Source organism: Sciurus carolinensis, chromosome 10 (genome assembly GCF_902686445.1).
Source record: "Sciurus carolinensis chromosome 10, mSciCar1.2, whole genome shotgun sequence".
Classification (NCBI taxonomy): Eukaryota; Metazoa; Chordata; class Mammalia; order Rodentia; family Sciuridae; genus Sciurus; species Sciurus carolinensis.
The window spans coordinates 15608675-15752853 of NC_062222.1; the positions used below are offsets into that span (position 1 = coordinate 15608675).

Below are 144179 nucleotides of genomic sequence, written 5' to 3' on the forward strand. Positions count from 1 at the left end.
TTTCTCCTCTGAAAGGTAAGATAAATAAAACTCACCTGCCCATCTGCCTCATTTTTATAATTCCATATAAAATAAAAGATGAGAAAGCTTGGCTTTCAAAATATCTTTTATATTTACAGAGCTGGAAGAGTATTCAAAATGCAGAGTGCTCATATTCATTAAGGATGTCGCTCTCCAAGGCTACAGGAATGCATCAAGAAAATAAACCACAAATATGACCCAAAGGCTCTCCCAAGACCCTCCTTGAGTACTGCACTTCTAAAATATATAGTATTTTTCACTCACATAAAATGAAAGTTTAGAATTTTAAGCTGAATAACAGCAAAATCATTGTAAAGGGCATGAATATCTGTCCTAATGTTTCCTTTCTTTCTATAACGTTCACATTCTTAGTGAGTGATGAGACACATACACACTTGTATATATACACAAAGACGTATATATTTGGTTTTTTATTTATACATTTTTATTTCTAATTAGATACCAAAAATTAATATTTCAATTAAATAGAAGCATTGAAAGACTCGTGCGCAATGTGACGTCTGACAAACACAAGGTCTATCTTTTTTAGCATAGAGGACTCTCTATGCAGCTTTTTACAAACTGGTGATTTAAGCGTGTAGAAGTGAGCAAATGTTACTGCTGACTCAGAAGAAGGCTCTTGCTGTGTGGGCAGAGTACATCGAAGCTATTTGTGCAGGGAAGAGTATGTCACCTAAATTAATGTGGGAGACTCGCCTCGTAAGTCACCCTCACCATGCTGCTCCACCACCTTGTGGGACAGTGTAGGGGTCAATATTCCACTCATTTAGAACACACAGGGCCTATTCATCTACCATGGGGCTGGTCTCCCTTCATGTGGCCAGGATACAATATGACTCAGCATAAAAACTTACTTAAGAAATCAGTATTCAAGACAACCATTAAACATGAACACATATTTCAAAATCCTGCCTATCAGCCTCTGCTGTTGAATGCGATGAACTAACCTAGTATGCAGACCAGGGAGTCAACTACAGACTCAGACTTGAGCACTGTTAAACAGTTCTCTTGTCCCAAAGCAATCAATTTGTTTCCTTCTTTAAGTGTGCGTTGAAGTTCTGATTTTTCCCCCCAAAAGCGTTCCAAAAGATGACACTTCTCTGCTCAATTAGATTTAAGAAGAAAGTGAGGGCAGCCAGAGAATATCAGAGAGATAAGGAGATAGTGAACATGTCAAAAACAAACAGCAAGTGGTCAACATTTCATTTCTTGTTCTCTTTGTGTGAAGGTAATAACACTACATGTACCTAGAGTAAGGAGTAAAGAACTATTTCAGAATATTTTCATTGGTAACTATAATTTATAGGAATTATTATAAAAAGAAAATGAACAAATGAACTTTTCCCATCCCTGTGGGTTAATTTCCAACTGTAAAAGAAGCATCTTCCCGGTCATTCTTTGTTCCCATAGTTGCACAGTGTTGTACTTCAGTTTTCTTGCCCAGGAAATCAGCTCAGTCAGTTGTTCCATCTGGCACCCCGGATTCTACTGAAAAGCCAATGAACCATGTGAGTGAGTAACAGTGGACCACTCTGATATCTTCATTTTCTTTTTCACTATTTGGGGTTTAAAATTTTTGACTTGAGCTCATTTTGATCTTGCTACATATTAAATTTAAATATTAACTAAATCGTCAGGTACGGCATAACGACATTTAAGTCAGGTCTGGACTGCATATACAACAGTGGACACATAAGATTATAGTGGAACTGAAAAATTAGCATTACCTAGTGACTTATTTATCATTATGTTGAAACCCATTATTCAAGTGTTTGTGGAGATACTGGCCTAAAAACTCAGAGTGCTGTCAGTCACAAAACGACAGCATACACAATTAGGTATGGTACATTAATACTTGATATTGGTTCACATGTTTATACTATATTATTTATTGTTACTTTAGAGCAAATTCCTGCTTAGTTAAAAAAGAAAAAGATAATTATGAAATGGTGACAGACCAATTCTTCAGGAGGGATTCAGAAAGAGGTGGTAGCCTCATGCACATTACTGCCTGAAGACCTTCCAGCAGGCAAGGCATGCATGGAAATGGAAGAGGATGATATTGAGGATCCCGACCAGGTATAGGTATAGGCTAGTGTGTGTATTTGTCTTAGTTTTTAACAACAACAACAACAAAAAAAAGGTATAAAAAGTAGGAAAATTTCAAAAATTAAAAATTCACCAAATAGAAAAATTAAAGAATAAAAGATATAAAGAAAAAAATTTTTGTATAGCTGTACAATGTGTTTGTGTTTTAAGCTAAATGTTGTAAGTCAGAAAGTTAAAAAGAAAGTCTAAAAATTTATAAACTAAAAAAGTTACCACCAGAGTCTAAGGTTAATTTATCATTGAAGAAAAAAATGACTTTTGGTCAATTTAATGTAGCCTAAGTGTTTATGTTTTTATAAGGCCTACAGTAGTGTACAGTCATGTTGGCCTTCTCATTCACATAACACTCACTCAACTTCCAATCTTGCAAACTCCATTCATGGTAAGTACCCTAAACAAGTGAATCGTCTTTTACCTTTTATGTAGTACTTTTGCTGTGCCTCTTCTATGTTTAGATATGTTAAGATGCGCGGATTCTAAGCACTGTGTTACCATTGCTTACATTATTCAGTAAGGTAACCTTCTGTATAGGTTTGCAGCTTAGAAGCAATGGGCGTACTATATAGATGAGGTGTGGAGGAAGCTGTAACATCTAGCTTGGGATAAGCACACTCTATGATGTTCGCACAGTCACAAACTCACCTTATGACACTACATGGAACATATCTCCATCCTTAAGCAACATACGACTGTATCTCTTGCTGGTTAAAATTGTTGAGAATTATAAAAGCTGGGAAGGTGGCAGAAAAACACAAGAAGCTGGAGAAATTTTCCTAATTGGTGTGATGAGATTACACACCGGGTTGACCACTTCCTCATGCTTCACAGAGATCCATGCACGTTCAACCTCTTCTGCTAATAACTACTATAATAACCTTCTTTCAGTTTATTTTTTTAAATATTCATTGAAGACCCATTATGCATGAAGCACTGTGATAGATTTTTTTTTACAAAATTATTAAAAGAACCTGATTCATGTTTTTAAGGAAGTTAGATCTGCTATGAAATTAACTCACCATGAAATCCATACACTTGATTGAAAACTGCTATAACTGGTAGCAGATTGTAAGTGTCCAAAAAGGTGTGGGATGGAAGGGTTAAGTAGCAGGAGAAAGAGGTAAGTTCTCATGGAAAAGGTGGCACTGGAAAGAAATCTTGAAAATTATGATTTCACCCACTTCTGGGTATATATCTAAAGGAGCTGAAATGGATATGTCAAAGCGTTATCTGTATCCCTGTGTTTATTATTCACAACAGGCAAGATATGTAAGCAACTTAAGTTTCCCTCAACAGATGGATGGAAAAGAAAATGTGGCATAAATACTCAGTGGAATAATACTCAGTCTTATGACTCAATTGTCAATAGGAGATTCAGTCACTTGCAATAATAAAGATGGACCTGGAGAACACTATGCAACATGAAAGAAGACAGGTGCAAAAAGACAAACATTTGGCGGGGGATATAGCTCATTTGGTAGAGTGCTTGCCTCGCAAACACAAGGCCCTGGGTTCAATCCCCAGCACCACAAAAAAAAAAAAAAAAAAGACATGTCACATGATCTCATTTACATTTGGTATCTAAAAATGTCATTCTTGTAGAAACAGAGAGTAGAAAGGTAGCTACCAGAGACTTGGGTCTGGAGAACAATGGAAAAGGAGAGTTTTGACCAAGTTAGACTGATGGGATATGTTTTAGTGATCTCTTGAACTGCATGTTGACCAGTTAATGATGTGTAGTATATTTTGAAACTGCCAAAAAAATAGACTTTTCATGTTCTCACTATAGAAAGTAAATGAGAGTTTGGTGAGATGATGGGTATGGTATTTGATCTTTATGTTTTTTAATCTTTCCACAGTCTATACATAGATCAAAACTTCATGTTGTACTCCATAAATATACATAATAAATCTTTATCAATTTAAAAATAAACAGAATTTTTAAAATTGTGATTGTAAAATATAATGTGAATTTGGCTTATAAGATCAATGAATCACTGCCTTTGTCTCACTAACTAAGGGGACAGTGATAAAATTGGGGGTTCGTATTTCCATCCATGCTCTTTTAGCTGATTTGTATTTTCATCCCATGCACTGTGAGCTGGTTGGCTAGAATCTCTGTCACCAGGCATTCATCATCCCTGCTCTTCTTTCATTTCTTTATGACAAATGACTCAATTTCTGTGAACATATTTTCTCACAGACTTATATTCCCCATCATTTTATCACCTTTTAGTTTCTTCCATGACCATTACTAAGTTCTCTAAGTTCAGTGAAATGGGTGCTCAGACCTGGGGGAAATCAGAGTTGGATTCCCTTCTCCTCTATGACATCTAGCTGAAATGAATATTAAGAAAATTTATGAGACAAATAAGCAGAGTGAACCCCATAAGGCCATTTGAAAAGACCAAGAGTAACCCTGTTTCTTCAGCTCATTGAGAAAATGATGCCTTTGATGAAAGAGTGGGGACTCTGGCCACAGAGTGTCTCTTCCACATTCCATCCCTTGTTCTTAAACAAATGATCCCATATCCTCCAGAAATTCCAAGAGTGTATTATATGCCATATGTGAAATTAAACAATTTAAAGAAGGGCAGTCACCTGGATTCAAGTTGTATCTATGACTTGTCAATCTTCTCCCTTCAGACCAAACAGAGACTGGGGTAATTGCCAAGTGGAAACAAGGATGTGTAGAAGTGGAGGTACACAGTAGACTAAAGAGCAGGGGTGCGTGGAGATTTTCAGCGACAGGAAATAGAAGAAATCAAGCAGAGCACAAATTTGGCCATCTGCAGCAGAGATGGCTTTGGGTGTTCAGCATAAACTCATCACCTCTCCCTCTCCGCTCACTCATTCTTCAATAATCACTCTCCAGGAATTGATGTGGTTTCACTTCCTCCCAGTCTATTTACATTTACCCAGATACACTTTTGCTCTCACCCTTGCTTGGCCTAAAAAACAAGATGGTAGAATGGCTACTACCCTCCTGGAGAGTGGACTCCACCTTCAGTAGCTCATCAAAAGACTGACAGCAAGTCATTCCCACCAACCTCTTCCAGAAAGTCAGGGAAGGCACAACAGCCCACCTTTCAGGAGAAAGAAAGGTAATTTTCCTGTAATTTCTAGAGTATGAAAAGAAAACTCCTTACTGCTGCACTTGGAGTAAACTGTACAAATAATAAGTTGTTCTGAAGATTGATTACACTCCCAAGTGTTGTGACCATTAGTCAATGACATCAGCAACTTAATACCTTACATTCCATAAAAAAAGTAGTAGGGAGAAATCAGCCAGATTAATCAACTGACTAAATTCCGTTGTAACGTGTTCAGGTGATCTTAGAAGGTCCATGAACATGGAAGGCAAAGTACGTATTGGATGGTATAGAAATCTAGGCTTTCTGGTTTTTATTATGCTACACCAGCAGAGTTTGATTTTAAATTGTAAAATTTTACAATAGACTTTGGTTTGTAATGTGTTCCAGTTTTAAAAAACTTAAGTTTTGTTATATGAAATTTAGCCTGCAATTGCTATAAATTTTTCCCTATCTGTATGTATTTTTGAGAAAAAACAATTTTTATTCCATCCCTTTCACACTCTTTATTTTTCTGCCTACTGGAATAAATTTGAGCTGAATGTTTAATCTATCCTTTAGTAAGCATTTTCAATCACTACAAAGCTGATATGAAGATAGTTGAATGTGACATGAGAAAACAGAACAGATTAGTAAAATTACCTAAATTTTTTTTAATTCCAACACAGAGAGGTCATTTCTGTTCCTTTGTGCCCTTCTTCATAGTGCCTAATTTCATGTATGGAATATAATACATTTCTGGGATTTCTGTGGAAAATTGGGTAGACTTGAATGGTCTTAAATTGTAAGCATGTAGTAAATCATATTTTGTCACCTTTCTCTTACAGCATAGTCTCTAGGGCAGTGAGAAGCCATCTGGCCTCTTAGGACCAAGCCTTGGAAAGTCAATAAGGCCAGTTGCAGGATCAAAGCATTTTCAAGTGAAACTCATGCAGCGGTCTAAGTCAAAGTGTTTCTTCAAGGAGGAATAGAGAAGAGCAGAAAAACACTGGGAGAGAGAATCATGGAATGTTCTTCTGTCACATTGTGTCACATAATTGTGTCTACACTGGATGAAGCTTGCAAACTTACTTGGTCTCAATTCACTCATCTATTAAATGAAATGGGTCAAACCCAAAAATTCAGCCTGATTTTTATTGACAAGTCCATTGCCTTTCATCTAGTAAACCAATAAACAGGAGAAACATAGTGATTATTTTTTAAAGATTGTCTATACATTTATTAATTAACTAAACAGAAATATCCAATATGTAAGGAAACGATTGTAAGGAGCACCACCAAGATAAGTGAAATTGACATCTCATTCATTGGTAGGCTAGATTGGTATGAATATAAAAATAAGTAGTTTGAGATATAATATCAACAAATAAAAAAGATAAAATTCACATATACACTTAAAAATTGGAAAGCCTATAAGAAATGGATGAAGTCCTGGACACATGTAAGTTATCCGGTTATCAACTTATTTAACAAATAATCTGTTTTACAATGTGCACTTGTATAAAAAGTGGGGCATATACTAAGAGATTAAAAAAAAAAAGAATGTTTTCTCTGATATGCAGATGCTAATTCACAGCAGGGGGATAGGGAAGAATAGAGTTACCCTATATTAGGTAGAGGGAAGGGGCGTGGGGGCAAGAAGGATAATAGAGTGAAACAGACACCACCACCCCATGCACATACATGACCGCACAATGGATGTGATGCCACAATATGCACAATCAGAAAAACGAGAAACTACACTCCATTTATGTATGAGCTATCAAAATGCATAAATGCATTCTACTGTCATGTACAACAAATGAGAACAATTGTCTTTTTTATTTTATTACAGACTGCATTTTGATTCATTGTACACAAATGGGGTACATCACTTAGTTTCTATGGGTGTGCACAATGCAGACTCACACTATTCGTGCAATCACACGTGCACATAGGGCAACAATGTCTGTCTCACCCACCACCCTTCACAGCCCCTCTCACTTCCTTCCCACAATCCAAAGTTCCTCCATTCCTCTGTGAGAAGCCTTTAGAATCAACCTTTAATAATATTTTAATGATAATAATTGAAATAAAATTGCAGTGAACATGGTGCATCTTATTTGACTCCTGGAGCAGGGCCTCACCATCATACGTTCCCTGTGCTTCTTTTGTACTGTTGGAACACATGTGCAACTATGCACACATGTGTGTGAGTATATGCCCCCGCTTCAGCTGCCAGGCATCTTGCCAAGGTACTTATAGAGACTCTGTTCTCCTAACTGGACACTGTGGGATACATGGCATTAGGAAACATGTTGACCATCAAGTACAGTCTCTAACTTTTCTGCACTATGCAGTCTCTACCTCCAATCTCTTTGTCCTCCCTTCAATTGACCCTCCCTGATAAATGCAGAATAAATAAATGCAGAATTACTGCAGACTAACATATCTATTCTTTACCAGGCAGAACTTCGGCTTTTGATTACTGCTTCCTGCTAAAAAAGAGTTCTTTGATGGAATTAAGGAAAAAGGAGAAACACTTCTGGGCAGTTCTCACTCTAACATCACTTCTGGAACTGCCCAAGGAAAGGAAGGAGGCAGAAAAAAATGATTATCAGTTGGAACTCCAGGAATTGTCTTTGAGATCTCTATACATTTTAAAATCTATTTTTTTCTCTTCTAGGAAAAATTAGCATGAAATGCAGAAAATAATAGAAAACTGAAAAAATAGATATGAAGGAAGTACTTTGCTAATGAAAATCAGTGTAAGAATACAAGCAACCTGCTTAAAAATAAAACTAAAGCTATATTTTGATTGTCAAATAGGTTTCAAATCATCACATAACACAAGCACATGAATAGTGGTAGAAATGAGGGAAGAGGTGACCATTAACTACTTCGAAAGGCTCTCTGTGACCCTGGTCCTATTTTTCTCCAGTCCATTTTGAAATGGTAATGTCTTATCAAAGACTCAGATTCAAACACTTGAGTTCAAATAATTGTCAGCACTCATCTGGATTCGTTTTCATTCCCTCTTACATTTTTAAATCACACTTATTTCATAATGTTAAACTCAAGCCCGATGAAATCCCTTGACAAAAGAATCGAACAAGTTCAAATTGATCTCTTAAGTGGATCAATAGAAACTTAACTGAAATGGATTGGGGATTTTATCAAACTTGATGTAGTAGAACACTAATAAGATCACTTCCAATTCACACATATAGAACTAAATTTTCGGCACAAATTGATCTGATTACTAAGGATGAATGGTCACCTTTAATAATGGATTAAGGCAGTAAAGAATTCTTTTTCTGTACATAAATGCTTTTCTAAAAAACCTCTTGAAGGTTGCTTTCACTTTTCTTGTTATACAAAATTTTATTTGCTTTTTACATGTTCAGGTTTGACTTTAGAATTATTTTAATTCATATAATTTGACCTCACTTCTATTTTTTAAATCAGAACACCTTCTGAAAGGTTTTTTAAAAGGAATTTTTGACAGGGAACCCATGATAATACAAAAATATCACTCCAATAAACAATAGTATCTTTAAAAGCCATTTGTAAAATAATACAAATAATAATAAGGCTGTTGATATGAAAAAGCATTGCTTGTTTGAAGTGTTGGTCCATTTTATAAATATTGATGTAATAATTCATATACATGTTTCTTACAAATTCTGTTTGATATTAGAATTTAATATTACTTATAATATTTATGGATGAAAATTTGCTGATAAATATGACACTGGTTTGGGGTAAAGACTTAACACAATAATGGCAAAACATCAAGGATTGTATCTCCTCAAGAAGCACAATGCCTAATTTGCTTCCCATCCATTTGAAAGATTGCTCAACGCTCATTCATGCCAACGTTTATCTCTTCATTTTAACATGGCATGACTAGCCTTAGCGATTGAATCAAGTGTTGGCTACAGAGTGCTCTGAACAAGTCTCACCTATCCAATGAGGAGAAAGAGGGTTAGAATGAGATGCTAAGTTTCTGGGTTATATGATCTACCTTTCGCTAGTGAATACATGAAAGTGCATAACTATTCCAGACCTTTCCTTCCTAAGATCATGTTCTCTCTCTCTCTCTCTCTCTCTCTTCTCTCTCTCTCTCTCTCTCTCTCTCTCTCTCTCTCTCTCTCTCTCTCTCTCCCCGATTCTGACTCTACTGACTCTATCATCTTATTTCTGTTACATAAATAAGCCCCAAAGCAGAAAGCTCTGTGTCTAAGAGAATACACAAAACAAACAACCAAGGCTTGGAGCAAGTGTGTCTGCTTCCTGTACTCTCTTCTGCTTATTGATGAGTGTGCTCTGAATTAGTAATCTTTCCTATTTGTGTTTCAGTAAGGAAATAATAAGATAGGACATGCCGACACCTTTGCTTCTGATTTCTTAGATATACTCAGTCCAGAAATATACATTCTGGCTAAGATGTTCTTCATCCTATTAGCTCAGGTAACTCACAGGCGTTCTAAATGGAGCATGGGTCCAAGGTCCTAGAAACTTCTGCAGTGTCTTTTCCCTTGTATTACCTTCTCTGTTCATCTTTGCCCAGATCTGCAGAAAGTGTGATTTTTCTAGCACAGATTTTGGAAATTTGTGGATCACTGGAACTAACGCCATCAGAAAGTCACATTGACATCCTTCGACCTGAGAGTTAGGACAAGTAGAAATGTGGACAAGTCACAGATCTCCAGTGCCTTGGAGTCGTGCCTGACTTTCCTGAAGCCAGTCTCCCCAGTCAGGCTCCTTGTGCTCTATGTTTTCTTATGTTGGTTTTTGAAAATATTTTTTATGACGGCAGAAGTAATAACACTCTCAGTGTGAAGTGAGTATTTAGGAAATCTGGGAAACCACAGAAATCAAAGAAATGAAAACTCACATACGAGGGTGCAAACCCACACAAACCACCATTTGTGATTTAGAAAGGAACTACTTATGTTTAAGGTTGGAAGTTCGGGAACTGAAGGGTTCAAGAGAAAATCTTTTTTAACTTGTAGCTCAAAGCCCAAATAATGGTCAAATGTTTGTCCTATTCAATTCCAGGAAAGCCATTGCAGAAAAAAGCAGAAGGGGGACTATTTCGGAGATTCAAAGAATGGTTACTTCAATTTTTATTAAGAGATAACTGGTCCTATTCTCACTCCTTTCACCCATCTGACCTGGCTTTGTGGGAAAGAATCCAAAAGGGAGAGAGAATGTAAATACATATGGTGTGGCCTTGTACCTAGGAGAAGGAGAATGCTCAGGCCACCAAAGGTACCAGACGCTCTAACTCAGACACAGCCAGTCAATTACCAGTGGGTGATAATACATCTCTGACATCAAGCGACACTTGTCTTGGAGTCTCATTCAAGTAAAATACTTCTGAGATAGAAGAAATTTTAAAAGAGGTAGAAAGGAGACAAAAGGAAGGACAAGTAAACTGTAACTTCAATCTGAGGAACTTGCACCAAAGATTCACACACTTGTCCTTCCCAAGCCACTTCTCTCTCTCAGGCCTGTCACTACCCAATTAATTCTTTTCCCAGGTCTATCACTCCCAAATTTCTGGAACATCTGTAAATTTCAGTTACCATGTTCTTACTCACCTTAAAAAATTACCTTGTCTACTATTAGCCTACATAATACATAAAGTGGAGAGAGAGAAGATTTTTAAGAAATCTATCATCTAGGGTTCTTTCCAACTTTACCTACTAATTATCTAATGGAGATCACATTGGCCTAGACCACCATAAAACACTACAAACCACCTTATGATCACCAGACTGATGTCATCCCCACACACCTTCCCATACCCACCCTACACCAAGTTTCCTTTAAAAGAAGAGCCTGAGAACCCCCAAAGATTCTCTCTCACTTTCAAGATGATCCGCATTCTCTCTTGAATGTGTAGTTCTTGCTGTCCTAAATAAATATGCCTCTGACATATCCATTTCTGTGACATTTGTCAAGAACTCCACTTGTCCTGAGTTGAGGACCCCTCTCCAGGAGTTTCTCTCTTCAAGAAGTTAAAATAATAGTACAGGATGTGACATGGATATGGATGGGTATGGATGGTTAAAGTGGAACAGTAGCAGAAAATGTGAGACAGTGGATGAATTAAGAGATGAGGATGGTGGGTTAGTGTAAAATCAAATATTACTATTTTCCTTTCTACAGTGTCCCACTTAGAAGGATGTCTCCACATGTCTGTTCAGAGTTGATATGTGACTTGCTTTGGCCAATGAAATGTGCATGGAATGATGTGAACTGACGAATGGCGGAAGCTTTCAGAATCTCTGTGCGGTCCATGTTTCTTTTCTCCCTGCAGTGACAAAGTCCCAAAGACAGATGTCTCCATCACCCTGAGCACTACAGGAAATACAACAGTAGAGTCAGAGCTAACAACTGGGGACATTAGCATGAGGAAGAGATGCACATTTATCATTATAAGTCAATAAGATGTTTGAGTCATTCATTACTGCTGTGTGGCATAGCCTGTTCTAACAGATAGAAGCCAGGTACCAAAGCTTTCAAAAACTGATGGAAGATGTAGTAGATGACACCAATATGGAGCATTAGGACCTAACAGTTGTGAGACCTGAGCTGCAAGAGATTTGTTTTTTTACATAAGGTTGGAAGATAAATATCTGGAAGCTGCATAGACTTAATTTTTTCCACCATGTATATGATGATGACTTGTACATTATTTAATTTTATTCAACAAAATGCTATGAACACATTCATAATTTAAATATTTTGGAAAGTATTTTATTGGCTATATTCTGTCCCATTTATATTTACTTATAGTTCCATTGTCATTTAGTTTGTGTCCTATTAACTTAGCATTGTCAATGAAACTGTAGAGGTTACTTCATCCTGATATTCAAAGTTTGAGTACATCTTACAAGATTAGATTTTTAAAAATTGTACTTTTTATAAATATCTTTTGTTTGTCTCTGGCATTGACTTGTAGCTTCATATTATATGTGCATGTTTATTATTTTCTTGTAAGAGCCTTTGATATTTATTCTAGTAAATTACACAGAGTTAATACATGGTGATTATAACTTGCCACCTAACCAAAGTGTGTTACAGACATACTTTTCTCTGACCCTTACAGAGAGAGCTGACAGGATGGTGGAGTGATTTCTGAACAGCTGTACTACAGGTGACCTAATTGCATAAACATTTACATTGTGTTTATGGGAAGGTTTATTCTAGCACCTAAACTGAGTTTTATCCTACATTTTTTAAAAATTACCAGGCTTTTATCAGAGTTCTGTAGAAGACAATTTAAAGAAAATGGCAAGAGCTGATTTTAATATATCCAAATCTCTCTTTTCTTTCATGTTGAAGAACTCAAAACTATGGAACACAACAAAATTTTAGCAAGTCAAGTTCATGAGTGACCCAAATGTGAAACACAAAAATACTGGGAATGAAAGAAAAACTAAAGCATATATAATCAATCATCTGTGTATAATGCACATTCACTCAATATAGGTAATTTCATAAGGTGAAGGGAGAGAGCTTAACTTCCCTCAAATTATCTTATATGCTATACAATTAGATTCTAAAGTCACCAAATGTAATGTTTGCATGAGACAATGTGGGGAGCTGTTTAAAAACAATATCCAAATTTCTGACTCAACAGCCAAATAATGTGAATGCAGTTTTCTAAGAAAGAGAAACCACACAGGGACTGAATAGAAGAAGAGGGAGAATCTCCTATAGATGTGGACATGTGAAAAAAAGTCAAGTCAGAGTATCTGAGATATATTTATATATATTTCCATTTGTTTAGTGTAATTTCCTACACCTATCAACCTGGTTGTTGCAGTATCTAATCTTGTTATTAGCTAGTTACAGCCTGTGATTTAAACCTACAAGAGAGCAGGAAGGCAGTGGAGAAATGGGAAAATGTTTTACCAAGGCAGTAAAGCAGTGAAAATAAATGCTTACACAATAATATACTTTAACTCATTTAGAGTAAGTGCTGGCCATTAAATATAGTCAAAACAGATACCATGCTGTGAATTACAGGGTCTTAAACATCCCTTTAACTGATATTTGACTTGTTAGAGTGTAATAGTGGGTGGAGAGAAGAATATCACAATAAATAATAGAAGACAAATTCTAGGCCTGTCAGCCATGATTTCTTACGTGTTATTTTCGCTTAAACGTTGAAAGAAATGACAAAGGTATAAATAGAATGAAAGCCAACTTAATGAAGTCTCTTTTTATACAGTTCAGCCACACGGAATCTAAACCAGTTCCTAGATGAGATGATTTGGCACTTAAGTCAGACCTCAGGACTGGTTTTCTGGAATCAAAACTGTGACATACTTCTAGAATTATCTTTGTTAGGCAAGTAAAAGGGTCAGTGTCTTCATGCCATCTACTTTTTGCATTTTCTTTTCAGTTTAATCGTATCTGCAAAATCCTTTTGAAATTTTAAGGTTTATTCTATAGTTGAAGAAGATATGCTATAGACTTATGCCTTCTTAGCCATTTCGGAGTTTAGAATGTAGCAATAAATCTAAAGAAATACTATGAATTTCTGAAGGTTAAAAGACATTCATACAAGCTAATCTACCTTTTTGCTCCATAGGGTACCTGTATCTGGACTGTGATTGACCTAACTTTACATTGTCGTTGCAAAATCAAACGAGTCAAAGATTGTGTTACATTAAGCTTCTACATGTGAAGGATTGTCTATAAACAAAAATTGCTTCAAAAAAGAGTCAATGTGTGTGGGATTAATTCATTCATTTGACCATTTTATTGAGCATCTACTTTATGTCAGACACTATGTCATATATTAATATAATCAAAATGCCAAATGCATTTTCCCTCTCTTTCTTAAGGACCTACCTGAATGACTTAAGTCACAAATTCTAAAGTTATTAGAAAAGCCAAAACCATTCCCACATGTGCTGTGATTCCAGAACCACACTTTATCTTAGTGCCATCTATTTCCAGAGCCGTTTGTAAAGGAAACTTACCTCCTTTAATAGTAGATACATATGAATACACACACAGTTGCACATTCTCAAGTTCACTTAAAATGTAGTGGTCAAAAGTATGTAGTTATACTGCAGAAGGTACAACCTTCCATTCCTCTATTTCCCTGCATGTCTCTCCATTAAACCTGTCTTCATTTTTCCACTCTCCCTCATCTCTCAAGACCAGAACAAATTGTTTTCTACTTTCATACCTGACATCTTTGCTATATTTCATTGAAATGTTTTAACTGAAAATGAAGTCCTCTTTCTAGTTCATGACACGCAATAATATTTCCGTTCTCTACCAAAGTGTTGTGCCAGAGAACTTTCTGTAATAATGGAAATGTTCATACTTATCTTACTCAAGGTATACCTATTAACTACATGTGATTCTGAAACCTTTGAAAGGTGGGCCAGTACAACTGAGGAATTGCATTTTTAACTTTAAAAAATTTTAAGCAACCTAAATAACTGCATGTGGTGGCTAGTGGCCACCACAATAGTGACAGCACTACTGTCAATGAAGTAATCTTATTGGGCACCAAGTACTTGTTTAATAGCCGTGGCTTATTTCAAGCAAGTAACCAAGACTATCTCATAGACTTCATTTTCTTCATACTAAATATTCCAATCTCTTAATGAAAAAAAACAATGAATTATTAAACCAAACTCACATGAATCAGAGATTTTATCCCATTTCAAGCCTTACTGATAATCCATGGCACAGGCAAAGCAAGATGCCCAGGACCCCTAGAGTAGCTCTCCTGGATTCTTGTTGCCACATCACATCCCTCCTGGCCCAGTTAATTAAAGGACATCTGATTACATAAGCAGCAAAGTTAGTTACATGGGGAGATCTCTTCATCATGAAATTTCCCCCATTTATGCCAAGATGGCTTTCGTAAATCCACAAATTCCATTTTCAACAATCAATATTTTGCTCTAAGTAATCATGGACCCACTGGGTACATCTGTTTCAAGTATTCCATGGATTAAAAACTCTCCCACTTCTAAACACTATTACTGTTTCTCAGCAGGTCTGTAATTTGAATGTTTGTATAAGAAGTCTCGACTGGGTCACCCTTACCTTCTTCTTGGGGCATTTTCTAAGCAAAAGGAGTGAATAGATTGAAAACCTGACGTCTAACTCTTTTCATTCTATCCCTTTCTTTGTTTCTGTGTATGTGTGTACACCCGCGTGCGCGTTGTGGAGGATCCACTCCAGGGCTTCGTGCACACTAGACACCGAGTTCCATCCTCAGCTCATGACTAATTTCTTCCTACTTAAGAAACTGCCTTCACTGACGCTAAGTTGATGTATCCAGAAGTCGCTATGGTAAAAACACGTTACTGGGCTAGTGTCATTCAAGATGAAGCTTCCTATTTGATCCTAGTTTATGAATCCCAGAGAAACACTTCAAAATGAAATCTTAATATTGAACACAAGTTTCCTATACTATGAAGATCTAAATGTTTGATGTTGTAGGACAGGTCCCTAAATGGCCTTTGGCAAACTCAGTTTATCCTTGTCCCCTTTCTTGCTTGCAGTTCTCAGAAGAACATTGGAATGTGCTGGGAATATAATATCAGAGATAAGGAAGAACTGATTGAAACAGCCCAGTTCTGCTCCAACCCCCCTAGAATATGCAAGACTTTTGTTCACTGATTTTAGTAAATCCCAGGTATAAAATCCAGAAGTGACTTTCAGCATCCCTCAGCTGTGGAGTGACATGCAGTACACGCACATGGGATTCCATCCACCCTGGGCACTTTCCCGAGCCTTGGAAGACTGGTGGCCATGATTCCTAGGCTTTTAATGTCCCTTGCTACCTATCTGTGAGTGATACAGTTGCTTTGCTTAACTGGTTGTGTCAGTGTGCTGTCTCACTGGACTCCTGAAGACAGATTGATACCAGTGCATGTCTTGGCTAGGTGTTGAACAGATCAATACCAGTTTGGAGTGAACCTGCCTAACAGATGTTCAATATGGTAGCCATTTGCCACCTGTGGCTATTAAACATTTGAAATGCAACTGGTTCAAATTGAGATGTGCTGCAAGTATAAAATGCACACCAGAGTCTGAGAACTTAATACCAAAAAAGAAAGAATGCAAAACATTTCATTAGCAATTTCTGAATTATGTACTAAAATAATAATATTTGGATATGTGATCTTAAATTTAAAAGGGTTATTAAAATAAATTTCACCTATTTGCTTTTACTTTTGTAACATGACTACTAAGAACATTGAAAATTACATATGTGTTTGGTGGGTCACATTAAATTTTTACAGGGCAGCCCTGGTCTAGAATGTCCTATTTGAAATATTTTTTGTCGAGGAGAGTTGGAAGTCTCTTGTGAGCTCTTCAGATTCCCAGATATTACATTTTCATGGCACTTTCTTCAAATAGCTGCTCTGTAAACACTCTCTCTGTTTTGTTTAGTTCAACTTAAAATGTAGAGTTTCTTTCACTTATTACTTCAAAGGAAAGAATTTGTGTGTGTGTGGAAACATTAGCGGAAATCCATGGGTTATGGAAACACATGGTGAGCCCTACCTTCTCTTTGGCCACCCCCTTCCACCCTTGACTCTTTGTTCTTTCTTCCTTCTCCTCTCCTTTCTCCTCAGGAACACAACAGTTTACCCCTTCTCCTTCTGCGTGACAGTTTCGTGAGCATCTTCCTTTACTTGGCCTGCTGTTGAGGTCTGTCTTTCTCTTTTGAAGACACGCCATTTTCTCCTTAAGAGGAAGCTCAGCAAATAAAAATTCCCTCCTCTTTTTACTGTAGCAAAACAATAATGAAAGTCACTGGAGAGGCTTTTTGTGTGTTCCCTGTCTACAGGGGGATACAGAAAAGCTAAAACAAAAAGGAAAATGGAGTCTTGAGCCGCACCCCCACAGAGCAATGCGGAGATGGGGATGGAGACTGGAGCGGCAGTGCTCACCACTGAGTGCGGGAGTTGATTGGCACCATCAGCAGCTGCGTCCCTGGGCCCCAGCCATGTAAACAGGGATCTTGGGCATTCACTCCACATGGAATGCTCTACCCAAGAGGTTTTCAAAGTTTAAATATAATTTTTTACCACAAGCCCTGTATCTAAATAACATCCTACAAAATATAAACTAAGAACTCAAATAAGGACTGCTCTTCCATATCTGTTGTAAGTCCAAGGCCCACAAATGACAGAGGCAGGAGACAGGAAGCAAAGCTCAAATCCACAAGCTCTCCTTTATTCTACAGCAAAATCAATCGATCAGTCCCATTTTCTGGGTCTGGAGGTGGTCCCCAGGGTTTCAGAAGGAGTCTGGGTTTTACAGTTTCATTGGGGACTGAGGACATACAGTTTGAACAGTCAGGGGCTAGTAGTACAAGTTAACACCTTAACTTGGGAATGTAGTTGTAAAAGGTTGAAACCCATTGTTATCTGGGGAGATAGGAGTTCAGATCCCAAGGGATGAGTACTCAAATCTTGTCCATTGCTTTTCCTTCTCTGGGATTCATGGTTTCCCAGAGTTTCCATGTTAGCTGTGCCTCCATTTAGGACTAATTTGCAATGGAGAAAGGTCCACCAGAGCCCAGCATTCAGTATCCGCCCCTTTCCTTCAGGGTCCATTGTTCTTAGGAAAGGATTTACTGAGAGGTTAATGCTTATCTAGTTTCCCCTTCCTCCTCCCAGGTCACACTGTCCCCCCATTTTTCTTGGGGAGCTGTCTTGCAGGAATATTATTTTCCCTAGCCCTTCATTCGTGAGAGATGTACTGTCAAGTCATGTCTTCTCACTCCTCTCTGCTGCTACAAAACATAGCAACTCCTGTAAAAATCGCTGTTCTGTTCCCTTAGCTCCCAGGACGCTCTTCTCTCCTAGTTTTCTATTTCTGACCAGTCTGCCTCCATCAATTTTTAAGGCTTCTCACCTTCCAAACCCCTAAATGCTGACTTCCTGTTGCTGTTCTCACTTTCAGTCTTCTCTGTGTGATTTCACCTTAAGTGGTTTAAAACTCTGGTCCAAATTCAAACTTCCAACAACATTCTCATGCAGACTTCAGGTTCAGATATACTAAAATCTGTTGACTTGAGTTTCCATGGGTACCTCAATATCTTCATGGCACAACATGACAATCCTCACCCCTGAATGATTCTTGGTCCAGTATTCATTTTAGTTAATGATCTCTGTATTCTTAAAATAAACTAAATTAAACACCTGGGAGATTTTACTTTTAACTTTCTCTCACATACTACTCTCATAAATTACCAAATCCTCCCAAGTACTTTTTCAATTTATCTTCTGTAGTAGAAATAATAATGCCCCCCAAAGATGTCCACATCTTGATCTCCCAAACCAGTGACTATGTCAACTTATGCAACAAAAAGGACTCTGTAGATGTGATAAAGTTAAAATTCTCAAGATTAGGAGATTAACCTAGATCACCTGAGTAAGATAACCCAATGTAATCACAAGGGTCTTTGTGAGAGGGAGGCAAAAGAGTCACAGTCAGAGAAGGAGATGTGACAATGGAAACAGAGGCCATAAGCCAAGGAACAGGAGAGCTGGAGACCAGGAAACATTCTCCTGAGTCACCAAAAAGAAACATAGTCTGCTGACACCTAGATCTTTACCCCACAGACCCATTTCAGACTTCTGAACTCTAGAACTGCCAGATAATGAGCTAAAGTTGTCTTTAAGCCATTAAATGTGTGATAATTCATTGTAGTAGCATCAGGAAACAAATAGATCCCCTAATCTCAGTCTCTATACCCACAGCCCTGCGTGGGTTCTTATCACGTCTTGCCTAGAACAACCGCTTCAATCTCTTTATTGCAACCCTTACTTGTTGATTCTCTGTAACCTGCTCTCTGCTTCATACAGGATTTTCTGACTGCTTGCCCTGCTTACCACCCAAAGCAACCACCTAGAGACTCCTTGCCCAGGCCTATATGGTCCCTTATGATCTGGCCTATGCCTACTTCAGCAACTTAACGTTTTTCTTTCCTACCTCAGACACTGTGGAACTTCTTTGACTTTAGATACATGATATCCTCTGGCTAGAATGCTTTTTGCAGTCCCAACCCATCCCTATCCCTTGCAGATAAATCTTTAATGCCTTGTTGTTTTGTTTGTTTGTTTGTTTTGTTTTGTTTTGTGGTGCCGGGCATTGAATCCAGGGTCTTGTGCTTGTGAGGCAAGCACTCTACCAACTGAGCTATATTCCCAGCCCCTTAATGCCTTGTTGATAAATTGTCCCTCCCCTCATCTCTGTGTTCCTTAGATGAGATGAGATGGTACTATCAAATGTTTCCGTAATGCCCCACTCAAGGGCTCTTCTATCTGGGTGTCTCATTTTCATCAGACTGTTAATTACTCAAGAAAAACTTATCTTTGAATGCACAACACTCAACTTGGCACCTAGTAGTTTGTTGAATGCAATAAGTTGTTGAATTAAACTATGTAATATTGTACATCTATGAAAATATGAAGTTTCTAGCAAAGGGAAGGAAATTAGTTAACATTAAAATAAAATAATATTGATAAACTGATAGAAACATATCTCTCCAGTGAAAGAAATGCTAGTGCATGTTATAAAACATCACAACTCATTCGGTTATTTATAACCTGGAAAATTCACCTACAATTGGAAATGTTGAATAAAGCAAATCAGGGTTGCGATGGTAGATTTTCAGTTTAAAAGTATAAATTATCATTGCATTCATATGATGCAGATAAAATTCATATTTAGTAAATGAAGGGAAGAGATTCTATAGGATAATGCAGCAATTTAAAATCCATATTCATATTGGAATCCAGCAAAAGCCTCTGCAATGATCTTCCATTGTACGTCCATCTTATTACGTGGCTGAAAGGTTAATAGGCCCATCTCAAGGCTTCTTTTGTTGCTTCATTTACTGTCCAGTTAAAGGTAAATTGTGGAGAATATCTTGCCTGAAAATTACACTACCTGGACACTGCAGATTATTAGGTCATAGATTCTACAGAGAAACTGAGAAGTGAGAACAACTGTTCTATTCTTGCTTTTTCTCTGAAACCCAGAAAACAGCAGTAAATTCCCCAAACAGTGAAGCAGGGGAAGCGGGGGAGGAGGACTTTTCTTGCTAAAAGAGCAAACTTAACCAACCTACTTCTTTTGCTTTATTTTTTTTTCTCTCTGTTTTTAGACCTTAGATGCATGAATAAATGAAAAGGTTTAGGCATTTTACAATGTACACGGACAATTCTTTTCATTAGCACAGGCATTTCTAAACCCTCAATATCATTCTCATTTGCTTTTAAATAATAACTCTCTTTCATTTCTAAAGACCGACTTTAATGGAATACATTATAATTGCACTTAATTCATTCAGAGCTCTTTTCTTTTAAAAAATGTTGCTGATCAGTTCCTCAGTTCATAAGGCTTTATCCTGATCCAACTGCCCCAGTCTGCTGGCTTAGTTGCTTCTGTATTGTTACCCTTATGGATTTTCCCCATAGCTACATCTCCCTAGCAAGTTTCTCTCCATGAACTTCTTTAGCTGTCACCAAATAATGCTGCCTTACTGTCTTCTTCATTATCATCTACTTCTAAGTGTGTTATAATTATTTTAACCTATGAGTTTCTCAATACTTGTGTATAAGATCACAGACAGAATTTTAAACTATCCTTTTGTGTTTGATTTCTAATTTTGCTATTTTATTGCCAGAACCTCTGTGAGAGAAATCCTTGGAATTTAATTGGTTTTCATTGAATCCTAAGAAAAACTCAATTTTGGTGAATGGTTCATTGGTGCTCATAAAATATATTTGTTTATTAGATATGAATTATATATACTATATATAGTTTAACTTTATAAACTTACCATTATAAATTAAAACCATTCTGTGTCTTCATGTTTGATCAGTTTGATCTGAACAATTTCTGAAGTGTTAAAATCTCCACGTAAAGTTGGTAATCCACATAAATTTCTCTATGACTCTACCACTGTTCACTGATTCCTACCATCACAGAAACTTCTGAAACCAAGAAACCATGCAGGATATGGAACAGATAATTAAAGTTAAAATCATTTTTACTGACTATGGTCTTATGGCAGGATTATAGAAACTAAGCCTGTAATTTGACTTGAATTGCTTTACTATCTGTTGGATTGTTCAGTGGTGAGAAAACTTTCCAAATTACAATTCCCTCTTTAGATTCTCCTGTAACTGGGAAGGTATTGTCCTAATAAAGACTGCTATAACCAGGAAAGACTCATCACCAATCTCCCATTGATGGAATTTTCTTCTGTTTTTGTTCAATAAGCAAAAAATTCCATTTTTATAAATAGACTGAAAATAAAACATTTGGTGGTCAGAGAACAGGAATAATTTGAGATGCTTTTGTTTAAAGTCATCTAGAATGTTCCAGACACTTTCTAAGTGCTTTTGGACAAACTTCTTAACTCCATCTTGCTCTGGTTTCTTTAAGAAAGGGTGGACCTCACAATGACATAGGATTAAGTGAGTTTTTAATATTTAATTTAGGTATTAGATGAGCATATAGTTAGTGCTTTGAATTGTGCTAAAAGCACAATATGTGTTTGATAAATATTAACCATCTATGTCTTATTATTGATGGCATTCCATTTCTCATATTCTCTCCAATTTCCTGATTTCTTCATGTTTTATGTATATGGGTAACTGAATTAGTATGTGTGTGTAAAGAAAACCTTTTATAGGTATTACGTTCTGTGAGAATTTCATCTCTTCAAAGCCATTCACCAATGACATCCTGCTGTTCGTCCTCCATGGTAAGTCAGGCACAGAATCCTATTATTTTTCTCTCCGAATTTTTTTATTTATCTAACCTTTCATCTTGCATCCCAATTTAGACTTTTTCATGCCTGTATTTGTGCAAAAGCTCATCAGTTAGATTTTGCTGACCCTAAGATTTCCTTTTAAGTTCTCCAGCGGTGTGACAGAATAACCTTGCTCAGTTGCCCCTGTGACCTCATTACTCTCTTTAGAGGTATCCATCTTCAGATCAAGTTCTTTTTCCTGATATAAAGTGGACATGACACAACCAACTTCTCTGTATGTGTTTAGCTCTGTTCTATTCAGATGGAACTCTTTTATGAACTAAAAGCACAGTGCATGTTTACTATGTGACTTTACTCAAAGTGTAAACACACACAGCAACACAATCCAGAATCAACTTCTATCCTCCTGCCTAACTCCTCTCCTGTCCTTTAATGTATTCACAGCTAAAACACATGGTTTCAAGATTAAATTGTGTGTTCCACTGATTTATCATGGATTCATCTTTACTCGTGCTTAATTACTCTTGTGTTCTTACAGCTGAAGACTGGTGGCACTTTTCCCACATCATAAAGATCCACTGCTAATTATACAGTAGATATAAAAAAAATTAATGATGGATTGACTTATAAATAAAACCAAGTAATTGTCTTCATATAAAAGATGCTTTGATTCCATAGTCTGAAATTTAAGAGTGATTAGATTTAAGAGTAATTAGTAATTAGAATTTCTACTCTGACCTCTTTGACTTTCTCTGTTGCTGTAGGCAAGCCATTTTGGTATTTTGGACTCATTTTCTTAATCCAAAAAAGGAAGTAGGGCTTGTCATCTGTCTTATTCATGGAGAGTGGTGAGGAGTATCCTAGTCAACACAAAGCACATGGCTAATACAAAGTTTAATAAAAGTGATAAATAACATCCATTAAAGAATTGAACCATCCCTCAATTTCTTCTGCCCTTTCAGTCTTTTGATTCAATATTCTCTCACTGAAATCTGAGAACTTTAATTTGAGAAAGTACTTTACTAACAATCATAGACTTTCTACATTAACCTTTTCTTATCATAGGCACACCTGGATGATATCAAATTATTCTTCTAAGGAAATCAATATAGCACTAAAATGCATAGGAAAAAAGCAACTGATAATCGGACTTCAGTAAGGGAAATTTGAGAGAGAAAGAATGAGTCAAAGGATCACCTGTTTTCTGTGGAAGAACTTTTTAATCTCAAACAACATTTTCTTTTTTCCTCTAATTTCTTACACAAATTGTTCTCTTGCTAGAATAGTTACTTCTCTTTTATTGTGAATTATGGAGTGGAAAACTGAAATCATCCTCTGTATTTCTAACGAACCAGAAAGAAACCTTGAAATAATTGCATTGCATTGAAATTTTTCACAGTAAACCAGCAGTGTCAAATAAGTGACATCTTTACTTGCAATAACATGTTGTGTGAGGTAGGTTTTGCTTAGTGGTATCATGGGGGCCAAAAAATAAGAGAAAATAAAGTTTGGAAGTTAAGATTAAACAATTAGAATAGCAATAGTGTATTTCTGATAAATATACTAAATATTTCTAAGAATATTTCTAAAGGAAGAAAGGAAAAGAAATCAGAACAGTCCAGAGAGGACAGCTGAGAAACGTTCAACAATGTAGATCAAAATTTATCTACTAGTAAGGAAGTGGGGAACCTGCTAAGGAGGCAAAACTGTAACTTTCCTGGTAACAGTTTCCCATCCTTGTGGATGTCTGATTCTTCCAATTGCTTTCTCTTTTATAATGTACACCTTGGACTGGGGTCATGGCTCAGTGGTGGAGCACTTGTCTGGCATATGTGAGGCCCTGGTTTTGATCCTCGGCACCACATATAAAAAATAAATAAATAAATAAAAGATCCATTGACAACTAAATATATATGTGTGTGTGTATATATATATACATATTTTTTTTTAATAAAATGTACATCTTAAAGCCTATTGCAGTTTACAAACACGTTGGGCCATGTGAATTAATTAGGTTAAATATAGGAATAGCAAAAAAGAAGTGGAACTCAAGGTTTTTTTTTTCTTTTTTCTTTTTTGTTTTTTTTTTTTTTTTCCCTACCATTTGAAAGATTGCTATCCAGAGCTTCGAGGAGAGGGAAAGATTTGGAATTTTGATGCAGTTCAGTGTGTATAGTGTATATGGATTTTGTTCATCCATAATATCTGTTATACCGAGTTCAGACAAAATCTAGAATCCTGCCTGATGAATCCTCTGGGATTCTGCTCTCTGAAGGCATAAACCATACTTTTTCCCAGTGCTGCCGCTGCACTGGGCTCTCATTTTTTTAGACAAACTTTGCTTCTGGTTTAGGGCCTGTGTCACACTTTACTTTGCTTCTGACATTCCTCACCCTTCCTCCTCTTCATGTGGGTATCCTTCAACATCCACCCAGACTATATCCTCAGGAAAGCTGCCCCAAACTCCCAGACCTGATCTCATCACCTGCTTATGTTGTCACTTAGAACCTAAGACTGACCCTAATTTGCAACCATACATTTGAGTGATTAAGAAAAAATATCCCCAACTAGCTCCTAAGTTCACAAAGCAGAGGAAACGCCCAAGCTGTTAACTGTCTATGTCTAGCACTCACTCTTGTATTGATTGGCATAAGGGAGGTGCTTAGCGATGTTTGTTGAATCAATAAATGAATAATCCTAAACTAGCTCATTGAATAACAAACTATGAAATATGGAACTACGAAGTGGACATAAATAAGTTTAGGCAGAATTCAGAACATGAAAGAAATTTTTATATTGCCTTTAAATTTTAGGAAATGAAATACTGATAACAATGACGTTACTTAATTAAAATGTTAATTACTATGACAAGAGTAAGATTAGCATCTTTTATTTTTAAGAAAAATTTAAATGAGAAAAAAACAACTGGCTTTCTAGACATTTCTTTGAGTTACAGCCACTTATGCTTAAGTGATTTTATTGTAGCTGGAGGGTGTTTCTATTTTTGTAGTGTTTAGGCTGCATTAATGAATCCTGTTTCATGTCTTTCAGAGATTAATAAATCTTAGAAGCTAAAATCTTAAAGAACACTGAATCCTAATTATTTTTTATTTCTGAATTCTTTCAAACATCAAATATCTCTTAGATCATGGTTTTAGCTGTTGCTTTGCTCACTGGTGACCAGGTGTTCTTGAGCTTTTAAGACCATAAAAACAATAAAAGGGCTATGAAGTCCTGACCTTCAAACTCAGACCTCTAGGAAGTCTGCAAATTTAATTTTTAGGGCATGTGGAGGCAAAAGAGAAAGCACCCCCATGTCTTGCCCACCCCCTTCCAGATGTCTAATCATCTCAATATGAATTAGCCCAAAGATTCAAGTAGAAAATCATTAGCTATATTCTACTAGCAAAAGTTTTTGTGAACCCCAACCAGCATGTTTAAAAACAGTTCCAAAACAAATGACTAAGACTTTATGTATTTCATAAAATACATGTGCAGTCATATTCATTAATTTAAAAATAAGCACAACTGCATATCACATGTTTTCTATTTCCTTTTAAATTGTATAAATTTTGCTAGTGCCTAAGTTATTAGGTTCCTTTTTCATTTTTCTCCCAAGACATGCACAGGGAAAAGTTCTGCTTAATCTCCCATGTCTATTTCAAAGTGAAGTTGGTTCATGAAAAATTTAGGTTTTCTTCTGCTCTACATTTCAGATCATAATTTTTTTGAGATATTATTACTAAATATATTTCTTGTCAGGAATGCAGGGATCTAAATGTCTTTTCACAGAAAGGCTTCATCATAGCTTGCTGCACCGAGAGTTTCCTCCCAAAATAAATAAATATATAAATGTGAGACCATGGGGCATTTGGACCTCATTTTTCAGAAAGATCATTGTAGGGAAGCAGGTGAAGGCTGACTTAGAAGAGAGCATTCCCGCTAAAGACAAGAAACGAAAAGATCCTGAACTAACACAGGGGAAAACAGAACAGGACCTGGGGTCTCAGTCCCAAGGTCATGAGGAAGAGAGCTTACGGGAAACTGCCTCTTCCACCACTTTCAGTTTTCAGAACAGAAATATGGTGTTAAGAAAGATGCTTCAACAAATCCACAGAATCAGTGACAAATAATTCTAATCATCAAGGACCAAGGCCTTCAACTGAAAGGAATATGCACCATTAAACAAGAAAAAAAGAAAAGAAAGCTTGGTTGGGGATGTGGCTCAGTGGTACAGAACTTGTCGATCATGCATAAGGCCCTGGGTTCAATCCCCAGCATTGAAGAAAAAAAAGAAAAAAAGAAAGAAGAAAGCAAAGCATGACAATTATTATTAAACTATCAAATTTTATTTAAATGTTCACTTAAAATATTTTCAAGTAAAAATATGTACAAAAACAGATATAAAAGGTTGGAGCAGCTAGAAAGTGTAACAGCTACACATATACATAAATACAAATTAAATTCAATTCGATGCAAAGTTGAGTGACATCATATTGCACTAAAAAGTTATTCCATATGAAAGTACATGCATCAAGAGTTTCCATCAGATGAAAGCACACTTACTTCATAGCGTCTCGCCACTTACACAAATAGCCCATAAACACCATCTGGCAGCGTGATTGCTGCACCAGAACCTTCCCCAGAGGGAAGTCATTTAGCAGTAGAAAAATCTATTTTATTTCACATATCACATGTTGAAACAGGCACCAGTGCCAAGGAACCCTAAGAAAGAAACAATGCAATCCATAAATCAAACTCCCTTTGCACCACTTACATTTTCATAGTTTAATATCTTAGTACTCCAAATATGGTTGGAATGTAGATGCAGAAAAGCAATTTTGCTCTTTAAGAATTTAACAATCAACACAAGACATTGTGAAAAAAATTGTACAAAATATATACCATCACCTTTACCAGTTTCCATTATCACAAATCCAGAGTGAAGAAACTGCCAGAGATGAGGACAACTGAGACTACTGAAGATAATACTTTGCTGGATCTTTCTAATCCTATGTTTTAGATCACTTGGCCACCATGCTCCCCCAACTTTGGGACTGATACAAGGTCATGTCGAAAGCCTTCCAGCTAGGTGTAGTGGCACATGCCTCTAATCCTAGGGGTTCAGGAGGCTGAGGCAGAAGGATCACAAGTTCAAAGCCAACCTCAGCAACTTGGTGAGACGTGTCTCAAAATTTAAAAAAATAAAAATGGGCTGGGGATGTGGTTCAGTTGTTAAGCACCCCTGGGTTCACTGCCTGGTATGAAAAAAAAAAAAAAATTCCAAGTAATCCAGATCCAATTTAGGGATTTAGGGATTTAGTTGGTCTGTAAATTTTAACTTAAGCACAGAAAAAAAGAGATAGTTTCCAGCATAATCTTCAAGAGTAACACACTACCACTTCCCCCTAGGCTAAACTGATTAAATTAATGCAAATCATTGATGCTTGCCATAGAATATAAAAGGTGTTTAAATACATTTATATACAATACCTAATAATACATTGATATGAACATACCAGCACATATGTGAATTTTTCTAACCTCTGACAAATGAAAAAAAAGTTACTGTGTATTAGGTCAAACTTTTAGACAAATCTCTACAAAAGAACCCACTTTTATAAAGTAAATACAGATATATGTACAATAAGACATGAACGATTCATCATGAGATAAATTCAGAATTAGTAACTAAAAATCATCTCTACCAGTGCATTACTACCATGTAACCCACGTTATGACAAGAAAGAATCAAGTTCTATGACATTTAGTCAAATCCTCGACAGAAACATAAGACAATGTAGTTCAGCAAGCATTCAGTGCAAGCGATTGTTTGTCTTGCCTTTTCTGCCATGTGCTTATGAAACCACAGGTAGCCAGTGCTTAGCATCAGTAAAACACAACGAGGTGTCTGTCCATCTGCTTTGCACAGGGCGAACACACAATTGATCCTGGTGTTTGTGAAGTTCCCAAATGTTGAGGCATACTACTGTTATTATTGTGCTACAATCGTGGACAGAGATAGGTTTGGGGCCAATGTCTGTGTTCAAAATAAACACGTTGCTAAAGCAAAGTACAGCCTGATATTCTTACTGATTTAGAGAAACGAAGTAAAAGAGTGAAGTGTTAGTCCACTCTTGGAACAGGAATGCCATTTATTAAGATCCTAGTTTTTAAAACATAAGTATTAAAAGTTTAGTTCCAGATTGACAGCGGCAGTAATAACATTCACAAGGAAAAACTATTAGGTAACAAATATCTCTAAGATCAGATTGCTTCAAATTGTTGGAGGTTTCTGATAGTTGATGCAATAACCATAGCTATGTGTGTGTGTGTGTGTGTGTGTGTGTACACATGTATATGTTTGTGTGTATACATATATATATACACACACACACATATAAAATGCTTTTTTGCTTTCAGAGTAATAAAAAGTGCTATGGGATAGTGTTTGCAATAATTAATTTAAATAATAGTTTATGTAGACCATTTCTAGTATGTTATAAGCATACATTCATTTGAAACCATGTAGTTTATTTCTCCAAAATATTTTTCTACTTTAATATCATATTTTCATATTAGCCAGCAAGTAGAAATTTGGAATGGAGAAATTCCATGAAAAAAATTAATTCAGAAATCTTAGAAATAAGAAGCTGGATTCTAGGAACAGAGAAACACACTGCATCATTCTCTGACCGGCTGCACTTGAACATGCCCCTAATCAGGTTCATTAGCAGGAATATGTGTGGTCTAACTTCACAATGCATGTTAAAGTCAGGCCACACACTACCCAATTATACAGCTGCAACCTTCAAATACCTCGCACCCTTTCCCACAAGAGGCTGTGCAAAATACCCTGTTGCAAAAGGTGCTCAAAATAGAGTCGTTATTGCAAAGGAGATAACTGTGCATTAGTCTTTTTTTTTTCTTTTCCCCTCTGGTTTTCAGCGTGGCCTTCAGAGGCCTCAACAAGAGGTAACCAGAACTTAGCAAGCAGATTTTCTAACCAATAAATTATTTCACTTGAAAATCATACTTTAAAAATATCAGTAGTGTATATGTTGAGGGGAAAACCAGTATGCTCACTTTCAAATCACTGCGGCCATCTGTGTGGCTCTCAGATGCCTAATGCTCCAGTTTCTGGAGAGAATCGTTATCTATAAAAGTGTATAGGCAGTTACTGATGCTATAAATGTACCCTTGATCCACACAGGCTGAAATACACACACGGAACAGAGATCTATTTGGAAACTGCAACCATTCTCACTGTTTTAAGTCAATGGTAACTAAGAAGAGGGGAAAATACTCCCAGGAAAGTAAACCTAAGTGGCAGATTCACTAATTATCTATATTCACTGAGAAAATCTAGATAATTTTGCAAATGCAAATTGAGACTCACTTCCTATCTTGAGGGCTTAATGTTTAAAAAAAAAAATCCAACAAAGGAATCATTCATTTATTCAAATAAGATAGAGAAATGGTTCTAAAAGGTCAAGTTAATGTTGTTATAAGGTTGTAAGGAAAGACGGTACCTCACAACATGAAGAAAATGGGTGAACTTTCTATGAGACCATGATTCACCCTTTTGTGAATCTGCATTTGATCTAAAAATAGATAAAACACTTCTTTTCAGACACCAATTAATTTGAAAATGCAATAAAAGGGAGAAAGGATTATCTTCAAAAACTGTTGAATTATATTTTTTAAGTACAGTACTACTAAACTACAGCCTACTAATAAACTACTTAAAGGTCACAATTTTAGACACTATGGATATTAAGATAGATTTTAAAAATACTGTTTATGGGGAAATTTAAGCTAAAATATATATATAGGCAATAATTCCATTACCTACATATAAATAATGTAAACAGAAGCTATGGAAATAATTCATATCTACTCTAATTTACATGCACGATGAACTTCTTGCCAGTTTCACAATGCCATGACTTAATTCCTGACTGAATGGTTAGGAAAATAGAATGCACCTCTGTAAACATTATCAGCACCAAAATACTGCATATCATGTAGAGTAAAATGAAGCATGATTATATTCAAGTAAACTCAAATTTCTTGAGTTATCTGTATTCAAATCTCAAATCTCTCTATTCCTTTCCAAACTAAGAAAAAGATCTTATGATTAAAACCACATTCGCTATTTTTGTCATTCACAACTGACACACAAAATATGATAAAGCTGAAGCTATTTCCTTATATAGCATATAACATATTTTATGAGAAATCTACATATTTCAATTAAGATATAAATTGAATATTTAAAAATATATCCCACTAATGCCCCACACTTATTTCTAGTGGGGAGAAAGGGCATTCTTTTACATTACTCACAGAGACAGATGCAGACTTTGTGGGGACAGAAGTAAACATAATTTTGCTGGTCTTCTTGAAGAAAATTTATACAAGTTTCCCAAAGTAAAGTTAGGTTCAGGATCTTGGAAGGGGCCTATCTATGGGAAAGACACTGAAGCTTATGTTTCATTAGTTTCTCAGGATATTGGTTTATGCATAGCAATTAGTTTTTAATATTCTCCAATTATATTACATAACATGTTGCATATCATCAAAATAGTTACCTCTAATCGGATACTACCTTTCATTTCCTGATACTCTGACCTTCAATTTTCTATCTTTTCTTAACTTATACCTGAATTGTAAGAGATCAACATTAACAAAGGTCAAAGTTGATATCTTTCTTGGCCTTACATTCATTTGCCAATTGAGATAAAATAATGAGTTTCTTGAAGACTGATCACAGTTCATGAAGAATTCTGTTATGCAATTATACTCCTGTTAACCATCTGTTGATCTATCAAACAGCGAATGGGAAGACAATTCCACCAGACAAATAAGACAATCTGGAAGTATTTCCAAGTGCACATTTTAGTGTTAGAGAAACTGCCCTCCACTGTTATTGTAACCTAATATCTGACTTCAGCAGGGCTGCAGGAGCTTCAGTGTAAATGCACAGGCAAGTGGATGCACACTCCTAAGTTTTATTATTTGTAAATGGAGCCAGCCATCTTTTCTAGAACAGATCCATAATCTGCTAAAGAAAGACAAGAACAGAGTCTACTTTCAGCTAACGAGATCACTTTTATGATAGTCTAGTTTTCTTCATTTGATCAAAGGAAAAAATCTAATACTTTAAAATAATAGGGTCAAAATAGCCCTGTAAGAAAAATATTTACTGCTAATATTCTTAATCATGCAAGGAAAATCATTTCTTTTGAGTAGTGTTTTAGCTCTGGAAGTCTTCACTAGATCTTTTTATATCAAAATTAAATATTTTATGCGCTAAAAAACAATATTTGAAAATAGTGCATTGGTTATTTTAAACTGTATTGGGTATTGGCCATTTTTTCTGTTATAATAAACTCATGGTGTTATAGAAACATTTGATTTGCACACTGGCACAAGTATAACACATGCACAGCACATATGGACATATGTGCATATACATATACATATACATCAATCCAAAGATATGAGAAAATTTTTACTTTGTATAAAAATATGCACATACAAGTGGGCAGGAGAGTTTTTGAACTAGGATTTCTGTTACATGATGCCATTTTGGGTAAAAATTTGGAAAGATCATTCCTTGATTAAAGAAACCCTATGTTTTTATGATGTGTCCTAAAAATAAGTTGATAAATGACCTAATCTCCATCACCTTTTAAAAAAATTACTGGTTGATTTTCTGTCTAGTTAAAATGGTATTCCAATGGCTCTAGAAACCAGGTAATATACAAAACACTGTGGGAAGCAGGGGAAATATATATACTAGCTAGCCTCCACAATGATACATAATGACACATTTAAAGAGATATTAAAACCCAAAATAAACAAATAAATAAAAACATGAGACCAATCGGCTACAGCTGACATAAGCACATTAACTTCAGGAATAACTAAGTCCTACACAAACTCTCCAAGACATGTTTCACTGGACAAGAACAATCTCAAGAAGAATCTGCTGTTTAGATCTTCTGGGTCTAGACAGTGTAAAATAGGTATACAAAAGAACTTTTTACCTCTAAATAATACATAGTAGGGAGAGATGTGGACTAACAAACAATGCATATTGCAGGCAGGGACTACAAATCAAAATCTGAAAACCCAATGCTAAGAATAAATGGAAGAGCCGATAGGAATTCACTTAGTGACCTAAATACTAGGTTTAGCTAAAATAAAAATCAATCTTGGGTATATATTTAAATGTTATCAAGAGTAAAAATTAAATTAATGAATTGAAATTACTCCCAATTTCAAATCACCATTTCTACTTTGAATAATTATCCATGAACTCTGTCTGGTCTTAATGATTTTAATCAGTATAATTCTTTGAAAATTTCTTATTTTCAAACGGATAAAAATTAAGGGATGAAACATACTCTGGCCATGACTGACCATTTAATCTGATATGTATAGATAATAGTTTGAATTTTTCATAATTATATTATTTTCATTTGAAAATTCCACAGTATTTTCTAATCCCAGCATAACGCCACCTGTCTGAAGACACACACTCATGCAGTTTCTCCTGCTTTCAATAAACTTGTCATCAGTTATCTCATTTGAAGATGGAATGACAATTAAGGAAACTACTGACAAAACCTAGATCTAGAAGTAAGTTTTTTTTTTTTTTAGAAACAACAGTTGTGAATCTTATTTAGCAGTGACATTTCTTCCTCAAATTTTATGTAAATACATGCCTTTTCCTAATTGACCTGGGCAGTTTTACCCCGAGAGACAGTTTAACAGAATATAAAATATATGAAGGAAATGCACAAACTGTTAAAATTCATTACCATGTTAAAATAGCCATGAACTAAAAAGAAAAAAAAATGTTAAGATTACTAACACTGCATACAGATGCAATTATAAGGATGGGCTTATAATTGACTATAATTGACTATAATTGACTAAGGATGGGCTATTAATTTGACTATTTTCTTTATGGTGATATCTCTCAAGTTAATGTTCTAATTTGAAGATTTAATAATGTATATATTTAGATATGTCCATGTTTGGGTAAATTATTAGGAAAACAGGAAGTTACTCTTAATTTGTTACCAAACTGGACACAACATCCTGATTGAATGAACTGACACAGAAACAAAATGGCACATTAACTGTGGACCTTCCTCACAATAATTGAAAAAATATCTAACATAATAAATTCTCAAGGACTTTTATTCAAACGTAATTCTTGGATTTGTCTCGTAAACAACAGCTCCTGGAAGCTGTTCTTTAATGTGTTCAAGAAAATTCACACATCCCCCCTCATCTTTTGTTCAAGTGCTCTGGGTATAATCCAAGAACGGATGAGTGATAGCCAAGTTGGTATCTAAGGGGAAGCAACGCAATGCCAATGTACAATTTCTGTCCTCTTTGCCACAATAATAACATATGTTCTTTTTCTCAGAACAATAGAAAACATTTTTCACAGTATAGTCGTCTACAGTATGTAAAACCATGTTTACAAAACCCATATATACACAAACATCTCAGTCATCAATGTCAAGGTTCTCAGTCATGATAGCTATTTTGTAGAGAATGACCACTACATTAATTGTCTATTCCTTAGTCTTTTCCCCTAATCCCTACAGGTAGGTATCAGAGACTCAAGAATTGTATGAACTCCTATTGCAATTTGCATATTAGCTTTCTACAACTACATAGAGTTATAACTAAATTTCTCAGAAATCAGTTTTAATACATGAGATGTGAATAAAAATAAATGCTTCCTTGAGTCCATCACCAAGTTGCAATCCTCCAGATTTTCAGGAAATAAAAGATCCATGTTGCATCTCTGCCTTGGGAAGGGTGCCAGGATTTCAATGCATTAGTTCATAATTTGTGACAATCTTCTTCTGGTATGACTTCCAGTATTATCTGTAATGTTCTGGTTATTCTATCTGCAAAGAAATGAAAAAGAAAAATTAAAAATGCATAGAAATCAGAAATGCATAAAAACAGCAAAACATGAATTATTTTGGGTTGAATACTGAAAACACACAACCACCTATTTCATAGAGTACTTTCAAGAATTATTTCCTTCATTAGAATCCTATCATGCTCAATTAATTTACTTGTCACTTCTGTAACTCCCCATGATGGCTTCTCAGCAAGAATACGTTAATATTTTGCATTCAAATAAGGACTTTTATTCATGAAGCAGGCAACTGAAAATATTGTGAGACAACAGAACCAAGATATAAATAAAAGTTCAAAAATATACTGAATATTCAGTTTAAAATTGGTTTGTTCTTTCTGTACTTATGAAATCACAGCCAGAAGAATCAGGAGAAGAATCAGAATACAATTTCCATTCTCTAACTTATAGTGTGTTATTGAGAAAATCACCTTATCTCCCAGGGCCTCATTTGTCTCTAGCAGAACAAGAGACTCGAACTGAGTCAGTGATTCTCAAGGTGTGGTCCCTGGACCAGCAGCATGAGCATCACCAGAGACAGAAGAAAGACATTTTTTTTAGTTCAATCCTACACCTACTGAATTGGAAACTGAAGGAGGGGACGATCAGTAATTCTGTAGACACTACAATTTAAGAGCCTCTGGGATAGAAGATTTCTAAGGTCATTTCATCTCGACAGTCCTAGAACTCTGTGACTCTGGCTTCAGGGACGTTCCTGTTTGCCTCTTTATCATCGATCCCTATGGAACCTCTTCAGGTTTCTACTAATCCTGGAACAGGCCAGAGTTTTTTTCTTCTTGATGGTTTCAGATCCAGATCATCTCTCATCCAGACACTCTCAGGCACACAGTCTTTCTCTTCATTTATGACTTGTCATCTATAATAACCCATGCAAGCAAAATTTAACACTATAAATGGTATTTTTTTTCATCTTTTGTTTTATCAGCATGTTCCCCAATATTGTGTTCCTCAGCACAGTAAAATTTAGTCTATGTTAACTATAAAGGGTCTGGCACAGCGCTGGCAAATGTTAAACTCTATGCAAAAGTTTCTCAGAGTATATTTTGTCACAGTCCACTGTTGACTTGTGAGCACAAGGATACATTCAACAGCAAGTAAACCCCATAAAAGGGAAAAGGTACAATTATCCTATAAAAATAGACTTTCGTGTGGAAAATATACACCCATCAATAGTAAGGGAGATGTGACTTGTAGGTAGACTAAAACAAAAACAAAAACAAACAATACCAGATGTCTCAGGCATCTACAATGGTCAAAGAACAGTAGTGGAGTTAAAGGGACATCCTCTTCCAGGCCTTCCTCCATGGACAGTCCTGCCACAGCCTCCTCAACTCATCCCCACACTTAGCCTCTGCTTCTCTGCCCCAAGATGGAAGTCTTTTCCAAAAGCATTTCCCTATGTTCTAGGCAAACCAGTCCTCTGCCCACTTCAACAACTTGTTTCCCCACCTCTGATAAAGGGGGTCAACTTGGATCCAGCTGCATTGCTAGTGTGCCAATCTCCTTCCAGAAAGCTCAGTTTGGATTCTCTATTCAGCATAATAGCAGAGAAGACAGAGCAGAGTCTCTCTTATGGTTCTGCCCACCCAGTCCTCTCTCCTCCTCCATGTTCAATAGGCCCTGTTGATGTTGATGTTCTCCTCTGTTACTTTCTATATTCTCTTCTTGGGATCTCATGATTAGAATAATTTTCATCATAATGGAGCATTCTGCAAATGATTGATCTTAATCTTGACTGAAGTTAGCCACCAAATTTTCTCTTCTAGGTAACTGATGGCAGTGGTGCCAAACAGGGGTGTTCAAGAGAGCTAAGTAAACCTCTTGGGAAGCTTCACCAGAAAGGTGGGAACGCGTGGCTTCCTAAAGCCATGTTCACATCCACACTCGAAATGAGGTTGGTGGTTTAGGGTGAATCAACCCATGTTACTACTTCTTGAAATAAAACTGAACCACTGAGCCTGCATCCTGAATTTTCAGTAACTGCAACCTTCAGGGTCTAATAGCAACTGTATTATTCCTAGCTTTACCTTTCATGTTCAGCTGTTATTCTTGAAATAAATTGAAACAACTGACTTTGCAAAATCAACCCTACCTGGCATGGCAGCTATCACCAAAGGTGGGTAAGTCTGTAAAGCAACGCAAAGCCAACCTGCCCTGAAAGTTATACTAACAAGGATAGCATTTTCTTCTTTTCTAAAAAAGGCTTCCAAAGCTTTTCATATTCACGATCTCGTTTATCTCTATGATAAATATCTAATAAATGTAGGCAAGCTTAATTAATTGAAAATATTGGGCTGCAGTCTTCCTGAAAAGTCTGCACATGCATTCTCCAGTTTTCAGGGGGTGTCATGAATGACGCTGTCTTGACACACCATGGGCAGCATATGCTTTTAGGACTCTGGAGTCACAAAATCACTGTGCACAAAGATGGATTACAATCCCTCTGTTGCCCAGAATGATTTTTCTTATAATTGAAGATTTTGTTAAAATAATGCTATCCTCCATACCTCCCCCTGAGCAGGAGGGGGCACCCCATTTGCTCTCTCCTGTGACAGGGTTTGGCTGATAGATTGAGGTAGCCAAGTAAAACGGTTCCCGCAAGTCCTGGCTCCCCCTGTTTTGCATATGTTAGTGGGGTATCTGCACCTTTTTCCTTATGTGAGAGGCTCATACACCTATAAATAAGTAAATAACATAAACAACCAACCAGAAGAATTGAGCACTCTGTTACAGATGGCAGGAAAAAGCTTTTGGTCTCTATCCCCTTAAGAGTGTGATTTCTTCTCACCCTGGAAATGCTATCATACAAAAAGTGGTTCAATACTGGCATCCTGTGGCCAAAGAAATTCATCAGATCTCTGAAAACCTCAAATTCTGGGGTTCTGAGCATTGTGTGGCTATCAGTACCAAGCGGCTTTCACTATTTTCTGAAGGCCGTCTGGTCCCTCTCATTTTCGTGGGAACAGTGCAGGAAAGGGGGACTTTGATAGATTTTCATTCTCCCAGGCTAATCGACTCATGTATATCAGGGCTAAAAAAAAAAAGATAGCATAAGAGCTGAAGAATTTTGCCAAAACAAAAGCACTAAACAAACTGGTCTAAACAAAGGCTCGGTTGGCCTCCAAGTTCACATGGAGTTTCTAAGAAAAAGTCTGTCTTTGGGGCAAAGGTCAGCTGGCACTTTAGGACTCTCGCGGGTCTCTGTGTATTTTGTTTTGGCCAAAGGCTAAGAAAATACTTGCGATTGCAGCAATAAATATTATGAATTTTCTTTATTTTACTATAAGAATGCTGCCTATGAGGAAAATCAAACAAAATTACAGAGGATTGTTGCTCTTTGCTACTCCCTTTCAAGGCCGCTATAAAGATAAAGAGTTACAATGATCACGATTTAAAGGCAGAATGGCCATGCTCCCTGGTAAGACTTAATGGCATTTTTGAGAACCAAATAACCATTCTGGGACTACTCCATTGCTGCTAGTTTCACAAATGGCTAACACTAAATTCAGAGGCCTTGGAGATGTTCAAAACATCATGAGACAGAAAAATAGGAAGGGGGGGAAAAAACCCTGAACTGCATGAGCAAGGAAAGACAACAAAGAATGAAGCATAAAAATTGTTTGTTGGCTGAACTGAAAAAGAGACAGGAAAGGACACAGGTTAGCAAGAGGAAAGAGCTATTAGCATTGGCGGGCCACAAACAAGAGGGAGTCAATGCCCACTAAATGGCAAGGATCATGCATTTGCTTTCATGAGCTCGCTCTCATTGTAGCTCAACTCCAGGGCCACAGGGTCTTTCTTTCTAAAGGTTCCTAGCTCTCTGTGGAGATCAGGCATTTTAACTGTCTGTAGACACAAAGCTCACAGTGATGGTCACTAATCTATCCTATATGCTACTAACTAGTCCAAGGATCCCAGTGGTGAATATTATTTAACAAAAAGTTTTCCCCTTCTGAATAGGTTCTAGAGTTAGTGCCTACAACAGAGAAAAGCCTAACTAATATGCTTCTACAGAGATGTCTGACTTAATGAGAAAGGGATTAAGTAAGTGGGTAAAGAAAGTGGTATATCTGAGTTAGCCTTAAAAAAGAACTAACATGCATGGCAACACTTCTTTAGGAATACCGTTGCCTTCTAGAAGCTAAAATACAAATAGAAATAGTGATATAGAGTCTAAAGATACCACATGCCAATTTGTAACTAATCAAAAGTTGTAGTAAAACTCTGCTCTTAAAAAAACTGGTTTCTAAATGAGTTTGTTGAACACAATAATGGAGATTCAACATATACATTATGGTGGTTTTTTTTTTTTCCTTTCTTTTTTGTTTTTTAGTGACACATTACTGATTAACAATTTTCATGGAAATCTCCCTGTATTTTTAACTAGGATTTTAAAAAATTGATTATGATAAACTAATTAAAACAAAGAAGTACAAAATAAAGGGGATGCTCTATTCTAAATTCACCAAACTCACCACCAAGAACATAAGTGCCCCTCTGTCTATATTTGATACCTCCCAAATGCCATCTTTCTCTTCTACCAGGCACCAATGAGAAAGACCAAGTGCATGGACTTTGAAGTCTAGCAGATGTTGGTTCAGATCCTAGCTCTGTGCCTAAAAATCTGTACACTCAAAAATAAATTCTCCATCTCCCTGAGCCCTGGTTTCCTGGTCAGGGAGAGAATGATACCATCTCTTGTGAGGACCTTGTTGGGAACTGATGAAGATTGTCCAAGTAGGGAAAAGCTCTCCTGGGAGCTCCTACCACACAGGTTTGCCACAGAACTCTGAGCTCTGAGGCACCTGTCTCCCCACTGCCCTCCTCTATTTTCTTCACCCCAACCTACCTGGTCACCAGGTTCTGCTGGGGTTTCCTCCAAAATATCTTTCACTTTCTCCTGGGCTCATACAGCCTGTGATTCAAACTTTCCTTAATTCTCATCGTTATTACTGCAGAAACCACCCACCTTGATTCTCTATCTTTAGCTTCAACTCTCTCTAATGCATCCTCACTGCACCCAGGATGATTTTCCTAAAGTACTGGGTTGGACTCCAGCTCTTCTCCTTTGTGTCTGTCTCGAAATGAGTGATGTGAATTCTCCCATGCTATAACGCAAATCAGTGAAATGGGGATGACCATTTTCCCACCTCAGAAGACTGTATGGGATTAAAGGGTAGATGTGTGCAAACTCATGGCAATCATACAATAAATGCCACTGTTATTCTTCTCCTTGCTTTTGCTGTCATTATGACTCCGTGACTCAACATTCCCACCCAGGTAATGGCACCATCATGATATCCAATGCTCTCCCAGGCTTCCGCCTAACTAACTCCCCCGCAGCCTCATGTCGCTGGTCGAGTTATATGTCAGGATATAGAAACACTAAGCTGCATTCAACCCCGAAGAAAAATAATGAGGTTATTAAGGGATTCAAAAGAGCAATTAGGTCGTTTACAGAACTGCTGATAAAATTTTATCTAAAAAAGTCAGTCTTCTAAGAAATGATAAGAGCAGCCCAAACTAAATCCCCTGAAAGGACTCAATGGCTATACCCTAAATGTCCTTCCTGCTTTCTCTTCTCTCAGTCCCAGTTAAAATACATTAATGCAGTCCAGCCGGCACTCATGCCACTTACTTTTTTATTTGTTTGTTGTTGTTGTTGTTGTTGTTGTTTTTAAGATGTGAATGGTTATCTGTATAACCTACAGGGGTTTCGACGACAGGGTCTCATGAGTCCAGGAACTGCTTAAAACTCTTACCTGACATTCTTCTAAACCACCTAGGTTTCTTATCCCATATGATAAAGAGATAATATGCAGGCACCCCAGTCAGAGTGATGAGGAAGCCGATTCCAGTACTAAACGGGTCCGAATAGAGGGAAAGGGCCACCATGAAGAGGCACGTGAAGGAGAACAGAGCCGGGATGAACAGCGGCACCTGGAACACAGCACAGAAAAAGGTCACTTCAGACACAGTGCACCAACCAGGAGGTGGGGCCCCGATGCCCCGGTCTGTCATGAGATCCGCTTCTGTCCCATGACAAGGGGTCAGGCACCAGCCTACTTAGTAGCAAAACCTCTTTGCTGGGGTGCAGAGAATGTGTTACACAGCCTCCTAAAATCCCAACTAACGTGTTCTTAAACCTTTAGATCGGACACAGTCTAAGAATAAAAAAGGGCGTTTCACTACAGATGACCTATTTGAAACATCTCGCAAGTTAAGCACCATTATGACTTATGTTTTGATTTTAAAAGATTGGTTCTTTGATAATTACAATTAGAATCCACTCTGACGTGGCGTCAAGAGCACCAGCAGCTTGTTCCATGTCACAGCCTTTCAGCGCATATTGATTTTCTGTTGAGATGCACAACAGGAACGGATGGGAATAAAACAGGCCAACTCCTATTCAACCGCTAATAAAGACGCTGCCAGCCTTGGACCATGTATATAATTGGAAACAAATTCTGACGACATTATTTGTGCTATTTCTGAAAAGTGGTTTGTGAGTCGAATCAGTTCATGAATGCTCAAGGGTGGAGGTGACAAGCCTATTCTTCAGCCCTCCTGAAAGCAACCAGTCATTCTGTTGGGTGATAAAGCCCCAGATCTTCTCTTTCTCTGTGAATTTTATGTATCTTTTCCAAGGGTTTGTAATGTAGAGAATGGGCAACGTAGCAAGTCATGACATATAAGTGCTCAGAATGCCTATTTTGAAAAGCAGCGTCCTTTTGAGAGTTTTAATTGATAAGGAATCTGCCCCCACTCCTTCACAACACAGTTGTCCACAACTAGCCAGCATGAGGACAGAGAGAAGTATCCAGGCTCTGAATACATCAGGTCACTGGACCCATTCATGAAAAATCAACTTTAAAAAATCCAGAATGCTCTCTCTTTTCAAATGCAAAGTTCAGAACATCACATGAACAATTTTGACAAATTACTTTTTTCCAAGTGAAAAATAAATCCATTCTGATGGTGCTCCCTGCAAGAGTTAAACATTTTATTCCACAGGACACTGCCCCGGCCCAACCTCCCATCATCCGGTGACGGTAAAGGGAGGACTAGGTATTAGAAGAAAGATTTATGTAAACCCATCAAGATGGCCGAGGTTACCTTGAAAGGACGGTGCATATCTGGGCGTTTGTATCGAAGATAAATCAGCCCAGCGACTGCCAGCCCAATAAAAAGCCACCTGGCAAAACTGAGGAAATTCAAAAGACTGTAGAGGTCTCCAGAGAAGAGCATTATCATTGTCAAAGGGTGCTGGGGGTATAAAGGAGAAAAACCAAGCTCAGTGAATTAAATGAGAACATAGATGATAACAATGTCATTGCACATTATTATTATTTGCAAATCATGATCTATACAGATAAACTATCACCATGATCAAAAGAACCTCTTTGCTATATTCTCTTATCATCGCCTTTATACCAGGGAACATTAAGAGAGTACCATAATCACTGCCCCTTGTTCAAGTGGAATTTTGATACAGATGCTTTGTTTTGATTTTAGTTCCCTTTACATTTGAGAGAAACGAATGTGTTTTCAAAGAGTAGGAGACAGGCTACTCAGTCACTCAAAATTTAAAAACTCAGAAATTGAGGCGATTAGCAAATAGCCAATAATAAATATTAAATGTGCACCCAATTGGAAAATTCAAAGAAAGCTCTGCAAATCCTTTCTGATGAGTCCTTGACTACCCACACACAAGAAACACAGCCGCTGCTAGGTGGATCTGCTGTCTCCTGAATGCAAAACGTTGACCTTTCCTTCCTCCACGTTTACTGTCCCCGTGTGCTTGCCATGTGTGACCCTCAAGACCGCGGGAAAGAATGGAGCACAGAAAACAGCATAGTGAGTCTCTGTGGCTGCACACGCCAAGGACAACATGACTGATAGCAGAGGCTTAAACCCAAAGCCCTCTTCACAGAATAATACATTCCGTTCCCACAAGTGACATTAACTTCCAGACTCTGCACAGAGAGTATGTGGAGAAATTTCAAGGAAACATTCTGAAACAAATTAAATGCACAGGGGTGGGTGTGGGGGGGATGTTCAATGCATTCTATGGTACTCCTGATAGCAGATTCCAGTTGAGAAAAATGTTACAAAATCATAGGTAAAAACGACTGTAACATTGCCAATGGGTGTTGGAAGACTTTGACACCTTTTACAGTCTTTTGTATCCTACATTTCACAAACACTTTTCTCTGCATAGAGAATTCTACATCTAGAGTTTAAGATTTGGGGTTTTTCTTTCTTTCTCATAGGATTGCTCTCAAATTTCTCACTTTTAATCAGAGAATCATTGCACAACAGGATTTCATCAATGTTTTGAATAATTTTGTGTGCATTTCATACTATGATGAGACATCTGGATATTTTTGGACAGTGGCTTTTAGCTGTCTGTTCAGTGAATGTTTGGAACATTTTACTCTCTGTCCCGTTCTTTGAGGTTCTCTGTCAATGAGAGGAGACACACCAGTCGTTTTCCTTAGACCATACAAACTTCTACAGAGATGAAATGGCAGTGATGTGGTTAATGCCCCAAAGCATCATATACACATCAGAAACACTGAGTAAGGGCTGGGGAGATAGCTCAGCTGGTAGAGTGCTTGCCTCGCAAGTGCAAGGCCCTGAGTTCGATCCCCAGTACTGCAAAAAAAGAAACCCTGAGTAAAGGGAAGGGGTGGAAAATATCTTGCCTTCCAAACTCCACCTTAATATACAATAGAGCCAATTTAGCACTAGCTAAAGTCTGTTTGAATTTCTCTCTGCTAACCTGTTATTCGAGGTGATATCTAGATATACTTGTTAATATGCATTACCAAAACAATAACAGCTGGCAGAGGAGTGTGCTTGCGGACATGAATCATGGAGAGGATTTCTGGAAGGTGACCCTCTCGAGACGCAACATAGAATAACCTGATGGGAGAAAAATGCAGGTGGAGTTGACTGTACAATTGATCATTTCAAATGGAAAATCCAGAAATCCCAGAGAAAACTTGTATCTTTCTCAAACCAAAGGGGTTGATGTTACTTGGCTGGTTACTTAGGTTTCACTTTTCAAATAAGGTAGAGAACATCCTAAGAAATCTAAATCCAATTTTTTACCAAATCTGCCCACATGGTATATTGTTTTTGGAGAAGAAGCAATAGCAGAACCTGACTCAGCATAGCTCTCCCTACAAGTAAAACAGCGGAAGGTGAATGTAATTCCAGATTCCAACCCAACACACACACTCAGGTGCACACACCTGCGCACACATATACCATTCGTATTTACCTGATCAGGTTTTAATCTTATCAAGTGGAAACAAAAGGGGATTTCATGTCAAACAAAACGAAAAGGATACGATGTTGGAGTAGTAATTTCTGGTGTCTCTTACTTTACTTTTATTCCTGGCACCTTTAGAAAAACAAGATTTTATCACCAGAAATAAAATGCTATTGTGAGGCTCTGCAGAGAGACTATAAAGAATGCCACATGCCCGTCTTCAAAGCGGGCTGTGCATGGTCAACCAGCGCCCTCTAATGGGAAGAATAAAATGTGCTGTGGAGACTTGCGCCGACTGCAAACTTGCATGTCCCTTTAAAAACAACTGGTTTGGAGGCACTGTTGCTTTTCTTTTCAAAGTTATCCTTATCACATCCAATCTCAAAACCAGAAATGTGTTTCTGGAAATATGTGAACCCGCTCACCTGGAGACAGCAAATACACCCCCATTCATAGAGCCAAAGCAGGAAAGGGCAACGAAGATCGGAACTGCTAATGAGAAATTTCCCAGGAGCCGCTCAGCAAAGGTCTGGTGAAATAAAGAACAGAGGCAAATTAATGCTTTTTCAGAAAGTGGAATAAAATGAAACGATTTAGGACAAACTTGCTCTATGACTTTCTATTAGCCAGGCAATACGTGTATGTTTTATAATCCTCCTTTTTTTTTTGGCGAGGGTCAGACCAACCCCGTAGACAATAATCAAAAGCAGGTCCCTTGGCATTGCTTGCTGCAAAACCATGAGCAGAGGTCCAAATAAGCACCTTCTCTCTACCTTCAAAAAGCAGTGATCCATTGAGTGACTCTTTATCAACCATGATGTATATCAGCTCTGCCTCTGATTAGTGGAAAAAGCTCAATTCAGAAGCTCTCTCTACTTTGGGGGACAGAAATCCTTTTGCACACTTCCTTCTCTCTAGCCTGGAAAGTCACATTTTTACAGGGAAGTACAGATATACATTGAGAAGTATCATGGACGTCTGCTTCACATACAAATCCCATAGCGAGAAGATAAGTAAAATAATCAATGACTTGACCATTTACTATATGTATAGGAGCCTCTCTGAACAATCTTTGCCCTAGGAAATTCACAGTAGCTGAACCTGTTTATAAAGCCACTCCCTCCCCTTCAGGTATCTGCCACTTCCTCCTGCGGTTTCCTATAAAAAGTCAAGAACAAAAATACAAGTCTGACGAGCCACAGAAAAATGACAAGATAAACAAAATTCTGAAGTTTCCTTATATGAAACACTGCAAATTTTCATGAAAGATGCATTAAAAAAAAAAAAAAGTTGGATTCTTTAGTTGTCCTTGATGCAGCTACTGCTATGTAATTAATGGGCCACATTATGCCCCCAAAATAAATGTTGCCCTTAGTCTGGAAGGAGGAGATGACTGACCCAAGGTCAATAAGCTTTGTACATTTGATTCTCTGATAGGTAGAGCAGTGGACAATTTTTTTTTTCCACACAGTGAACTCACACATAGGTTCACACAAAATGAGATAATTTATTCCCTGTGGATGTTGCTCATATGAGGTAATACTGACAATTTTAAAAGGAACTGACAGTCAGTGATGGGAAGTTAATTTTTGATCCTTCATTGTTTGGAGGTCGTGAGTGAATGCTTTCTTACAAGCTAAATTGTTATGCAAAATTCAAGTTCGTGTCACAGAATAAGAGTGCTATAATGTGATCTTTGGGGCCAAAATCTGGTCCTGGTGTCAAATAAATTTTGGAAAATGTAAAATTATGTGTACCCCCTCCTTAGGGAGTTAGAATGCACGTTAGCATCTTTAATATTCGGAAGAGTATTATAGCAACAACATCTGTTTAACTTTTAATCACCTCATATTTCCCAAATTTATTAATATTCCAAGACTAGTATTCAAAGGGTAGACCACAACAAACAAATACGCATATGCATGGTCCACCTGAAAATTCTTGGTCCACCTGAATATTCTTCAATGATACTTTGGGGAAAGAATTTTAAGTCAGCATTTGAAAAGTTTACAAACAGGAAAGAGTACAGAATTAATGCAATTTGCATACCAAAAATGCATTCATTTAGATTCAGTAACTCTCCGCTTACTCTTAAAGATACATTGGAAGAATCATACCTTCCACTCAAAAAGCCCTGACAGGTATTCAAGCAGGCATATGTGGAAATGTTTTATACGAAATTAAAAATAAAAATAAGTCATATAGGATGGTAGACAATGGAACATACTAAGGTGTGCTCTAAATTTTTTAAATATCCATTATCATTCAGGTCAAGAAAAGATTACCAAATTTCCAAACACTTCCTCCTGGAGGGAACTACTATAAAATTGCAACAACTCATTGACCTAAATTCAAATTGGTTTTTTTTTCAACTTGGACTTACCACTGCCACTGCATTTGAAAGCAACAGCTCCTCAGCGCTAATGGTTGTAAAGTAGGCCACATTGGTCAGCACGTAGCCAATTGTGACAATGACCATGGATATACATATAGCAAGGGGGATGGTTCTGAAAGGCACAAAGGAATCGTCATCAGTTATCTATTGTTAGTCATCCCTACCACCAAAGAAGGCAAGAGACTGATTCAGATGAAGAAAATAATGGCAGCTGTGATAATTACAAGCCCTGTTGGGGAATTATAAACATTTCATCAGGATCAAGTAGCACATATTCCTTTGTAATTTAATAAGGTCCACAGGGGCAGATATTCTGTCTCAGTTACTGCTATGCCCCCAGAACCTACGGATCTATCTTGTTCTTGCACTTCATAAGGACTATAGGCGTGTTTCTCCAACTTGAGTATGCACCAGGATCACTGGAAGGTTTGTTAAAACCAACTACTGGGCCCCACCCCAGAGTTTCTAATTTGATAGGATTAGCATTTCTTGCAAGTTTGCTGGAAGATTCTGTAGCTACTGATCTGGGGACCACACCTTGAGGACCACTGTACTATATACCTTTCTAATACAAATTCACTGATAATCTTTCTAAAACGTCCTCAAAAACCCATTTCACATTGAGTGGTTTCCCTTTCAGTAGCTTCTCTTGCCAACAAATAAGTGCAGACTTTTGGAAGCATGACAGCAGGATGTATCTACCTTTTAAATGATGGCAATAATAATTTTGTATGTAACACAAGAAGCACAGAAGTGCTCATGATAATGACTTTGCACTGCCCTGCTGTGAGTTCAAAGGAAGCTCAAGATCATGAGTATCTAATAAAGCCACAGCACAGATAATCCCATGAAATTAGAGGTGACATGCTGTGAAGTACGGACGACTGGACAGTGCTGACACTGTGTGGCATCAAGAAGTACCCAGCACAAATGCAATATTATGTCTTCATTTAATGCACTGGGAAAGCCAGGAAGTTACTGACCCTAATAATTTGATTCCATGTTACCCGATACACATTACTTGCTTAACATAATCGCCTCTTCAGACTCTTTCCAGTTCAGGCAACTTGAACCTTCAACTCCTCACACAAAGCTGATCATTTTTTAGCCGTAGTGCTTATCAGCCCTCATAGAGTCTTCACCCTGCTGGGTGCCACTAATGAAGACCTCAATATAATTTCTTCCAAGATGAAAATGCAGTTCAGAACTGGGGAGAAGAATAGCACAGCCGGCCTAGCTAACCAAGCTGGGTGTGTTTAGCACACTAAGTCCCAGCTCATTATGCCGAGCAGCAATATCCCCTATTGAGAACAGGCAAACCTAGCCAGTCAGCAACTACCATTCATTATGCTGCTTGGAGCCTGACACTTCCCATGATCCCCAAAGCCTTAAGCCTTGATGGGGAAACACATTGACCTCTAAATCCTGGCATCCTAACGTCAGAGTAGCAGATGTTCCCGTTCTCCAGTGTGCCGAGGGTCCTGTGGAATTTTCTGTTAACACCACAACATGCTTTGCTAGTTGTGATTGATAAATGCTACATTTAAGCAAGAAAAATCACTGAGCCAATGAAATACAAGGGGGTGAATGACATAAAAGCAAATTAAAGATGAATACTGCTTCTTTGAAAGAAAGGCTGTATGTAAATGCAAAAGGGCAGGAAGAAGGACAGGAAGGTATGCACATGGCCTTTCAATCACTCACTGTATTATTTTAAACTTGAATCCATTCAGCTTTTATCATAGTCCCAAATGGGGAGTAATGCCTTCTATACAGGGGAGAGACAAAGAGGGAAAGCCACAGAGAAACTGATCCTCTATTCCTTGCAAGCATTCCATCAAGGTATTTAAAATTATTTTTTTTTAATGGGGTGATGTTAAGTGCAGAGCAGTAGCCTAACCTGTCCAGGACAGGTAATACTCTCACATCGTGTGATGCTCAAAATAACAGAAATAAGTCTGAAGTTTGGTACTGTACCGCCCCACCCCCACTACACCCAGCATGGCATTGAGCTTCCTATCCCTAACTCATGAAAGTCAGTCTTCCCGCCTCTCTGCCTAGATGTTATGATCTCTCTGAAGGTGATTTTCTAAACTGATTGTAGCAGAAGGCATCCTAGAAAATCTAACCTTCCAGGTTAGTTTTCCTTTTTTCTCAGTTTGTTATTAACAAAAACAGCAGCATCAACAGAGAAACAAGATGTATCCCATTTGTTTACAATAAAAATGAATTTTAAAAAATAGCAACAGCAGTTGCAGCCATTAAACAGCCCTGTGTCCAACATTTTATTAGGCATTTTACATATTCACCCCATTGCATCCTGGGAAAATCCTGTGAGTCAGGAGCATCGGCACCATTTTATATAAGAGGAAATGGAGTCTTTGAGAGTTTAAATAACTATTCAAGGATACACAATAGGTAAGTGGCAACATAGAATTAACCTGCATGTTTACCTTACCTTGAAATCAGACCATTTTTACCACTACAGTGTAGTTGCTGTTTCTCATGAGTGTGTCCCTGAAGTCTATTAATTTTCAGGGAAATCGTAGTTATTTAATATGAAGTTTATTACAAGCTTTTATTAAGACTACACTTTTCATTAATTCACTGACAATGCAGTTTGATCTATTCTAAAGGAGGGAAAAACATACTGCATGATTTTTACCATTTTTTGTATCATATGAACTGTAATGTAAAAGTGAATGTTTTCAAATAGTTTCACTGTTTAGCAAACAAGTCATTATTTATTATTTAAAAAGCAAACAAGTTCACTTAATAAATTTCCCTAGACAAGTTTTTATATGAACTAAAGGAAAGTAAGCATGCTTGTCAAATAAGCCAAAATAGATTATGAACAATTTTAGTATCAGTCAAATATACAAGATAGGTATGGGGGGCGTGCAGGAGGAAATCATGAGAGCTTAAAATAATGAGACCAGAGGGAGCAGGGGTCTAATCTTGTAGCGGTGTATGACATAACCAGTGATTCTCTCTAATTAGAAAATATGCCATAGAAATTGGAGAGCCACAGCCTCTGTCCTTGAGTTCTGTCTCACTTGGAGAGAGGGAAGGGGCGGCACTCTCTCCTGACTGTCTTGGCACAAACAGCAGTCATTTACAGAGGAGAGAGGCTGACGTGCTCAGAAGGGCTTGGTGCCACGTGGTTAACTCCTGGGTTTCGAGCATCAAAGTGTAAGAGCCACTGGGTGAGCTGATAAAAGCTATTAGACCATGCCAGAGCAATCTTTCTGAAGGCTTTAGATGAGAGGGCAGATAAGCGTGGTTAGTAACCCAAGATTAAGGCAAATGGCACAGGATAATAAGAGGAATTAGAGGAAGGAAGCGGCAGGCCACTGATATTTCAAAGCTTCTGTGTTATTGAGAGTATCCACCAATCCTAAATGCAACAAAGGCACTGCCTTCATGCTGACTAAAAATGACACCTGTGAATTCCACTCTTTCTCAAATGTTTGTTATGATTAACAAAAAGCAAATTTACTGAAAAGTTACTTAATCCTTAAGAGCTATTGTCATTATAATGTTCCTTCCAATTAACACAGTAAGATTGTGGGTCTGATATTTCTGTTTAGTTGCAAATGGTCTTCAATCAAAAAGTTCTAGGATATTGGGGTGGGGGTTGGCTCCCTGGTACTCCCCCTTGCCTAGCATAGGTGAAGCTCTAGGCTTGAGTCCCAGCGCCTCAAAAAAGGTCCTGAAATGGTCTTTTTGTACAGGCTTATTTTAAATTGGCACCTATATGTATCCATATGGCTATGTCACATGTGGATAAATATTTGTTTTATTTGGAACCAGTAAATAGAAGTCACATATGGATAAATATTTGTTTTATTTGGAACCAGTAAATATTTGTTTTATTTGGAACACCTGCTTACAAGTGCTTTCATTCTAACAGATAGACCTTCCCAGAAATGACTTCGATAGTGATGGTTGGTGACTTATACTTGCAAAATCTACAAAGCACCGACAATTCCTTTTTATCCTCAAATATATGTCCTTTCAAATCCTTTATAGGATGAGATAGAATCAAAACAAATAACAAACAAAATTCACAACAACCCACCATAATAGGAGACAATATCCCCATTTCTCAAACAAGGAAACTAAGGTGGTTAAGGACACAACCAAGGTCACAGAAGTAGTGGGTGAGAGGACTGGACAGATCTTCCAGCACTCGGTTCCACACACCTGATATGTTCTGTCATGGAATGGTTGGTGGCTATTTTGCGCCTACATTAATCTTAGGTACAAGATCCTTAAGATGCTCAGATTGACAAATATATGCAACATTTTATGACACTTTTTTTTTTTTTTTTTTTTGGGTGCTGGGGATTGAACCCAGGGCCCTGTGTATTTGAGGCAAGCACTCTACCAACTGAGCTATATCCCCAACCCCTTATATTTTATATAAATGATCACATATCAGAAGGCCAATTTTTACAGTGTGACACATTTTAAGCCATTTATATTTTTCTATGTACCTAATAGTCACCACAAATAAATTTTCAAATAATGCACTTTGCCAACAGGCTTTGCAGCTCTAGGATAGAATATTGGATATGACTCATTTCTAGAGCTTCATTTTGGCTCAAAGTGATAATTGCTATGAAAATGGAATGAGTAAGCCTTGATAGTCAAGAAAGCCTGAAGGTTAGATTTCTGATAGACCACATGTAATTAGTAATTAGTAATTTCCTAATCACATGAATTTAGGATTTTCCAGAATTGCTTTATAACTGCAACAAAATTTTCTGATATTGGCGTGAACCAAGATAGTACTCATACAATCCCCTGTGTAGGATACACATCATGTGGACCATGGAACTCACTGGTCCTGGGGCATCTACACTCATCTTTGTGCCATGGGCTGGGACGTGATGGCAGTCAGTTCTCTTAAAACTTTTTCTTGTATGCTCTGAAACCTTCAAAATTCGTGGATGGTGCTCCACCTTTTCTGTTTGAAAACCATTAATGATTTAACACATGTATTTCATATTCAGAAAAAAAAGGAGAATAAAAGAGAGGATTCAGAAGGTAGGAAAACAGTAAACTCCTTCACATATGAAATGTCAAAAATAAAAAGAAGAACCAAGGGGTTATCAGGGATTTTAAAAATCCTGTTGGTAAACTAGGGACTATTTGCTTATATGTAATTGAAATGCAACTGGGATTCATCTCAACATAAGGTATTTATAATTATATTAAGTATGTTTTGATTCTAAGTATTTTAGAATCATATTTACTTCACAATTTCTTCATAGTAACCCTGTAGAAACAAAATTTTCTAGCACTTTGACTCAGCAGTGACTCAAATACCTTTTACTTTTTTTTGATCCACCAATTTAGTTTTTGCAGAATTGTTCTCTTTATTTCATTACCTCTGCTGTTGATTTTATCCCAACCTTCAAACTTAGTCATGTATTATAGACAAATACATAACAAACATGACTAAGTTTGCTATATACACATACATATACATGTATATGTATATAATGTCATATATCATATATGTGTATATCTACACACACTCACACACATACATATTGCAAAGAAAAGCTATCACTATTTTTCATTTGTGTGATTTTCTTCCACACATTGTTTATACACTTCTGCTTACTCAGGCTCATACCAAACTCTCCAGGCACTCCTGGACACAGACTATCCTATCAAACTATGTGATTTTTGACATGTCTAGCAGGTACTGAATTACAAGTATTATTGACAGTTTTCCAAACTTGAAAATATTAGACTACGGATGGCTGGACTCATGGGAATTTCTTTGTATGTTTTCAATGATTTTGCCTCATCGTCATTGGGTACTATGGCTGTTTCTCTCTAGTTTATCCACCCTGAGTGGGAACTGGGCTATCAAACGATCATAAAAGGAATGTGTTCGCAGAGACATAGCAAGTAATTGATGGAAAGGAGTGGGTTGTCACTGAACATAGAAAAATGTAGCCCAGGGAAGAAAACATCCAATAATCTAGTTTATGCACATTCTTAAAGGCCCATGGTTCAAGTTGTTGCTTAATGACAATTCTGGTCCAAGGTTGAACACAGTGATGTGACAGGCACGTTGTCACATACGTGCACACTGACAGCCCACTGACTTCTAGCATTAAACACCTGCCCTCCGCTCTTCACTGAACCTTGGTAAGGCGATGGGAGTTTTCACTGAGTCATTTTAGATCTCAAAACCACTGGGGTCTCATCTCAATCTCACCGTTCTCCACTGTCCACAGATGAAGAATTCCACAAACAGAAAAGAGGAGACAGAGAGACCTGTAAGGAGATGTAAGAAATGAACAGACACAGATTAAAAGACTGCAGGGCTGAAGGAGGCTTGTTAAAAATGTAGAGGGATGCATAAAGAGGGGGAAGGTGAAGCAAAACTACACAGAAAAAAATGCCTACAGGGATCGTTTTAAGCTAAAGCCACACAGAAAAATGACCTAAAATGGAAACTCACGACTGAGAAATACAAGGTAATAAGCAATCAGAAACATAAATATAAGCGTTTTTAATTCCTTAAATACTTTTTTACCCTACTACTACTAGAATAAATTAATCAATAAGTAAAATTATTCTGCAAAATGTAGCTTAAGCATAAATTTTCATTTGCTTGCATTTCATACAATCTCAAAAAATTTGCATTGTCTGCACCTCATTTTTTCTCATTTTCTGAAGATTTAGTGTGTGTCTTCCAGATCTATTATAGTTATTCATATTTAGCATGGATAAACAAACATATTTATAGGCAAGTTTTAGTGTACAAAGACAAAATTGCCTTCAAATAAAATGCTAGAGATTATACATTAAATATTTTAATAATGTTAAATTTCACACAAATGTTTAGTTTTTGTTATGTTATTCTTAAAATGTGTCTCTTAAAATTTCATTATTTTCCTCAGGATTTGATCTAAAGAACACTAAGACAATGCAGCATCTCAGTGAACCTTTTTTTTTTTTTTTTTTAACAAGAGTGTCCCTGAGATTCAGAATCATGGCTGAGACAGTTACCCACCAAATTTGTGTTCCTCTTTCCAAAGTATAAATTCCTGAGAAGAACATACCCAGTTAGAGAGCTTACTTCCTAGACTCCTTTGTATCTAGATGGGAAATGTTGCTTATTCTTGCCCACAGAATGTAAGTAGATATGTCAATCAAAGGCCAAGGAGCTGCCTTGTTAGCCCTTCCCTGACTGGAGTCGGTTGCAAAGTTAGAAAGCTTTCCATCACTTTAACAAAATACCTAGAGAATCCACTTATAAAGAGAGAAGGTTCGTTTTGGCTCACAGTTTTGGAGGTTCCAATTCATGATTGACTGATCTTACGGATTTGGACCAAGAGAGCACATCCTGATCAGAGTGTGTGGCAGAGCAAAACCACTCAGCTCATGGCCAGGGAGTGAGGAAGTAGAAAAGGAGTCAAAGTCCTATATCCTCTCAAGGGCATACTTCAGTTAAACAAAGACCTCTCAGTAGTCCTCACCTTCTAAATGTCCCACCTCTTTTCAACAGTACCACGCTGGGGAGCAACCTTTTAACACATGGACCTTTGCGGCATGTTGAAACCGCACCAAGGAAGGAATCTGAGTCACAGAATCAACATGCAGAATTGTGAAAGAAAGCCCACCAGCCAGCCAGCGACACCAACAATGGACTACTACATGAAATAAGAAAATAATTCGGTTGTTTAAAGCCATTCAAATTTTGTGGTTTGCTTGTTGTAGCAGATAGCATTACCCTAACTAACAAAAAGGATGAAAGAAGGGCCCCCATTATCTCAAGACGTCTTTTTTTTAAATTAGCTTTTACTGAATTCGCCTAAATAAAAGTGAATTCTCATTGTTTTGTTCCATATTGTTTTCTAAGAGACAAAATATGACATAAAATTCTTAAAATAATGTTCCAAATTATAATATCAAATAAAAATGGATTTTTATCTGAAAAATCTTACATAGAAGAAAATTATTATTCAAACTTCCCAGACACAAAGATAGATCCCATGATTTTCTATTTTAAAATGCAAAATCTCTTGCACTTCTGAAAATTGCCAACAATTCAACAGCATAGTTGACCCTCTCCCCCCGCCACAAAGACACATAATAAAACATGGAAGGTTAAACAAATACTCTTCTGCTAAGAACAAGCTACATAAACTAAATAGGCCCACTTTGACATGAAATTACCATCAAAAGTTCCTCAAGCAGTAAACACACATCTTAGAAAGAACCGATGTCATGCTATACATGGGCTCCAGTCACATTTCTGAGTTTCACAAGAAGCAGAACAGATGAACATGGGAGACCTTCAGTCATGAACTATTGCTTCTACTATGGAAAACTGTCTCCAAAATTTCTGACCAACATTTCTGATCTAATTAATAGCAATCACTTTACTTTCATGTCTGGTAATCAAGCAGACAACTGGTTTTCAGATTGAGTTCTCTGGAAATCAGAATAGAAGGTGGAAAACAGGTAAGATTATAGACTACCCTTATCTCCTTTACTTCAAATAGAAAAGTTCTCTTTTATTTGTTTTATACACATTATTAAAAATGGTAGCTCCATAGCTTTAAGATCACTTTAAATTCACTGCTCTAGATATTTTAAGTCTCGTTATGTCTTTACATCACATCCTGACTTTAAAATGTACCCTTAATAATATATATGAGTTGATTTTAGAAAGAACCTGTAATTAATGATCATATGTGTATGTATGTACTGGTTTGAACCTATAAAGTTGGAAGTAAGATGGCACTCATGAGTCCCTATTCATCCTTCTAAAGTAATACAGGAAAAATAATTTTTTTCCTACCAAGGCTAATCTTAGCAGGAAAGATATAAAGTTGGTAGAGAAGTCTGCAACTATGGCCTGACATTAGTCAGAGTGATAAATCCCAGTGGCAGAGCCACAGAGGATGTGACACAGCAGCTTACCGGAGCAGAGGGGAAGGTAGGGCAGAGAAAAAGTAGAGCTGATGGGCTAAGAACCCTGCCAGTTTAGAGGGATGATCTGTCATTGTCAAGAGAGTGACAAGGAGGACTCCTGGTTGGGCTGCTGACAGCTCCCTGAAAAGGTCACAAAAACCCACAGAGTGGCAGAGCCCTGTGAGCCCTCTTCGGGCAGTCCGTTTACGAGGATTCCTATTCCCAGCAGAAATGGAAATGTTATGATCTTTTATCTTTCAGCTAAAAAGTAAAACCTTTTGAAAAATCAGTCTTTGTACATTCATTTCATATTTACTAACGTCTTTTCTTAGACTACAAAGATTCCTAAGCAAACTCCTCTCCGGGAACATTTTTCTTAAGCCAATGCACCGTCCAGTGGCACAGGGGACGTGTGCTCAAGGGAAACAGAAGGCCGACACATTCAACCTTCCTTAAGTTCCCTCCTCTCACATATTTGCCCTCAGCTCCATTCTCCAAACTCCTAAAACCAGAAAGCTTCCACGTGTTCCATTCCAAAGGCAAACTGTCTTTGAGTGACATCTTTTCCCTGGGTTTTGCCTTTGATATTTGTGCTAAGTTGATTTCATAGAACTATGAAACATCTCTGGACTCCAATCTGAAGGCTGAACCTAGTCAAGTCCCTGTCACAAGCTGAAACACAGGAGATCACTGGTTCCCTCTGGGATTAGACTTTCTCAGCAGCTGAAGAGGCTGTTGAATTAAGGGAAAGTTCATTTTCCAATAATCTTAGCAAATAAAACTCATCCATATAGATTTAGTAAAAGAATTCTTTGAAAACTTGGTTAAGCTCTTGCTCATACACCAGAGCATCCTAAGAATATTTCTGCCTTTGCTTTGTTCTGTCTTTCAAGAGAGAGAAGGGTGTCAACTTTACACTCTTCTGCTGTCCTCTAAAGATGAGATTCTGTCCTCAGCCTGGATTACAGCACATCAAAGCACCTTCCATCATTACAACTTCAAAGTGTCAGCCTGGCTAAAAAAAAAGAAAAAGATCATTACAGAGGATAATTTAAAGGATAAGTGATCTGTCCACTCCTCTGCATTCTAAAAAGGTTGTCTGCAATCAGGCCAGACCTCTGGAAGTCCACATGCATTGACCACACTGTCACAGGTGCGCATGGAGTGACTTCATATGTCACTATATTTGTACCTTTGGCTTTTATCAAAACCTTATTGTGAAATTTTTTTATCATCTGAATTTCAGGAGGGCATCCATAGTAGTGTTATGAAGGTTATTGTCAATTTTATCTGTCAACATCAGATAGAGTTCATTCATTTAACCAATGTTTGGCAAATATCTTTTATATACCAGATGTCATTATAAGGAAGGGGATAAAGATACTAAGCATACATAAAATCCACCCTCTCAGGGAGTCTAAAATTGAAATGGGACAAGATGGGGAGGGCCCTATCCCTGGAACGGTACCCCCCACAGACCTTCCCCATTCTCGCCAGTCTCTGATCCAACATTCTGCCTCCGAAAAACCTCCCTCCTTTTCTAAGGAGACTCCCACCCCGTTGCTCTTCCTCACTACGATTTTTACTATGTGGAAAAACACAATATCTTCTAACTTTAGTCTTTTCAAATATCTGTATTCGTGTATTCAAACTCCCCAGTTCTCCGAAGAAATTAACACTGTCCACTGAACATTCTAAAGTGCTCCTAAAATATTTCCTCTAAATCGCCACCGCAAGCATTTCTGAGCATTGTCAGGATGCTCTGTCATCCTGAAGGAGAACTCTGCTTTTTTATGTAGCTTCTAACCACACATGAAAGGCTCTCGGGCCTCCTTGGCTCCGTTAACATTTTGCTTTTTCATCCACTCTTTCTTTCTGGGACATTTCCTAAAAGAAATGGCTCATCAAAACAGGAAGAGAGGGTGACTCCATTGGAAGATAAAACTTGGGATTAAAGGAATCAATCAATTAAAATAAAAAGGTGTTTCTAGTAGTGATGGGAGGACACAAAACTGATCAAATAGAAACTGCTTCAACCAATTGTATCTCTCTGACTCTTCCTTTCACATTATTTTTACAACCATCAGATACATCTGCACAAACCTCCCAAAAGAAAACTTGAAAAAAATAAATGGAAGCGGTAAAGAGAAGGGGAGTGGGGAGTGAAGAGACAAATTAAACAGAGAAAGGAAATGTTTATTCCATCAAACCCTCATGTGAATTTTAAATTATTAAATCTCTAAGAGCACCTGATTTATGAACAGGATAACACTGCCCCTAGCCAAAATCATTTTTAATAAAAAGCAGGAAACCTCCTGAAGTTCATCTCAGATTTAATATCAAACACAGCAGCCACACATGAACATTTCTTCATAAAACACAAAAACAGCATGGTGCGAACGGCTGGAGCCACCAGTGGGGAGTCAGGAGAAGAACAAACAGGATGTCAGGCCGGGGAAGGAACATGGCCTGGGACGCCCAGAGGAGCCAGCTGAGAAGAGCACACACTGAACTCATGGAAGGGGAAGGGGCACCAAGAAGACTCATGTCCGGGTTCTCCAGCAGCCTGACAGCACCGTCCCTGCGTTTCCCCGGTGAGGACGGCAGGAGCAACACCCTGGGCTTGCATTTTGAGTTTTTGTGCATAATTTAGACTATACCAAGTGATGTGGACCACCGTGGGAAAACAAAGGCTGGTGATGAAATCCGCTCACACTGCCACTCCCAGCTTTTAAGAAAAGCAGCAAATATCTAAGAGAGTCAAGGATACAATTACGTATTTCAGATATTCACTGCAAAGAGAAAGACGTCGAAGAGGAAAATGTAACTTCTTTCCTTCTCCTGTATATTGGAACCTATGTTTTTCATTGTTTAGGAGCTGAGTTTATTATCATTTCATAACACACTGTAAAGGATTACTTCTCGTGATTATAAATCCAAGTAGTTGGATAAATATTTAATAGTTAAATTTGTTCATGGTTAATCCCTCAGGGGGCAACAACCGCCAGGATCATAAAGAAATGGTTTGATGTTTCCATTGATACTTAGGTCAACACCTTGGCATTTGTTATTCTGTCAAAAATAGTCTGAAAAATAGAAAAATATTTTTAAAAGATACTCTGTTAAGTGGTTCAGGGAGCTAAAAGGTCAAATGGAAAAGAGGAAAACTGAAGTTATTGACAAGTATTTTGGAGGTTACTTTAACTAGTTAGTTTTTTTAATGTGAAAGAAGACAGGGAAGTTAAGTTAATAATTAACCATAATATGCAGAAAAAAAGATATTTCTGAACTATAAAGATAGAGTCACATACATAGAGTGTATCTTTATAGAGTGTAGGTTTTATTATGAGAGATAACACATTCAAGATAATTTGAAAAACCATGCGCTTTAACTTTGAAAGAGCTACACAGATTATCTCCATATGCATGTAAAGCTAAGAATAGAAAGTGCCTCATGCAAATGGCTTCCACTCGATGCTGATTTATTCAGAAAAAAAGAGCAATAAGTAAGGCCATCCTTCCCTCCAACTAAGAAAAACAACATTTTTTAAACTTATAATAATACAATTGCATAGTAATTGGAAGATATATCAATAGAACAATAAAGAGTAGAAAAGATTACCTTGAAAAACGTCTTAGCCTATAACATAAAAACTTAACATCATACCATGACAAGTATCCTGATTTATAATGTAAGTATCATAAACTATGATGTCATATGACCCCTGAAAATAAAACTGGATATCAGAAAATTTGGTGAAAAACCAAAAGTCTACATCATATCATGTTAGGAAAATGCATTACAGATAAATAATTGAATGTAAAAAAGAAACCAGGAAAAACAGAACAACAGCAAATATGGATAAGATTTAAATGAACTACAGATGGATGTTGGAAATTCTGCGACCATAAAATCAATTCACAGAAATGAAAATCTTTGCTATATTTAACTACAAATTCAAAGGTCTATAAGCCAAAACCATAAAGAAAATATAGTGAAATGAAAAATTAGAACAAACTTTTCGCAAACAGTATAGGAGATAATGACTTAATACCTGTAATACACAAAGAATTCCATGGAATTACCAATATTTCATGCCACATGTAGCTACGAGACATGAGAGAAGAATAGCATCTTACTAGTGATCAAATAAACACAAGTAAAACAAGTGAAATTTTTGCTTTTCGATTAACAAAGACTTTCATTAGATTTTTTTTTATACCACTATCAAAATGGTGTTCACTGAGATTTTAATGATATGGGAAAATCTAATGAACTGGTAGGAAATGACAAAGGGCAGGACAGACCTACAGTCACATGAATCATCAGTTGAGTTTGAGATGCAGCAATCTAGACCTCTGGGCAAACTTCGAGGTACTTTCCATTACTGCGAATACAGAAGTAAGGACACAGATACAGCTGTGGCTCCTTTTATGGGTAAAACAGATAAAAATTAAACAAATAAATACATAACGTAATGCCAAAGTCATGAAGAAAATATACACATGCGTGTATCTTGAGCAATATAACACAATACATGCATGCACGTGTACACACGTGTACACACATACACACCACTGAGGAAAACAAAATGCAAAATCATAACTGAGACTTCTGAATAATTTCTTGTGGCATTTTAAAATTTGGCCATCTATTATGAGGAGAAGAAAAGGGGAAAGCTGTTGTAGTGTTACATTGAACGTCTTATGAAAATAATTTTCAATCCTGTGAAAATGTTACTTTACCTTCTAGTAGGTTACAGAATACATAGACATTTTTTCTTTCTGGCTCTTGACTACGTGGACCACATCTACTGTGAGGAGATGGGAGTTTCAGCCATTTAAAAGTGGAGCAGACGATATATGTCCATGGGGGGAATACTGGAACAAGATAACAAGGCGTTCCCGTGCCTCTGGGTGTCCTTGGGGCAGAGGTATGGAGTGGGGTGGCCAGGTTAGGAGGTGAGGAAATTCTACCCAGTTATCGCAACTGGTGCGCTAGGAACACTGTGTTTAGAGAACAGGAAATAGCCTTGCATCCTAAACTGACACCCACACATCTAAATGGATGCTTTCTCCTTTGCTGCAGTTTGCAATTCAGAGTGTAGGTTGGCATGAAGACAAACAGTCCCATGGCCCACAGAGCCACATCACGAAGCTCAATTTGTAGTTGCTTTCTCCCAGCGTTTGCCACTTGGTCACCTCTCCTTGGCAAGAGTGCACTGCATCTTGAAGATCAAATAGCTAAACACTTGCATACATTTAAAACACATTTAACCTCTCTTACCCAAGACTCTGAGCTGACTACAAAACAGGATCTTAGAATCATTACCTCCACTTGCTCTCTATCTCACTCATTTCTTCTGTCATTTTCTGGCTAAAAACAAAGTCAATCATGTTTTCTATATCAATTTCTCTCTTTATTGCCTCAGGTCAGAATATAGGAAGTGGAAATTTGATTGTTTGACAATATCGATAACCGAAAAATTAAATATTGTCCCCTAAAGAGATATCAAAGCTATTTTAAGAGCCAGCATAACTGTCCAGATATTAGAGACAATAAAAAGTAGCTATTTCCTTCTAATATTCTAACATTTCAGCATTTCCTAATCGTAAAGTTTCTGTTTTAATCTTGGAACCAAATGACCTTCATTAAATGACCTGGAATAGATTACTTACTTCTACTAGCCTAAGACCCTCTTTCATTATCTATTTGAATAACAGCTTTAGAAAGCTGAATGCAGACAAATGTTAATGCTTTTACACATTTTTAAAAGCAGTTTTATTCTATTCTCAAATGACACACAGGTCACTTCTAATGATTACATTTTCCCCCAGCTAATTTCAAGGCTAAAGTCTTGCCGCGACCATCTCTCTTAGATTTGTATTCACCAACACAAAATGTTTGAAAAGAGACCAGAAAGGATCAGCATTTTAACTTGTAAATAAAGACAAATTAATCCATCTCTATGGCTTCAATTTCTTCTTTTCTTATAAGGAAAGGGATAGGGAATTGGATGGCTACTTCCCCTTCTATCTCAACATTCAAGGTCTTTGTGATTTATTCTTTCAAGGTCAAGTGTAGTGTGGTTTTTAACCATGACAATGACTTCATTTAATAAACTTGACCATGTTGATGTGCAAATGGAAGAAGGTAAACGGGTACAGAACTATTAGTATGTGCAGGTATGATGTAAACTGAAGCAATTTTGAAATGTAGAAACAATCATACCTCCTCTGCTCTCTGTCCCTGAGACAGAGACTGTGACTGTGGAGTGCGAGGAAGGGACAATGGCTTTATGAAAAGTCAACAGAACTGACCCTTTGGAGGAGGAGGGACTTGAGATGCTTAGAAAAACATGAATTCTAGAGACAGCTTTCCTTATAAAATCATGCGTTCTAATCTTTGGTCTCTCATTTTGTGTTACATGACTATGTATTTCACTTATCATGGCCTATTTTAGTGCTATGCCATAAACTTCCTTTCAAAAGCAATTTTCCATATAGTATTGCAGAGCTTAATATATAAAACAATGCTCCTTGTATTTGAGCCAGAGATCACAACTAATATGCACTAGTATTGATTGTCATAGACAGAAGTATCTGTTCCACTTCTATAATTTTAAGCAACAGAGAGAGAGAGAGAGAGAGAAAGAGAGAGAGAATTTAACAAAATGAAAGAGAAAATAGCATATAATAGTAAATATTTAGCTAGGAAAATCATGTGATTAAAAAAAAAAAAAACATGCAGCTGTCTTCTTAGAAAGCTAATTACACAAATATTATATGTTTTTGTAAAACAATCTCCAATCATGTCAAAGATGAGAAATGTTGGACTCTGAGAATGAGATAAATTCTGCTTCCCATGGCAAAGTGTTTCAGACCAGGGTATCTTGTGATAATGGATAACAAGCTTCACACTCAAGGGATGGAGAAGAAAAGAAATAGCTTCCTCATGTTCACAAATGTTGCTCTGATTATCCCTGAGGGGTTGCAAATGAGCTAACAGCATGATGCTTAATAACAAAAGTAAAAACTGAAGGTCTGCCATTAACCGAGAGTCTACTCTGAGTACAGTATTGTCAGACACATTGGTATAGAATCGCTCCTTCTCACCACTCCACCCACTTAACAGTTGGCCAGGGCAATGAATGCATACTTCTTTTTTTAAATTTTTTTTTTAGTTGTCAATGAACATTTATTTAATTTATTTATTTATACGTGGTACTGAGAATTGAACCCAGTGCCTCACACATGCCAGGTAAGTGCTCTACCACTGAGCCACGACCCCAGCCCATGACTGCATACTTCTGAAAAGTATTCACAGAGATCTCTCTCTCTTTCTTTAGCTAGCCAGCATAAAATTATCAATAAACAAATGCAGTCCTAACCAGATTGCTGGGAATGTCTAATACTTAAATATAGCAGACCCCCGACAGAGAAGATCCATCTCTGAAAATGCCTATGCTCTTGAGAAATATAATGTATTACCACATAGTTAAAGACTAATATAAACTTCCTGGACCACAGTGGTTTATAGACTACTAAATACCTTCTATGGGCATATATAATGCCCAAAATCTGGGATTCACCAACCGACAATCCTAACTATCCCTTAACAAGCATTAGTAACACCTGTGCTCCTCCTGGGGAATCACAAGAACCAATATTTAAGGTGACTTCCGTTGGGTTGGATCCCATAACCATGATCTGATGCTGGTCCAGATCTAATAACTAAGTTCCTTCGTTGAGGGAAACCAATCTGAACTCGTTTCCTCCATCCAAACTTCCTACCATTTCTTGAGATTAACTCAGAAAACTTGGGTCCTGCTGAATCTCCTAATACTCAGAAGATCTGAACTGGATACAGAATCCCTTTCTCTTTTTCTGTGTCCTTGACACTTTTCTTAAATTTTTCTGAGACAGCTCTGCTTACATGTCCACCCCTTGGCTGTACTCCCATGATGAAATATTCTCTTTTTTGCACTTGGGATTTGCGTGTCTCTGCAAGAATCATGGAACATGCTAGAGTGGAAAAGAAAAGGAATTTGCTATTTATTGTACTATGCCTTTTCTGCAGCCAGTAAACCAGAGACTCAGCTTTTCACACATTATGACATATTAAGTGCTATGCCTTGGGGTCACAAAATTAAATACTTCCAGAACCAGAAGCAGGATCGTAGCCCATTGTCTCCAAGCCTGGAGTGGTTGTCACACCACCGGTGTGACCCTCACAGTGCTTGGCAGTGGCAGTGGCTCCGGACTGGCTCCTGGCCTGAACTGGTTGTGTTATTTCCCTCTCCTCTTTATACCTACACTTCATGTAGAATACTGAGTCATTCAAAGCCAGATCTTTAACATATTTTGTTTGAAATATTTCCAAACTCTGACGTGGTATTCTATTTGATCTTAAAATCTAGCCTGGGGTTTCTTTTATCTCACTAGTATGCGGCATTTTCCCAGCCCCAATAACACAAGCCTGTACTATAGTACTTTCTTAAACATTGGTTCCTATATATTCACTAATCTAAAAATAAAGATATAATCTCAGAACTAGAGGCAAATGTACACAATGGCCTGTCTCATGTTTTCAACCTGAATATCTCAAACGTTGTTACAAACAATAATCCTTTTTATTTCTATTTTGAGAATTCCAGTGCTTAATCATATTCTCATTTCAACATGTTTTAAATACAAATTTATTTCAAAGTAAACTATCTTCACATTAATTTATCCCACTGACATGGAAAATATATGGCAGTATCTTTTAAATTTAAAACAACACAGACAACCCTACACTTTTGCAGAGAGCATGTAAACGTATGTTGACTCATCCTTTTTCTCTGAGCAGTGTGACCTACATCTTTGGGCTGGGACAGCGTGGAGTTTATGGTTTTCTTTGCCAGGATGTTCACCACATCCTGTGTCATTTTGTTTGACTTTAGCAATGGTGCAACTGTAGAAGGCAATTAACTTTTCAAAGATATTTTCTTTTATTAAAAATAAGTGTTCAAAGGAAGATTAAAGATGTCATAATGAACTAAAATTCTCTTTAAATTGCATGTGTGTCACATAAAACAAAACAAAACAAAAACCCTGAACCTGCTGTCATAATCTTCTTTAAGCACTCACTCCCACGCACCAAAAACTCACAACAGCACCCTTCCATTGGCTCCTGGATAAGATCCAAATTCTCATAAAGGAGGCTAAGGCTCTCCATGTACACCAATCTCCACATTCTACTACCTTCTTTTCCACTCTTCTTCACAGACCCTTGCTTTAGCCAAGCGTCTACACGTTATTCCCTGAACCCGACAATTCCTCTAAGGCTTTGTGTAAGTCCACACCCTGCCTCAGACAAGGTCATTTCTCTGTTCTGCTTTTCTAGGTCCTATTCTGCCTATAACTTCCTTTTCTATAACAAAGTCACTTCCTTAGCCAGTAAACCACTGTGTACACTCACGGATCACTTCTGCTTTCCCTCCCAACCAGACCAGCCAGTGTACCGAGGAGAGTACCAGCCCTGGGCCAGACAAACAAGGAGTACAACCCTGATCTCACTGGCTAACCACGCAGTCACAGAAGGATTTCACTTCTCTGAGCTTCAAGCTTTTCCAGCGCAGAACAGAGATAACACACATAATGTTATTAAAAATAATCTGAAAGACTACCTTTACCCTGAAATCTATCCACGAGTTAGATTGTTTAAAATGCTGTTTATTTTTTTTTAATAAAGCCTTTATATATTTTAAAATTGGGCCAAAATTCAAAAAGTCATCTGCGAGTAAACCTGTGCTCTCCTGATTTGTACCAATTCCATAGCTTCATTTCTGGAAAAGGTAAAAACAAAATGTTAAAGTATGTGACACCAGCCACTCAGATCAGGACCTCGTTTGTCAGATTTCATAAAAGCATTTCTTGGTAAGATAGTGAACTTAGAAATAGGTGACTACAGTAGAAATACAAACAGTCCATCCATTATATCAGCACTGTCAGCCAACTATGTCACAACGACAATATGGGTGTGGGCATACAAATATTTGGTTCAGAAGGAAAACAAATAATCTGCCAAGACATTCATTCCAATGTGTGAGCATTTTTGTCACCTGAGGGAGGCTGGAGACTATAAAATAAAAAGCAATTCTCACCATTTCATGAACCTTCTAACTACTAATAATTAGGTACTCTGCTGATGATGCAGAACGACTTTTCAAGCTGATTAATAGGTCATGTGTGTAGAAAAGGCACCCCTTATTCATAAAACAATTATGTTAATCCTCTAAGTTTTTTCAAAGATCGCAAAATATTCCAATCTTTGAAGAACACACATTTTGGTTGCTGATGGTGTTTGTATATTATTTGTTGAGTTCATTAACAATTTTGAATTCCCGTATTTTATCCTCACAACCCCAAGAGAACCATAATATAGGGATTATTACCTGCCATTTAAAAGTGGCAAACAAAGAATCAGAAGCAACTTAGAGGTCTGTCCAAGGTCAAACAGCTTGTTAGGAAGAGGCAGGATTAACATTTTGAATTTTCCTGAACCAGTGCTATTTTCAAAGATTCGGTAAGCAAGTATGTTTATAGTTCATAAAAGTGGCAATCTTTTCATCACTGTAAAGTCCCAACTTCATTTGGCTCACTTTAGGGACTTGTACTGGTAATACAGTTTTGACTTGTGCCTATACAAATTCAAGAATTGCTCATTTTCCTGGGGATACTGGTAAACTGAGTCAATGTCTGAAATGAGTAGAACAAAATTGTCAAAATGATTTCTGGGAATGGCGCATGTGACTATAATGACCTGAAGGCACCTTGTCTTTATCAAAAAGAACAACTTGTGACATTATTCTGTTTCAGTGAGAATCTTAAACAACACTGAAATGGCAGGAATGTCTAAGCAGCAGTGGTCTACAGACTAGATTTTAGTGGTCTAAGTGTTTTTTCACCAAGTTTGAACCAGAATGTAAAAATTTACTTCTGAGCCACATTTTGGGCACAATCACCTGACTTTGAAAAATATGCTCCTAGAGAAGAGTGAGGGTGGCTTATTTGCATAAATAAGAATATGGATGAGGGGAGCTACAAAGGTGTGAATGCAAAAGCAGGTGTCACTCTCAAGACTGACAATCCTTGTTGTGGAAGCTACTTCCTTTCAGGTAGGAGCAGATCAAAAAACAGAGTCCATGTCTGAACGCATGCAATTTGTTAGACTCCAGAGATTCTAACATCATTTCCTCAGTTGGGTTACACCTATTGCAGTCAAAGACATTTGAGCACCCTGCTCAAGAGAACTACAATAAAGGGATTATTACCTGCCATTTAAAAGTGGCAAACAAAGAATCAACCTAACCAATAACTTATTTAAGCTAGAACTGGCGGCAGCAACTGGAAGGTTACTGGTCAACCTAGGCAAGAGAACAATATGGGCAGCCAGTTGCAGGAAGGTATAGCCAGTTTCTCATCTTTTATGAGAATTTCTGTTTAAAGACATTACAAAGGAAATTGAACATCTGGTTCAAAACTAGATTAGATGATCTCCAAGATCCCCTCTAATTCTGAAATTCTGTGAGTCTATCTTTCTACTCATCGCACCTATTGGGGTCTGTTATTTTTGGCTAAAGGGAACAGAAACACAGGGTAAAATTAAATTAGCCATTGTTTTTGCTCCTAAAACAAGCTTATTATTCTAGACTAAAAATATAAACTTCAGTAAGCCTAAAATTAGAACTTAGAAACAACTTATATGAAAGGAAGTAAAACATTCAAAACATTGCCCTTCAAATTTTGCCTCACAATGGTTATTGGAATACCCCTCCCCCCAAAAAAAGCTAAATGGTTTCCACAAAGCACTTGAAGGATTAATATCTGTCTTCTTTGATTACCCCATGATAAAATATTATAATATAATCCTATAATTTCTGCACCACTTATTTGACGCTTCAACCTTACATGAACAAACTGTCTTGGAGCCAAATGTATTTTTTATGCATATGTGAAGCTGAGAAATGCAAGAATTTTGATCCCAAGGTACATCAACCACACATTCCATTAGGGAGACATTTTTAGACTGAACAAAAGCAAGGAGAGCCACTTGGTGACCTTGTGCTCTGAACTAGAATCACTTCGCCTCTGTAACATCTGGCCAAACACTAGTCTTTCCTCTGCAACACCCCTGTACATTTGCACTCCTATTATGAAACACATTTAAAAGTGATTTACCAAACTTTATGCCTATTTTCAGGAGAAAAGTAGAAAATAGAATGGTTTTAATTTAGGTGTCAAGTTTTTCAACAATAGATGAGGAACAGTGTCACATTTTAAAATAATCCTAGTGATGACTGTCTTCATTAATAGAAGGAGGGCTCATTTTGCCAAAAGGAAAATCTGTGTAAACTTGACTGAAAATTCAGTTTTACAATTTATATTACTTGTTGAGCTCGTTAACGTTTTCGAATTTCACATATTTTATCCTCAGAATCCCATGAGAACTATAATATAGGAATATCACTGTCTATTTAAGATTGGTAAGCCAAGATTCAGAAGAAGTTTGCCTCATAATGGGCCTGAAATCCTTACACTCCTCTACTAGGAGACCTCAGATTTAAAGAATTTCATTTGGCAAATACATCTACAAATGAAATCTATTTAATAATCCAGATCTTTCTATATACATTTGTTCATAGTGATGCAACTTTAATGAAAATTAGTTTACATAATTTTAGAACATGTATCACCTGAGGATTTGTAGTAGAAACTGGAAATATTCTAAGAATGCAGACTATATTACCTTGTAACAACAATAACAACAAAAACACACAATTTTGCTGTGATCCACATGTGGATTGTCAAAACATTACAGACTTTTTTCTAGTAAGTTTGAAATTTATAAAGCCCACAAAGAAGATTTGTCTCTTATAGAAAACTGCAGCTTTAAAATATCAAAATGCAAGAAAGAAGGACTTCAAATCAATCATTAGCCTTCTGTCAAGCAACTTGGCCACAACACATTTAAGCAGATTTATTTTGTTTTGTTTTGCTGTGTTTCTAATCAAGTTAACAGTTTTATATGGCCTACAAGTAACAGTTTTATATTGCCTGTTATTTATAAGCCATATAAAGCAGTGTAATAAGGAATTAAAGAGTCAATAAGGAATTAAAACACATACACTAAAACTCTAAGACTGTGACACCTGAACTGAATTCAAACTAGAAGACGGATGTGGGACCACCAGGATCAATCTGACCTCTCACACGACCTGAAAGGTCTCTAAGAGTTTTTCTCAACCAAGTTTCCCTTTTTCCAAGGTATCACTGGTACAAAGTATGATGACTTTGAGGCATCAATTAATATAAATTGGAAGCAGGCAAAGTATTAATTAAACATGACACTCTGATTATTTAAACCTTCTATTAAAGTTGATTATTCAGAGCATGTTGATAGCCTGCTCTTCAGAAATGACTGATGATATCAAGCTTTACTGACTTCCTCTAAGTCTACTATTTCTAAGTCTTCAGAACAGAAGGAATAAATGAAGTGAGAAGAACACGGGAACAAGTCTAATAGACAAACTGACTAATCTCAGACCCCCAAGGTCAAAGCAAAGCCATTCATTTCTTAGCCATTCATTTCTTTCATCAACACAAGACACGATTTATCAATCTATGAAGAGGATTACAAACATGCATCTTAATTATAATGTTCTTTGCACTGTATAACTTTTCAAATGAATGGGTTTTATGTTCAGAAAAACGTCATAAGGCAAAACTCCATATTTGCAAAAATACTTTTTTTAAAGTATTTATTCAATCATTATTACTATTCATGCCATTTGGAGAGACAGTGGCATTTTTTAAATTTAGGTATTCCTTGGGATTCTATGAACTTCATGTTATAAACTTTAGATATTCATATCCTTCAAATTTCTAATCTTATTCTTATACATTCATAGTGGAGACAGTCACTATGCTATAAGATAATTATTAAAGGCAATATTCTCACATTATTATAAAAGTTCAATGGCAATTATTATATTTGAAAGATGGCTATTTCCATAAATCCAAAGCCACCTTTGGAGAAAAAAAAATAAAAATATTTTAAGCAAGGCCCTGGGAAAATTTCTCAATGTTATAAATGTAATCACATGAACAGAGGTTTTTGTCCAAGTTCCTCTCTCTCTTGTTACAACACTTAGGGCAAGTCTTTAATAGCAACTCAGAAATTATTTCATAGAGTACTTACTGTGAGGTAATTTGAAAGATTTCTCAAAATGAAATTACACATACAGGGTAGTCGATCAAGATTATGAAACTTGACTGTGCATTCTATGTATTTTAAATCATATTGCTATTTTCACCAACCTAAATTAATTACCACCTTTTCCATTAGGTCACAATTTGGGAGAGATTTTATTGCTTCCATGGAGGAGGATAGTAAAAGATGTTGTATCTTTGGCTGATGATTCATTGCACCAGCTGCCAGAAAGTTGCAAGTTGCAGCACACCTGGAAACACAGGCCCGTGACTGATGGGGGAACACATTTATCTTGGCACGTCACAAAGGAGATGGGATCATAATTATTCTCCCTCGTTACTAAAGGTATTTTGGAGCCACATCTACCTACAAAATAATACAAATTACGCATCTGGACTAGCTCCACGTAATTGGACCATCTGTTCTTGATATTCTACCCTAAATGTCTCCCAAAGTAGTCTCTGTGTTTTAAAAATAAAATTCAGTTTTTAAAGACCTAAACTGATCATTAACATTGTCAGGAGATGTCATTTTAAAAATTAAGACTAATGAAAATGCTCAAATCCTGAGTTACTTTAGTTATAAATACATAATACAACATCAACCTTGACTGTACACTAAGGAGATTCTGTGTATCTCCCGCATTTTGAGAAAATAAATGTGTCAGCTAAGTTTTACACAAAATATTCCAAGTAAAACTGAACTGTCTGGGTTCTCAAATGTGAAAGAACAAAAAGCCACCAAAGTCCTCTCTCTTTAATTTGTCTTCCCTGTTACTCATTGACCTCAAAATAGATTCTTCTTTCTCGCAAAAAGTTCCTTAGTTTAAGATCTTCGGAAAGTATATAAAATTAAAAATATTCTAGATAAATTACATGAAGTTTGTAAAATCACAATTTCTAGAAATCGCTAATATTTCATCCAATATAATCACAAACAATTACCTCTGCTTTTACTCTTAGTTTTAAATTATTATAAAATTCACTCATGTTTTTCCCTTTAAAAGGTAGGCTTGATTTCGCTAAATATAAAACTCCAATGAAATCTGTACACAAGAATCAGAGATCATGAAATGCATAGTCAACTTCAGTACTGAAAATTTAGTGCACAGGTTTCAATATGATGTGCAATAATTTTTCATATTTCTTTCCAAACCACAAAGAAAGATATTTCCTCAGGATACTGAAACCTAGAAAACACTATTTTATGTGATAACAGTTTACCTTTCTCTAAAATAAGAATATATCAGTAACAGTAGTAAAAGCAATTATGTAGAGATTTAAAAGTCACAGTCACTAATCTAAGTACTTGATAGGTAGGTATTGACTTACCAATACAACCAGAGAGGTACGTGCTGTTGTTCTATTATTTTGAGATAAGAAAATCTCTTTGCAACAGAGAAACAAAACAAAACATTGAATCACATCACTATCACTATTCCTTAGTATTTGTATATATTGAATCATGAACATTATCAGTGTGAGAAAATAGGACACGAAATGAAATGAAGAAAAAGAGAGGGAGAAAGAGAGGATCTTTGGCAAGGCACTCTGGTAGGATATATCCAAAATTTAGATAGGGTAACAGTAGCATAGTTTAGAAATATACTTGGTGTGCATATTAGTAATGTATATATGGTAAATAAAATTAAAGTAACACTAAAAGAGAATTTGAATTGTAAATACACCTCCGAAGTACCATGTTATATGGTAGGTTCACAAACCTATAATTTGTCATTTTTTTCATAATAAATATTCCCTTACATTAGATTTTATTAGTGGGTCTCTTGAAAATGTTTTCAGATCAAAAGTCACAGTTTAGGACATAGTTATTTCTTTCACATATGGGAAATTCAACAAATATTTTATATAAAATATTAAGAGCTATTTTTTCTCTGTGTCTCCACTTACACACTAATAATTCTCAAGTACTTCACCTATTTCTCTCTGTAATCAATAGATTTTACTGTCGTAAGGTAGCTTATCATTTTCAGGTAATGTTAAAACTAGTTCCTGGTAAATAAAGTGTTCTCTGTCTCCAATTCCACTTATAAATATGACAATAAGTCGGTCATATTTCTGAATAAATTAGCTTTCTCCACGTTGAAATTATACATTGGTTTGCACAGCAGTTGAATTGGTTATGTTGAAGCATCCTGTTAGCATCCAGTGCTGGCTGTGTCTGACATCCCTGATCTGGCCAGATCTACCTCCCTAGAGCCATCTCCCAACAGCTTACTACCTGCAATGTACCCGGTGCCAGAATCCTCGGTTCATCTTACTCTGCATTAGTGTCCAGGTTACTTCATACCAACTCGCCTAAGTACTTGCTCCTTTTCCTAGAAGTCAATCAGCGCTCCCCCTTCCCTTTCTCATAGTTAAGTGGGGAACACTTACTGATGCGTTTAAGACTCTACACATAAGCAGCATTCCCTAGACGGGGTCAAGTACTTCCTCCCTTCTTCTCTGTCACACTGAATAAGTAACCTACTATGGTGTCAACCACTCTGCTACCTTTATTTGTTTACAACTTTGACTCATTGACTAGAAAATAAAATCCTCAGAGACAAACCTCATTCATCATGGAAGATGCTCCTGACACAAGGTTGGAGCACAACAGGTATTGAATAAAAGTAAGATGAATTAAATAACTTTAGAGTTTATATTTTGCATTATGCTTCTTAAATTTTTCCCTCTTTATCCCATAAGTTTGCATGTAGTTCTTCTACACAAAGTCAAATAACATTAATTCATATTTCTTAGCCTATGATAGAAACTTTATATAAATCGTCATCCAATCATCCAATCATCACACTGTTATTTAGGATACAAAGGTAAAATAATGATTCAGTTCTCCACATTTACAAGTTCCTATCTCATGCTGCATGTATTTTCATGCTTTCGTAACTCTTTCTCACTAATTACATTATTTTATTTCATTGAACAGTTGTGAAACAAGAACAAGTATTGCTAGAAATAAAAGCTTTTTTGAGTTCAAGCTACACTTGTATCTGAGAGTTCATATGTGAGACAAGTCACCTAAGACACAACTCTATTCTTTCCTGATTTTAGGTTATAAGGAAATTTAGTATTGCATATATAATATATGATTTAAGTTATTCACACATAATTTATGATGGGATCAAATAAATTTTATGTGCCTAAGAGAATGACAATGACATGGGTAGTAAGGACGATGAAGGTGACTGGCCCACTCTGAATTCCTTCTTCAAGTCTACTTTTTCAACCAGGTAATCTTAAATTTTATTCCTCATAAAAATTTCAGAGTAAATATGGCTACTTACTTTTCAGGGTTGTCTACTTCTTCAGTTACAAAATTGAGGTAAAACCTAAAAGCATACAAATTGTCAACTATTAATATATTTTAACATTGTAATCCAAATTTTCACATTTTAAATATGAATTCACACTTTAAACTCAGAATTATGAAAACTTCATAAAAAATGCTTGTAATGAAATTATCCAGCAACTAAAACCCCCATAGATTATTTTTCTATTAAACCACACATGTGAAGTGCTTCTAACTCAAACGGTGGGGATCTGAGAGTGGAAAATCTCATAGTTTCTCTGCAGTGCAAGCACATGGGAGCCAAGGGTGGAGCTAGCCAAGGCTGGGAGCTCAAGGGTGGATTTTTAGAGGAGGGATCCCCCAATGTGAGCTTCAAGAATTCTTAACATTTAGTCTGGGTGAGGTGGTGTATGCCTGTAATCCCAGTGGCTCCAGAGGCTGAGGCAGGAGGATCACAAGTTCAAAGCCAGCCTCAGCAACTTAGTGAGGCCCTAAACAACTTAGCAAGACCCTGTCTCAAAATAAAAAATAAAAGATGCTGGGGATGTGGCTCAGTGGTTAACACCCTGGGTGTTAGCCCTGGGAGGAGGCGTGAGGTCATCCCAGGCTGAGGACAGAAGGGTGGCAGGTGGCTATGCCCAGTGATAGGAGCAACAATTCAGTATTCTGCAGTATAGGTGTGGCAGAGGAAATGGGAAGGGAATTTACAAGATGACCTTTGCCCCCTCCAAATTTCAAAAGTGGAGACATACATCAAAACTTACAGTGCTATGAGATAGTAGCATTTCTACATTTAGAAAATTGTTATTACTTCCTAGACAAACACAGTGTACCAGTAGGAACCACAAATGGTAGAATAATATATATTTCACAACTTCTAAGGGGGTAAATTTCAAATGTTCTACCACAAAAATAATATTTGAGGTGATGGATATTGCAATTAGCTTGATTTACTTATTCCACATGGTATTCATAGATAATAACATCACTTTATAACCCATAAATATATACAACTCTAATCGTCAATTTGTAATCAAAAATAAAAATAAAAAAGTGGTAAATCCTCGATTCACACATCTTCCTTTCAGGTTAATATGATCCCAATACACATCCCAAATAACCTCAAGTCACAGGACTGTGCAATTATCATTTCTCATTTTATTCCATTTAGGCTATAAATTTCAGGCACATTGGTAGTCATTACACCATAAATCACCAACTAAATAGCAGGAAATTTTGAACATTTCTACATCCACAACACTTTCTGGCTCCTTTATATGAGAAGAAATATTCTGTGTATACAGTATATTACTTTCAAACTCCACAGGATTGCAAATATTACCCTAATGTCAGGGCCCTAGAGAAATTCAGATTTCTTTCCTTCACTTCATGACTCTTTCAATCCCATACAGAATTGTCTAGCACCTTGCATCCTCGAGTTTGTTGTACAACTGCAGCTAGCCTTTAAAGCCCTTGTAGTTCTTTATTAAGTTTGCACAATGTAAGGCTGAGGCAGATTCCATTGTGAAAGAAGCATAGATGGGTGATTGGATGAAGGAAATGGGAAAACTAAGGGAGTATTATGGAAAGAACTAATACATGAAGACAAATAGATCGCTACCTCTTCATTTCATTAGGAAACTTTTCACAAAACCAAGTCATATTTTAACATACTCTTGATATCTTATTTCTCAGAAGGTAAAAATAATTTTTTACATAGGTACACAGGAGCACAGGTCTTTGTGTACAAATTCTCTACAATCTAAAACTGATGGCTAGAATATTAGCCCATAATCCTTTAATATGCTTATCTCACAGCCTAAACAAAAGATGAGGAAACCCGTCTTGCTCTAACTTCATAAAAACCTTATCTAAATTCTCAAGTAGAATTTGATGTTCAAGGTGAAGTTGCCAGCAATTTGAAGGACTATGCTTTAAGTAGTTATATTTGAAACACTGAGAGAACCATAGTAATAAAGGTGATATAAAAAGTTAACAGCCAAGAATTTTTCTAATAACTGGTAAGTTAAATTGCTAAAAATAGAGGTTGCCATTATACTAGGAAAGCAAGCAACAGTCAGTACTTAGATCTGGACTATGCTCTTTGAGAAAGATTTGATGTGTTTGTTATAAGCCTGAGGCGATAGGAAGTTCAGGAAGGAAAAAAAAAAAAAATCACACATTAAGAAATGTTTCTAGATTCTTATGTCAAAGAGATCCAGTTTCTTCTTAAGGGCTGATTTAGAGACTGGTCTTTTCCAACAATATTAAAGCAAGAAGAGAAGTAGTTATGAAAAAATAATTCAACTTCAAATGTTTTCCATGGTTCCACAGAACAGGAGAGAAGAAAGGAGGAGAGGGGAGGGGAGGGGAAAGAAGGGGAGGAAAGATCTGGCGCAGAGTGGAGGAAAGAAAGAGAGAGCTTCTTATTTTAGTCCAAACATCACATCCTGTGGGGAATGCACCTTTATGCTCTATGGTCTCCAGCTCCAAGTCCAGAGCATTCTTGGATATTCTATCTCTTCAAGGCCCCCAGAGAATGCTCAAAAAATCCATTGTTCCAGCTTTTCCATGATTGTGCATAAAAGGCTCTGTAAGGCCAGCACTGCTTTCCAATACCCAACCACGTGAATTATTTTTAAAAGAAGCTTATTCTGTAGATTAGATTTGACACAATGGTACAAAATAATCCCAGCAGGTGCTTTAGAAAGACTAAGTCCATTGAGGATAAGCTTTAAAAGGGAGGAAAAAAGACACTGAAAAACTACTTTCTGGCTCATGGTTTAGAAAAAAAATCCCACCAAGCAATATTTAGCTTTGGATCAAGATATGGGATTGCAATTGGTTTGGTTCCCCAGGGCCACAGGGGGACTGGCAGATGTGTTTCTCTGAATGCAGATATTGGCAACAGTATTAAAGTTGTTCTGACCCAACTCTGTGACCTCGCTGGGTTAATGATTTCTTTTCCCCTAATCATGTTTCTGTGAAGGAGTTTTCATCATTCTGGAAAGGTTCTGTGCTCCTCGGAGCCAAAAGTTGATTCTATTCAGGTTCCCCAAGGTTCAGAGGTGTCTGTTTCCTATTCAACTGCTCGGAGCTGAGCAAGTCTCCAGGACAACAGTGGTCTTGCTGTTTTAAGGACAGGGTAACAGGCTGGCCATTAACCTTGGTTACAATAGCTGCTTTGCTTCTGTCTGACTCATCTGCAATGCTTCCACATTTTTTTTTTTTTTTTTTTTTTTGGTCAAACATTGTCCCAGCAGCAGTATAGAAAGTGGTGGCTCATTTACAGTCCCCTATTATGATTCTACATCTGAGTCTTGTAATTATATCATGAAAGATGGAACTGTCAGAAGGGTAGGACTCACATTTAGAAAGTGAAAAAATGCCTCTCTCTCTGGGAATTTTTTAGCCTCCACCTTGTCCATTTGCACCCTAACAATAACTTTTCTTCTGGAATTCCAAAATAATAGGCTATTTTCCTAAACACAGCATCCTTTTGCTCAGACTGATGCCCATAGATTAGCAACCAGAGCATCTCTACCTGTCCAGAAAGCAGCATAGTTACTCATCTGTCTCCGACATAAGCCACTTGTATCAGGCCACTTCCCATTGACAATCCTGGACACATTTTCCAATACCATGATTGAACCCTCAAGAATATGAGGAAATCAGGGGTTTCTTCCTCTTTAAAACAGGGAGTAGACTTGAGGAGGTTTATAGAAACCCCTTCAATCCTATAAATAGAGTGACAGTTTGAGTTCAGCATCAACAGAATTCAATATTAATCAGATAATTAGAAATGAAAAGACTCTTTATACATGGACAAATCTATTGGCCCTCAAAAGCCTCAGTGGTGGAGGGACCTGGCACCACATAAAGCAGGTGACCTGAATATTCAGCTGGGTGGTGGAGGAGTGAGGAGAGCTGAAGTCTTTTAAGATTCCGTGGGAACAGATGCAGGGTACTCACAGGCAAGAGAACTCCATTCAGCAAAATTAATCAAATCTCTCTTGTGATGATCTCCACATTCCACTTGCCTGACAGCATAGCACCAGGTCCCCAGAGCCTGGCGGTGGCTGAAAGCTTTCGCTACCTCCCCACTCTGCTCTGAGGCACCCAGGGACCCTCAGAGTAGCTTGGCTGCTGCCCCAGGCCTCGCACTCTCACTGAGGCTGAATAGCCAGGGAAGAATGGATTCAGCTTCTAACCCTGTGATCACACTCGGTTCTTTTCTCTGCCTAGCACCGCATTATGCTTTGGACAAAAGTAAAAGAACTTCAAAAACACTGAGTGATTAATGCTTACGTACAATGGCTGTAAAAATATTCTGGAAATATACAAATATTTCACACTGGTCTCAGAGCTACAATCTTCAAACAGCCTTCAAGCATATTTTGCTTCAAAGCCATGCTAAAACGCTAAGTTGCTATACGCTCTTCATTTTCCTCTAATGCCATATTTTCACAATTCAGTGAGATTAGTAGGTACGTGTATTTTGAAATTTCTTTATATTTCCCGGCATTAGCTAGAAGTTAGGGTCTAAAAGCTAAAGAAACCAAAGGAAATTGTATTTGTGTTAGAAATGCATTTACATAATTTTTGAGCTAGTGAAGTTTCCTGATATTATTTTTTGGCTCCTAGAATGTTCTTATAGCTAAAGTTGTCTGTTAGTTTTATAAATAAATAAACAAAAAAGGGCCATCATTTGCTCCAAAACAATGAAGGTTAATCTTACCACAATAATTTGGATGTTTAAGTGATATTTTGGGACCTACTGGGCTTCTTGAAACTGTCATTTCAGTTAAAACTCCTTAGATAAATAAAATTTAGTTTGGAAAATTTCCATTGTGATTCATGATTATTATTATCCAATCTCCCAAACAAAGTATGGCTTAATAAGTACAAAAATTGAATGCCTTTAATAGGACAGGAGCCACCACAGATGGCCACTCATCCAAGGAAACATATCTGCGGCAACATGATTTTAATCATCTTTGTGGCATACTTTTATTTTCATGTTGGGGAAACCTGATGAATTTCTAAGGTCCTTTAAAATGTCACACATATTCTGGTAAAGATGATTTTATTATCTTGGCTTCTCCTTTCCTGCCTTTAGAAAACCATTTTAACCTCCTGGGAATGCCTCATTTATTTCGGTATCAAGATTCTTTCTTTCTCAGGGGAAAGTAGAAAAAAAAAAAAAAATTCATGAATCACTATTTGTAAATACCCTTGGAGCTTCAGCTGAAAGACCTTTTGACAAGCCAAATACTAATCTTTAGTACCTAATGGCACCATTCTGTCCCTACGGATACATAATTATAAGTGATTTATATGGGCTCTTAAGACCCAGTATTTGTTTCTTATGACACTGGTCTAAATCTGGTAGTGACCTTGATGGTGTTGGAGCTTAGAAAGTAACACCCGAAACTCTGATGCCTGGGCAGGCTGAATACTCTCAATGGAAGGAAAGAGCCTCAGAAGTAAGATCGATCTGACCTTTTCCCGAACTTCTTTCTTAGGTTCCCCCTTCTCCCAAGGCCAGCCATAAAAATTAGAATTCCTTTCTCCAGGGACGGTCACAGGCACCTCTCTTCCCCCAAACAAACCAGAGGATCTAGAAAATTACTCTAACTTCTGCCTTTCTGTTTAGGAGCTGACCATAAAGAAATGCTCTGATCCACCATGCCTGATAGTAGGTCACAAGACCCTTGTTCCAGAGGGCTCCAGCCCTGAACCCCTGGGCGGGGCAGGGGAGGGGGATGCTATTTCAGAATTGAAGAGGAACCTGTATGGACAGACAGGCCTCCTGGGTTTCCACTCTCCATCTACGACCCTTACTTCATGTACAAACAGACAGTTTTCCCTGAGTTCAGGGGTCTTCAATTCTGAGCGCTCCTGTGTCATATTAAAACTTTGATTAAGAGACTTGGCATGCTTTTCTCTTAACCTGTCTTCGTCGTAGGTGCATCAATCATGGCCCTTCTGCTCAATGAGGAAAAACATCACACTTTTCCACCGCTCCAGCGTTAGCGTTGCATTAAGTCACGTGCACAGTAACCGGCCTGGTGCAGGGGACCAAACCACACTTCTCATTTCAAGTACAGCATATCACACTGGATCACAGTCACCCTCCTTTGCCTGGCACCTTGCTTGACATTTAATCTAAGAACCTGAAGGAATCAGTGCACCATACCAACCACCAGATCCAGAGATATCAACTTACCAGCCAGCATAAGCATACATTCCGTAATAAAAAGCCAGGGGCAACCCCATGATACTGGCATCTCTTCCTGAAAAGGCGTCTTTAAAGTGTTGTGTTTGCCCTGCAATTAGAATAGAAAGACTTTAGAGCTTTCCAAAGAATTGGTTTTTAATTCTTGTGTCATCACTGGAAGAAGAGGCTTAGATTGCTCACTCCCTGCTCGTTGCCAACTTCACCTATTAATATTGTACCCAAGCTAAAGAACAAGTCCCAAAGGTCTGTTGATCACCACCCAAGCAATTTCATGTTTCTCTTCTAATCATGTCACAGCCAGAATGACAACTCTTTGTTTAAGTGTGCTCATACTCAGACCACGAAAGAAGACTGAAGGATTTTCTGTGAACTATAGTTTTTAGGAGTGTGTTGCTTGGCAAGAAATGCAAAGAAATATCCAAGGGTTTACCTCCAATGAGGAGGCAGGGCAAAACTCAAAGCCACCATTCCGTCTTTAACTTCCTGCTTTCTCTTTGTCCCTGGTAGATCACTAGACACCTGCCTCTGGAACAGGGGTTGAAAACTGCAGACCAAATCTGCCACCCCAACCTACAAGCCTCTTTTAAAAATAAAGTTTTATTGGAGTGCATTCACGCCTGCTCAGTTAAGTGTATTGTCTGTGGTTTATTTCACCCTATAACAGCAGAACTGACTAATCGCAACAGAGACCATGTGGCCCACAAAATTTAAAGCATTTCCGAGCTGGTCTTTATTATTATTATTATTATTCATTAGTGGTTCTGGGAGTTGAGCCCAGGGGCATTTTGTCACTGAACTATGCTTTTTATGTTGAGACAGTCTCCCTCAGTTGCTGAGTCTGGCCTCAACTTATGATCCTCCAGCCTCAGCCTTCTGAGTAACTAGCATTATAGGTGTGCACCACCATGCTTGGCTCCTGGTTGGTCCTAGTACAGTTCATTGACACTATCCTGATATGACAATTCTCATCTAGAAACACTGAAAAGAAATTGTACTGAATTCTGAACTAGATTTTAGCAAAGTTTACACTAACAAGTAGATTTTTGTTCACTTTTTTTTTCTATTTTGAAAAATGGAGGAGATCCTTTTCTTGTTTATCTTTTGTATAGTTCAAAAATCAGAAATGCAGACTAGCTTTAATGAGTTAATATTCAAACTTTAACAGGAAAAAGAAATCTCTATTTCCCAAAGGAAATAGCAAATGAGATTACCCAAATGGGAAATGACTTTGTTTCAAAGTCAGCCTTATAATAAACAAAAGGGGGTTGGGAGGTGGTTGATGTAGAAGACATTTTCTCTCTTTCAAGTCAAATCTCAGGTGTTGCCTGCACTGCCAGACAGGCCATTTACGATGACATACCATGAGTGAGGATGGGGACTCGAAAGAGAGAATGCCAAGATGTATGATAAGTGATTTTCCCCTCAAAGTAACGAGTTTCCAAATACAACTCATTTAAAAAAAAAAAAAAAAAAAAACACAATAGAATGAATCAGAAATGCCTGTTTTACTAAGACATCTCTGTGTCCTTACCGAAAGAAAATATAAATACTGGAATTCAGACAAAAGCATCTGCCGAACATCCTTTTATCGTGATTGGCCTAAAGGGACAATAATGCACAGAGTGCAGGGCCAGACCAAAACCAGAAACCTCTGTAAAGGCTGAGCCACAGGCACAGGTCCTCGAAAGTGCCATTTTGTGAGTATTACAAAAGAGAGGCATTTTATTTCTAAACTTCAGGAATATTTTGACTGCATAACAGAGGTCTCAGAAAGATGAAAGTCATCATACTCAAAGGAAAAATCAGCAAGTCCTCATAAGTGAATACACAGCATTCGATTATTTTCAGATCTGATTAGAGTAGAAATAAACGTGCAATATGGGTTAGTGAAATTGTTCTCTTCCTGCAGTCCCCGAAGAATAAAAAACTATGTGATTAGGTTAGAAACATAGAAAATCAAAATTTTTTATACTTTTATAATAATAGAGAACATATATCTGCCAAGAATGCTCTCCAAGATATTGCAATTTATTTTCAGTATGGTAGTATTTACAGAGAACTTCTCTATTGGAGAACTAGGAAGATTCCTGGTCATAGCAAGCATTGATCTCATTTGTGTTAATTCAAATATGTAATTGCCAGAAAGAACCCAAGGGCTATATTTTGACCTCTGTTCTCAAGTAACCTGCAATAGATTTGGTCAGTCAAACCCCATTCATATAAATGAGTGGCCAAGATTGACTAAGGCCTACCGTGCTACCTATAATGCCTGACTTTCCACCAAAGAAAATGAGTCACAGCTTTAAGGGACAGTAGATCATCTGACCTAGAAATCTAAACCAGAACTGAACAAGGACTGGTGACCAGAGATTTCTGTACTTTCCAGACCATGAAGAAACTCATTAGAGAAAACTAAAGAGTTAGCCCAGAAGAAGAAAGTGAAAACAGAACAGGCTATTTTGCCTATGTATCCAAAGAACAAGACAGAATATGTGCAGGCCAGCTCTGTGGAGGCTGAGGTGAATCAGCAGAGCAGGCTCAACTGGTCTCTTCAGAAGATTCAGTCTTGGTTGTGTTTGTTCTCAGTTGACTGAGGTTGCTGGAGAGGAAGGAAGGATTTTGCCAGTAGGGTCTAAGATCTCCCACTAGGCTTATTAAGTGGACAACAGCAGCTCAATTTCCCAGCTACAGAGTCACCAGTCTTTCAGCATTTGTTATTATTTAATGCCTCCACCAACAGCCATGACTTTGCTGAACTCTGACATTTCTTTTCCCTGGCTGTGGTTCTTCTGCAACGTCATTGAACTTCTCTGTGAATTCCCTTTCTTGGAATAAACAATATCAGTGTATACCCTAAATACTTAACATGCCCAAGTTTATGTCACCTCTTCACAATTTCTTCTCTCTCCTGTTATTTCCTACTATGTTGCCCATGGCCAATTAAATAACTCGGGTGGACCTCTTTCTCTGCCGACCATTTCCACTGAATCCAAGCAATTGCATATGACTTCTTTCCCCAAACAACTAAAATTCCAAATGACATTCTCCCTCAACTTCTTTTATTATTAAATAACAAACCCTTTAGAGGTTATTTGCGTTAGGGCAAATATTCCCAGAAAATGTGACATGTCTGTACAAATGCAAACTTTACATGAAAAATAATGTAACCATAAAAGTTAAATTTTTACAACTATTTTTATTATCATGTTAATATTTGGTTTTGAGGAACGTTATTCCCATATCTGACTCCTCTTTTTGAGGCTATCACTCTAAAGATAAAAGAAATAACAACCAGAAATTAATAAAATTATTGACCATCCTTTCATTATTCTTTAGAAATCTTTCTTTATAATCTTTATTACTATTACTGAACAATTTTAAAGTAAAAGTGAAAGAATATATTTATCTGCAGATAAAAGTAATGGCAGATTTTTTTCTCCCCTTTAGGTCTTCACTCGAAGCAGTTTATATCAAGCTAATTCACTGATGCCCTGTTTGGATGCCTGGTCCAAATCCTCTTGCTGCCAATCAACTGTAAATACCAACTCACCCCAATGTAGCAGCCTTTCAAATCAATTAGATGACAGTCTAGAGTTTAAGTTCCATGAGCAGACACTAATTAAGGATTCTGCTAGTACAAGCAAAAGTTAGTGTTAGAAGAGATCAAAAGCAGATACGTATTTTAAAAACCATTTACTTTTCAGTCCATACCTTTAATTAGCTGTATAACTCCAGGGACTATAATTATCAGAATTGCTGTGAGCTTGCAAAAGGTGAGGAAAATCTGGATCCGGGCACTCCAGCTGACACTCATGCTATTTAGAACCATCACCACAGCTACAAACAAACAGACAAAGTTACAAAAGGCAAGTCTTCGTGGGCACAAAGACATCTTAGGTCCTCATTACTCAAAGTGTAATCTACAAACCAGCAGTGTTGACATTACCTGTAAGAGTTTTAGAAATGAGGCATCTCAGGTCCCGGCCCAACCCTAATGAATGCAAATCTGCATTTCAACAAAATCTCCAGGTGATTTTATGCACATTAAACTTTAGAAGCTTTCATAAACCCTCTAGACAGAATTCCTCTCTGTTCTTTGCATATGTCTCCAAGAATGGATATAGATTGTAGGGCTCTGGTGATCACACAAAAATATCTTGTAATACCAAATCCAGCAGTCGTCACAGCACACAATCAAATTGCTGAATTTGACTTTTTATCTTCCCCAGGCAACTGTGTCCTCCCCTAGGTGTTGGCGCTGAGGTGACTCCCATCAAGAAGGAGTGAGGAGTAGAGAAGTTAGGTCTTAGTCTTCGCCCTGAGCATTCTTCTGGTTTTCCTCTCCACTTTCAATTAACACAAGAAAGGTTGACTTTGAACCTACCCGACAAATGGAGGCTTCCGCTATATGTTTTAGGACTTGAGTAAAGCATCATAAGAGTGTACAGATTAGGATGCACCCTGGGTCCCTAGCCAGCAAAACTTCCCATTCTTAATGATGTTGCCCTGTTTCCCAAGCAGCAATAGCCACCCCACCTTGTGGACCATGAAAACTTCAAGCAGAACAAGGGCTATTTGTCCCTATTTTGCCACAATCTAGCTCCATGGTCCTCCTAGTAACTAACACATGTTTGCTGAATGAATGGATGAAATGTATTCTCAGAAAATCTAAGGCACATGGTAAATAGAGATGCTCTAAGACCTTCTTCCTCTATCCTGCTAGAATGACAGGTTATACTAGACAGTGAATTTCAACTTTACGTCCTTTCCAAACTCTTTTGCATAGTGTTAACAAAAACAAACAACAACGAAAAAGCAAACCAACAGCAAAGAAGACATCAAAAAAAAAAAAAAAATCAAAACAGTTACTCTATTCCTGTCATTTATGGTTATTATCTATAAACATTATTTTTATAAAGATACACTCTCCCTAAAACGAATATCATAAATGTCTAAACTATTTCTCAGGGGATGAAAAAAAAAACACCAACAGAATTTTTGTAATTCAAATTGCAATTGGAAGTTTTACTTATGTACATTAATAAGAGTTCAGTTTCTACCACTTGATAAAATCATTAGCTCATTTCAGTGTTTAAGAATTAGTGAAATGTTATCAACACATAATATATAGTGGTAAAAGTTTTAAAGCAACATAGATCCTTAAAGACAAATTTTAAAACAACCTATAATTTTAAAGGTCTATCTTTTTAAGAGTTCTACAGAGCCATTTAAAATCATGTTGCAATTACATATTTATTACAAGAAAGGGTGTTTCACGGCATGTTACTGATCAATACAACAGGTTACAGAGAGATGAGTGGATGAAAGGACAGGTAGGTAACTGGACAGATAGACGGACATATAAATATAGAAAAATCAGAAGTAAAAGATCTGAAAGAATATTTACCAAAACATTAACAGCAAGTATCTATAGATGATAGAATACCAACAATTTGTATTTATTTTTCAACAAGATTTCAGTACATTTATAATAAACAGATATCATTTGGGTGACTATGGCTAACAAAACAGAAAATGTGCTTAAATGTTTTCACCACAAAGCAAATTAAAAAAAAAAAAAAAAAAAAAAAGGAAGCAAATAGGAAAGGTGATAGAGTGATGGATAAGTTAACTAACGTGACGTGTTACTTGATGGTAAACACTTCACAAAACCTTTGCACAGCTGGGAATGTAGCCCAGTGGTATAGCTTTTGCCTAGTATGAATGAGGCCCTGTGGTCTATCCCCAGCACTACCACCCAAAAGAAAAAGCACTATACAAAACATATTTATATATTAAATCATTACATTGTACATCTTTCAAAAATACAATCTTGTCAAATACCTCAATAGAGCTGAAAAATATTTTCAAATAAATAGATCCATAAGATAAATATCATTTTTAAAAAGAATTCAAAGATAGGAAAAAATAAAGGATCCAAAGACCCTATAGAAAGTAAAATAGGAAGTTAGAAATGAGGAAGTATTTTAAAGGAGTTACTGGTGAGAATAATTGGAAAGACCAAAGACCCAGATAAGTTCTGGGGGGCCGGGGGACAAGGGGAGATATCTAGCCAATGTTTGAAGCCCAAAGCGGATAGGTCCATTGTCAATGGCAAAGTGTGTTATTTTATCAAGAATGACAAAAAAAATAATATTAGGTCTCTCTCCCTAATAAAAATCACTTACATACTGAAAGTAATCTAGTGCGACTCTCCAAGCCTCTCCATCATCCAGTGATCTTTTTCTTTTTCTATGCAAATGACCATGAGATAAATGAGCCATCATATGAAAATGACTATTATTTTTTTTAATTAAGGAGGCTCAACTTCAGCATGAAAGTGAAAAAAAAATATGATCTCAGGTTCCCACTAGAAACAAAAGAGCTGTTTTCTTTTAAACAGAGATCCCCAAACCACAGGTGCTGTCTGTCTCTGCAAGGATGCCACAGCAGAGGAGAGGGATGGAGAAAGTGGAAGAGAGTCAGGTGACAGGAAGAAAAGAAAGAAGGAAAAAGGGAAGGAAGGAGGAAAAGGTATTCTTATTTTAGAACATCTAAACATGTATATATATTCGAAAGAGAAAAGAGCATCTGTTACTTTCAGAAGAGTGGAAGTACTTAAAAATGCCTACAGAAAAAGAAAAAAAAAAAAAAGAAAGTATTGAAGATTTTCTTTTCTATTTTGTAAAGTTCTCTTAGACAAAGGGAGGCCCAAACTAAGCTGCTGTCATGAATTGATTATCTCACCTTGCTCTAAAACAACTGAAGCAAAAATTCTGGTTAAGACTGATTTTTCTCGAAGCTTTCTCAAAACCCTGTTTTCTCCGAGCTTGCCGGCATTGCACTCGTTATTTGGTACACCCAATTCCAGCTGAGGTGTACCTCTACGGCCCTGAAGGTACAGCTTAACAAGCAACAGAGCCAGGGCAGAGACTCTAAAGTTTCTCAAGTGGCCAGAACTGCTGCTTCATCCTGAGTCTGTACCGCAAATCTAAGACAGCATATGCTGCTTATCAAACAATATTGAACAGGGATTTGGGATTCACAAAATGCAAGAGCTTTCTGAGCTTCTGAAGTAAACAATATCTACTTTTTTTTTATACATACTATCTACCCATATTGTAATAATAAAAGAAATCTGAGCCAGCTCTCTGGCCCTCGCTTTACTTCCTTTGAGTAATTGCTAATTTCACACATGAGGAAATAATTATATCGGTTTGAATTTTTTTTTTTTTGCTCGCCTCAAATTTCCCAAATAAAAATCCGGGGACATGTACTTTTTATTTACTTATTTATGATGCAGTTTTCTAAGAACTGAAATGCAGCAATAAAAGCCACATCTATAAATCCTGGAGATAAGAAATACATATTTGAAGGGAGCTGTATTTGAAGAGGATGTTTAGGGGAATGTTAAGGATTGACGCTGTGATTTAAGGACTGGAAAGTATTTCTTTCTGCATGCTCCATAATTCAAGTTGGTTTTGAAGAGAGAGATTACAGAGTCTGGATATATTGGTTTTTTTCTCCAGTTCAGATTCTTTTTGGCTTCTGACTTCTGACTGCTTCATGCTAAACTGATAAAATATGTGGATGCTGTGTATATGTGTTACATGGTGAGATAAAGTGGGTAGTCCTATTGCTCTTTTGTAGTAGCTGCCTGGGTTTCCTCTATCTCTTTCTTAGCATTCATCTTCTGGATGCATTAATTTCAGAGAGTCAGTCTATATTGAAGACCTCACTATCAGAAATAAAAATGGTGCACATCAAATAAATGTAAACTATTTCGACCAGTGTTGTGCAAGGACTTCACATAGATAGTTATTTCATCCTCCTGTCTATGACTTATTATTGGTCTTATTTTTCCGATAAGCAGCTGAGACTCAAGATACTATTTAACTTGCCTATGTGTACTTATGCAGTAAGTGTAAAGATAAGATTGGAACCCAGGTGGGCTAACTCTGGAACCCACATTTTTACCATTAGCCCACAGCAAAAACAATGAGATAATACTTCAAAGCTGTATGTGATCTCCCCATTACACAGAATTCTTTCAAACTCGCAGTGGCTCTTCCTCTCTGCCAAGGTGCATGTTTAACTTAGCTGGGGCCTCAGGACACTTCCATGCCACATTTTACTTATCATCCTCCTGAAAGACATGTTGTTGGTCCACAGCATTTGTATATTTCAGTACTATGCACATCTACTACCTATGAATTGATTGTGTGGATAATTCAGTTACAGTAGAGAAGGTCCACCCAGACTCCAGAAGATTCCAAGAGTCATCCCACATGCTGTATTTGAAAGGCTGACACAAAACTAGTTCTGGATTTTTTGTCATGCAATTTAATGATGTCAGGAAAATACAATTTTGAAAAGGAAAACACAGCCATACATTTGTAGAACTGTCTGTTTTCCACAATGCAATATAAATGTTATTTTGTTTTCTCCTCCCAATTTCTCCCGCAAGGTCTGAGAAGAGGATGCAGCTCTTAACTCATCTATATAAAATAAACTGTTAACAAAGGAATTGAGACTCGGAGAGGGTTGTTAGGGATGATCTGGGACTAGATCTCACATCTTAAAAAGTTTTTTATGATAATGCTCTGCCATTCAAGAATATACTTCCATGGGGTCTAGTTTTAGGAGACCATAACAACAGACTCAATGATTCAGATATTGAACATACTTCAGTGCTCATTAGACCAACCAGAGCAGTGAAAAGGGATGGCGTTTGTAGAAGGTCAATGGGGTGATGTCACATTGGGTCATCAGACAGCAGGCTAAAGATGAGCAAACGGGGTTTCCAGTGAAACTTCCACGTGCCTGACATGTTTACCAGAATGGACGGAATTTAGATAAGCAAAAGTTTTCCATCTTTATCCAGCTGGCAGAAGTGAATCAGGGTGCTTTTAAAAAGTGAGCTTCAATTAGCATTCAGTTAGCTCCCCACCCTCACCCCACTATCATTTCTCAAAGGTTGGTTAATATTTCACAAAATTTGAAACTGTATGTGTGATATAACAAGACCCTTCAGGATTGACCTTTTTCTGTCCTTAACTAGAGATTTTAAGCTCCTTCTTTCCCTCAAAGAACATAGGGCAGCAATTCATACAATTAAACTATTTTCTACATCTCAGTAACCTTCCACTCCTAACAGACAGAAAATCACCTATAGTTGACTTTGAAAAATAAAGGGTGTGAGAGATTTGCCCCAGGTAAGGTTCTCTATTTCCATCTGACTCCCTGTTGCTCCATTAAAGCTAAATTCTTCTTAAAGACAGTTTGACTTTCCCAATTAGCCCATTGATTTAAATTACTTCCCCCTGAGTCTTAAGAATATTCTGTTTTCTCTTTTTGTGCTTCTGGTGTTGGAACATGTTGCCTTGTCAGAAGCTCAAGCTTGCAAAAGCTTATATTATGAAACATTACAAAAACTAATATTATAACAAGTGGCAAAAGTAGAAGGATGTGTCTAAGTTTATCCAAGACTTACTCAGGTTTTTTACTAATTATTCTACCACCAAACTCTACTGTAGATATTTTCTAAAACCCTCATGGTTATCCTTTCTCCTAAATTGCTTTAACATTTTGTTTGAACAGTTTTTGCTTGATCTCCCAGAATACAAATTTCCCCTTTAAAAAGTTTAATAAAATTGGGATAAATAAGAAGAGTCATCTAGATTTACAAAAATAGAAATGTATTATCTCTAACCAACCATCTAATTTCAGGCCCAAAGCAGCCAAAATTTGTGAATTTGTAAACATACATATAGGTTATGCTTAAAGACTTCTGATTGTAGCTTTTAGTTAATAACTTCTATTGTTAATTTACATAGTTCTCAAAAATACTACCCCTTCTCTTCTCAATTTTAATATATTAACTGTGATATGATTGATTCTGCCTCAGTCATTTAAGAGACAAGAAAATGGTGGGCCTAAAAATGGCTGTTAATCCAATCCCTTAGTGGGATATCAGTTTTATCAGAAGCTTCCCGTGAGCAAAGTACTCTGTTCAAGGTCTTAAAAAATCTGACTTAATTCCATTCTTCTACAGTCATTCAAGATGAATTATCTTTTCACAGGCCTTTTACTAACAAATATAACTGAAGCTTAAAGAAGTTTAATAATTAGCCCAAGATCACATAACTAAGAAACAGTAACATTAAGCTCCAATTTCAGAAATGTTGCTTGTTTCTGGCGAGCCACTGTTGTTAAGATGGTTCGTCCCACAGAAACTCACCATGTTAGATCTGAGCAAACTATTTATCAAGCAAACTATTTCATGTTACTACCAGTTTCTCTACTGCTTGAGATAAGTGAAGCTAACCAACCCTCCAAATTTAACCAGAATGCAGACTATAGACCTTTCTGCCAGAGAAACAACTCTTAGACCTAGTCTCATAAAATCCATCAGTAGCAAATAATTATTGAGCACAAACAGCATGCCAGGAGTTGTGTGAGGGACTGGAAATACAACAGTGTTAAGGTCCCTAATCTCATGGAAATTCCAAGAACTTTTTCCAAAAAAAAAAGTACAAATAGCTACCATTTGTACTGTGCTCTTATAAAATTGCAGGCATTACCCAAAGACTTCACATACGTTGTCTCCTTCAATGTCACTTAATCTGTACAACACCCTATAACACTGGCATGATTTACTGAGAATACTGAGTTACAGAGTGGTACAGTGACTTGCCCTCATATCTGTGGAGCGTGTTAAAGGTAAGATGATTAAGTAGGTACACCATTTCCACCCCAGAACGGAAAAACGTCAACTTAGAGCAACTTCCTTTTTTTCAGAGTTTTCACAGAATAGAGCTGTGGACATGTTTGCATGATGAATTAGAAAATGCAATATGAGCCTATTAAATTCAGGGACATATATACCAAGCACCAGAGATATTTTTATATGTAATTCCTAATGCTCTCCTGCAAACTAACCACTCACCTATTGTCAAAAGTGCACGGTTCTTTTTATTGTTCTATTGAAGCACCTCAGAACAACCAACTAAACATTTTTCCATGAGTATGCAATTCAGTTATTCCAGTTTAGCTTTGTATTACTGAGTTGTTAAAATGTAATCAAATTGATTCCTAAAACAATGATTTGATTAAGAATTAAGTTATCCTTTCCCATGACATTCCAGATTTGGTATTAGGAATTTTTAGGATGTTAGAGTCAGATTTGATTTCATTATCACTTAGGTAATTTGGTTCATGTGACTCTTGTTCTTTTTTTAGTTTCTTTAATCTATTCACATTGATACAAAATAAATAACTTCCAAATTCAAAATTTGTAAATAAATCTAATTGGGAAATGCTAATAGTTATCAATTTTTGAAAGAAAATTCTTATCATGGTCAATAATAGGCAGCAAAAACTATCCCACTGAGTAGCAGCTAACAAGAAAACTTTATACAGCATACACACCCAACATATTTCAACAGATCACAGAGTAGGATGATTTCCAACCCACAAAGACCCATGAAATAGTTGAGTTTTCTTCCTTTAATCTCTTTTTAGGTGCACTCTACTTAATATTTTACTGTCAAAGTAATTTTTGTTTGTCTATTTTAGACAAATGCCAATCAACCCAAGGCAAAGCTGGCATAGATGGTAATAGCAGAGACCACTCCCAAATGTGCCTTCTTTTTCCTGTTTTCCAGCACAAATATGGAACTGCAAGCAAAAAAGAACATAATTTGGAAAACAGTGCCCTTAGGCAAAAAGTCTGAAGAGACTTTGTACATAGTCACTTCGGTACCGTTTTCTTCTCTCCCCTGTTTATACCTGTGATACTCACTTATCCCCACAGCTGTAACAAGCTTGATTGCCAGTTCAGGAATTTCACACTGAATAAAAAACGGTTCCAGGATGTAGCGTCCAAATGCCAGGGATATCACAGCTGTAGCTGCAGGGCTAAACAGATTTATATATATTTAGGTTAACTGCAGGAAAAAAATAAACAACATTTTCTATCTTAAGGTATTACTACTTACTCTAGGGAATGTGTTTAATATGAAAGCCTATAATTTAAGAATTCCATATTTTGGGCTAGGGAGATAGCTCAGTTGGTCGAGTGCTCACCTTGCAAGCACAAGGCTCTGGGTTCAATCCCCAGCACCAGAAAAAAAAAAAAAAAAAAAAAAAAAAGAATTCCATATTTCATTAGGTTTTCACAAACGTTCCAAATGACACCATGCCTATCATGTTGGGGGCTGGTTTTGAAACAACTGTGAGAGCAACTTTGTCCCTGCTCTTCCCATATGTGACACTTTTTAAAAGAAAATTTGGTTATTACATGAGATCCTGACTGGGCCTTCCTTATAAGAACCAGTCTTTATTCTCTTTAAGTCAGTAATAAAACTCAAGCGATGGTATAAATTTGTTAATGGAACAGATCTAACGGAGTGGAGCACAATGAGGAGAAGAAACACGGAATTCAACTCAAAAAAAATATCAGTATTGATCAGTGTTCCTTGCACATTAAGGCAAACGCATGCCTAAACACTTGGCATTGTTTTATTCTTATCTTTCTGGTACAAAACCTCAAAATAAAGTGATTATTCTTAATTCCATACAAATATTTAGATGAAAAACATAAATTGAATCTAAAAGAACACTTGCAATATTATATAATTAAGAAATAGATGAGAAAATGAAATCAGTTCAGGTATACAGCAACACAGGTAATAAACCACTCTACTTTAATTATTCAAATATTTGTAAGAGAAAATCACACATGCCTTTCCATTTTACACATATGCATTTATAAATGCATATTCTTTCCATACACAAGCAAGTCTGTAGAATTATCTAATTTCTCATACCAGCTTTCCCCTTCAGCTTCTCTTCCTTCTCCTGGTCACCTAACACCCATGCTGGATCCTGATTATCAGAAAAATAATCATCATTCTGGGTTTCTAACCTTGACCTGGGTACCAGACAGCACCATAAATTTCACGATTTTCTTCTTTTCCTAGAGACCCTCTCCTCTTTCCTCCAAATGACACTATTTTTCTTGTTCCTCATCATTTATTAAAAAATTCAATGTGCAAATTAAAATCTGATCATGTCCCTTTAGCACTTTCAAAACATGCTCTGGATACATGAAAATGCTTCATATTGTATTCAAGGCTTCACTTAGTTCCCTCCCATAGAAAGATCCAAATCTCTTTTCTTCTGCCTGGAGACTCTTCAACTCACTGACCATATTTTATACTTCAGATTTTGGATTTTCTTTTTATTTTGCGGCACCGGGAAGCAAACCCAAGGTCTTGTGCATGCCAGGCAAGCACTCCGCCACTGAGGGACACCCCCAGCCCAGATCCTGGTTTACTTGTTCTTGGTTCAGAGAAGCTTCTCCACCCTTCTGCCTCGGTCAGGTCTCCCAGAGTACATCATACTGAATCCTGGCTTCTCTTCCCTACCTCTTATTACAGTAGCAATTTTATATTCACTAATGTGGTTCCCTGATGGATAACCATTCCCCCACTTGACCCTGAATTCTGTGGGCACAAGACTGTGTCCACCTCAATCACCACTCTATCCCCATTGTTGAATGCAATGTGTGCCATGGAGTAGGAACAGTACATAGTGAATATACCATGAATGAGTGAATTCAGTTTAATGATCCCTGGTATGCATTGTTGGGTGATTTTTCTTGAATGTGTTTTACAGATTCTTTCTGGCAATCACAATTTAAAGTAAAGTACACACATACAAACACATTGAAAAGCTTCTAGAATTTTCTAGGTCATTTCCTCTGTTCACACACACACACACCCACCCACACACACACACACCATAAAGCAGTTATTTCAAAATTAAAACAGCATCTGATGATCAGCTATTTGAGAGTAGGAATTGTGACTCATTCCAATTTAGATCTCTTTATCTTGCCATTCACTATTTGGTAGCAGTTTGTGGAATGAATAAATTAATGAATGAGCACCATATCTATGCAACTGCAAATGGGAAGATCATGCTTCTAACAATACCAAGCAATTAGCCAAGGTTACACAGCAAAGGCATGCTGAAAAGAAACCGGAGTCTAATGTATCAATTTATATCCAGTATATACAGGGCACTCATATAAATACTATAAGAGTTACAAGAAGGGGAAAAAAAAAGAGCTACAAAAAGGGTAAGACCTGGGTTCACATTCTTGACATGTTTGCAATTATTCAGGGAAACAGAACATAGTCACCTGAAATACTGAATAAAAACACAAGGATTTGAGTTCATTGTTAAATGAGAAGCAGAAACCACATATTTTAGCAGATTTAAGAGATGAAAGAAATACTAGAAGCTAGAATAAACAGGCAATTATCTTTGGAAAAGATAAAATATAAGTTGGCCCTGGAAGAGCACGTGACTCAGATAACCAAAAAGGAACAGAAGGTACATCCCAGGTAAGGAGACCTGAGAAAGGAATAAAATGCCCCTTTACTGTTATTTTGTTATAACAAGTTTTAAGTAATGCAGAGACATTTAAAATGAGAATAGACTGACTTGCCAATGATGTACTACTCCAAAGCTCTTTGTTCAAAAAAAGACTCCTAACACCATAAAGATCGTGATTAGTGTTAATGGGTATTTATTAGCTCTGCATTTGCCACTTACTGTAAATGACAGAATAAAAGCTCCCCTGAACTCTCAGTTATGTATGTCTGATAAGTAAACAATAAGTTTCTCTCCTTATTTCTATTAAGCTCTGTAATCAAAAAGTGCAAGTCACATCCTATGAGGCAATAGCTTTAAGGGACTGTGACACTCTTATGACATCATAATTCCCCACAAAGTTGAAAGAAACCTGCTATTCAGAGTGACTTAGCATTATTTGGTGCCAAAAAGATCAGGAAGGGGAACATATTCCTACAACAATAAAATCAAAAGATTTTCGCAACTGCAGTTCACTGGTCTGTTTATGTGAGGAAATGAGTCATTTATGGAATGTAAACTTAATTTTTTAAAGAATAAAATGTGATGATACACTGTTCTCAGTTGCAGATATTTCTTAGTCACAAAAATAGAGTAAAGTTAAATAACTTAATGACATAATCTACAGTAAGAAAATTCCAATTCCTGGTCTATTTAATTGTGCCTGGTTAATCAAAAGGTAAGATTTATCAAGGTGGATTTTTGATGCTTCATATCTTTTCAAGTAAGCATCTGTCCTAGAAAAGTAAAAGAGAATAATTGAAGATTAAAGGAAAGCAGTACTTTAAAAGTCTGACTTTTAAAAGTGTAGTTGAATCTTTAGATTATGTAGAAGAAAATGAGAGGGAGGGGGATATGAAAAATCATGGAATGAGACAGACATCATTACCCTATGTACATGTATGATTACAAAAATGGTGTGAATCTACATCATGTACAATCATAGAAAAGAAATAATGTACCCCATTTGTGTACAATGAATCAAAATGCAGTCTGTGAAAAACAAAAATAAATTAATTAATTAAATAAAAGTGTAGTTGAATCGCTGCCAATGATAAAACTATATTAGCAATGTTAATCCAGAAAGGTATTATATCACAGATTTCCTATTGAGTATACATGTTTACAATATAGGCACATGACATAACATATTTCTGATGAGTGAAAAACAATCAAGTCATTCAGAAAAATGAGATGACTAAGGTTTATTTTTCCTTAATTTTTTTCTATGTTCTTACCGTATTATGAGCAGTTCCACCCAGACGCGTACAAAAGCTAGTAATGGGCCAAACACTTCCAGAATATATGTATAATGACCTCCAGACTTCTTTATGCTTGTTCCCAATTCAGCATAGGACAAGGCTCCTGTGAAACGGTGATAATAAAAGATACAAATTTAATACATAATCAGGCCACCAGTGGTAGAATTTTACAGGGACACTTTTGTAGGATGGAAGGTAAGTACTTCTTTGCTCTGAAAGGTGTCCTTATTTCAAAATGACATCTTCTAATTGCTTAGACTTAGGAAGTTCCTCTTCTAACTTCCTCACATTGGAGACCTACTTCATCCTATTTGAATAATGTCATTTCACTTAAAATGGTAAATAAGAACTTCTAAAACGTATCATATGATTCAGAGTTGGAAACCTGGGAGCAAACGGAAATAGAGAAGATAGATGTCAGTAGTCCTGACCTGTTTCATGAAAAGCATAATCTCATGCAAGACAAGTAATTATCCCAAACTGACCTCATTACCTTGAGAGTTCTTTTAACAAATGATGTTTCTGTGGCAAATCAATGTAAGAAAGACTTATCTGTTCTTCAGCAAAGTATGCACTATATAACCCTTGCAAGACTTCATTTAATTTACATGCATGATATAGTTTGTCAGCAAAACAAATTGAGGTATTCTGTTTGTGGAAAAGGTCATCCTGGGCGTTTTCGAAGTTTACGCTCTGGATGGCTGAAAGTATATACTTTCTTAAAAAGAGATGCTATAATGTACCTTAATATACATTAGGTTAAAGTTAAGTATAAACTAATATGTAACATTTAGTAATACAATTCCCATGGAATTGGGCAAGTTATGTAACCTTCCCAAGGCTCAGTTTCATTCCCTATAGAATGAAAATCTTCAATTTTACCTCACAATAATGTTGTATGCATGTACTAATGGTTGTCAGAGATAGTACTGAGCCTGACCCACAGCAAACCACACAAGAAATACAGCTATACTTATTAATTTGAGCAACTAATTATCCAAAAAATGAAAAAATAGATCTCAATGTCATGTGAAAAGTTCTATCTATACTGTTAAGTACTCAAATGGAACCCACAAGTTTGCCTGAGCTACTTCAGAGGCTATACATGCGCAAAGTTATCACTCATCAGTAATACTTCATATAGAACTGTCCAACATAAATATAATTTGGATATTCAGTGAAATCCTAGTATCACTTATCTGATTCCTGAATCTAACATTATCAGAGTCACCTGGGAAACTTATTTTTAATTCAAAAACAATCAAATGAAAAGCAGAATATAGGACCATACTCTAGATGTACTCTCTAAGCAACAGAGTCCAGACTCACTAAAAGAGGGATCCAAAAATTGCCACAGATCATTCTAAAGTAACTAGTCTTCAGATGAATATTCAGGGACCACTGATAGATGAGGTCTATTTGTAACTAATTATACCAACTGCAATTCACCTTCTATTGGGAAAGAGCCGCCATGTTTGTCAGCTGTCTAGAAAAGCACCCAATATAAAATGTTATTGGAAAGAGCCTTAAGTACCTTAGAATTTATTGTCAGAGAATCAATACCTAGACCTTGATATTCTTTGCTGAAACTTCAGGATGGTTGCCCTAGGTTTAAATTGAATTCTGGGGGGAATGAGATTTTCATTTAAAGGTCTCAAGCTCCATAGCCATTTTGCCCAAATGAAAAAAGTTCAAAACAGGATAAAAAAAAAAAAAAAAAAATCCATGTATTGACCCTGGAGTTAAAAAAAAAAAGTTGTAAATCAAATACAGGTGCTCTTCCACTTGCAGAGGGGTTATATCCCCAAAAACATCCTAAGTTGAAAATATCGCTAAATGGAAAACATATTTAATACAACCAACCTACTGAACACCATAGCTTAGACTAGCTTACCTTAAAGGTGATCATAACACTTACATTTGCCTACAGTTGGGTAAAATACTCTAACAAAAAATTATTATTATACACTACTGTAAAGTTAAAAAAAATAGTAATAAGTTGAACCACTGTAAGTTGGGAACCATCTATATAACTACCAATCTTTTTTTTTGTTGTTGTGGTGCTAGAGATTGAACACAAGGCCTTGCGCATGCTAGGTAAGCACTCTACCAACTGAGCTATATCCCCAGTCCTACCTACCAATCCTTGACTCTTAGTTCTAAAGTTTTGCTTTGTTTCCTATAAGGGAGGCATTCCTGAGAGATACTAATAGTCAAAGTGGAAAATGCAATGCAAATATGGACAAGTTGATTAATACAAGAGCACACTCCCTGCAATTACCAATCAAACATATCAGGTCCAGTGTAACCTTAGCTACACTCCCCATACAGGTTTTTTTTTTTTTTAAGCTTCTGCATAAGATATTATGAATCAGCATATTTTCATCATAAAAGTCAACATCCCTTTTGCCAGTTTAGTACTCACTGTTTTTTTGTTTTGTTTTTTTTTTTTTTTTTTTTTTTTTATTACACATGAATAAAGTTTTATTGTGGGCAAAACCTGAGTCACACAGTGGGGAATGCGTGTGCATGAGTTTGCAAAGCCAGGAGAGGGTTGTAGTTTTTCTGATTAGATATTGATTTATTCTAAACCCCTAGGTGCTGTAGAAAGAGCAAAGGCAGAGAGTACATAAAGTCATTTAAAGAAGATCCACGGTTGGGGTTCTCTTTGTTTACCTATATATGCATTTGCCAGAACCATTTAATATTAATAGTAGCTAAGGGTTCTATCAGAGTTTTTCATCATCACATGACTCCAAGTATTTGGCAAGGATGAAGAGCTGTAATGGGAAAATAATGATATACAACTGTTGTGAAATAAATGGTTTATGAAGTACAAGTTATTCACATAAGTAATACCACAAACTCTTAAGACAATCAAAAATAATTCCTCTGAGGATATTTCTATACTAAGGCTTTCCTTTAACAAACTTTATTTAAAACACCTTCTTCCTAAAAATGGAAACCTGAGTCCTCTAGATGACTACCCCAACTATCACAGGACCTGAGCAGAAGGAATGACTGGATTGGTACACAGAGGACCCAGAGTCAGCACTTGGTCTTAGTGTAAGAACAAAGAGTTAGTAACCATAAACTGTAGTATCTTTTGAAATCAAAGCACAGTATGTTCCAAAGAGAGCAAATATATCTTAGACATCTACCCCATAGCATAAATCAATTTTTTCAAACAATTTACCAGCTTTTGTCACCTTCATAATTAATTCAGGTAGCTTTGTAGTAATTCGCTCACCTGATGAAGGGGCATTTATTTTCTCTTTAATATCAGTTCTCAAATCAATAGAAGAGATACATTTTGAAAAAAGATAATAATTATACTTCTCCTACCAGTTCTGTTCAGATCAATTCAGTGAACAGGTGGACAAATTATCTGGGTCCCTGGAGACCAAGTAAAATGTAGATGAGAAAAACAGATCTAGGCAAGAACAGAAAACTAACATCCAGCTGTAGTTTTTAAACTCACATTGCAAATGTTTATAGGTGTTACAAAAAAAAAAAAAAAAAAAAAAAATTAAACCTTGAAATATGCTCAGGCCATTGTAATATTCCCAATTTATGATAGGAGTGAGTTATATCCATCACACATCTTTCCAGGTACAGGTATTTGAAAAGTTAGGAATTGACAAGCTCATGGACTTAAAAATAATTAGAAAGAAAAAGACTGCCACGCACTTGTTTGGCGAATAAAATGTCAGTGAGACTTCTGCGAACACTCAGTCCTGCATCTAAAGGGCCACGCCAGGTTTCACCTCACAGGTGTTTCTGGTAGCCACCCTGTTGCCCAACCTCCCAAACATACACCACTAAGCACCACTGCCAGGCACAGAAAGTTCGTGTGTATTTTCTGGGTCATCAAAGTTACTTTTGGCTTTCCGGACGACAGGGAAAGTCAGAAAAGAGTCTGTTCAGGTCAGAAAAAAAGAAAAGTATAGCCTGCAGGAAGCAATTTGAGAGAATTCAGGATCACGCCAACAATGAGCACCGGGTGCGCGTAGTTCACATACCTAAACAAGAAAAAAAAAAAAAAAAAAATCCCATGGAGCCTTAGCCATGCATTTACTCTTCAAAAACTACCTTTCGCTTTCCCGGAGACCAAACTTCCCAGCCCCACGGCCACGCACATCCCAGAGAAGAAGGTGCACTCACCAAAAAGGGACAGGACCCCACAGACCGTCCAGATCACGAGAGACAGTCCCACGCTGCCCGTGTTCTGCAGCACGCCCTTGGGAGAGATGAAGATCCCGGCGCCGATGATGGTGCCAATGATGATGGAGACGCCCCTCAGCAGGGTGATCTTCTTCTTCAGCACCACTTTCTCCTGCTCAGGGGGCTCGCTGCCCCCCGTGGAGGGCAGCACCCCCTTAGCATTTCCCTGCAGGTAGCCTCCTTTGGAGATAGTGGCCACCACGGGCTTTCTGACCATAGTAGTGACACACGGGGCAAAAAGAAAACAGGGGAGGAAAAAGCAAAACTTTCAACTTTAGTGTCCCTTGGGGTGACTGATCGGTCTCCGCCTCTTTGCTTTCAGAGTGTCTCAGCGCTATTGTGTTCACAGGTAAAAACTCAAAGGTATATTTTAGCCTTCAAAGCGCTCTAATTACTCCCAGGTACCTAGGTGTTCCTGGTGCCCTCGGGTCCCCCCTCTCGTCCCGGCACTGTGGCTGCCGCCGCGGCTCCACCGCCCTATCCTTATGAACCAGCTCAGCTTCCTCATGGGCTTGTATTTAAGCTCCTGCCTGTCACACCAACTTACTCCAGCTACATGATGATGCAAATTCTCCAGGTTTGCATCAGCCACATGAGAAGCCTCCAGCATTACTCAGCTTTTTTTTTTTTTTTTCAAACAGTAGCAGCATGTTGCTTAACTGACCTAAGCTTTTCCCAGAACAAAGCACACACTTAAAAGAGATCTTAACCAATCCAGAAGAAGTAAATTCAGACCAGATCTTCCCAGAGATTTAAAGCAACTCCTATTGAGAGAGGAAAGCCCTGCGAGCCAGGAGAAAATGAAAAATGAAACAGGAAATGATTACTTAATTTTAAAGTTTTTTTTTCTCTAACTCGTGTCTAAGACATGTTTCACACACAACTTGTTTTGTTAATAGAAAGTACCTCAAAGATGCGTTGTTTATAAAAACAAAATTTAGATTTCATAATTTATGCCATGCTGATTATTTTTTTTTTATTTTGTGCTTCCTAGCAACACAATTAAATATGTACTTAGAGAGATTCTACACTCTATAACTTCTGCCTGCACACACGGAACAAGTGTAAGACTTAAACAACATTAAAAGATAAAATTATTTTATTTGTTACAACTCATAGTAAGCCCATATTTAAAATCATCTGAGTGTCACAAATTTTAAAATCACAGCAACTTCAGAAAATAGTCATTTTGATTCTCATCAGCACTAGGTGATTTCCTGAAGTAAGTTGAAGATGCAAATTTTCATTTGCATATTGTTCCTTCTGTAACACTTATGCTTTGGTGCTCTGCCACCGCAACTGATTTTTAAAATGGACATATTTCCTTCTCTTCCTCTCTCCCTGCTCCTCCCTAATCTCTCCCCCTCGCTAATCCCAGGGGAAACAGGATGACCTTTCTTCCCCATCCTAGGCAGAGTTATTTGTCCTTGAGCCACACCCACCACAGGAATGAATTCATCCCGACTTTGGGGCTGGCTCCAGAAGACCTCAGGTACTATCTCCCAAATTAACAAGTGACTTACAACTTCAACTCACGACTATCTCCCAAATTAACAAGTGAATTACACTTGGAATGTAGCCTCAGAATCACCTCTTTAAAAGTCCCCAGTTCCTACTGATGGGCAGAATCACAGCCTTTGGAACTAGAGTCCCCACTGTTTCTCCTTTGCTAACAAAGCAATAAAACAACTTATTTTTCCTTTTCCTCCAAACCATGTCCTCATTATTGGATTGCTATTGGGGACAAGGACCAAGGTTTCGGCAACACTTCAAGTTACCAAAAATTTTCAACTTTCGAAATTAACCAATAGTTATAATTACCTGGAAGCATTGCACAGAGCAAAACCCTGAAAAAGAATATACAAATAATAGTTGGCGAAGGTAATGATTTTTTTTTTTTTTGGTGTGTGGATTGTTGTTATGATTATAAATTTAAAATGTATTAAAATTAATGAATGCAAAGTTACCTACACTTAGAAGAAAGGCTTGGTGTGCTATTATTGTACAGTGAGGTAACTACAGATTGCAATAGGGGACAGGACATTTCAAAAAGCTAGTATTTTGAGTTTTTACCATCAAGAAATGATAAATGTTTGAAGGGATAGATATGTTTAAACTGATGTGATTTCACAATGTACAAGTGGATTGAAATATTATGTGGTACCCAATTAATATGTATAATTTTTATGTATCAAAATGAATTTTTTAAAGGTTATAATGATAAAAATAAAGTGCTCTCAAATTGTAAGCTAAGATTAAAAATGCTTCCACTTGAAAAGGCAAACACTTTTAAACTTCTGACTTTTCTAACCAAGCGTCTACAAAAAACAAATACAAAGAGAAAAGGAATCCTCATTCCCATTTTTGGCTAGGGTTGTATGTGGTTTTGAATTTAACAAGAAGAATTAGACATCATTATCTTGGAGTTACATTTACACACACTATTAAATATGTTTCTGAACTTCTGAACCAAAACAATAAACAAAAAGCCTGTGTATGAGAGAAAGGTTGGATAGGGTAGGAGTGGGCAGAGGGGGTGCCAGGATCATACAAGAAAAAATAGCTACTGGAAAAGTACCCGGCAGAATCCTGGAGCCCCGCTCTGTTAGGTAAGCACCTGAGAAGATCGCACCACAACAGTGCTTCACCATGCAAGTAATTGGGGCTACATAATTCCTTTTTTAATATTATCTGTCTGAAGTCTACATAATTTGCTTTAGAAATGCCAAGTCAGGGTTATAAAAGTCAAAATTAATACTTTTTCTCACTGTATGTCCTCCAAAATAATAAGAATGGGAAGTTTATTTTATTGAATCATGTCTAAACTTCTAAAAACAGAAACTAAAGGAAGATACTCTTCCTTCCAGTTATCCTCCAGCTTCTTATACTTCTTTCCACTCACACAATTTTCCTGATAAATGACCCTAAGGAGTTAAGAAAGGTTTTCATTTCCCAAAAAAAAGGGAACACATTAGTCCTGAAGAAATAGTAGTTTAAAGTGGAACACTAGCACTCTCAGGGAATCCTTCTGTCCCCAACACAGTGCCACACTTCAATTTTAAATTTTATTATGAATGATGAGCTTAATATATTGAGACTAAGTCTCCTCTCAGACATGACATTAGATCAATTCTAAAGGAGGAAAAATGTTCTTCCTGCAGTATTAAATAACTTTTTTTGCACTTTTTTAAAAATATCTGTGAAGAAAGTTGCTTAAGGTAGACTAATGGCAGAAAAGACTATACAATCATACCAGAGAGTCACACTCAAAATTTCTGCAAAACTCTTCATAGCTACCAAAGATACCATTCTCTCTTCTAACCACCCAGACATTTGCAAAAAATGCAAGTTACAAAGAAAATGTTGAATTATTTTCAATGTTAGCATGCCCTTATAATCACCAGTTCTAAGCTTGTAAACTAAGAATTTGGATGGTCTTCAAATATGTATCATAAAAATGAATTCAAAGCAAGTAAATGTATGTTCTTACTACTGCTTTTGGCCTTATTTTAAACATTCCTGTCAAATTAAGAGACTATTCACCTACATTTATTTAGTGCTTAAGGAGTAGTTCCAATTCCCTACAAGCATGTCATGGGTGAAATGGACAAGGAATACTGTGGTAGCTACCATTTTGTGGGAATGATTTCTGTTCCATGATTATTAATGTGGGCATAGAATCCAGGCCTTGCCAAAACTATTCATCTCTCTGGCTGCAACATGTTGGAATATGAACTGAGCTGGAATATTTCTAAGAGAAGTACAACTCTCTTTTCTCATCTGTTGGAAGTAGGAAAGATGTGACCCTAAGAACAACTGGCAGACATGTCCCCAAATCCTCATGAATTAAAAGAGGATATGCAGAAAGGAGAGACATTTAGAAAGTCTTAGTCTGATCAAGCTGTTTTAGTTCCTTAGAACACCAGATTGGCTCTGGAGCCTGAAAACCTTCCTTGAATTTATAAAGTACCTTGTTTCCTTGTTTAGCTATGCTGCCTCCTACCACACAGAAATCAACTACACATGGACAGCAGAGTGGAATGTGAGCGGCACATGATAGTGAGTGCTTTTAGAACTAGGTAGTTCCACATGATAGCCGTTAGCCACATGTGGTTATCAGCACTTAAAATGTGGTTAGAATGTGAAATTCTATGAAACGACTTCTCTAAGAAAGGGATTATTTTTATGAAAGCTTTGTAGGTCTCACCTGCAAAACAGATGGAATCTAGTTTTTGTTTGTTTGTTTGTTTGAGTCAGGGGTATACTTAATATCTCTTTCTTAGAGAAGTTATTTCAAAAAATAAAGAAAAAAAATTGACCAACTTGTTTTTGTGTATCCAGTACAGAAGTTAGCAAACATTTTCTGCAAAAGGCCAAACGGCAAATATTTTAGCCTTTATGGCCACACACAGTCTCTGTCCAGTGTTCTGTGGTGTGAGTGTGTGTGTGTGTGTGTGTGTGTGTGTGTGTGTGTGTTATGATCTTTTAAAAGTGTAAAAAGCATTCTTGACTCCTGTGTAGTCTGGCAGCCTCTATCTAGTAGTATCTTGATTACAGGTAGGATAAAAAGTCACTGCACTGGTTTGTGATGGTTTTTTTTTGTAAATAAAGTTTTATTAGACACAGTCATGCCCACTGGTTTATTCCTTGTCTGTGGCTGCTTTCACAGTACAACAGAGTTGAATAGTGGCAAAGCGGACTGAATGTCCCAAAAAGTGGAAAAGTTTTACATCTGACTCTTCACAAAAAAGTTTGCTGACCCTGGCTTACGCACAGGGACTGACCACCCATCTCCACTTTGACTTTCTCTCTTACTAATCACGCTTCTTGCATGTGCATGGCTTGCTCTTCCTGCAAGAGGGCCATGCCCCAGCATTTGGACATTTGAAATTATCATTCCCTTTGCCTGAAACTCTATTCCCCTTAAAATTTACATTCTTTGTTCTCTAACTTCTTACACTCAGTTCATCACATTAATATTATGCTGAAGAGATAATACCTATCAATTTTCTGGATCCCTCTTTAGATCATGAACTCCTTGATCTAGGATTGCATTTTTATTTCTGTGTCCTGAACTGCTAACCCACTCTCTGTTACAGAACAGTAAGTATCGGATACTTTAATAATCATTAGCTCTCAATAGCATAAACAAGACTATTATATAGCTCCAACAGGAAAGATCAAGGAGTGAGTCCGGGCTGGAGAAAAGGGCTAAGTCCTCATCTTTCACAGTAGGAAGTCGATATTGAACATGCAATGTTAGAATTACGCACCAACAAGAGGGGAAAATCATTTAGAGATCTGGTGCAAAGAACCAGAGAAAAACCAGGTTAGGAGGGAAAAGTGTTAACACTGGGGGGAAGAAAAGGGGGGTCCTGGAGGGATAGAAATGGATATTAAAAATAAGGACATTGGTTCATGTTATAAGCCTTGTGGAATAACTATGCTCTGATTCTTTGATTAAAAAGTAAAACTAAAAATTAAAATTACAGAATGTCTGAACTCTAGACAAAATGACATAAAAATAAGAAGAGACCAAAGAAATATTTCTAAGTTCCTTTTATTTGGGGATTGGAGGGTAGAGACATAAATTCATTAGATTATGCGACGTCATTCATCCATGTCAATACCTTAAGAGTAATCACTGAAGAGGAAGGAAGAAGGAGAATGAGAGAGGGAGGGAAGAAGAGTAGAAGGAAGGAAGGAAAGAAACAAAAGGAGAAAGAGAATGAGGGGGAAGGAAAGAGAGAAAAGAAACAAGAGAAAGGCAAAGTATAAAAAGGGAAAACAAACCAAAACTCTTAAACCAGAAGAAAAAAATGAAAAAAACTCAATAATTCCAGATTACAATCAAGAAAGGAGGGGGAAAGGAAAAAGCAAGGGAAAATTAAGTAAAAATGCCTAAAATAAGATAAAATGTATCTATAGTATCCATAACTTTAAGTGGATTAAAGTCACCAGTTAGAAGACATGATTTATAGTTTGGTTCATACAATATCGACATCAAGTTCGTTTCTATTTACGCAAAGCCCATGCAGTTAAAACAAAATAACTTTAAGGCAAAAAGATAGAAGTAATGAAGAGAGTCATTGTATACATAAAACATTTTCATGCATCGAAGAATGTTGCCTCAAAAGATGTGAAGCAAATAGATCACATTATAAGGAATTACAAGGGGGAAATGATTCACAATTACTGTTGGAGAATTCGACACACTTTTTCAATATTCGTTAAGTTAATAAGAAAAATATTATCAACTGTCATTTTCTTTTGTTCCATCTATATCTCTTCCTACCACTTTTCTTGTTTCCTCCTTTGCCTCTCATTCCCTAGCTTCCAACTTTGCTTTCTGAAGGGTAGACCTCAGAGGACTGCCCTTGGACTGATGGCGCCACTTTCCCCACAGGGGACAAAAAGTGGGCATGCTTGGGAGTTTGCATCTTTTATAGAATGTTAGCCAATGATTCCCTGGCTTGAGAATATAAAAGTCCCTGAGTTGAGACAAATTCTAAGGTATAATTTACCCTCTAGAATTACCCTGCAGCACCAGGTTACGACTTCACCTGAATTATACCTTTCCTTGTCTTCTGTTACCTTGCTGCTCTGCTCCTGCACTCTCCTAAAATTCAAGGAAGCATATCCTAAGCAAATCATTGCATATGACTCATGTTTTTTTCTTACAGAAACTGAATTAAGACAGCTGCTTAAAAAATGACTGGAGTACAGACTCTAAGAAAACGATCTGTTTTTTACCCCCTCATCTGTAAATGGCAGTTGGGGCTGTCACTAGTGGTAAGTAGAGTATTGGTAGCTCCTGTCAGGCTGTTGTACTGCAGATTCTAAAACTTTGCTCTGGAGTGAACTGGGACGGGACACAGTGAGAAAGGGATGTGCTGTCTTGTGCGATCTCTGGTATGTGGGAATGGTTAGAGATATTCCTCTTAATGTTGGGAATAAGACAAACCTATTGTCTCTACTATCATTTAAACTTAGGTGTGCATTAAAGAGCTACTGCAGGTAGACAGGAAAAAGAACTTCAGCATAAAAAAAAAGGACGAGACAAAAATTCTCATTATTTTTCTACTAATTTCTGAGAAAAATGAAATAATCAAATTAACATAAATAAAAGATACTTAATATGATAAATTGTAAGAGTTAAAAATAAGCAAATATAAAATCAGTTAATTTTATACATATAATAAGTTAACAAAACAAAGAAAGGCATCATGCCAAACCTAAGAATACAATTAACAAGAAATTCATAAAACAAACAAATTCTACCTTTAGAAATCAGCTTGATCAAATAAAAGGCATGTCTTGCTTTTAGTGAGGAATATTAATGTCATAAGGCCAACAATTCCTTAAGTTAATTAATAAGTAAAACAAGTGACAAATAAAATGCCATAAGTATTTTTTAACTATGAGAAGTAATTCTATGGTTTTATGACAATATGAACTCTAAAAAACAAAGCATAACTGGGATGTTAGATTATCAAAACATACTACAACTCGAGTAATAGAACAGAATACAAAACTCAGAAATTGTCTTAATTAAATTCATAATTTTATCAAATTATGAAAGCATCAGCTTAAAGTAGAGGAAAAATATGAACCATTCAATAACTATGTGGGAAAACCTGAAAAAAAACCTTTAAAAATCATAAAGTTATATTAATCATAGGCATCAAGCAATAGGAATAAAATAATAATATATCAAAGGTATAAAGTAAATATGCAATATTATGAAACATGATAGAATTCCCTTAGAATCCACAGTTCAGAAGATTTATCTAACTGATATAAACTCCAGATGCCAAGAAAAAAAATAACTTTAAAACGTTTTAAACTCTATGGCCAAATTAAAAAGAAAAAATCAGAAAGTCAAAAAATAAAATAGAAATGATATAGTTGGCATCATTGCCAAAGTTCTAATCTCTTCAGCAATTTCATTAGGAAAACATCAAACAACTCAACAGAAAATAAGCAAAGGATATTAATAACTTCTTCACAGTAAGAGAAATACAAATGACTTTCATATATGTGAAAAATACTCAAACTTATTCATATTGAGATAAATCAGTTCCATAAATCTAAGATGTACTCAATCACAAATGGAGTTGGTCAAAAAGAGAAGCCTTTTTGAAACAGAATCAGTGGGCCAAAATTAGCATAACTTGAGCATCAAAAAAGATAATGATTGCAATAGACTATCACACATTTTTTAAAAATGATGAACATAGTTTGCTTGTGAAGGAGAAGGAAAGAGGTAGAGAAGGAGAAGAAAATGAAAGGAAGTTCTTAAAGGATCACACCTGGTAGTTTAAAAGCAGTGAAAGAATTAGAATTCAATACAATTATTGATTCAGACAAGAATCCATAACAGGGAGTATCCAAATCCACTGGACTAAATCTGGTTAAAAAAGAGAACATGAGCACACTTTCGAATTATCCACCTGAAGATCACGTACAAATTTCAAAAAAGAAAGCATAGTTTTAACAACAGGGAGATCTGCTTGGCCATGTCTTAGTGACTGACTAAAAGTAAATCTCATCAATAGTGCCTGTTGATGTAACCAATATTAGTAGCCCAATACCACTTATGTCAAATAATTGACAAAAATTGTTGAACCTGAATCCAGTGATGGGAAAACAATCAGAAAAATCCAGAATATGAAAAAAATAATCTATTCAAACCCCAGATTTTTAAAAAGATATATTTGGGACAACTGAGAAAATATGAATAAGAATTACATTTTGAATGATATATGGAAGTTTGTGGTGCTGGGGATGGAATCTAGGGCCTTGTGCATACTTTGCAAGTGCTCTGTCACTGAGCTATATCCCCAATCATTGGAATTATTGTTAATTTTATTGTATGATAATAAAATTGTGATTGCATAGGAAAATATTATTACTCTTCAGAGATGCATGTGAAATATATATGTGTGTGGTATAATGGGATATGCAATTCATTGCCCAATGGTTCAGCAAAAAATGCATAATGATATCAAACATTGTGAACTATTATAGTTATATTGACCTGTATAGCAGCAAAAGTTGGGAAACATCAATGCCAACTGAAAAAAAAAAAATCAATTATCAAACAATTATCCCAGGGGCTAGGGATATAGCTCTGTTGGTGGAGTGCTTGCCTCACAAGGCCCTGGGTTCAATCCTCAGCACTACAGGGAAAAAAAAATAATCCAAATATAGAATGGAATATTAACCAGCTTGTTACAACTGTTAAAAAAAAAACTCAATGTATTGATAACAGGTAGATTTTTAAAATATAATATATATGATATTAAGTAATAAAAGGGGATCAATTATTGTGTATTGCACACATATGTGACCACATGAAATTTCTGCACAGATATTGAATAGACAGGGGTAAGAGTGGAGAGAACTTCTTATTCTACATATGTCTTATACTGTTTGATATTTTACCATAGTAAATGAATAGGTATTTTGGCAATAATAAAAAAAATGTAACAAAGAATGGAGGAGAAGTCCACAGAATGCAGAGAAAGTGAGGGATAATAAGGTAATAACAGACATGGATTTAAATACCATGAGGAGAAACAGCACGAGCTACATCTGGCTTTCTGAAAAGTGAGCAAATTAAACCCTTTTGGCAGGAAGGACCCAGGTGAAAAGAGACAAGGCAGAAGGAAATCTTCAGGGAAAAACAGCAACTACAACAAAGTGCAGGATACACAGAAAATTTGGATAAATTTCTTTAATAGTTAGAAATTAATCAACAGTTAAAAAATCAATTAACGAGGGGCTGGGGAGATAGCTCAGTTGGTAGAGTGCTTGCCTTGTAAGCACAAGGCCCTGGGTTCGATCCCCAGCACCCAAAAAAAAAAAAAAAAAATCAATTAACGAATGAACAAAAGCAGATAGGTAAATTGTATAGGATAGATCTACAAACATTTAAAGGACACATAATTTTTGACTCATGTAAACTCTTATTCTATGTATTAAGAGAGGAACACTTCCCAATTCTTTTTATTAAGTTATTGTTACTTTGATATCAAAAAATAGAAAAGGAGTAAAACCAAGGACAATGAGAATCCAATTTTACTTAAAACATAAATGCATGCTAAAGTGTTAACAAAAGACCTAAAAGTATTATAACAAATTATTCAATGTATTTAATAATCCATAATCATCTAATCAGGCTTACCTCAGAATAAAAGATAATTAAACGATAGCAATTCAGCATAACCTTTTGATTGTATATTGTTTGTATGTAGTTTGTATCTATAATATTTGAAATTTAAACACTGAATTTTATAAGATATGATATTTGCATTTTAAAAAAATTCTTAAATTGTATAATTACATAATGGAAAGGATGCTAAAATCATAAATATTTTCATGTGTTTTATAATTATTTTATTCTATTTTACATATACGTATATAATAAAAGGTATACTCATATGTTAGTCAATATTTTATTAGAAATCCTAGTCAAGACAAAAAGACAAGGAAAAGTAAAAGCTAAGAATCATAAATAAAAGTAAACAATTTTTGTTATTTGCAGACAACATTATGGTCTAAATAGAAACTCCTTAAAAAAAAAACCACTAAAATTTATCAAAAACGATGAGGATATTCAATAGGTTGTTGAATATCAGATCTTTATACAAAAAATAAATTTCTAAAAACATAAAAATCATAAAGTATAATTTTTATAAAAGTATCATTGGCATTTGAAAGAAACACAGAGTACCTAAGAAAACTTTAATGGAAATTATCATCTTTACTGAAAGACTTATAAGAAGACTTAAATTAATAGAGATAGACATACGTCCTTTTTTGGGATAACAAGGCTTAGTATCTTAAAGATGGTGATTCTCATTAAGTGAATTGATCCACGAAGCTAAAATAATAATTTAACATTTGATAAAACTAGACAAGCTCATCCTCAAATCTATATGTGAAGGTAAAAAGTCAAGAATAGCCAGGACACATTAGGAAGCAAATAAACCTGGTAAGACTTATTACCTCCACCAACTGGATATCAAGACTTATTACAAAAACACAGTAATTAAACCATTGTGGTATTGGTACAGAAACAAATAGACCAATGGATCAGAATAAAAGGTAACAACAGCAACAAATCCCCACTCAATTAGATATGGAATCAATGGAATATGACTGACCACATTTCAAAGAGTGGAGATAGGGTGGCTTATTTAATATGCAGCATTAGAACAGGCTGTCCATGGAGAAAAGTTGAGAGTAAATCTTTAGCCCCTACTACACACATAAAATTTAGGCATGTTAAAGGCCTAAGAATGCAAAGGTAATTTAAAAAAATATTTGTGGAGGAGTACATTTATATCATCAGAATAACGAAAGCACTCTTAAGACAGATATCTACATGGCTTGCTCCCTTGCTCCTTTCTCTGCTCTAATGCCCCTGATCATGAAGGTTTTCTTTGGGCCATCAGATATGAAATATCATCTCCAACAGTTACTACTTAACATGCTCTACATCATTATACTGTTTTTGCTTTTCCCACATAGCAATAATTATAACTGCCGTGATGAGAGTAGTCTTTGCCTATTGTGTTTGCTGCAGCATCCCCACGATCTTGTACCTGGCAGGATATTTCCTGAATAGCACTTGAAAATGTTCAGTCCCCAACCCCCCACCAAAAAAGGAAAAATATTAATCAATTTGTGAAATTAAATTTTTTCTGTACACTGAAAATCACGACAAACATAGTATCCATAGGCCGTTTCTGAAAGGTCAAATTGGCTTTGCATATAAGGGAAAACAATAAAACAATTTACAAAGATGTATATGGAAATGTGAAAAAAAGCAAACAATTTAAGAAAGAAAAGGCAGGAGGATTTAATCAGATTATTCACCAAAGAGAAAATAATGTAAATGTGACCCTAGTCGATCCATAAGCACTTTATTGACATTTGTCAATAATAAATATTGGCTGAAGTGAACAGTATTGCTTGTGGAAATCCAATGGGTTTACCTACCTAAAGCCCAGAGGATGAGGCCAGTGCAGTTAGGGTACCACAGATCTCAGCTGCATCCCCAGCACAGGGAGTTGTTCAAGTTCATGAGCAGTGGACTACGACATGTGAACGAGAGGAGTGAGCTCTGTGGGGCTTTCTGCTAGCACTGCATCCCCTTTCCAGACCCAGCCTGTCTTCATGATGCTGAAAAAATCTGCATATAAACTAGTCTGGGTACATGCCAGAACCACCTCATCTGGGTCAGGTTTATCTCATCTATCTCAGAAGTGCACAATCCACAGTTTGATTACAAATTACACTACACTACACCTAGATGTGAACAAAGTTTCTCATCTATTCTCCTCAGCTTCCTTGGGCCAAGGTAACCCTTATCCAAGACAGAACCAGAAAGAAAACCATGTTCTTCTCAGATACACACGTAACAGTGCAGAGGACCACGTGAACCATCTCGAGTACTTCGGAAGAGAGAGATTGACATCACACTTTCCAACCACAGTGCAATTTAGAAGCTGGAAATAGAATTGAAATCCCCACTTAAAACTCCATTGGTCAAAAAGTAACTGGTAAGAAATTTTAAAATTCTTAGTGATGAATAAAATATATATTATATATAAATTCATGGATAATAGTTAAGGCCACACTGAGAAGGAATTACAGCCTTAATGGTTCCTTTAGAAAACAAGGGAGACTCAAAATGAAAGAACGCTCAATATAAGGAAGTAGAAACAGACAATAAGCTGAAAGTTAAAAGTCGGTAACTAAGACAGTGAAATAGAAAATGAAAATGAAATAAGGAAGTTTGACAAACTCTAGTTCTTTGATGAGTGACAAAATAAAAGCAAATCTCTAGCAATGTTAACCAAAAAGAGATGTATCATATTACGAATAATGAAAGGGATAAAATCCTAATGAATGAGCCAATTGAAATTAAAACAATGACAAGTCCATATCAAAAACTCGATTCAAATCAGATTGAAAACCTAGAAGAATGACAAAGGGACAAACTGTTGAACTTAACCAAACAAAACTGTGACTAGGGAATACCCGTGAGGCACTGCAACTGTTAATGAACCTGAAGAGTTGTTAAAACCTTCACACAACATTGACACAAGATCCAAATGGCTTTATCCAGGAGTCTTATAAAAATTTTCAAAGATCAGTACATTGGACATTTGCATACCTTTTTAAATCTACCAATTCTACATTTAGCAATAAGTAAGAGAAATCTTTATTCATTGGCACTAGGAAATGTTGACAGAAGTGATCAAAAAGAAAAAAATTAGAAGCAACCCAAATTTCCTTCAAATGGAGGTTAAGTGAACTCAATTTTATTCACACAGTGGTATGTGAAACTAAACTCCAGTTGCTTGCAAAAACATGGGTGACTCTACACAATACTTCTCATGAAACAAGCAAAAGCAATCCACACACACTCACAATCTCACACACACACGCACACACACACACACACACTCACGCATATGAAATTTCTAAAAGTCAAGGATATGATAAACACTTTAAACCCAGGGTGATGGGATGCAAAGGGAGAGGATTTGAGAGTTCATGAGCGCCATGACATTATAAACAACCCCAACTGTAAAAATATGGCCACATATAAGCTAATCATGATGTTGCGTCATGACCCTAGAAATATAATGAATGAAATTCCTTGTGCCAGAAATCCTAAAGGAAGTGAAATTACCTTCTGGTTTCTTAGTAATAAATCTTAACCAGCTATTTTGCACAGAGAGAAGAAGGAAAAGGGAACATTTTACTCTCTCAAGTTGACAAAATATTGAAAATGACTACCTGTAAAAATATGGAGAAAAGAAAAACCTAAATGTTGACCCTGGAGTGTAAATTTATAAAAGGTCTTTAGGGGTTAACCCAGAAACATCTAGAATTGATATTAGGAATTAGACATTTCCCTTAAGGAAATTCCCAAGCAGGTGCTCAGGAGACAAACAAAAGTATCCTTCATTGCAGCAGTGTTTCAAACAGAAAAAAAACTGGAAAATATCATGGGGGATAGAAAAAGTGGTTTATTCCTATGGTGATGTCTGAACTAAATTTGCACGTATTAACCTCTCAAAAACAGTAGGTTAAGTGAAAGAAGCCAGTTGCAGGAGGATATGCACATTTTGATACCATGTATGCAAAGTTTAAAAGAACACAATCTTGCATCTTGTTTATGAATTCTTTTTATACCTAGTAAAAGAACAAAAATCCTCCTGGGAATTTACCAAATCCTGAACAGTGGTTACCTCTGAGGAGACCAGAGAGAAGCGAGTTACCTGGAAAAGTTTTGCTGCGATCCTTAGTTGTATTTCTTTAACATAAAAATAAGTGGTGAGCTCAAGAAAATGTGGCAAAATACCATCTGCTAAATCCAAATTGGCATCCTGGGTTTGTTATAATATTTTGTAATTTTTTTTCTGTGAGGTGGAATTATTTCATCAATAAATGGAATGAAATTGAATTATGTGACAAACTAGTCTGATATCTTAAATTCTGCTAGTCCTACTGAGCACCATCCCTTCCAGGAAGGCCAGGTCCCCTCCCTCACTGGGAGGGTTGGTGAGCACACACCAGCAGAGAATCTTCGGAATTTGTGGAATCATTAGATGTGTCTGCTCTTGCCTGTAATTATTTCACTCAACTAAGCCTAATTTCTGATGTGAAAGAGGAAAGTGATTTGGGGAAGAGTACTTAGCCTCCTGTGACATAAATTTTTATTAATCATCAGGGAATGCCAGAAAATGCTCTTTTGTAACAGATTGTTGAGGTTATATTAAACAGAATCAAATCATTCATAAACGGGCATTTTCAAAACATCTGGAGTAAATATGGTAATTAAAATCTTGACCTTTTTTCCACTCTAATTCTTTGAATAGATGTGTTAACTACACTGAAAATATGTAGAAGCAACGTAAAAAAATTTTGAATGCAAGCATAAATGTGGGTCATATGGATATCTGAAGTACCATAATTCCCTTGGTGTTTTCATTTCAAAAATGCAAATGATTGAAGAATCATGGGGCTTGATTTCAATCATAATATTGAGTCATCACATATAATCACAAACAAGTCTCAACTTGGATTTGCACTCCTTGTTCTTTTGCGAAGCAGGAAATCTTATAATCTCTGAAAGGGACACTCCCTTCATTAATACTAACAGCATATGTGCAATATGAGTAATGCCAACATTCACTGGAATAATTTCTTAGAGGCCCTGTACTTGATCCTTTGTACTGGTAGAACACTTATTGAAGAAATGCACCAGAGGAAATAGTTACAAATAAAATACAAGTATTACCAAGAAGGGAGAGAGATGGGGAATTATAGTCCCTAACATAAATAAATTCATACATTTTATCATTTAAAAAAATTAATAAACCATGAGTTGAAAACGAGTTATAAAAATTCACAATGAGAAATTCAGGATCAGAATCACTAAAATAATGTCTATTAAAATGACTAAGGCACTATGGCAGATTTCTCATGGAACTGGAAATAAATTCTAAAATCAAAAACAGACAAAATGATTTTGCTGAGATTAAATTATTTTTAAAACCTGTGTGTTAATGAATCTTTACATTGATTTTATTAAGTCAATTCCCCTTCCACTCCAACACCCTGTGAATTATGCAAATATTCTCTACCTCCAGCAATGGATGGGCATTCACTATGGAAGAGCCTGTAAAGTCCATTGGCCTCTTCAGTCTGATTCTGTTCTTTGCCTCTGTCCATTTATTCTTCCCTGGCAACATTCAGTGACTATTCACCATATACCAGGATGATGTTAGGAGGGAACACACAGTGGTGCATAATAACAGAGCATGTGGTACGTGCCCAGCATTCTGTAAGAACTTTACAGACCCTGCCTTTATGATTTACAATCTAGTAAGCAAGAAGCACTAATAAACTGATTATAATGACAATAAATTCCAAAAAGGGAAACTAATGAAATCCCAAATAGCAGGGAGATGATCTGAAAGGCAGGGCTCATGTCCCTGAGAGAGAGAGCTCAAGAGCATGGCCAGTTTCCACCAATGTCCCTCCCTCTCTTGCCGCAGTTGCCCAACACTGCTTTTCTCTGAAAACCAATGCTATCTCCTAAAGTACCTTATTATGCCTTTTTCTTCCTGTCTTCCCTTCTCTCCCACGTCCTGCCCTGATCTTGACTAAGGAACCCACACTCATCCTCCATATTCAGGTACACAAACTCCGTGAATGTGAAGACACTCACATAGGCACTCAGACACAATTATTTCCCTGTCCAGGGTGGATAAAGCCCAGGGGCAGGCAGACATTGCTAAGTGAAAGCTCTTTCTTTCCAGAGTGGCCCACCACTCCTACCCCACGCTGTTTTTTTTTTTTTCCCCCTGATTTCTGGGAAGAAAATGAGAGCAGAGTGCAGGAAGAAGGGAGGAAATAAAAGAAAAAAAAAAGGATTAAAAGGAAAGAGTGGCAGAGGGCTGGGGTCGTGGCTCAGTGTTGGAGCGCTTGCCTGGCAGAGTGAGGCACGGGGTTCGATTCTCAACACACATATAAATAAATAACTAAAACAAAGGTATTGTGTCCATCTACAGTTAAAAAAAATACATTAAAAAGAAGAAGAAGAAGAAGATGGAAAAGGAGGGAAAGGGCACCAGCAGAAGGTTCATGCTCTCCCTGGGAGAACTCTGACGCCTTCCTCTTCCCCCTCTTTTTCTCTCCTCTTCACCCCCCCGTGTTCCTTCTTACACAATTTCAAACTGACATCCTCCAGCAGCCTCAGAGTTCCTTCGTAAATGCAGATGATATTGTAATGTATACAGTACTTCTGGGTGCTACTCAACTCAGGTCATTTTAAATAAATCAGACAAACCTCACTTCTCCTTTATGGTACAAATTTGGAGAAGAGAGGACAGTACTTACATTTCTGCCAGCCCCCAGTGGCCCTGAGCTTTTTACTTTGAAATTTAAATCCTACCCTGCCTTTGCTTGTTGCCCATATTTTAATTTTCCTCACCTCTGCATGCCCACCTGGACACCAACCTTTTCAGGCAGACTCAGACAGCAACCAATGGAAGCTGTTTATTTACACATATCTGGAAGCCCAGGGCGAAGTTTTGGTGCAACAGGAGTTAGAGAGGGGAGTTTACATATCAGAGTCACATAGGGAACAACTTCAAAAATTAGACATATCTGTCGACGTACTCTATAAAAATAAGTAAGTTACCCAGGGTTGGCTAACTTAGAAAGTAAAGAGATTTATTTGGCTCATGATTCTGGTGGCTGTGTTAGGGGACAGACAGATGTGAATGTTGGGAAGAAGAAGTTAAGAGAATAATTCTATAAAACGGGTGCACTGTGCTGACCCCCACATGCTTTCTTTTCCAAGGAGCAATTTACCTGCCACCCTGTGTGCCCTAAGTGGACAGGATATGTCACTTTCCTCAACCAACTACCTGTTCACTGCAGGAGAAACGCAGGCCCCAAAATAATGTTGATAAGAAGTGTGAGCGCAGAAGGACCGGAAGCAGATCTCAACAGATTCAGAGAAACCTTTATTCCTTCGTGAACTCAGACACTGTTGGGGGTTCACTTTCTGGCTGGGAAAATGACCCACAGTTACAGAGGGGATTTTGGTTTTATAGGACAATGATGTAATCATTGGGAGCTGTGTACGTGCAGCTTTGACTGTCCGGGGCTAGTTGAACAGGTTAAAACTTTAATTTAGGAGGTGGTTGTAAAAAGGTTGAAACTCAGTGTTGTCTGGGGAGATAAGAGTCCAGATCCTGAGAGATGAGTACTCAAATGTTGCCCACTGGTATTTACTGTGCCTCCATTTAGGACTAATTAGCCATGGGGGAAGGTCACGGTTTAGGGCCCAGCATTCAGTATCTGCCCTGTTCCCCCAGGGCCCATTGTTCCTTGGCTGGTTTCCCCTTCCCCACTCCCATGCCGCACCTCTCTCCATTTTTGGGGGGGAGTCTATCTTTCAGGAATATTATTTTCCATAACCCTTCAAGAGGACCCCAACTTACCCTGAAGGAGGAGACATTTGTGACCAGATCCTGAAACTCTGGGAGATACAGATAATTCTCTCTAACCATAAAATCTGTAGGAACATATGGTTAAGAGTTGAATCAGAACCAGTCAGCAAGAGCCAAGGTGACCTAGAGTTGCCACCACCGCGGGGAGTCCATGGCATGTTTCAAAACCTATTTTGAAATAAATAGTTTTTGTTCAGTTTGACATCAAAAGTCTGATGTCAACCTGCTGTCAGTCACAAGTCAAGAGGTGGACCTCAGTGGAACTCTCTGGAAACTTCTCTGGGATCCCCAATAAAATGAGAGTACAGAAGAGGCACATTGTCTCTCTCCTCTCTGGGAGGACCTCCTCTCTCCCTTTAGAGTGTCCCCTTCCCTTTCTCTATCCCTTCAATAAAATCCTTCCTGTCACGTCCAGCAACATGTCTGAAATCTTTCCGACTTGGTCAACGATTCAGGGTTTGAAAGGGGGTCTTCGTGGTGCCCTCTCAGAAGGTCACAGCTCTGTGACAGCTGGAGTTCCAAACAGTGTGGCACCAGCATCCGGGCAGGGTCCCCGACTGCATGGGAACACGGTAGAGAAGCAGAAAGGAGCAAGCTGCGTGAAGGGGCACAAGTTCAGCAAGAAAAAAGAGAGCAGGAAAGGACTGGACTTGCTCTTTTACGAACCTGTTCTCTTGGCACCTGGTCCAGTCCTGCCAGATCTGCCTTAATCCCTTGTGAAGATGGAGTCCCTAAGACCCAATCATCTCCCACCTTTGGGAGATGGACCGTATCTAAACCTCAGCATCTGGTTGTAACGCCTCTCAGTCACTCTTGATACTGGAGGGTTTTTGGCGTGCTGTGCTGGGTCCATACAGAATGTCGATCATTGCCTGATTTCTAGCCTGACTTCCCTCACCTACTCTGTCTTGCCTTTCATTCTCAGACTGTACCGCTCAGAGCAACCCAACCCTACACTGAGACATCCCCCTACAATCAATTGGCCTACTGTGGCGCTTGACTCAAGAAAAACATTTGTTTCACCCAGGAGGAATTTATTCCCAGTTCTCAAACTAACAGTGTCTTTTTCCCTCTTTATTACAATTTTGAGAGCATAATTGTAAAATAAAAATAAAGTAAAAGCAAACACAACGAAGTCTACAAGGAATAATGTTCAAAGGTAAAATATGCTATAATAAAGTGTTTAAAAGTCTTGACTAGTGCCTTGTAGTAACCATGCTTTATTGAAGTTATTATAATAGGATTCTCTCCAATAAATAGTTTTTGTTTTGTTTTTTATGTGTGTACCCATCATTTTCTAAAAAAAAAAAAAAATCTAATAAATAGCATAATACAATGTACGAACAAAGAAAAAGAATGTTAAGACTTTGTCTAACAGGCAAATGAGAGCAGAAACCTCAGAAATGCAGAAGACTGATGTCCCCTCAAAGTCAAGCTCATGTCTCACAGGGTGGAGAATGATTGAGGTGAAGGTGGGGGTCAGTGAATGTGAGGAGCAAAGATGAGAAACTGTGAAGGAGCCCCAAACTACAAAGCATCCATGTGATTCATTTCTTCAGCCTTCAACCAGAACTCTGAGCTGATCACTCTGCAAAGGAAATGAGCAAGCTCAAAACTAGCAAATGGAAAACCAGCAGTCTGTCCTGTCCAACCTCACAAGCATCAGATGCACAACAGCTTGTGAAAGAACAAAACAAGGAAAGCCAGGCTGGAGCTAACCAACAGTATATACCCCATGCAGGGAAGGTGTCAAGGAATATGGAATCAATGCCTTTTGGAAAGAAGACACTAGAGGAAACAGACCTGACAGTTGTTCATGAGAAGACTGAGGAGGAAGGGAGGATGCTAAGTAAAGCGGACTCAGTGAACTCTGAAGTAGTAGTTAGGCTCTGCTTGGATAGAGCATACTCAAATACAGCCTAATGGACAATCGCTTCGATTTTTCAAACCTCTAAGTTAGAAGAAAGTTTAATCAGTGGGAGAGGCCTTCTCCTTCCCCTAATGTCAAGACATGTAGTCATTAGCTATTATTGTCTCGAGTCTTCTTCCAACAAACTGAATGCACATTGGTTTGCATTTTAAGGAAAGGAAATGAGGAAGAAAAGAGTAAAGAAGGGAAGAAGGGAAGAAGGAAAGGAAATCATTCTTCAAACCTTTGCACATGGTTGGGTGTTTTATGGTCATTTAAATTAAGTGAGTGCTATAGTTGATGATTGAATTCTCCTAAGATTCATTATATTGAAAACCGTTATGGTTTAGATGTGAGTGTCCCCCAAAAGCTCACATGTGAAACAATGCAAGAAAGCTTAGAGGTGAAGTGACTGGGTTATGAGACCCTGAACCTAAGCAGTGAATTAATGCTCTGATGGAGATTAACCGGGTGGTAACCGCAAGCAGGTGGGGTGTAACTGGAGGAGGTGGGTTCTTGGAGGCATGCTTAGGACGTCTATATTTTGAAGAGCAGAACTCTTTCTATTCCTGGTGCCATGATCCCAGTTACGTTTCTCCACACCACATTATTCCACCATGATGTTGTGCCTCACCTTGTATCCCAAAGAATGGAGTCAGCCATCTATGGACTGAGACCTCTGAAACTGTGATTTCTCCCCACAAAATTTTTTTTTACCTCTCCAAAATTGTTATTTTCAGGTCTTTTGGTCACAGTGGCAAAAAAACTTACTAAAAGAAATCTAATCATCAATGTTATAGTGTTAGGAGGTGGGGCCTTTGGGAGGCAGAGCCTCATGAATGGGATTAATGCCCTCATAGAAGAGGACCCACCCTTACCCCTTCCTCCACGTGAGGACACAGAGAACCAGGAATCAGCTTCAGATTCGAATCTGCTTATTCGTTGGTCTTGAACTTTCCTGTCACCAGATCAATTCGATATAAATTTTGGCTGTGTATAAGGCACTGAATCTATGGTATTTTGTTACTGCAGCCCAAATGGACTAAAGCACAGTGCCATGAGAAAAGCATCCAAGTACAATAACTCATGTTTGTATGACACATTTTTAAATATGAGAGAAAGAAATTAGCGCCAACAATTTTTATGAGTTTGACACAGCTAAAGGATTTTTTTGCTGTTTTAGAAGATGAAGTATGGGCAATCTGTGGCATGCAAAGTCTTCCAAGGAGAAAATTTTCAGTGGCATTCTTAGGAAAATAGCAAATCAGAAACAACTTATTGTTGACATCCTTAGATCATCCTTTTCTCTCCTTTTCGGCTGAATATTTTGTTATGTTTTGGATTATTCAACTTTCCAAACTGAATCCACTTTTCACTAAGTGCTCCATAACACAAATTAATCCTTTCTTCAATAAAAACATCTTTACCTGTACTTACAACAATAAGAAAGCAATTTTACTGGAGAAGTTCATGGTAAGGGTTAATGACTGATAGAACCTTAACCTCAAAGACTGATTGTCTAATGAAAATCAATTGGTGGCTTAAGTTTGTTTATTTTGATTTCTTTGGACATGGAAACATTCAAAATACACATTGCTTACTCTGATAGTCTTTTATTCTACGTGTTTCTAGAGTAATTATACAACCATCCAATAGACTAACCATCCAATAGACTAACCATCCAATAGCTTGCCCTTGCTAAACACTGACCAGTTATAATTTTGTTTGAAACACAGTGGCATCGTCTTGCCTCCAGGGTACTCTTTCCCGTTTCTGATTTCTCCATGGAACTCCTGATCCTACTTTTAGGTTTCCCATCATCCAAGGATTCATTTCTCTCAAGTCCTCAACCAGGGGATTGTTGAGTGCATGATTAGCCTCACTGGACCAGGAGATTAGCTTAGAAATACCTGTCAGTATTTCCTCCATGACCGTAGTTTAAGGTACCTCTGCTCACCCACATGGTTACCACTGTTTCAAACCCACAATCCACCAGTTCAGTCCATTTGAATACAGTTCTGCTTCAGTTTCTTGACACATTCTCTTCTGCTTAGAAAATTGTTGCAGGAAGGAACAGCAGAAGCATGGATCTCCTATCCCTCTCTATCTGCTCTCTTGTCTCCCTCTATGAAGACCCTTGTGATGGCATTGGGTACACCCAGATGTCCAAAGATAATCTCCACATCTTAAGATTCTTAATTTAACTACATCTGCAAATACAGTTGCTTCTCAACTTATGAAGGATAGACTTATGATGTTCTGACTTTATGAAAGTGTGAACATCACATGCCGTCAGGTGAAATTGTACTTTGAATTTTGATCCATTCCCAGGCTAGCAAATGTCCTAAGATGCTCTCAATTATGGGCAGTAGTGTGAGCCACAGCTCCCAGTCAGCTACCAGATCACAAGGGAAAACAACTGACACTCTACAGCATACTGTGTTTCTAAGTGGTGGTGTTTGGTAGGGTACATGTGCGTGCTAAATACACTTTCAATTCCTGACAATTTCAATTTACTATGAATTTGTTGGAATATAACCCCACTGTAAATTGAGATGTGTCTGGATAAGCTGACATATTTGCAGGTTTTAGGGATTAGAATGTGAACATCTTTAGGGAGATATTACTTAGCCTATCTCATGGAATAACTAATATGAACCTCCTATACAAAAATGTATGAAATTTTAAAATCTAATGTCTTAAAGGAAAAGACATATTGAACTCTGAACTCTGAAAATCTAGAATCAGATTTTCTCTATGTGACTCACTAGCCCTATGATCTTAGACAAATTATATATATTATCCAAGCCTATTTTCCTTTCATAAAACTGGGGTAATATATGTACTATCCCTCATATAAACTGTGAGGATTAGATAATATTATGAAATGTTAAATGTATGCAGGCTAATACTAAAACTTTTAATAATTACATGTCATTATTTGCTATTTTGGATGTGTCCCTCCAAAAGCATGTGTTAGAAACTTAATTCCCAATGCAACGTGTTGGAAGGTGGGTCCTAATCAGAAGCATTTAGGTCATGAAGACAGGTGAAATTGTACTTTGTAATTCACCTTCATGAATTAATCCATTTGTGACCATTATGAAAGGTCTGGAGGCTGCAACATATATCTCTGGCTTTATCTTATGTATGTGTTCTCTTTTTCTTCCACCTCCTCCACCACCTACCATGAGATAATGCAGTAGGAAGACCCTTCCCAGATGCAGATCCCTAGACCTTGGAGTTTCTAGCATCCAATACTATAAGAAATGAATCTTTGTTCTATATAAATTATTCAGTCTGAGCTATTCTTTTATAGAAGCACAAAATAAGCTAAGACATAAATTTGGTACTGGGAGTGGGGTTGTTACTAAAACAAATATCTGAAAAATGTGGAAGCAACTTTGGAACTGAGTAATAATGAGTAAAGGCTAAAAGAATTTGGAGAAGGAGGCTATAAAAAGCCTAGTTTGCTTTAAATGGAATATTAACAGTAATTTTGGTGAGGGTTCAGAAGACAAGAGCTATAATTAGGGCCTAAGTTCTCTTAGAGATTACTTATGTGGCCATGATTAGAATGCTGGTAGAAATATGGAATATACAGAAAAGAAGAACAAGTTATTAGAAACTGGAGAAAAGGCTTTCAACTTGTACAGTTACAAGGAACTTGGTGGAACTATGTCCATGTTCTAGGACTTCATGGAAGCAGAACTTGTGAGTGATGAACTAGGTGTCCAATAAAAGAAACATCTGAGCCTCCAGATGTATCCAGGGCTTCTTTTGGCCATTTATAGTAAACTGAGAGAAGACAAATGAGTTAAAGACAGAATTTTAAAGAACATTTTTTATTAGTGCATTGTAATCATACATAATATAAAGACTCGTTTTGACATGATTATACAAGAATGGGATTTAATTTGCTCCAGTTCAGTCCTCAGTACTTCCTCTTCCCTCTCCCCTCCACCCAATTCTTTTTCCTCTACTGGTCTTTCTTTGATTTATTTTAGTGCTTTAAATTAGTGTTCTATAGATGTACATTAAAGGTGAAATTCACTGTGGTATATTAATATTTATACCTAGGATAGTTTAGTCAGTTTCATTCTACTATTCTTCCCTCTTCCTGCCCTTCTCCCCTCAATCCCCTTCCTCGATTCCACTGATCTTCTATTTTTATGGGCTTTTCACCACTTTTCTCCCCTTATTTTGATCTAGCTCCTGCATAGAGAGAAAATATTCAACACTTAACTTTCTGGGGTTTTTATTTTAATTAAAGGGGAAGCAAAATGAAAAGATTTGGTGAAATCTCTACCTAGTTAAGTATAAAATGAAAAACCATGTCCAGGAAAGAACACTAAAGGTGTGACCAAGTGACCATTCGCTGAAGAGATTAATATGAATACAAGGAAGCCAGGCCCTACTCATTGAGGCAATGAGGGAATGACCCTGAAGGCAGTTTGGAGTTCTTTGAGGCAACCTAGGAACTTAAGGGCAACATTTACAGAGAGAAGCCCAGTGGACTTCTTCATTAACTTCCTTGCCCTGCCTCCACTCCCTGCATTCCAGCAAAGTGCCCCTTGGCCATTCTACCACAACTATGGCTTGAACTGGCCCAGGTGCAGCTCAGGCTACTGCCCTGGGAGGTACAAGCTATAAATATCCAAGGCCTCCATGTGGTGCTAATTCAGCAGGTTTGCAAAAGACAAGAGCTAGAGTTGCTTGGTTTCCTTCACCTCAATTTCAAAGGATGTCATGGACAGCCTTGGGGTGGAATTGCCATAGAGAATGTCACCTGGGTAATGCCTAGAGGAGCCACAGTGGAGCTACCCAGCATGCAGCTCCAGGCTGGGAGAACTGAAGACACACTCCAAACTGTGAGAGCTGTGGAGTGCTCAGTGCCTGAGGCTGTAGGGACCCTGTCTCTACCCCAGTGTAACCAGAAGATAGAAGACGGAGTCAAGAAAGATTATCCTGGAGTTGTAAGATTTCATTTTGCTTTTCCAGCTGTGTTTTGGATTGTCTGGGTCAGTGTTGTTGTTTAAATGTAAACCCTCCAAAACCTCATGCTTTGAAAGCATGATTCCCAGTTCAGGGATATTCCAAGGTAGGGCTTTGATGACAGTGGAAACCTCATCCCTGGATTAATATATTTGATGGATTAATAATTTGAATGGACTACTCAGTAACTGTAAGCAAGTAGGGTATGGCTAGAGGAAGTAGGTCACTAGGGACATGCCCTTGTTCCTGACTCCTCACTCTCTTTATCTGTGCTTTAAGGATGCATCGAGCTGAGCAGTTTTCCTTCTCCATGACCTTCTGCCATGATGTTCTGCCTCATCTCTGGCCCAGAGCAAAGGGGTCAGTCAAACACAAATTGAATCTCTGAAACCATTAGCCCCAAATAAACTTTCCTCCTCTAAGTTGTTCTTTGTCAGGTATTTTGTCCACAGTCTCCAAAAGCTCTCTAGCACATCCAGTCACTCTTCTTTCCTTACATCTTTCTTCCTTTTTGAATGGGAAAGTCTATCCTATGTCTGAACTACCATTGTATTTTAGAAGTAGGTACCTTGTTTTAGTCACAGGCCAAAGAAATTTGGAAGAAATTTGGTTCAGAATAAATCATGCCTTTAGTCTCCCCCATATCTAAGTTAAAAGACACTTTGGACAGTGGACATTCAAGTTTGTGCTGGAATGAACCAAGATTTGGGGTTATTGGGGCTACTGAAATGCAATAAATGTATTTTTTGTATGAGAAGGACTTTAATTTGGGGGGGTCAGGGACAGAATGCTATGGTTAGAATGTGTCTCTGAAAAGCATGTGTTGGAAATTTAATCCCCAACACAAATTATGGGAGATGGGGGCTTAACCGGAGGTGTTAAGGTCATGTGGGCTCCTCCCTCATGAATGGATCAGTGCCTATTTTAAGGGGCTGGAGTCTGGGAATTTTCTTCTATCTTACATGTGTGTTCTCTTGCCCTTCTGCTTTCTACCATTGGATGACTCAGCAAGAAGGCCTATGACAAATTTGAGCCCTGGACCTTAGAACTTCCCATCCTCTAAAACTGTGAGAAATAAATCTCTTCTCTTTATAAGTTGCCTAGTCTCAGGCATTCTGTTACAGCAGCACAAAATGGACTAACAAATTATTCTTACCACTTACTCTTCAATTTCACATTTTAATATTTTAAACAATTCATCTTCTCTATTCCTTCATAGACCACCAAGAACTTACAACATGTAAGCCAGAGTGATTCTTGTCCTAAAATAGGAAATGCTACCAGGTCTCTCAACTGTCATACCAAGCAGAAGCCCTTACAGTGGCCTAGAAAGTTCCTGGGTACTTCTATGACAGCATGGCCTCTGCTACTCATCTCCACTCTGTACATCCTCTTTCATGTTGTTCTTGGAAAATATCACTTCCTTCCTGCCTCAGGGTATTTACCCTTGCTGGTTTCTCTTCTGGAACATTTTAAACCCAGATATCTGCTACTCACTAACCACTCTCAAGTCATGAGCAATGAAACCATTTCTGATCGCCTTAGAAAAATTAGTCCTTTACCCCATAGTGCATTCCCAATCTCTTTCTGCTTGAGTTTTCTCCAAAATACTTATTTCCTTTCTGTTATATGTCATAAATTATCCATTTATTGTATCATTTATCTATCTTTCCTGCCCGTAAATAAACTTTAAGAAATCAGAACATTTTGTCTCTTTTATTCACTGTCTTGTCCCCTCTGCCTACAACAGTGCCACAGAGATATAAGGTGTCCCAGTGCCCTTGCTGAAATTGATGCTTTCACTTTATTTCTGTTGAGGGAGATCCAGACCCTTGCAGACCTCCCTACCATCCTTTGAATAGCATGTTTCCCTCTATTACTGTGTTCTGTCAGAAAAAGGTAGTTTACGGGGCCTCCCTTCTAATAATTTTTACACACCCCAGACTCACACACTTTACTTCTCAATTTTCAAAGGGGAAGACCAAATATGACTGAAAAAATATCCTTTCATGGAAACAGTTCTGAAATCCTCATCACAATTCCACAAAAATGTCTTCCCTATTATAATACTCATCTCCTGATACTGGTGTTTTACTCTCCTAATCACACATTATACCATTTAAAGCTCATGATAACCCTATCGGGTATATACTATGATCCCTATTTTACAGATGAAGGAACAGAGTCTCAGAGTTTAAGGAAAGTGACAGATGGTTAAGTTCCATGAGAAATGATTTAAACTTAGAGATGCCTCTCTCCAAAGTCTAGGCCCCCAGCACTCTGCTGTATTGCCTCTTCAACTGTAGAGAATCTGACATCGATTTCAAAGAGCATTGCTATCTAAAAAAACACATTCTTTCTTAGATCCCTACAGAAAAATTAATAGTTAAGTAATATATGAAATTGCTTCTACTGTACAAATTCCAGTAAAGGTAAATGCTTTATTTTTATGTTTCTTATCATATATATAAACTCTAAATACAGCACTGCAGCAAAACATCCTCTGTGTTACTGTAAAGAATGTTATCACCTCAGTTGGTAAGAGGATGGCTAAAGAATCCACAGGACATCCATGCAGGGTTTAAGTCAGATTCAAGAAGTCTAGAGCAAAGAGCCACTCTCCAAAGAACACAAGCACCAAAGACAAAAGAAGGGACAACAGCTATGGTATCTGAGTCAAGTTCTCTGTGCTAAAAAAGAAATTAAAAATGGAGAAAAAAGTAATGTTATTTGGGGAGTTTTTGAACTATGTGTTTTATAAGCATTTATTTTGGTCTACGTGTGACCAAAATAAATAAATAAATATCTGCAGTCTTCTAGATAAGTGGTTCCAGATCACACATAATGATCTCCAAATTAGAGTAGAATTGCCATCCCTGGATCTTGGAGGGACTCATTCTCCTGACATATCAATGTGTGCAGTGAATCTTCCTAAGCAAATAAAAAGAAAAAAAAAAAGAAAGAAAGAAAAAAGAAAAAAGAAAGAAATGCTCACACACAAAGAGCCTCATTTGGAGCCTGGTCAAGAAGATTTATCAATTTATAGAAGCACAGCTATATTTTATTCCTGCATTTTTATTGAGATCTTTATTTTAGCCTCATAAACATTTTTCAAAATCTATTCCCACCTCTGTTCTTTCTTTATTCCTTTTTCTTTCCTTCTTCTTTTTGAGGGGAGGGGTAATCTGAAAAATATCAGAGCTGAACACCACTTTTACAATATGCTTCTCAGTTTAACATATACCTTTAACAATTATCTGTAAAAGCTGCAACCTAATCATCACAGAAAAATACAGCACCATGTTGAGTTGGATGCATTGCATAAATAACTTTCAAGGGTCTCTCAGAACATTTTTTAGTTGGAAACAAGGGTCATTCTCCTATTTTTAAAAAAATTACACATAAAATACATCCCTGTGTTTGTCCAATTTCAGATATCTAGATAATAGTAATCTTATACTTGTTTGGCAAATCACTTTATCATGTATTTCACATTACCATTATTGATTAAGAATTCTTCTAATTGACTAAATTGCAATATGCAATATTTAAAAGTCCAGAAAAGTTAAAAATTTTAAGATAACAATTATAGTTTAATCAAAACTCATAGAACTTAATACAAATTATAACTCTTTTCCTGATTGCCTGGGGTGAATGTTCAGGAAGCATTAACTTTTTGCCCTTTTCTTCAGTTACATCTGATATAGGCACCAGGTTACATACATGATAGCAGAGTTAATATAACAGCTTTACTTTACACTAATTGCTTTTTATCACAGATCAGGGAAGTGTGGAAGCAAGTTTCAACTTTAGCTAAAGTCATTAACTTGAAGTTGCTTAGAATCATCACCTGCTGCAACATATTGGAGAATCTTTGACCCAGCTATTTCCGAAAATCTGTTTAGAGGGATAAAGTATTTGGTGAAGTGTTTGGTAGCCCTTGGCAAAGTGAGAAACATTCAACATTACTGTGGACAAGGGATGAAAATTCCTAAAGAATCAACTAAATTCAATGAGAATCTGAAATTTTACTACATTCAATGGATTTTTATACTACATTTCATATTGCATCTATTTTACAAAAAAAAAATTGGATAGCCAAAACAAAAAATGCAATCATTAGAAACCAATTCTCAAGACACATTGTATTAGTCAGCTTTCCAATACTATTAACAAATGCCTGAAATAAAAAAACTTAAAAAAAGGAAAGGTTTATTTTAACTTACAGTTTGGAGATTTTAATCTACAAGTGGACCTGTTGCTTGGAACCTGTGACTCTTTAGTTCATCATGGTGGGAACATGTAACAGAGTAGAGGACCCCTTGGTCTCATGGCCAGGATGAAAAAGAGAGTAGGAGGGGTTGGGTCCCATAATCCTCTTTGAGAGCATACCTTCCATGACTTAATATCTTGTACTTGACCTCAGTAGACCTTTAGGGCACATTCCAGATCCAAACTACATAGCATATGTGTAGATTCAGTAAAAATAGTCACCTCATAAAAGAGAATGAACATATGAGAACATTTGACCCACAAATACAAAACATCACAACATTCACAGAATGATTTAAAATACTAAATTAAGACTTGATTCACAACTCCAACTGTAATTGCTCAATTTACTCTTTCAATGTTGTGCTATCGCTTCCAACAATGGTGTAACTAGATCTTGATTAAACTTATGCTCATTTTAATTTGCAGAGCACCTCATTAAGACGACGGCCATTGGTAACATTTCGGAAGCCCTGCTATGTCCACTTAAGTGCTTGGCACTTCTTGGTCCCTTTACTGCTCCCAACCAGAGCATTAGAACTTACCCCTGTGGATTATCACTATGTTTAATGAGTTTGTATGTGTAAAGTACTTGGTTTCTGGCACATAATAAGAAGTCAATAAATGTAAAACCTTTGGCAACTGAGATAACCTGCATTTTTCAGTTAGAATCTTTAAATAATGGAGGTTCCACAATCATGTTCTTGTGCATAGTTCTGTATTTTGTTTAGACTTTATGAAAGTAGGAACCATGAGAAGAGATAAAGGTATATTTAATATTCGATCCTCATCCCATAAAGTGGTATTCCCTGGTCTTGTTTCTCACACATCTCCATTTCATGCTCTTACCCAGTGTGTTTCTTTGCTTCCTAGTGACCACTGAGTTTCAGTGCAAACTATTTCTTCTGAAACAATTTCCTAAAAGCATATTGAATCTCATGTCTAATTGTTTATTTCAAGGTCGACCTATTTTCTGAAACTTCCTTGGGTTTACTCCATCTCTTTTCAATCTCTAACCTGTCTATAAAATCCCTGACTTCTTGATATTCTTTTTTCCCCTTTGTATTGGGAGGTCTGCTTAGGAACATATCTGTTACTCTCTCTATTGGATTCTTGGTAAGCAGCAAACTTATCTGAAGTCTCAGTTGTTGTGAACAGTGCCACAACCATAGTAAATTGTAAGCTTTTAAGATTGCCTGCATCAAGGAGAGCACATCTTTGCCAATGTATACCAAAGAATGATCAATCTTATCAAAAAGAATCATAGAAACGACTTGATTTACAAACTCAAATTTCTAAGTATACTAACTATTGCCTTAGTGTGAAGTATATTCCCAAGACTCGGTTCTTCTTTTGCTCCATTTAAAAGTTTTGAATTTCAACAGTGAACATATGCCTTCTATTCATTAATAAATTGTACACTGTGTATCTGACAATCAAAATAGAGTGTATAGTTACACAAGGAGTCTACATTGTTCGAATCATGAATCACCTTGGGATTAATAAATATTGTGCCCTGAATCAATACCTTTATGAGAATCATAAGATATTTTATTTATGTTCCATCAGAGATTTTCAGTGTGAAGTTATATAACATTTTCCCGGATTTTGCTTGCATACATATTAATATAACAGTCTTACATTCTAGAAAGATCCCTACCCAAGAGTGTGAATATGTTAGGTTAAGAACAGCCTTGATGGTCATTTGGTCTCGGCTGTTAATGGAATATTAGGCAACTGATTTATCTTGTCTAGGTCACAATTTTCTCAACTGTAAAGTAAATGGGTTGACATATACCATCTTGGTTGAAAATTATATCAAAAATTCCTAAATATTCCACATTTTTTTTTTAAAGATTGGGAAAATAATATTTATAAGAATTATTGAGAGGCTGGGGTTCTGGCTCTGTGATAGCTTGACTAGCATATGTGAGGCACTGGGTTTGAGTCTCAGCACCACATATAAATAAATGAATAAAATAAAGGTCTATCGACATCTAAAACTTATTTTTTAAAAAAGAGTTATTGAATTTAGCCACCACATTCTATATCATTCTGTGGCAGTCATTCTTTGTCATTGAAAATTATTGCTACAGTTCTGATAGACTTTTGAGCTGTACTACTTTGAGTAATTTTAGAATTTATCCCACTTAGAATGTGTCTCCAACAAATTTCCTTTATCCGTGTATAAAAATAATCTATTAACTGATAATACGAAAATATCGCCCATAATTTTTGCTCTGGTGCCTTTAAAACTGAGCTAGTTCTGTAAAGTAATTTTGAAAAGTAAGTATCTTCTCAGAAAGGCAGGATTAAGGATGGTGTTACTTTGGATTGTTCATTCCATCACTAGGAAGAAAACACTTCTGCCAAATTTCCCCTCTCCTCTTTTCTCCTAGACCTCTGTTTATCTACTCTCAAGTTGAAATGCTAAGTGAACCGGAAGACATTGGAAAACAAAAGCAAATATACCATCTCAGTAAATCACACCCATTTTCCAAGCATGGATGTTGGTGCTCATTTCATGAAAAGGGTTTCTTTATCGTACTCTCCGTCCACATCCACTCTGATCATCAGTGGTTGTAGTAAACGAATCCAGAGAGAAGAGAGATTTAGCACTGAAGACCAAGATGCCAGGGACAAATAATGACTTATTAAAAATAATTTATTTCAGATAATCCTGAAGATTTATTCAACTGGCTGTCCCTGGTCTGGTGCCTGACAGCTGTGGGAGGGGCAGAGATGAGATGGTCGCTGCTGCGGTCACTGACGAGAACCAGAGCTTTCAAACATTTTTTTTTCTTCGGGTGGCTTTTTCTAATGGAAAGGAAAATGTCAGGGAGAGTGGAAATCAAATTATTTTTTGCTCCTCCCTCCTAACCACTTCAAAACAGATGCACGGGTTATCTTGCTCAGGAATTTGCTAGCAATAGGCAAATAATTCCATTTCCTAAGTAAAATGATCAAGGATGGTATGCCTATAAACTCGTCAGCTACTTTCTGGATTTGCCCTGCTTTATCTCATCACTCTGTGTTTGGTTTGACATAAGTTTGATAATTCCTGTTAGGATATGTTAAAGGAAAACATTATTTGGAAGGAGAAGCCAAAGATCCAAGTAATGGAGTGTAAGGAGAGAACCTCCATTCTGCTGTACTGCTTTTCTCAGGACATTGGTTTTTATTGTTTACTCACACACTTTTAGAGCTAGAAAGGAAATGACAGAATCCTCCCGCTTATTTCCAGATTTTAAAGTAAAGGGTTTTGATTTCATTAACAAAATGCAAAAATAATTGCTGCTGTATAAAAATATACTATTTCCTTTACAAATATGTCTTGATTCTGCCTCTAATATTATCAATTATTCCCCCAAACAACATTTCCAGCAAAGTAAACCTTAAAATTGCATAGCAATTGGATACTTTGTTTTCCAATATATTTGCTAGTCATACTGCCCAGTTTGAAACACTAGACTTGGGGACATATGTACAAGCTTTTTAAAGTTATTCTGTGACCTTAGGACAGGTCACACTTCATCAACCTGGTTATATTATGTGCTGTTCAATGTCAGGTCTGCTGAATCAATTAGAAAAGACGTAAACTGAAGTATGGGCTAAGACTCACTAGAATGAAAACTCAGATGGTATGTCTGTTTTTTTAGTTTGAAATGCACTCTTGATCTTCAGCTGTCAGAGAAACTTTGGGTGTTATGTTTTTTATGGTTTAAAAAGTATTTACAGGTGTGAGACTACAGTTCTTTTAAGCAAAAGGATTATTTCTTCACAATTCAAATACTCCAATAAAGTAAATATTTAGTCCATAATATTATTATTACCACTTATATATCACATCATAAAGTAGCAAGATGGAAATCTAATATTTTGTGGTTATATGTTAAAATAATGTCATATTTTTATACATAATGGATATACTTAGCTATGTGTTTATATATATATCTACTACATTGGAATGGATATTAATTATAAGTTACACGACTAAAATTAATGTTGTATACAATTTTAAATTTTTATTCAAGTCTGTAAGCTGAACACAAAGTCGGGTATTTCATGGGATTACAAATCACAAGCAAGTAAATACAATGAGCAGAAAGGGAGATAACTTTACTCCTTTTTTCCTGATATTAACTCTGTGGAATTTCACTCAGAACGTCAAAGGAAACTTTGGAGAGAAAAGGGAACCAGTAAGTACCAACATCTGTGACCTTTGTCGGTGTTCTCACCATTGGGTGGGAAGAACAGGGAGCAGACCGGGGAAGACACATGCTAGCACCCTTTGGGCAGATCTTCATCTTGCATTTTATTTCCATGGATCTTTTCACGACTGCCAAGGACTATATCTTTATTTGCCTTTGTATTTTTTTTCTCAACAAAAAAGTCTTCAAACATATTATTTGCTAAAATCTGCAATTGCTCAAAAGACAACATTTTTTAGAAAACAGTATTCTACTCAATGAGCATAATTAGAATGATGAGGCTCCCGAAGTTTCTAGAAAATTCTCTCAAATCTCTGTCAATGTTGGAAATAGGAACTCCTACCACGCAGAGATCATTGGGTCACTACTTATACTTAAATACAGAGAAACAAAGTTGTACAGCACAACAAAAATATGCTTGGAGGCCACCTTTTACATTCTCCGAAGAGTTTGAACATATTCCACTTCATTTGGAATTACCTGGATCATAGGTAACTTAGTTCTGATATGCCCTAAGCATTTCCTGCATACCAGTTTCTCTTCAAGCATTCAACTGAGCACTGTGTTTTTGTACTTTTCCTGTGACAGCAAAAAAGCACCTGGGCATAACCTGGCAGGCAGGTCATAAAGAGTTCATTTTATATGCATCTGACCCAAATCATAGTTGAAGTAGTAACAATCTAACCTCAATCCTTATGATCAATATCTGAACAGACTATTACGTCCAGTTACAGGGAAAGACCATTCACCTTTGGTAGAGACATGATATTATTTTTGTTAAAACATCTGAAACATAGATCACTTTACGTGCATTTCACAAACATAGATCACATCCAATATGTACATATATGCAATCTTTATTTAAAATGCAAATCCACAAGTACAAAGTAAGCAGTAGCAGAATTCAATGTGATGAGGAATACTTTATTACTTTACTGAAAAAAGAGGTCTTTCAGACTTCGGTATTCTACCCATGATTTACCAGATTGAAAAAACAGGAATTTTAATCTGAAGTTCATCCAATTCTGGCTTCATTTAAAATTACGAGCATTATCGGTTCATTCAAGTGCCTTCACAATGAAATTGTTAGTAGTTCAAAAGTAATTTCAAGACTTAATTCTTCATCTAGATGATTAAAAATGAAATGAATATTATCGTGCATGCAGAGTTTTCTGAACCATTTCTGCCAATATTTTTCTGACACTCCTGAAACTTTTCAGAGGGACTGTCCCAGGCATTCAGATCCCAGTCATTCTGAAGTTTCTCTGGTTCATTTCGTATCTCTGATCAGCAGAAGGCTGGAGCTCACATATTTGTAGCATATTGGCTGCCCCACCTCCAAATATCTGGCTGCACAAATTGATTTACCTGGGGGATAAAGTTTCCTGGAGGGAAAAAGAAACTTACAATTTTGGGTTTCTAAATATTTCCTAAAGCTGAGGGAGAGGGAGCCAAAGGCCTCAACAAGTACAGAGGTGAAGACCCTGGGGGTTCACAAGAGGACCTGTGCCTTGGAGAAGCTATCCATACCAGCCATATGGCAAGCACCTGGTGTGTTTCAGGATAAAGTGTTGGGAAGCAGAGGTGTGTTTATCATGAAGCAAATGAAGCTTAAACTTCAGGGACACTCAATGTGCTAAGAGGGTCTAAAGAAACGTTTCCAGGATTCTTTGAAAATTTAGCAAACATAATATTTTAACTCCAACCACTAGAGACCATCAACTCTTTCCAACCCAGTCTCTACTCGGGTGTTGAAGTAGTTGTGGGCAGTTAGGGATCTAGCAAAGTTAAAACTGAATATATAGCTTAGTGAAATATATATATATATTTTTTAATCATTTCTCTGTGCAATGACATTGTGACCACTGGACCAGGCCTCTGGGAATATGCTACCATGTGGATGCACTAGCATCACGACACCATGGATGGGTCCAGATGGGTTTGCAATGTGAGCCAATTCTATAGAAGCTTTGCTGGGTAAGCAAAACATGAACTGCCCAAAGGCAAAAAGTGGGTTTAGGAAACTTTTTTAATTGTTAGATGAGGTAACTTGTACTCAGAGAATTTGATTCAAATTGATAACTAGTTGAAAAAAAAAATGAGTACACTTGACAAATAAGTGTGTATACCATAATTGCAGTGTAGAGATTTTTGTAAATTTCAGCAAGTCTAGCAATTGATAGGATTAATAAGTGGTAAAAATAGCCATAAAAAAATTTTCAATCAGCCATCTCAGAGGCAGGAGGATCAAGTTCAGTCACTACTATTCTAGAGATTAGTGAGCTATCTGAAGTGTGTGTGCCTAAGATTTTCTCCCACTCTGTAGACTCTCTCTTCACATTGTTGATTGTTTTTCGTTTGTTTGTTTGCTTGCTGAGTAAAATCTTTTTAGTTTGAATCTATTCCAATTATTGGTTCCTGCTTTTATTTCTTATGCTTTGGGAGTCATGTTAAGGAAGTCTGGTCCTAAACTGACATGAAGATTTGGACTTACCCAATCAATAAATAGGCTAAGGAAATGAGCAGACACTTCACAGAAGAAGATCTACAAGCAATCAACAGATACATGAAAAAATGTTCAACATCTCTAGTAATAAGAGAAATGCAAATCAAAACCAACCTAAGATTCCATCTCACCCCAATTAGAATGGCGATTATCAAGAATACAAGCAACAATAGGTGTTGGCGAGGATGTGGGGAGAAAGGTACACTCATACATTGCTGGTGGGGTTGCAAACTGGTGCAGCCACTCTGGAAAGCAGTATGGAGATTCCTTAGACAACTTGGAATGGAACCACCATTTGACCCAGCTATTCCGCTCCTTGGCCTATACCCAAAGAACTTAAAATCAGCATACTACAGTGATGCAGCTACATCAATGTTTATAGCAATTCAATTCACAATAGCTAGGTTGTGGAACCAACCTAGCTGCCCTTCAATAGATAAATGGATAATGAAACTGTAGTATATACACACAATGGAATATTATTCAGTCACAAAAAAAGAATAAAATTATGGCATTTTCAGGTAAATAGATGGAACTGGAGAATATCATGCTAAGTGAATAAGCCAATCCCAAAAAATCAAAGGCCGAATGATTTCTCTGCTAAGTGGATGATGATACATAATGGAGGGTGGGAGGGAGGCAAGAATGGAGGAAGGATGGATTGTATAAAGGAAAATGGGGGGGGGAGGAAAGATAGTAGAATGAGACAAACATCATTATCCTATGTACATGTATGATTATGTAAATGGTATGACTCTACTTCATGTACTAGAGAAATGATAGGTGTACCCATTTGTGTACAATGAATCAAAATTTTAAAAAATATTTTAAAAAATACTCTTCTAACAGATATTTGGATGGGATGGAGAAAGGAGGGAGAACAGCAATGTTACTTTATAGAAAACATTGTATAATCTTTCTCGTAGAAAGAGATGTTCACAGAATACACACCTAAAAGTGAAGAAAAGAGTTGTCCTTGGATTAGGGAGATTTCGTGATTTTATTTTAATTGGCAATGCTTTATGATTTGTTGTGGTTCTAATTCCTTATCAATGGTCTCTTTCATACCTAAATTTGCATTCATACTTTTGCATCCTTTTCCTCAAAGGGTTTTTACACAACTGCATAAGCTTCAGGCTCCACAAAATCTCTCTCTCTCGATGTACTACTAATAATTTTCTGTCACTGATACCTGAATCAAGATGCTGAATAGAACTGTTCCAATAGTTTTGATATTGCTACTGAACTTCCAAAGTTGCCTGTGATAGATGTTAAGATCACACACATTCCAGAGAACACCAACAAACACATCTACACAAGAACCTAAACAATGCACTTCCTACCCGTTTCCCAGCCTCATATAAAAACAGACTAAAAATTTCAGGGAGAATGCCTAAGAATGGAGAGGCGAGATACAAGACTGAATGTCGTGTACACTTCTCCCCAGAGGCCAACCTGTCTTAACCGCATTGCCGGTTCTCTCGCCCTCTGGCTTCTTTTGCGTCCCACAGGCAGGGAAGGGGGCAGAAGGGAGTTTCAGCATCACTAAGAGTTAGCTGTCCTATCAGGTTGAGGACACAGCTTCTGCTGGGTGGCCCTCTCCACACAGCTCTGTGTCCACCTTCTCCTACCATTTCAGCCTAGTGATAACCACTGTACTCTGCGGTTCAGAGTTCTGAGGTATTACATTATTTCTTTCCTATATCCTTCCCTCACCTTTTTAGATAATCGTCTTCTAAATTTTTTTAACCTTTCCTCTTTTTGATGCATTCATATAATTATAAATATGTAATTTAATTATATATAACATAATATATATCTGTCTTTTATCTTCAACCAAACTGATGCATCTACCCAAATCTTGTGGGTGTTAGGGGAGTCCTCAATGAAACTTTTCAGAGAGAGTGGAACCCAAAGGGGAGTCAAGGTTGACAAACACACTTGAACTTGTGCTTATTCAGTGATCTTGCTGAACTGCCCTCTATGCTCCTGCCAGAGCAGAGGCTGAGAGGACTCAGCAGAGGCCACACATTCCCTGGGAAAGAACCTGGGCACTGAAAAGCCTCTGCAAAGCCTCCCAAGACTTCATATGCACCCCCAGGATAAAGCCCCCATTGGAACTTCTGTAACTTGGGGCAACAAAGCAGAACTCAGAGAAGCAAGCAAGAGGGAATGGCTTAGACTCATCCGCTCAGTGATAGGAGACATTTATCTCTTGCTTTTTCCTTTTGCCCACCTCCGACAACCTGAGGGATCTGGAGGCTGTAAGAACAGGGCTGCCAGATAAAATACAAGTTCCCATTTACATTCGAATTCCAAATACACAAAAAATCTAGTCTAAATATGTCATGTGCAATTTTTGGAATGTATTTACACTTAAAATATTTGCTGTTTATATGAAATTCTAATTTTGTTGGGCATTTGCTGTTTTGATTTTGTTTTTGTTTTTTCTTTTTGCTAAATCTGAAAGAGATACTATATCAGAAATGGAGTTTTCCCTGTTCCTATTCAAGGCTGAGTGAGGGGAGGAGAAGAAAGGAATTTTATATCAGAAAGAAAACTGAAATTCTAAACTAGTCTAGATCAGACTGGACTTTTTTTTTTCCCCACAAAAAAGTGACAGGAAATTCTAGGTTTGCTAAAATCTCATTAAAAGGTGAGGGGGAGGAAAAGTTAAAAAAAAAAAAAAAAAGTAAAACAATTTCAAGCTTTTGTTTTCCACTAATTTCAGGTTTTCTCAATAAGACAATGAAATGTTCAGAGCATGATAACCAAATGCAATTACAGACAGTCATTCATTCTAATCTGGGATATATCTACATACACACTGATAACTACCATACCTACAAATGGATGCAGCGAGCTTTTTGGAATAACAACCATGGCATTTTTGAGGACAGATGCAAAAGTTTTTATGTAGGTTATCAAAGATCAGTGCAGGTTTGGGAAATGCCAGAGTCTGAGAAAATGCTGGAAATGAGGATTCTCCAGCTGCTTCTTCAAAGCTCCTACTTAGACATAAAGTCCTTGGCTAGAAGTTCTAGTGGGACTCTTACTATGGCGACATTGACAGAGCATGTTGAGAATGCTGATTCCTCTGCAGTCCCCAGGGGGCTTTTGTTAAAGAAGGATGTCTAGAGAGTAATACTCAAACGCCAACTCAAGCACTGTTTTTTTTTTGTTTGTTTGTTTGTTTTAGAATGAACCTCAATCTTAAAGAAAGAAAGAAAACTATGAATAAGGGTGGCCCAAGTCTTAAAAATTGTCATTCCTCCCTAAAGAGTTTGAGCATGGTATCAGAGAAAGAGGCTCATCTAATGGAACGGACAGAACAACCTGTGCTGTCGGACTTTCCATGAAAACCAGGAGGTCATTCAAGTTCAGGGAGTTCTGGACCTAGGCAAGGAGAAGAAGCTATTGAGCCCTGGTTAGAATAGGTCATCAAGATATTTAGAGATTGATACCTGATATAAAAAAGAAAGTGTCTTTTCGTCTTTGCCCTAGAGAATGTCTCTATCTGGAAAATTATAAGAGCATTCATGAGAAATCCGTAGGAATGAATTGTTTAGAGATATGGCAGAAGTTGAGGAAAATAAATTTTCCACATATCCATTAGGGTTAGATACCTTGCTTCAAAAGAATGTTCAAAAAGGGATCAAGGTTACAGAAATGGTAACCAAGTTCAAAAGGTAAAAGTCATTGCTATGGCCATAGTTGATGAATTTGAAGGCGGACCCAAGATGGGAAGAATAAGGAAGACTGCTGTCGTGGGTTGAGTGCATGTGCTGGGTTTGAATGTATCCACCAAAAAGCATGTGTTGGAAAGTACATTCCCCCTGCAACGGTGTTGGGAAGTGGGGCCTCCTGAGCGGCTACCAGGGTTCTGCCACAGTGAATGGATTTCTGTCATTATAGAGGGACTGCAATCATTACAAAATAGCAAACTTGGTCCCCAAACCCTTTCTCTCTCTCCATCTCTGACCCTCTCACTTTCTGCCATGTGATGACATAGCAAGGAGGCCCTCAGCAGAGGTGACTCCTTGATTTTGGACTCCCCAGGCTCCAGAACCATGAGCTAATCCATTTGTTTACTTTATATATTACCCAGTCTCTAGTATTCTACAGCTGCACAGAGCAGACTCTGACAGTTTATGTCTCTTCAAAATTCCCATTTTGAAGTCCCCAAACCCAGTGTGGTGATATTAAGAGATGGGGTCTTTGGGAGGTAATGTGGTAGGACCATGAAGGAGCAGCCCCATGAGGAGGGTAATGCCTTCATAAGAAAAGGAGGAGAAACCAGATCTTCCTGTCTTCACCATGTGACACAGCAAGAAGACTGCCAGCCATCTACAAGCCAGGAAGAGGGCTCTCACCAACAACGGAATTTGCCAACACCTTGATCTTGGATTTCCAGCCTCCAGAATTGTGAGAAAGACTGTTGTTGAAGCCAGTCTGTGGTATTTTGTTATGAAAGCTCAAGCAGACTAACATATGCATCTATTGTTCTCTTGAGGTTATTGAAGTTAATTTGGGAAAAGGAGGAGAGGAAGTTCAGTCACTGAAGAAAGAAGAAAAGACCAAACTATTTATAGTCCCAAAGACCCTTGGCAGAGCTTGAAAACAGCAAATCACTGCTCCTTTGAACATTTTTCACGTGATGATTTCAAAGAGTTGGGACAAGAAAATGACCAATTCTGTCTCCTTGAATGAACACTTAAGTATCAGATACCAACTTGGCAAGTTTTCTGTTCATAAACTGATAGGATTCTATCAAAAGACAGAAAATAATACAGAAAACTGAATGTCTTATAGGAATAGAGAAGCCCTCTCTGAGTATGCAGCATTGAAGTTGAGAAGGAACCAGCCTTGTGAACTGCAGACTGCTGGAACCCCATGAGATGGCTCCAGGCACAGAGGAGCTCAGCATATTTGAGTAACTGAGTAGAAGCCAGTTCAGCTGGAGCACAGTGAGAGAGCAATTTGCTCCAAAAAAGTCAAAGAAGTCTGCTAGGAATTGAGTAAGAAAATGAATAAATGACTGAAGAAATGTGTGATTACCATGAAGAAGGATTGCAACCCATAACAATCAAATTTTTGAAGGAGAGTTCCTCTATGTACACAGTGAGTAGTGGCAGTTTTACAGAGTAAACAAGATAAATGAATCCCCAAGTAGCCTACAGAAAGAATAAAATTTTAAATTTGAAGAAAGAACAACATGTGTAGGGGAAGTAGATATGGGACTTCTTCCTCCAAAATCCCATGAGGGTATATGTGATAATAGACACACACATTTGTCCATACTCCAAGAAAACTGATGAAGCAGAAATACTTACTCATGACCTGGTGTGTAGAAAAGTTCTTTTGTTTTCTTCCTTGAAACTACAAGAAGACTGTAGTCTTCTTTCTGGCAAAGAACAGCTCCCACACAACTTGTTTTTGAGAAGATAATAGTCATTTACACACTAATTAGTAAATATTATGTATACAATATTGGGAAGAATCATTTAGATAATTCTGACCATAAATGTCAAGTTCTTGAGCCTAAGTAGAATTTAGTCTTCAAGAAAGCAGATCTTTAAATTATAGAATTTTGGAGCAGAAAGATAACTTGAAGCACAAGTCATGAATAGTCCCATTTTGAAAATTAGGAAAGTGAAACAAAGATAAAGTAAGTGACATAAGGGAAGCTATACCATGTTCATTGACTGCTAGTTTACTGCTTTTTCTCTCTCGTTCTTCCATTTCCCCTCAATTTTGGCCTAAGTAAGCTTTCTAAGATCTCTGATGATTACAGATGATATCTGAGCACAACCTTTCCATTCAATGAAAGAAATAAACAGAATAAAATGAAAGCATCCATTTCTTTATTTATTGCCAAATAGATATTCGAGGGGTTTGACTACTCCTTCTTTAAGAGCACATAGTAATTTCTAGAGATTTTGACTTCTAAATCATGCATATGAGGTTGTCTGAGGAACTATGCCTAGCTAACTCAGTAAACTCGCTACAAAGAAACTGGTGATCAGACAACATAAGCTGACATGGACTCTGAGACATAGGTCTATAACAATTCTTTGTCAGCAAAATGTACTTCAGAGAAATTAATGATTTTGGATTAGATTACACTTTTATTTAAAGTATAAATCTACTTTTTTAGTATTAACAATAAAAAGAAAGGGTATATTTTTAGAATATAAATTGTTCTAAAAAGGGTAGCAGGCCAGGAATAAGTACTAAAATGAGTAATTTAGAGTTTGGGACCATCTACATTTTTGGAAGTGGAAAGCAGAAGAATCAGGGTTAGAAATAAAGCAATGTGAAAAAGACTTGAATGTTCATTGCTGACTTTTAAAATGGCACCCATAGCCAGGACCAGGGAGATCTATTTTGGTACTTCTGACCTCTAGAATTGTAAAATAATAACATTGTGTTGTATTAAACTATCACCTGTGGCAATTTGTTACAGTAGTCATAGAAAACTAGTACAGATAACATGCGAACATAAAATCATCCAGGTTTGTGAATAATACTAACTAAACTGGAGTTAAGAAAAAATTATTGAATTTGGGAATTAACTACTTAACAATTTCATGCCATACTTTCCAGAAATAAATCAACAAACAAACCCAGCTTCTAAATGAGCACAGGAGAAGTGCTACATATCCACAGAATAGGGAATATACTTAGTGTTATTTTACCCTCACCTCATCCTTTCTTTAGACTTCAGAAAAACTTTTTCTCCTTTTTTTTTTAAGGGCTGATATTAAAACTTTTACTTACTTATTTTAACATCATTCTTTATTGGTACATTATAATTAGACATAATAGTGTGGACTTTGTTGTTATATATGCATACATGCACACAACTTTATTCTTTTACACTTCCATACTACCTATTATATATTTTTAAAAATTAACCAATACCATTTTAGTTGTTCTGTTATTTCAATCACTCAAAGTTGGTTGAGTTCTCATCACCCAGTTGTCTTCATAGTACTCAGTACTAACTAAAAACTAGTTATTATTTTTGAACCTAAAAAAGCAATGCATTAAAAATAGTAATTGTATGACTAAATCACATGGAGTAATTAAAAAAGGTTTAGATAAGTAGTCATGTAAAAATCATTGAAATGTTTTCACTCAAGATTTTAAGGAATGGAGATAAGAAGAGTGTGGCATATTTGAAAGTCTTCAAAGATTGCAAATACAATCATAGCTCCTTTTCGTCATGTGAGATAGTGCCTGGTATTTTTTTTTTTTAAATAGTTTGATCAATATTTGTACTATGTAATAATGGTCAGACATAATGAACTAATATGGCTCACAATTTAAATAATCTTACCCTTCTAAAAGAAAATTATTATTCCTTATTACACATTGCAAAATCTTTAATTAGTTAATTGCTTTAACATTTGTTATGTTTATTCCTGGTATGATTTATAAGAATTTACTTTCAAATTAAAAAAAAAATGCCTATTTTAACACAGATAATGACACAACTATGTAAAGAAAAAAATGACAAATATTGCCTTCTACTAGCTTTCTCTGCACTTAACTTGACATATGTTCCTCTTAATACAAACAGACAAAAAAATGTATTTGTGTCAGAAAGTGTTGTGGTTATTGTCATTTTTACAAAATTGTGATCTTTTGTTTTATAAATTAGTCTTAATTTTGCTCTTATTTTCCTTTCAGTAATAGCTTGTGGATGCTGGTGTTGTTACCATCTACACAATATACTGCGATTTGGGTAGTAATGAAACCATAATGTCTTCAAAATTTCCCCTTTAAAGGGTGAACATTTTAATTCGTTTGCAAGTTTCCTACTGGAACACAATGCTGAGTTACATATCCTTTTATTTTTACCCATATATATTTATGGTTAATGTCCTTAAGACAGAGACCCAAAATTATACTGCTATGTCCAAGGGAATATATACAGTTAATATTTATAGATAATGTCAGATTACACTACAAAAGTTGTGGTAACTTGAGTTCCAAGAGCAATGCATGAAAAATCATTTTTATTCTCTAAATAACTGATTGTTTTCAATCTAATCTTTGGTGGAAATGAAATATCTTTGATCTTTTCTTTGAATTTCTTTTAATCATTATTTCATACATATATTTTTCAATTTTCTTTCTGATTCTATGACTGACTCATTTTTGTCTTTTTTAAAGTTTTGTATTAAGTACTTTTTCCTTTTCCTATTCATTTCCTACTTAACTTGTAAGAATTTGGTTTTTGGGATTTGTTAGTTTTGTTTTTGTTTTTGCTTTTAGAGATAATTAAACTTATTATATCATATATCTTGCAAGTTATCTTAAAATATTTCAATGTACCTTTTGACCTGTAGAAAATTCTAATTTTTATGTTAAAATTGGTCATTTTTTACCTCTGAAGTATCATTTTAATTTTTTATTAAGAGAAAAATACTGATTAATCACCACATTAATCCTGCTAGTTATTTCTTATCTTGCTAAATTCAATATTTAAAATATCCCCCAAACTTGTTTCAATATCAAAATTTAATATCGAAATTTTTAGTTATGTTTTTAAAAAAATTATTATTAAAACACAGTAGTTCTGTTTAAAACATCTCTCAATTCTTTTGGACATAACATGGTCCTATAGAATTTGAATTTAGAGAATACATTTTTATACTATTGTTCTTTTTTCTTGTTTGTTTCTTCTTTATTTACTTCTCCTTCTCCTTCTTTTTCCTGCAGTTCTGTGAACTGAACAGAGGACTTGCAAATGCTAAGCGAGTGCTCTCCCACTAAGCTACATCACTTGCTAAACTCAGAAATACAAAAATGCTAGAATTCCCAAATCCATTACACTGTTCTATAGTATTCAACTGAATGCTACATTTGAATGAATGATCATCTTTTCTCTACTCAACCACTATCTTCTTCTTAATGATATAATAAATACAGTCAGTGCTTTACTTAGTAGTTTGCAAAATATCAATCTATATCAGTGTTTCAGTGTTTTTATTAGTATTAAGACATCTGTGTGCTGTTTGAAATATTAAAAATGTTTCATTTAAAGGTATGATTGTTACAAAAATATATTTTTAAGTTCTGATTTTAGTAAAAAGCATATCAAGTATTTTGTATCAATTCTTCTAAGAATAATGAGAAAAATTTGAGCTAAACCTTTCTTTAAATCTGTGTGAAGATTATCGAAGAACTAACAAAGAAATCTTAAAATTTAATGCCAAGGTCTGGGCGATAAAGAGAAAATTAAGAGTGTTTAAGAAAGTTACAAATAAATTTGGATATTATTTAAGAGATTTTGAATAAAATGAAAACATCACCCTATTCTATTCTATTTGGTTGAATAGGATATGACAGGTAAGACTGGCATTTAGATCATCTCATCTCCTAAGAGAAACCACTCGTTTCAGAATTAGCTTCTAAGAGGCCTGAAGCTGAACAGAGTTTTAGAAATCTTTGTGAGACAAAATAAAAAATTTTTGGAGTCCAAGGTCCTGCTATGTCAACCACGGTATAGATAGTGAACAAGTTGGAAGAATACATAGGAAATAGCATTCCTTGCAGGAAATGAAAATGAAATAATTGCATTTTAAATGATCTCGCATTGCCAGAATTCTCAACCACTAGCCAAAAGCCAATCTTCTTTAACAAAAGAAATTGTATCTTATACCTTAAATTATTTCTACTAATTTTCATAGCTAATATACAAAACTCAATTTACAAATAGTCATATGAATAAACAGGTTAACCTGATCAAAACAAAATAAATGATATAAAGTAGAAACAGATCCTCAGAGAATCCAGGTAGGTAAAATAAAATTCAAAATGAAAATAAAATCTAAATAAAATAAAATATAATTTAAATACGTTACCTCAG

The 144179-nt window shown here is 36.8% G+C and overlaps 1 protein-coding gene across 1 annotated transcript; it reads right to left on the reverse strand.

Annotated features, from left to right (window-relative positions):
• Positions 1-28868: 28868 nt before the first annotated feature.
• On the reverse strand, positions 28869-98824 carry Slc7a11 (solute carrier family 7 member 11). The gene is made up of 12 exons (XM_047567083.1): positions 98297-98824; positions 94109-94235; positions 90232-90347; positions 82140-82265; positions 78417-78516; positions 72183-72227; positions 45661-45784; positions 43703-43806; positions 42829-42925; positions 41114-41263; positions 39760-39937; positions 28869-33959 (listed from the first exon to the last, which is right to left on the reverse strand). The coding sequence occupies exons 1-12, from the start codon at positions 98571-98573 to the stop codon at positions 33892-33894; spliced, it is 1512 nt and encodes a 503-aa protein (XP_047423039.1). The 5' UTR covers positions 98574-98824; the 3' UTR covers positions 28869-33891.
• Positions 98825-144179: the final 45355 nt, after the last annotated feature.

Excerpts from the sequence above, each read along its gene's own strand:
- Slc7a11 (XM_047567083.1), bottom strand. The coding sequence starts at position 98,573 with ATGGTCAGAAAGCCCGTGGTGGCCACTATCTCCAAAGGAGGCTACCTG. Across the intron at positions 82,266-90,231 it reads TGTTACAGCTGTGGGGATAA|CTGTGGTGATGGTTCTAAAT; the intron begins GTGAGTATCACA and ends GTTTGTTTGTAG. Across the intron at positions 72,228-78,416 it reads ATGTATGCTTATGCTGGCTG|GTTTTACCTCAATTTTGTAA; the intron begins GTAAGTTGATAT and ends GTATGCTTTTAG.